Genomic DNA, 144,179 nt, shown 5'->3' with positions numbered 1-144,179 from the left:
GCCAGCTGCCGTGTCCTGCCTGTCCCTTTCTCCTTTCTTTGCTTAATCCTTGGTGGAGACATCCCTTTGTGCTTGTCAAGGGAAGCGCTGACCAGGGCTTCACGTGGACTTGCGTGGTGGGAGAGCCCCTCATCTGCTCCTGAAACATCCTTTTGCTACTTTTACTACTCATATTTCAAGTCCATGTATCTGATCCCAGTGCCTGTCTGAGCATCACCAGGGTCCTTGTTTACCTTGGGTCACCGGTGTGACCATGCCACCGAGGTCTGTCACCCTCAGACATCCTTTCTACTCTTCTTGTGGTACCAAACACGTTTTTCTTTTCTTCCAGACTCTGGCAGAGGGTTTCACCTGCATCCAGCACATCCTGCTAGACCACAGCCTTTGCCCCTGGCTGCATTTACCTTTCACAGCAACAGGTACCTGGAGGGTGACCCTGACAGTCAGCGTGTGCCGTGTCCAGCACAGGTCTGCGTGCTGGACCCACAACCATGTGCGTGCTACCTACCACTGCATCTGCGCTGGTCTAGGACTTTCACTGACTCCGCTGGGAAGTAACATAGAGGTGGTCAGGCCTGGGAGCCTGGGCGCTCACAAATTTGCAAATTCACAAATTTCTATATATTGTACTCAGAGGTCTCCAGTCTACAGCTCATGGCCGTGCTGAGAGCAAGATCACCTACTATTGCTGGTGACCACAGAGACCTAGAGGTGTTCGCAGGAGGCACTTGCCTCGCAGCACTGCCCAGGGCTCGTGAAGGACAGCGGCTGGTACCACCGACCCTCTGAGGCAGAGCCGATACATGCAAAACACCGGAGGTATTATTTCAGATTAAGTCCAGATTAAGCCCATTTAATTTTAACTCAGATTAAGCCCCTGTTTAGAACCTGGCCCCGTTTCCGATGCAGCTGAGCTAAGCCCTCACCGAGGGGCTGTGAATCACTGTGGCTGGGTGTTGGGAGAGCCCCCCCATCCTTTTAACACAGACCAGTTTAAAACATTGAGTTACTAAAATAAGGCTTGGCTTGTGAAAAGCCATTTAAGAGTAGGGTCACCCATGGCTTTTGGGATGAGGTTTGATGCCTCATGGCTTCAGGTGGGACCCCAACGCCTGCTGCAGTCCACAGGGGCTTTGGGCAGACGTGAGCACTAAGGAGCCGCACCAGTTTAATCTCTAAATAACAATGGAAGTGCAAGTGTGTGTATTACTCCAAATAAATGTATCACCCACACATGCTACACTCTCTGCATATTTAATTACACAGCACTTTCTCCTGCCCTGCTTTTTAAGAAATACTCCAGAATCCATCAGTGCCTTTCAAAGAATAACTGATTTCAATGAAATTTAAGAAAAGAACAGTTTTGGACCTGTTCAGACTAGCTGTAAAACAGCAGTGGGGAGAACATAATCAATCTCACTCCTTTTTTATTCCAGTTTGTGTTACCGGGGCATCTGAAAGGTCCAAGTCCAGACCAGACCTGGCTGTACAAGGAGCTACACAACCCTGAGATGAGAAAAAAATCTCCATGTCTGAGATGTTATGGCAAAGTGCAGCACACGAGGGATGCATATGAGTGTGCACAGTGAAAGAACGAGATGCTTTTTCTTTGGCTGAGAGCTACAAGTCTTCAAGGTTTCTTAAAAACTAGACGCCACAGCAAAGGCAGGCTTTGCAGCGCTTGTTTTTTCATTTGATAGTTTTCTGGAGTAGCTCTTATACTAGCGCGCCCAACACAGCTTTCATTCTAACCCTGCGCTGGGCTGTGATATTAGGCGACTGTGCAGCGTGTTTTCACTTCCTATTGACTGGTTGTGTACTTCCCTCCTGCTAATCCCTTGTTAATGGACACTTTCTTTGAGCCAGCTGAGATCTGAGTTATATTGTCTTTGTGCTTCTCACAGATTTTATTACTTGAATATCTTTGTTTTCATTATTTTGAGATCTGGGGATTTTGTCTCTTTCCTTCAGACTGATTCGCGCGGTTAGAGACGGGCTGGCCTCCCACGGCTCTTGTTTGCATTTGATCCGGGAGCGGTGGGAGAGCAGCTTCTCGGCTGCAGATAGCGCAGTCCCGCACTTCAGCTGCCAAAGCCGAGAGGAGACCCGCTTTTGGCTTCGCTGGAAAGCACCTCTCGCTTGCAAAACGAAAAATAAAGCCATTCCGCTGCTCCCCTCCTTGAACTGGGGTGTGCTGTTTTTAACTGGGCTCTGCTTGCAGGTGCACATCCAGCAAGCTAGAAACAACCCGCAGCGGCAGGGAGGCAGCGGCTTGAGCAGGCAGGAGCGGGGAGGCCACCAACTCTGGCCTTGGGATGCCAGGGGACCCTGGGACCTTCTGAAATGTGGAGCCCGAGGCTGACGGAGCGTCTCTGGGTGCAAGACGTCATGATGTGGGGAAGCCAACGGTGACATCCCTGGACATGGTACCCATGATGGTGAGGACACACATTCATGGCACTTTCAAGGACACCACTCTGACCTTCAGAGGAGGGAAAAAGCACAGCCCATGGGGCAGCGAGGAAGGATGGAGAGCCCAGACAGAGTCCCCCGGCATCTGGATGAAGCAGGGTCCCTCCTCTGGGATGGACGTGAGACCTGCTAGACGAATCCAAGGTCGCGGTGGAGGGCAAGAAGAGGCTCCAGTGGGAGAGCAGAGAGGTGGAGATCCAGCAAAGCCAGACACACAGTTAAAGACTCAGTCTTCCCAATCAACTTTCTCCTTCTGGCACAACCCTGGGCAGGGAGCAGAGCTAAATGACCATTTTTTCATGTGTATATAGTTTACCCCATCATCCTTAGGATGGGCACTGAGCTGGTCCAGGGAGGAAAGGCAGAGCAGTCCGTGCTGGCATAACTTGTGCAGTCCCTGGAGACCTGAGGCTGCGCACAGGGACCCACCGAGGGCGGGTGGGAGCCGAAGCAATGATTTTCAAGGATTTTTAAGACAAGGCAGGAAAGTGTTTTCTGGTGCAGAAATCAGAAACTTGTCCACAGTTTCAGGAGCTGAGAGAAAAATAAAAACCCTAAGAGTTCAGCCAAAGGGATGTGGTTTGTGGGTGAGTTTCTTAGCTGGGGCAGCAGAGCCTGGTGCTGGTCACAGTGGAGCCATGGCCATGATGTCCCCGGAGCAGAGGACCTGCCATTTGCAGACTGGGAGCTGCTTCCAGCCAAATACCAGAGCCCAGAAAAGTCCTGGCATGTTCAACAACCCACTTTTTGTCTTCTTAGTGCCCTCTCAAAAAATCAAAAACATAGCTGATATTTTGATGCTTCCTGATAAAAGTTACATCTGTCAAAGTGACCTTTTGGTTAAACAGCAATAGCTGGCATTAATCGTATTATTTCATCATGATTATTATTGTTTTATCAATCCAACGCAGCTGCCATTTCATCTTGCACTAAGTGAATTGAAGTTCTCAGCTGGGGCACGCCACGCTCTCAGATGTGTGAAACGCTGATAGCCACAACATGAATCACCCCTCCTTTTCCCTCCTGCGACCCCACACTTGACTCCAAGTTTACATTGAGATGGTCAGAAAAGTCAGCTCAGCATCAAGAAAAATAATCTCTTTCCAGATCATGGATGCATCAGATGAAATTCATGGTTATCTTTTGTGATGCCCACAGCCCCTCGCAGCTGGGCGGTGCGAGGACGTGCGTTAACTTCTGCAAAAGGAAGAAATGTGATAGAATTGCTGATGCCTTAAAAGAAAAAACAAATGAATAGTCCAAGTCCTATTCCAAGATTGATTTTAAGACAGATAAAGGTGAAGGCTAAAGCATTTCAAATCCAATCCAACAAAGTCCTTAAGCGCATGCTTTAAGGCAAGCAGAAGAATAATGCCATCGACTCAAAGGGGCTGTTTATCTGGTTATATTTATGAGGGCGCTTAAGTGCTTTGCTGGATCACGGTGTCAGGTGTGAGGGGCGAAACACTCTGCTCGCCCGTCTGTAATGACCTCGGCACACACGACCATGCTGCCTTGAGCTGCTCACAAGCTTCATGGGGAGACGCACCCAAAGGAAGGTATGGCTGTGGCAGAGTTAATTATTAAGGACAGCAAAGCCTGACTAGATGGCCGGGGGAGGTGGTGGGGTCTCATAGAAAGTCTTTATGAGACACTTAGACAAACATCTGTTTGGTTTAGAGAACGATGACATCCCTGAGGGCCAGGCATGGATTAGGTGGTCTTCTGAGGTGCCTGCTAACCTTAGTTTTGGTTTCTGTGCAAGGGAAGGATTGGATTCACAGGAGGTGGTCATGCTGAGCTGGTCCTGCTGAGCCCTGCTTCTATGCTGCACTGACCATGGATAGACATGAGAATGGGTACGGATACGAGCATGAGCATGGGCATGGGTGTGGGCATGGGGATGAACATGGGCACAAGCAATGAAGTTAGGTCTGAATCACCATAAGCACCCTCTGGGACCCACCTGATAGTGGGTGTCTGGTGGTGGTGGGAGCCTGTGCTGGGACTGGGAGTGTCACAGCCCATGCAGTGAATGTGGCAGTATTCACCAGAGCAATTCACTTCCTCAGGGCTTCCCAAGGACCTCACCTCCAGAGAGTCCAGCCAACGCAGCAAGTCCTTTCTCTTGCAATCCTGCCCCTGGACTCCAGACGAACTGAGGCTGAAGCCTTCTCCAGGACTTGGGACTCCCAGAAGAGGATGACCCTTAGAGGATCCCTCTGTATTTAGGAGACAGTGTTGGATGGTGCCTACTTCTTCTGCAACTCTTCATTTGTCCTTTACAAGGTTCTGTGATTTAAGAACGTGTGTTAAATCTTCTGCAACAATCAATTCAAATATACAAGTTTGGCTATTCAAATTACTTTTCCAAAAGTACTTTAAAATGCATTAAGTTATTAATTGCCTGCTGGCACTTTAATCAAACGGGAAAATTGACATAGCCAGAGGCATGTATTTTTGTGGAAAGGAAATTTATTTAAGAAGAAACAGCGGCTCTTACTGCTTAATTTAAACTGAGAAAACTGTGGAAAATCAACTGCTATGGAAAATTAATAAAACATTTCCAGCTGCAAACAGTGACTAATTGTACAAGATGAAGACTGCCTGGAATTAATAACTTGCAATCTTCTGTGTGAAGAACCCCCTACCAGTTCAATTTACTGGGAGATTAAATTACTTCTAAGTTTGCCATATTAAAACAGAACATGAATAAAATGTTAGTGAAAGCACATCTATTATTTACTGTCTGTGATATGGATATAATTATTTCCAAACAACCACAATGTGACGTGACTGGCAATATTTAAATTATTTGCTAGCGAATGTAGTTTTACCACCTCAGTTCCTGTAAAAGCAGCCCAAAATGGGTTTCTACAGACGGTGTATTCCTGCCATGGGGAATTAGCTCCAGACCTTCTGCCCTGTGGTGCGCAGCATTCCTGTTTTACTGCTCTTTTAGCACTACCACCACCACTGTGCTTCCCTCACTGTCCCATGTCATATGAACTCCATGCCTCCTTTGCTTAGCTTGATTTTTATATTTTTTCCCCCTTTTTAAAGTTGACTGCACTGAATACCAGGTGCAAACAAGAGCTTCGGCAGGGGTAGGTCATAATCAGGCAAATGTTTTCCCCATGTGCAAGGCCTCCTTGCTGAACCCGGCGCAGAAAGCTCACCCGTGGAGCCGGCGAACTCAGGCTTATCTTTTCCAAAGCATACCACGTTCATGGGGTGCATAAGCCCATTTCAAGGGAGGAGAAAATAGGAAGGCGAAAAAGAAACAGATCAAGGCGAGAGGGGACTTGCTAAAACCCAAACAAAACCTACTGGGATTTCAAAGCGACCCAAGAAGGAGCAGGAGGTGGGAGAGCAATGGAGGATGGAGGAGTTACCAGCCCTCAGGGACATCCGCTGGGATGCCATGCTGTGGCCCTGGTGTGCCAATGGGTGCTGAGATAAAGCAAAGAAAGAGGTCCAGTGTGTGGTTTAGGTGGAGGAGATTTTCGAAGCATCAAGTGAGCTGGGAATGAGGAGACACCACCTGGAACACGTTTGGGACTGATGTGGTTGACCACATGCCCATTGCCATGCCATGAGATGTAAAACACTTCCAGGACCTTAGCATAAAACTAAGACCCCTAAAAAGATCCCAAAATATTAAGTGTTGCAGAAAGAGGGCATGTGAGGATGTTAATGGGCTGTAGGGTGTGAATCCTTGCCCCTCTGCTTAAGGAAGACAAGGAGAAGGACTGTGTGGGAACATCCCTGCTTTAGAGAGTGGAAATTAAGGTATGGGGCAACCTGGGACAGCCCATCTCTGGATGTCAGCCTGGGTCATTATGTTGGCCATCTTGCAGTGAAGGCCTCGGCACAGAGACCCACTCCATGGCCCTCTCTATCCAGCCGGCCACTGGATAGAGCTGACACCCCCGCAAAGCCTCCCAACTGCTCGGGGATGTGAGGGCATGTCAAAGTGCTCTCAGGACACGATAAAAAGGGATGAGAGCGATGGAGATTGACAAATTGCAGAAGGAATCACTCAACAACTCATTCAAATAAAAATAAATTATTTACCATAAAATGGAACTGTCTTTAAAGCTTTGCACAGACATTATTAACTACAAGTGCAATAAGTCAAAGACAGCTGTCCAGGCAGCGGTGTCGGAGGAGGACAGGACCAGCCACACCATGCTGCCCCAAAGCCCACCGCACCCTGTGGCCCCGCTCACGTGCTGCAGTTGCTGCTGCCTGGGTCAGAAGTTAAGCATGCAGTGGTACCTTCACATCTTTTCCTCACCTCCACTGGTCTGCCACACAACTGCTTACAGCCAAGGGTGGTCCTATGGAGCTGCATGGGCTCCTGCAGTGAAGAGGTCCACAGCTTCATCATGTGTCCTGCGAGAAAGGGCTTCCTTTGGCTACTTGTAAATGATGCGCTAGCCTGTCTGAGGACCCTGCTAGTCTTGGCTTTATGCGACAAAATGAAACACTGTACCCTCCTCTGCCGTTCCCACTGCTCAAGGCTCTGCAGACCTCTGCCACCTCCCTCTTCTACTGACAGTTTTCCAGTGGGGCTCTTGCTGGGATGGGATCTCAGCAGGAACTATTTACACTTGTGTTTAAAGGGGTTTGGGCATGGTCTGTGAAAATAACTGTACTGCAAAAAAGGGAAAGATGCTGTGTGGTAATTGTGAGCATCCTTATTTGCCATTTATTAGTCCTAACCAGTCCTCCGATGTCCTTCCCAGCTAGAGGTGAGATGGTCCCTCCTGCTGTATGTCCAGGAAGGTCTCATCAGGAGGACGCTGAGCCCAAGCAGAAGGCCCTGCAGAGACAAGTCAGCTCACTCCCACCTCCTCAGCTTGACCCTTGGTAAAAAGCAGCTCATGTTCAGACAGCCTTTTGCAATGTGCTTCCAAGGCCTGTGTACAATAATGAGCCTAATTATGGGCATCAGGCATTGAAAGATAAGAAGTCCTTCTTCTCTGTCCACAAATAAATGAGTTGTAGCTCGGATCTGTAAGTTAATATAGAGAACGTTCATGGATGGAGATGGAATTTTCCAAAGATGCTTTCACATTTCAATAATTGAGTGTGTCACATTTAATTGCCATAGGCCTGTCACTGTGCAAACCTGGGGACCTCTCCTCTTGATGTCAGCTTAGACCCGATTGCCTAATTGCATTACCTGGGTAATTAGATAGAAATATAGTGGCCCAGTGCTGCACCATAGCGAGGATCTGCTTCCTAACAGAATTAGCCTGGCTTTAATGTGGAAAACTTGTATACATGCACGGGCACCCAGAGACGTACAACTTAACGCAGCTGTAATCACACAGATTAGACCCAGGGACTTGTTCCCTTAAAGAAATAGTTAAAAATGATGGAAGTCAGCAACTAGAGGTATCAGAGACCGTGGGAGCCACCACGCTCCCACCATACAGCACCTTTGCAGGATCGCCCAGGAGCTCAGGCCAGGCCAGCCTGAGATGTTCCAGACCTGGATGCACCAGCCATAAAGGTGCATTTTAGGCTTTGTGGAAGCAGGGTGCTGGGAAAAGTTTGGGGTGTTATGGGCTTCCTTGGCGAGTCACATGGGCGTTTGGTGCCAGAGTCACAGCACATCCTCTGAGGTGGTAGCGGGACCTGGAGAAGATAGAGGGAGCGGTGTTGTTGGCAGCAGGGCTCACTTACATCATGACTTGTTGCCACGATGCCCTGCTGCCACCATGCCTACTGCCACTGTGCCTTTTTCTCAGCCAGGGAGGAGAATTAGCTTTGCTCTGGAGTGGGTTCAAGAACAAGAAGAAACCAATAATCCCTCCGCGGCAGGGTGCAATTCTCATGAAAGCAAGCAGCTGTAATGCTCACCTGGAGACCTGGTGAGATTTGTTTACCTGAAGGTCCCCTTTCCTCCCTGTAGGCGCAGAACTGGGGACATGCTAGCCCACAGCTGCATTTCCACTGACCGGCGATATGCACCGATGTTGGCCATGGTGTGACCAGTGAGGAGCAGGAGGAAAAAAGGACATGTGGCATTTAAGGCAGGATCAGCCCCTTTTTCAGCCCTCACATCACCATTCACCACTGGCTGGGACAATATGGTCTTTCTTTGCTTTGAAGGGCCCATTCCCCATCCCATCTCATCTCTGCCCGCACTTGTCCCACTCATTCCTGCTACCCTCAACCATCACCTTTCCCTCTGATGTGCCACACACCCTCCCTTTTTCCCTGCCTTTTGTTGCTTCACCCCCTTTTTTTTTCTTCTTCTTTTTTTTCCCCTTAAAGAGCGAACAAAACAAAACAAAACAAAACAAGAAAAAGCAGTGCCAAACCGATCCTCTTAACCCAACGTTCTTACCCCGGGGAGGGCTCCGGCAGCGCCGAAGCGCGCGGCGAAAACCCCCACGCATTTTGTCCTGTTTCTTCATAGCAACTCGAGCAAATTGAAAGCCGCAGAGGGGTGTGCCCCCAGGCACTTGGTAAATCCACTTCCTTTGTCATAACAAGAACAAATCCCACCTTTGAAGTTTTTCCTTCTTGTTGCAAGGGGAATGTCTTTTGTTTAATCCATTTTAGCCTTTAATGCCTGACCTGGATCAATCCTGTTGGGTAGATTACACACTACTCACGCCGACTTTAAACTACCCTACAGGGATTTTTATTCCTCCCCCCGCCCCGCCACCTCCCTGACGCATTGGTGTGAGAATCTCAGCAATAATCAGCATTACGACTTTAGACCATCACTCACTTTGAAGGAGGAGACTGTCCTTTAACAAAGGGGAGGGAGGGGGAGGAAACCCTCGAATATCAAACAGATTTAATCAGCTTTGAGGTTTTTCAATCTCATATTCATACCGGATCTTTATTAGTTATGAAAATCAGCTCGGAACTTGGCAGGGCTCTGTGGCTCTGTGTCCTCCTCCTCCGTTTCATGCTCCATTTGGGACTGAACTCACTCGCCCTCGCAGCCTTTCAGGTGCCGACCTGGGGGAAAGCCTGGGAAATATTAGTCCAGGACTGCTGCAAACAAATTGTCAGTGTGTCCAGCACCCACACCGCTGCACTGTCCTCCTCCATCCCATTGCTCATGCAAGTGGAAGGCACTGAAAACCTTCTACCAGGAGGACCCAGGTGCCCTCCTTGATGACCCAAACATGTGTGATGCCACATGGAGGATAAATCTATACATGAACCCATAACATCCATCTCATTAAACCTTACATTAGGACTTGCTGTAAAAAGAGGTGACCTCAGCTCTTTCCAGCCCCTTATTTTGCAAAAGAACCTGTAGCATGGGCTTCCTTTGCTTTCTAGTAAGTGCTTACAGCAGATATGTCCTGTCCTGAAGCCTTCTCCTGCCTGCAGCATCTCTCTTCTTGATACCATTGAAGCATCAGCCGTGCTGTAGGTCTCATTGACAATGGGCTTCCTTGCTTTTTCTTTTGGTTTAAGGCTAATCACTGGCCTTATTCTTGAAGGGATACAAAGAAACAGGGCTCAGGCACATGCAGCACCAGGATGGAGCTAATAACGCTCCTGTCAGCCTTGCTTTGCCCCTGGTGGCCGTGAAGTCGGTGCTGGGGAAGGTCTGAATGACTGTCCCTCCCCAGGAGCTCCCTGTCCTGGAAAGGTCCAAGGTGGAGGTTCCACACCTTCCCTTCATTATGACATTGCTCCTCCAGCTCAAACCAGTTTTGCCTCAAGTGCAGTGGCTACTGCTTTGACCTTTCCCCACGGAACAGGAGGGCCAATTCCTGCTCTGGGAGGCTCATAGCCCATCTTCCCTCACCGGCCATGGCCCAGGATCACTTCTGTTCCTCCCCTCTGGACTCTGTCCAAGTTGCTTACAATGTTTTGAAGCCCCAGTCTGGACATGGTTCTCCCCCTCATGCTTGGTAGGGGCGGCGCATGAGGCAGGACAACTCCCTACCAGAGCTCACATGTGACTCTCTTTATAATAAATCCCCACAGATGGTTGGGGCAGATGGTTGCCACATTGGCAACCACGTTGGCCTTAGGCTGTGATTTGCTCTGCTTTCACAACCCAGCCCACAATGCCACTGCTTCCCCATCTCTTCTCCATTTTACACTTGTGTGTCTAATTTTTCCCTCCTAACTGTACCCAGAAGCCCTGGGCCTTGAGTACTTATATTTGCTCATTTCTGACCCCGGTTCATCAGGGTAATTTTGGATTCCTGTACAGAAGCTCTGATCTATCCCTGTCTCCAAGCTCCACAGCAGGCAGGTAGACCAACTTGCTGTCTCTTCCAACCAAGCACGAGAAGGCAAATGGAACAGATTAAATGACCCAAATACACCATAGATATCTTGTATTGCAGCCCTTAAAAACTCCCAAACCTCTTGAACCTCCCAAACCTTGATCCTGCCCCATGGGTAGATGACCTATTGCCCCAGGGCATCACTGAGACACGGCCAAGACAGAATTTGGGACTTCCCCATGAGTGGGGATAAAAGGGAGACTTGTCTCCTCTTGGGATCCTAGCTAAGTAATGAGTTGTAACCTGACTCTGTCACTAAGCAGATCTTTTTTAGGAGCTGGGAAGACGGGGAACATGAGGACATTGAGGATGTGGGACTCCCATCAGAGACCAATGAATGTCAAGGCTAAATTTCACCAGAATTGGGTGACTCAAGGACAATTTCCATCCTCCATCCTCACTCTTCCAGCAGCTCATGATCAGCAACAGGCCAAGGTCACCTCAAGCACCTATCCCACAAGAGGTGGGAACCATCTGCTCATGCCACCGCCTCATTTGGGGACTTGCCAGCAGGAGCCACAAATGCCCACCAGGACCGTGCTGCATCATCCTAGGAGGGAAAACGCAAAGAGTAGGATGATTTTACAGCAGGTCAGAGGGGCCATGGGTTAGAGCATAAGACTTGCCATCCCCATTCCTGACAGCAGCTGCCTGGGGGATAAAGTGGCTTTTCCTTGGCTTTCATAGGGCCAAGCCCCAGTGATGGAAGTAGCAGAACACTTTGGCACGTGGAGCTAGTGGCCGGCTTGGGAAAGGGCCGGTTAGACCCCAGATATCTCTCAGGACAGTTGAGTAGGGAACCATCTTCTTTCACTTTTTGTGAGATTGATATGCTTTGAAATTAGTAATCCTCCATTAGCTCTCCAAATAGCTCTGAATCATTAGGGTCAGTACGTCTGCACTCCTCAAAATGAGGTTTTACCTGAATTAGCATCTCAAAGAGGCAGGACTCCCTTCCCTGGTTTTAATTCCGGCGTCTCACTGCACATCAGGACGGTTTTGGTGGCCAATCCAAGCCCCACATCCCAAATATATTCAGGGGAACCTGCTGACTTGTTTAAAATGTTCTTTTTCCTTCCCATTCTTTACTAAATGCCTATTATATTAATGTTTAAAATCCATTTAAGTTCATCATGGGTGGCTTTGTGAAAAGACACCGGCTCCATCATTGTAATTAGATGATTTATTGCCCTCTCGTGGTGACACATGCTAACTAGAGACGCTGTGATTTAAATTGGATGATCCTTCCAAGAGTGTTTGAGTGAGAAATAAAGGGAGAATTATTAATACTATTAGAGAGCAGCGGCATATATGTGGGAGGGATATGTTGTGCTAGGAGAGGGATTAGCCAAAACTTGATGTTTTGCAGCTGAGCTCTGCTTTCACGAGTGTCCGGCCCGACGCGGGACCAACATCTCCCGTCAGCTGGAGCTGTGAGCAGGGCAAGGTGCTGGCATAGCAATGGACACGTCATAAGAACCAACATGTTAGCCAAAATCACTGGCTTTGTCCCGCAAATGGGGCCATCTCTGTCCTCCCTCCTTTCAGAGGCTGCTGGCCACAGGGAGAAGTGAAAGGGTTTAATTTTTTTTTTATTGAAATTTTGGTTCCTCTGTTCTCCCTGCTCATTAAAACACATTAAGCATTACCTGGGTTACAAGCCTTCTTCCCTTCAAGCATGCAACCCTCCTCGTCCCCACTTTTGGGAAAGCTAGATGACTCCCAAATTTAACACACTGTAAGATAATTTCCCATCCATGCTAGTGAATCCACATTAGTATTTTTCTCTGATTTAATTAAAAAATCAGGGAGGCCTGAACCACAATAATTTGGTATAAAAACCAAGTATAGACCTAGCCTGGAGCTGTTATTCAAATGCCTGGGTTAATACAGTGTAAAACCATGAGCACATCCTCTTACGATGGGGCTTAAATCTTTTAAGAGTGGCTTATATCAATCTAGTTTAAGTCAATTCCTCACCGAGTTAAGCTAAATTGAAAGAAGCACTCAGACCCCAAACACAGAGCCGGTATTACCTAATCTCTTTGCACATAGCAGTGGCTTCAGTCAGGTATCTGCCGGCATGGTGGGAGAGGACAGGATACCAGGGAGCTGTGTCCAGACCCCATTGAGCACCAGGGAAGAATGTTTCCCAATTTGATCCCTGGCTGCTCTTTGCAAACACAGCTGTCCCCTCTCAAAGGTCTCCTGTGCTGGAGACCACGGTGTGATCATGTCCTTGCAGAGGACAGGGGTCTCCAGCTGACCATGCCTTTGCAATGAGCCTTCATCCCCAGGTCATAAGCATGTGCTCTTCAATCTTTGGAGAAAATCTCTAATGTTGGGCTGATCCAAAGCAGAGGGCAAGGCTAAAAACCAGGAAAAAATGGTTTCCTTCCAGGAGGTAACTGCTACAAAAGAAGTGATAGAGACAGTGGATGGATGCCCTGTGACCACCAAACATGTGCGCATATGGGGATTTTCCAGTGATAAAGGAAAAAAAAAGGAAAAAAGCTTTTCTCCTACCTGACACAAAGCCTGCAGACCACACACCAGTTCCATGCCCAGTTGCATGAGCTTCACCGTCAAACTGGGGTCATAGTGGCTGGCAGGAGGCTGAGGAGCTCCCATCAGGAGCATCATGACCTGCACAGAGGTAAACTTGTGGTAACTAAATAAAATCAAGCCTTGATTTTTGGCATAGTCATTATGAAGTTCCTTGGTTGGGTCCCATGAGCACATGGGCCATCAGCCTTGGATGCACTGCACCCTTCATCTCTGCCCTTCTCACCCTCCAGGATCCCCACCCTGGCACTGAGCAGCACCTTGCCAAAAGACAGAGGCAACCCCAAATGTTGTGACCTCCAAACGCTGCCTTTACTTGTATTCAGCCACGTAGACCTCCTGCCCTCTGCATCCCTTACCAACAACAGGGAGGAAACATGAAGTCACCACTGGTGAAATCATCCAAATCCCTTGGAAGATCCTCAGGAGATCACATAGACACTGCTTTGAGGGTCTTGCATTCCTCCTGTTCCCAGAACTTGAGTTACCAATGCACGCAGCATGGGCACCAAACAGGAGGAGCTGGAAGCCATTGTGCAGCGCGACAGCCATGACGTAGTTGCCATCACAGAAACATGGTGGGATGCTTCTCATGACTGGAGTGCTGCAATGGATGGCTATAAGCTCTTCCGAAGGGATAGAATGGGAAGGAGAGGCGGTGGGGTGGCTCTGTATGTTAGGGAGTGTTTTGATTGCATAGAAATTGAAGGTTGTGAAGACCAAGTAGAGTGCTTGTGGGTAAGGATGAGGGGGAAGGCCAATGAGGCAGACATCCTGCTGGGAGTCTGTTACAGGCCACCCAACCAGGATGAAGAGACAGATGAGACATTCTATAAGCGACTGGCGGAGGTCTCGCATTCGCTGGCCCTTGTTCTTGTGGGGGACTTCAACCTACCGGACATCTGCTGGAAGTATAACACGGCAGAGAGGAAACAGTCTAGGAGGTTCCTGGAGTGTGTGGAGGATAACTTCCTGATGCAGCTGGTGAGTGAGCCCACCAGGGGAGGTGCCTTGCTGGACCTGCTGTTTACAAACAGAGAAGGACTGGTGAGAGATGTGGTGGTCGGAGGCCGTCTTGGGCTTAGCGACCACGACATGATAGAATTCTCGGTTGTGAGTGAAGTAAGGAGAGGACTCAGCAAAACTGCTATCATGGACTTCCGGAGGGCAGACTTTGGCCTGTTCAGGTCACTGGTTGAGAGAGTCCCTTGGGAGACAGTCCTGAAGGACAAAGGGGTCCAGGAAGGCTGGACAGTCTTCAAGAAGGAAATCTTAAAGGCGCAGGAGCAGGCGGTCCCCATGTGCCGTAAGAAGAGCTGGCGGGGAAGGCGACCGGCCTGGCTGAAGAGGGAGATTTTGCTGGGACTCAGGGAAAAGAGGAGAGTTTATCATCTCTGGAAGAAGGGGAAGGCAACTCATGAAGAGTACAAGGATCTCGTTAGGTCAAGCAGGGACAAAATTAGAAAGGCAAAAGCCCAGCTAGAGCTCAGTCTGGCCACAGTCGTAAAGGATAATAAAAAATGTTTTTACAAATATATTAACAACAAAAAGAGAGGCAAGGAGAATCTCCATCCCCTACTGGATATGGCGGGGAACATTGTCTCCAAGGACGAGGACAAGGCTGAGGTACTTAATGCCTTCTTCGCCTCAGTCTTTAATAGCCACTCCAGGTATCCACAGGATATTCAGCCCCCTGAGCTGGAAGACGGGGATGGAGAGCACAATGTACTCCTCATAATCCAGGAGGAAGCAGTCAAGGACATGCTAAGCCACCTGGACACCCACAAGTCTATGGGGCCTGATGGGATCCACCCAAGAGTACTGAGAGAGCTGGCGGAGGAGCTTGCCAAGCCACTCTCCATCGTTTATCAGCAGTCCTGGTTAACAGGGGAGGTCCCAGAAGACTGGAGGCTTGCCAATGTGACGCCCGTCTACAAGAAAGGCCGGAAGGAGGATCCTGGGAACTACAGGCCTGTCAGCCTGACCTCTGTTCCAGGGAAGATTATGGAGCGGTTGGTTTTGAGAGTGCTCACAGGGCATCTGCAGAACAGCCAAAGGATCAGGCCCAGCCAGCATGGGTTCATGAAAGGCAGGTCCTGCTTGACCAACCTGATCTCCTTCTATGACCAGGTGACCCGCCTAGTGGATGAGGGAAAGGCAGTGGACGTTGTCTACCTGGACTTTAGTAAAGCCTTTGACAGCGTCTCCCACAGTATTCTCCTGGAGAAACTGGCGGCTCGTGGCTTAGACGGGTTTACTCTTCGCTGGGTGAGGAACTGGCTGGATGGCCGAGCCCAGAGAGTTGTGGTGAATGGCGTTAAATCCAGCTGGCGGCCGGTCACAAGCGGTGTTCCCCAGGGCTCGGTTCTGGGGCCGGTCTTGTTCAATATCTTTGTAGATGATCTGGATGAGGGAATTGAGTGCTCCCTCAGTAAGTTTGCAGATGACACCAAGTTGGGTGGGAGTGTTGATCTGCTGGAGGGTAGGAGGGCTCTGCAGAGGGATCTGGACAGGCTGGATCGATGGGCAGAGGCCAACTGTATGAGGTTTAATAAGGCCAAGTGCAGGGTCCTGCACTTTGGCCACAACAACCCCATGCAATGCTACAGTCTTGGGGAGGAGTGGCTGGAGAGCAGCCCGGCGGAAAGGGACCTGGGGGTGCTGGTTGACAGCCGGCTGAATATGAGCCGGCAGTGTGCCCAGGTGGCCAAGAAGGCCAACAGCGTCCTGGCCTGTATCAGCACTAGTGTGGCCAGCAGGAGCAGGGAAGTGATTGTGCCCCTGTACTCGGCACTGGTGAGGCCGCACCTTGAATCCTGTGTTCAGTTTTGGGCCCCTCACTACAAGAAGGACATTGAGGTGCTGGAGCGTGTCCAGAGAAGGGCAACGAAGCTGGTGAGGGGTCTGGAGCACAAGTCTTATGAGGAGCGGCTGAGGGAACTGGGGTTGTTTAGTCTGGAGAAGAGGAGGCTGAGGGGAGACCTTATCGCTCTCTACAACTACCTGAAAGGGGGTTGTGGCGATGAGGGTGTTGGTCTCTTCTCCCAAGTAACTAGTGATAGGACAAGAGGAAATGGCCTCAAGTTGCACCAGGGGAGGTTTAGATTGGATATTAGGAAAAATTTCTTCACTGAGAGGGTGGTCAGGCATTGGAACAGGCTGCCCAGGGAGGTGGTGGAGTCGCCATCCCTGGAAGTGTTCAAAAAACGTGTGGATGTGGCGCTTCAGGACATGGTTTAGGGGACATGGTGGTTCTGGATTAATGGTTGGACTTGATGATCTTAAAGGTCCTTTCCAACCTAGTGATTCTGTGATTCTGTGATTGAATTACTCTTTGGGCAAGACAAAAGCCAGTTTTTAATCCATTTCACGTGCGTTCACATGCATTTGGGCGAGCAATAATTGTGACTATAAAGCCATATGAAAAAGATAACCCTCTGCAGGGTGATGCAGAGTAAGAAACCTGATGCTGAGTACTTCAAAGACTACTAAATAAATAAAAAGTCATTACAGACAGCTACACTGCTTAAATACAGGGATTAATGAACCCATAAGATTTGACTTGAAGAAACTCCGCTATCCTTCTGCAGGCCTTCCAGCCAGCCCAAGAAATCAACTTCTCTATCTCCATGCAAGAAAAGGTCCAGCTGAAGGATGGTTTTCCTGCAAGTTTTGGGTGTGCTCAGCCAAAAGGACCGACCTGTAACTGAAAAGCATCCTGGGTTACACAACCCTGCTTGGATGTTCCCACTACTCGCCGTTATCCGTAAGGTTCTTCGGGCTCACGCTTGGGAAAGGAGCATCATTTACCTGCAGAAAGAATACCTGTTGAAGAAAGAGGATGTACTGGGTTTGCGTGGCCAGGTTTTGGTAGCGGGGGCCTACAGGGTTGGCTTCTGTGAGGGGCTGCCAGAAGCTTCCCTGTGTCCGATGGAGCCAACGCCAGCCGGCTCCAAGATGGACCCACCGCTGGCCAAGGCCGAGCCCATCAGTGACGGTGGCAGCACCTCTGGGGAACAGAGTTAAGAAGGGAAAAAAAAAACAACCTGTGGAACTGTAGTGAGGAGAGGAGTGAGAATACGTGAGAGGAGCAGCCCTGCAGCCCCCGGCCCAGAGCAGGAGGGGCAGGAGGGCTCCAGGCACCGGAGCAGAGGTTCCCCGGCAGCCCCCAGGGAAGCCCATGGTGAGGCCGGCTGTGCCCCTGCAGCCATGGAGCTCCACGGGGGAGCAGATCTGCACGTGCACCCGGAGCAGGGGGATGCCCGAAGGAGGCCGTGACCCCGTGGGCAGCCCACGCTGGGGCCGGCTCCTGGCAGGGCCTGTGGCCCCGTGGGGAGAGAGAGGAGCCCTGGCTGGAGCAGGTTTGCTGGCAGGACCTGGGACCCTGCGGGGGCCAGGCTGGAGCAGCCTGTTCCTGAAGGACAGCACCCGTGGGGGGACCCAGGCTGGAGCAGCCTGTTCCTGAAGGACGGCACCCGTGGGGGGACCCAGGCTGGAGCAGCTCGTGAAGAACTGCAGCCCATGGGAAGGACTCACGTTGGAGAAGTCCATGGAGGACTGTCTCCCGTGGGAGGGACCCTAGGCTGGAGCAGGGCAGAGGATGAGGAGTCCTGCCCTGAGGAGGAAGGAGCGGCAGAGACCAGGTGTGATGAACTGACCACAGCCGCCATTCCCCATGAGGAGGCAGATGAGTCTGGGGTGAAGTTGAGCCCAGGAAAAAGGGGAGGGGGGGAGGTGTTTTAAGATTTGTTTTTATTTTCTCATTACCTTACTCTGATTTAATTGGTAATAAATTAAACTAATTTCCCCGAGATGAGTCTGTTTTGCCTGTGATGGTAATTGCTGACTGATCTCTCCCTGTCCTTATCTCAACCCATGAGCTTCTCGTTACACTTTCTCTCCCCTGCCCAGCTGAGGAGGGGAGCGACAGAGCCGCTTTGGTGGGCACTGGGCATCCAGCCAGGGTCAACCCACCAAGAGAGGGTTATTCTTTTTCTCTCTTAGCACCCGAGAGGTGCCTCGCGTGTCTTTTCCCAGGTGACGCCATCTCCTTTGGCGCCGGGTCTGGCCCTCCCTCCTGCCCCAGCCTCCCTGCTCCGGCCGGCCGTGGGCAGGAGAAGGCAGCAGCGCCTAGGGTCGGGGGGGCCGGGCAGCCACAGCGCAGCCCCCGCCACCCCTTCCCTTGCCCCAGCCAAGGACCCAAGTACCAGGTTTGGGGAGTTTCCGCAGACCAGAGGGTTTTGCTCCTATTGTGCCTCACAGGGCGGCAGCGAATGTTGGACATTGGCAGTGAATATGAAGGTATTTTGGAAAGTAGCTTTGGGCTGTCCGCGTTATCCCGGACGCGTTGCTGACCGTGGCCTCCAGAGCATCTTTGGGATTGGTCCCAAAGCAGCTTTCCCCCCGTTGCAGGCTGAGGCTGGAAGAGGAGGAGCTCTCCCAGGAGCGCCGGGGTGGGCGATGGTGCTGAGCACAGGGGTGGTGGGGTCAGAGAGCCGGGGATGGCTCCCGCAGCTTGTGACTCCACTGATCCGTAAAGAGATGCAGGGTCACCTCCTTGGTCTACCCAGAGAGGTCATCTGCTGGGAAACAACACAGGAAAAAGGTCCAGATTAGGGCCAACATTCAGTTTGGGTTGGTGAGGAATGGGGCGGGCATTGGGCTACTCTGCCTGACTTTTGGAAGCAATTTGCAGGAGGAAAAGCAATGTTCCACCTCCAGACATGATTTTGGGCTAACTGGGCTTGATCCCACCACGTTCTGGTGTCACCGGCACCGACAGACCACAAGTACCCTCATCCCCACAGATGCAATCGCAGCAAAACGGGTAATTCCCTGAACCCAAGTGGCCCGAGAGGGTCACGCGGCTCAGCCTCAGGTGTGAGCTAAGAAATCCCCGCAGCTTTTCAGCCTCGTGGATGGTGTTCAGGAGACTCTGGGCGTCCTTTTCCTCGGGGCCAGGTGCGCAACCTGCAGCAGCGGAGATGTGATGTGCAGCCGCTGCTCCATCCAAAGCACGGGAGCGTGGCCCGGCTGCTGGGAGCCGGCTGTGAACGGCAGTGCAGTCCTCTGCCAACCATCACCTTCAGCCCCGGGCCCGGCCCCGCGGGCCAGGAGTCTGAGAGCAGCCATTTAATGGGTATTTTCATAAACGACGATGTTTTTGGCCCCAGCTTTCTGATTTTGTTCCCATCAGGAACAGACCATTACCTTGTAAAAAAATTAGAGAAGGGGAGAAGGCTTCTTTGCTGTTGCTACAGCAAATTCATGGATGCGTGAGGGAACTTGTAAGGCACAGTATTTATTTTTTTACCTATCTATCTGACATACCCACTCACTCAGTCTCAGATTGTCTTATCTACCATCCCGATAAGCGCCCCAGAGAAAAACCCAGCAGAGAAATTAGCAATCAAGAGCTATTTTATCAGGTCTGTGTGACAAACACCGGGCAGAGAGCAGCGTGTCCTTTGGTCCCTCGGAGACAGGGGTGCCTGGAAACCAAAGGGCTATTTTACAAAACAGGTCAGAAAGATGACGTGGCTTTGGGTTTTGGTTTTTTTCCCTGGTACCACTGCTGCAAACGCCCAGCGCACCCATACCCCCACGCTGCGGGGAGCGGCAGGTTCAAGCCCTAGTAACCGAAGCATGCTTGGCTGTGGAGTGAGTCAAGATTGCTTCAGCAAAAAAAGGCTTTTTTTTTGGCTGAACCCTCAGCTGGTTTTGCTCCAGAGCCCAAGGAAAGATCCTGCTTCCCAATTGCCTACCCTATTACCGGCACGGCAGCACATGGAGCGACCCAGACGTCCCCTGCAAGCAGCATCTGCCCCAAATCTCTTCTCTGCAAGCCCTCAGAGCAAAAACGCCACAACAGACTGGAGATACTACAGGGAAAACCACCGACGAGCTGACCCTGGTCTCCAAACCTGGGAAACGGCCCTTTCCTGGGCCAGGTCGGGGTTTAGCATCACGTGCTGCACCTTGCAGAGTGAAAAACCAGCAAGCTACAGATAAGCAAGTTAACCAGATCAATATTATCCAAATTTATGTTTAAAAAAAAAAAAAAGAAGATTGTCTATAACCTTCGGCTGTAACCTTTCTCCGTCTCGCTGATGAGATTCAGCAGCCTGCCTGCCAAGAAGAAGTCGCAGGACTTGCCAAGCGCTATCGAGCAGCGTGCCCTCCTGACTCAGGGGGATTTCGTGCCTTATCACATGTGCACTGCAGTGATTTCCACCGTCACGGGGGGAAGCAGGAGGTCACATTCACAAATGTTGTGAAAAAATCCTTAATTACTCCCCCAAGGGCTGTTTCGGAGCTACTGTAAGGCCAAAAGCGAGATTGAAAAGGTTCATTAGGGAAGCTGGCAGACAGATGTGCCCGAATCACCGAGTCACAATATGGTCCCTGACCTTAAAACAAGGAACCTGACCACCGTGTAAAGAAAGCAGAGGATGAAAGAGCTTTAAAGCAGCCCTTCTCATCAAGCGTTGCGAGGGAGGCAGCCGTGGCAGGGAAGATGCTGTCTTGAAACACGTATTTCTTTCCAGCTGGCGATTTTGCTCTGTGCAACATGCGGGAATACCAAGAGAGGGCAGCCCAAGCCGCCACATCACCGCCTGGCTTTTCCCAAATCTCTACACCAAGCTATTAGGATGCTGTGAGCAAGCAGGGGAAAAAAAAAAAAGGAAAAAAGGGAGGAAAAAAAAAGGCGTTTCCAGTCCAGACGCAAAAATACGGGAAGAGAAAATACAGGGGGAAGCCAGAAGGAGACCCCAACTTTGGAGGGATGGAAAGGTTGAAGCCGTAAGGTTGCAAACTGCCTGTGGGCAAGAAAATTTTAAAAAATGTGAGATTAATCCTTACCCCACTAATAAGGGACCATGAAGGGGGACGCATGCTGAAGCGAGGTGCCCCGACGCAACAGCTGCGTTTCACCCCGTGCGAAGGAAGATGAGCCACGGGCCCAGGGCTTGAGGTGCTCCCAGGGCTTGAGGTGCTCCGATGCTTTGTTTTCAAAATTTTTTAGGAAAAAAAGAAGCTGGGAAAGTTTCCTACCCAGGGCATAAATCAGGTTGATGTGCCCAGGGGAGGAGGTCTCGGCTATCTCGCCCCTTGGAAGGGGCAGTGATTTTTCACGCACGTGGCTGGGGTTTCGGTCTCGCCGAGCCCACAGCGGGGTCCTTCCTTGCAGAAAGAGGCAGCTTTACACATTTCCAGAGTCTTTAATAAATAGTGACAATAAAACCGGTGGAGGTAGGGTAATGGACTGTGTCAATGTGCAAACATGTCTTCGGGGCTTTTCCAAGCAAGCGGCTTTAGCTCCACGGCCCTAATTGTGGGGGAGAAGCAGGTGGGGTACGTCGCACCCCCCAGGCGATTCAAAATGTGTATTATTCACAGCCCCGACTGAAACACTGAGCTCCTGTCTTCCATTTCAGTGCAGATTTGGGCATTCTTAGAAAGCGGGCACGTGTAGCTCAAGGAGAGAGAATAACACCTCCCAAGCGATTGCTCCCAGAGGCTTTGGGGAAGGGTTTTTTTCCCTGTTTGTGGCACTGGATATTTTCCTTTCTGAAAGAGAACAAAACCACAAGACCACTTTCTGCCTCTCACAGGGCCCAGCTGAAGCTGGGCGACATCCAAACCAGCGTTCAGAGATGGTGTTGGTGAAAATCCAGGGCATCAAGATGAGGTTCTGCCCCTGAAGTCTCTAAATTTTACACGGACAAAGTAAATTAATCAGAAGGAAAAAGAATTACCCAGCAAATTCCCTCGACATGTTGTACCAATTTAAAGCAATGTTAATGTTGATTTATTGATTTGGAAAGGTACTTACATTTATAAAAGCAGCAAGGGCATGTCTATAGTGCCAATAATGTAACAACATGGACCTGCTGGCTCTAATCCTGCAAGTTCCTTATCAGCACGTAAAATTCATCATGTAAGAAGGACGCAAAGGGAGAAAAGCCCAGGAAACTTTATTTTTCCTGGAGGAGAAAAAAAAAAAAAGGAGGCTAAGCCACATTTCCAGTAAAGGCCAAGATACTGTATAACGAGCCGGCTATCCTGCAAAGAGCCAAGGAGTTAACTAGGCTGGAAATCAAAGCAGCGATCGGATGGAGCAGCGAGATCACTGGCACATCTGAGGCTCAGGGATCAGTTACTTGAACAACACCGTAAATCCCTCAAATAGCCCCAGAAGCAAAAGACGGTTCCCCCAGGGATTCAGCGGAGCGGCTGGAAGCAGATAATATTTCCTAGGCATTGCCAGCAGGAAAGGTGGGAGCAAGGAGCAATTTATAGGGCAAGGGATGATGCTTTAGGGCTGGCTGAATAAAAGCACAGAGGATCTGTGAATAAACTTGGAACGACCTTCCCCAAATCCAGCAGTTTTACGTGTGTGTTTAAGGGCAGAATTTGGTTTCTGAAAAGTCCCAAAGGCGTTAGGTCAGAATTGCTCAGCAAAAAGACACTTTTTGGTAAGAAGGGCTTTTTTGGGGCACAGATTTACTCTGGGCAGCCTGGCAAAGCATGATGCCAAGAGAAAAAAGATTTCAGGAGGAAAAAGGCCGAGAGATGGTGGATGCCAAGAGCCTGGCAATGGCCATGGTCAGACATCCCTGGGGACATCACGGGACAGGGCTGGCCATAGCTTTTTTTTTCCCAGGTCACTGCAGCTCCCTCTGCTTGGTGGCTTGTCCAGAAAAGATTCATCAGTGGGACAGAGGCAGGAGGAAAAACCCCTTACATGGCAAAGGCAAACCAATAACCTGCTCGCTGTTAGGAGCCATGTGGGAGTAAAAACATTTTTTGGAATAGGATGCAGAAAATAATTTCTCCTGAATCCAGCATGGCCCAGGTCAAATAGGCAGTGTGGAAAGGACTTGCTTGGCCAAGAAAATCCATATAAGCTCCCCACAGTTTGATCAAACTCCTCAGTGTTTCAAAGTAAGGGGGAAATTGAGCTTCTTGCACAAATTCTGCCCCTGGAGTTATTCCAGGCTGGACCAACCCAGAGGTGATAGAAAAGCAAGAAAAACAGTCCATTTTCTCAGCCTGTACATGACCCCTCTGCATCCCGTGGAGCTCCTGGATGGAGCCCCCATGTCCCCCCATGCCCAAGTACCTCCCTGGAGGATGGGGTACCCTATCTGTGGTGGAGAAGAAGGAGGTTGCTCTCTCAGCAGACAAATTATCCACAAATTGTACAAGCAGCAGAGGTTGTTTCAGTTACTAAATGATTAAAGCATGAGAGACTTGGGGTTGTTCAGCCTGGAGAAGAGAAGGCTCCAGGGAGACCTTAGTGCATCCTTCCAGGGCTTAAAGGGGGCCTATAGGAAAAACGGGGACAGACATTTTAGCAGGGCCTGTAGTGATAGGACAAGGGGTGATGGTTTTAAAGTAAAAGAGGGCAGATTCAGACTAGATCTAAGGAAGAAATTTCTCACAAGGAGGGTGGTGAAACCCTGGCCCAGGTTGCCCAGAGAGGTGGTAGATGCTCCATCCCTGGAAACATCCCAGGTCAGGCTGGACGGGGCTCTGAGCCACCTGATCGAGTTGAAGATGTCCCTGCTCATGGCAGGAGGTTGGACTAGATGGCCTTGAAAGGTCCCTTCCAGCCCAAAGATTCTGGGATAATTCTGTGATTCTATGAAAGCATCTAATCTCTCAAGCGATGAGGATGAATATGGTTTGAAAGGATATTTAGGGAGGGGGCTCCTCCAGCATCCCTCTGAGGGCTGGGCCATAGCAGCCCTCCAAAAGAGCCCCAGATAAGTAAGACATCATTAATAAATCAATGACAGGGAAATGAAAATGGAAGTAGATGAATCAGCGAGCTGATCGGGTCACAGATGAAAAATAGCACATCTGCTGCCGCTTTCAGTGCATTAACAAATAAGGCCACTGGCTCAGACACACTAATGCTTGGAATAATGAAGCCTCAAGACCGATTAGAGCATAAATCACTTTTTTAAAACGTAGCCAGTCCCTCCCTGATCATCGGGAGACATATTTGCTGTATCACATGCGCGGCCCGGCAGCTGCTGGCTGGTGCAGCGGACAACGCTGCTGCCCTGTTCTGCTCCCGCTTTCTATAGGGTTGACTCCCACCAGCTGAACCACTGAGCCATGGTAATCCATACGTTCAATCTACGCCAGCGAATGCCTGCGACCTCCACACCGACCCGCTCGCCGGCTGGACAGGACCCAAGCACATCCCCTTCTTCTTTTCCCACTTGCACCAAAATGGGGTTTTATTTGTACTGAAGAGGGCGGCGACCGCAGGCTGCAAAATAATGTGTTCCATGTTACCGGTTTGGATTTTTGGGGAGGGAGATGAAGCAACTTTTCCCCGGCCACATAAAAAAGCAGAGAGCTGGGAGCAGCCCCAGCATTAACCCACAGGCTTTCCCTGGGGACCTTGGGTTTGGGTACAGGGACGCAAGGGTGACCCACGCCGCATATCACATGTCGCAAGCTGACGCCGAACAGGCAGAGCTCATGAACTCCTGCATTCTTCATCCTTCTCCCTATTCATATTTCCCCGTCTCCCCGCTATCGATCGCGGTGACACGGCCCCGCACGGCACCCCAAAGCCTGTCGCTCATCCATCAGCTCCGTGCCAGCCGCCCTGCCAAAAACCAGCCTCCGAGGGCGTTTTGGGGACACAAACCCAGAGACGCCAGCACCATCCGGACACCCACCCCACGACCCACGGATGCAGAGGGGTCTCCCCTCCCGGCTGTTCCCCAATTTCTCCCTGAGCATCCCCCCCTCCTTCATCCCCTTCCCCGGACACTGCGCTCACTCACACGTACAACGAGGAAATCTATAAGCTAATCAAGCTACTTCCCCTACAGGCTTGATAGAGAGACAGATCGTTATTGGTCTTTCTATTTTTAAATAGACGAGAAGTGCCTGGCTATTATAGCAATAGGGTCATCTGTGTTCCCGGCTTCACTGAGTCGTGACCCGTGCTACCACTGATGGGGGTTTGTAAAGAGAGGTGCAGCCTACACCTGGAAATTTAGCACCCAGAATATTGATGGGAAGAGGCAGCTCTTCAGCACCCAAGGACAACTGGCCTGGACAACTACTCAGGCTGTAAAAAAAAAAAACGGGGGGGAAAAGAGGAAAAAACACAGCCCCATGCTCCTGACGCGGGGACTAGAGCACGGGCCGCCGAGCTGCATCACCCTCCATCGCGTCTAGGAACGACGGTTCATCCTCCGCTCGGCCTCGGAGCAACATTCCCCAAAATTATTATTATTCCACAGCGGCAGCTGCAGCACCTGCCTGTAAAAACTAGAGCAATCAGAGCTTGCTCTTCCAGCCTCGTTAAATCACATTTAAATGAGGGCAGTGCTCTGCTCGGGGGCCGGGGGGAGCTGCGCTCCGCAGCCGCGCACGGGATTATCGTACGGCGAGATTACAGAGCCATTACGATTTTATACGCCGCTATCCAATTACTTAAGTACAAATGCCTCTCCGGCCAGCCCGCTCGCTCCCGCGCCCGACTGCTGCTCCGATGCTCCGGGCTGGTTGCTGCGCGGTGAAAGCAAACCGGAATTACCGATCTGCAGGGAAGGCTGGAAGGGCCGATACCGCTGCCGGCCAGGGACGCGAGGATGCTGGGCTGGGGGGATGCGAAGGAGTGGTTTAAGATCAGGCGGCAGCGAAGAGCTGCTGGGGAATATCAGGGAGTTTCTGGTGCCGAACGAAGAGGCCTGCTCTCACTGCAGGATGCTCTATTTATTTCAGCGGCAGCTGCCTCCGTTTGTACTCATATTAAAAGGCAAAGAACCAGCCAGCTACCTTCATTCGTTAGGAAGAGCGTCGCGAAGGAGCCTGCCCAGGCTGCCATTACCTGCTTGCGAGTGATATTAATCACTGAAGCAAAAACTAATTATGTGGTTCACTAGTTTTCCCTTTCCCTTCAACGGCTCTGCTGTGAAACCCCCGGACCTGATGGGCAGGGAATCACAGAATCACAGAGTCATTAAGGTTGGAAAAGACTATTAAGATCATCAAGTCCAACCATCAACCCAACACCACCACACCCACTAAACCATGTCCCCAAGTGCCACATCTACACGTTTTTTGAACACCTCCAGTGATGGTGACTCCACCACCTCCCTGGGCAGCCTGTCCCAATGCTTGACCACTCTCTCAGTGAAGAAATTTTTCCTAATATCCAATCTAAAGCTCCCCTGGCGCAACTTGAGGCCTTTTCCTCTCGTTCTATTGCTGGTTACCTGGGAGAAGAGACCAACACCCACCTCACCACAACTCCCTTTCAGGTAGTTGTAGAGAGCAATAAGGTCTCCCCTCAGCCTCCTCTTCTCCAGACTAAACAACCCCAGTCCCCTCAGCCACTCCTCATCAGACTTGTGCTCCAGACCCCTCACCAGCTTCGTTGCCCTTCTCTGGACACGCTCCAGCACCTCAATGTCCTTCTTGTAGTGAGGGGCCCAAAACTGAACACAGGATTCAAGGTGCAGCCTCACCAGTGCCGAGTACAGGGGCACAATCACTTCCCTACTCCTGCTGGCCACACTATTCCTGATACAGGCCAGGACGCTCTTGGCCTTCTTGGCCACCTGGGCACACTGCTGGCTCATGTTCAGCCAGCTGTCAACCAGCACCCCCAGGTCCCTTTCCGCCGGGCTGCTCTCCAGCCGCTCCTCCCCAAGCCTGTAGCGTTGCGTGGGGTTGTTGTGACCCAAGTGCAGGACCCGGCACTTGGCCTTGTTGAACCTCATACAGTTGACCTCTGCCCATCGATCCAGCCTGTCCAGATCCCTCTGCAGAGCCCTCCTACCCTCCAGCAGATCAACACTCCCACCCAACTTGGTGTCATCTGCAAACTTACTGAGGGAGCACTCGATTCCCTCATCCAGATCATCTATAAAGATATTGAACAAGACCGGCCCCAGAACCGAGCCCTGGGGAACACCGCTTGTGACCGGAGATGCACTCTGCCATCGCGATGCCACAAAATGGCATTTCCTTCCAAAAAGGAAGCCTCGGAGCAATTTAGGATGAGCTTGGAAGAGCTGCGTATGTCAAGCCCAAACCTTGCTTGTGAACGATCGGGAGATTTGCATCCCGAGCCTCCCAGGTGAAGCCCCACGTGAGTGTGAGACATCAGGGCTGTGCAGAGGGGTTTGCTGGGGGGGAGAAAGCCCCAGCTGACCCCTGGGTCCCTTCCCCACCACTGGCTCCCCTTAGGGGGAACCCCTCAAACATCCTCCACGCATCCTCTGCACAAATCCAAGGGGCAGAGCTTACACATACCCCACGGCAACAGCCCTGGCAGCCCCGGGGCAGCCAGGCACTCGCTTACGTTTTGGGAGGAGAAAAAGTAAAATTCATATTTTGTAAAGGTCATTACAGACCCCCACCCCAGGGCCATGTGACCACACTTCTGAATTTTTTAGGGGTGCACTTTCATGTTGGGAAGTGTTTAAAAATGTATATTTTGACCTAAACAGAGCACCTTGGGTGTGCTTTCAAAAAATGTCCGTCCTTTGAGTCCGACAGACCCCTCTGCTTGCCGGGTGTGGCGGGGCAGGGTGCTTACAGCAGAGCTGAGGCCTGCTAAAGTGGACCCCCAGCAAAGGAAAAGGGACAGAAGGGAAAGGGAAAAAGGGGGGAAAAAAGGAAAGGCAAAAAAAAGGAAAAGGCAAAAAAAGGGAAAGGCAAAAAAAGGGAAGGGCAAAAAAAGGGAAAAGAAAAAAAGAAAAGGGAAAAAAGGGAAAGGAAAAAAGGGAAAGGGAAAAAAAGGAAAGAGAAAAAAGGGAAGGGAAAAGAGGAAAAAGAAAAGAGGAAAAGGGAAAGGGAAAAAAGGAGAAAGAAAAGGGAAAGGAGAAAAGGAAGAGGAGAAAAGGAAAAATTCCAAACATTTTGCAATCCTGGAAACAAGGCAAGGATGGGAGCAGCAACAAGGACCGCCGGGGCCAGGCAGGAGCAGCGCACCTCACCTCCGAGCCCTCGCCGAGGAGCAAACCAAGAGCGGCGCTGATTAAGTGGGTTAATTCCCACCCCGAAATGATTATTTTATGACGGCCGCGCTCCTCGGCAAGGCACGGGCCCTGCCTCCGCCGGCGGCCCCCCAGCCCGCCCGCGCCAGCGACAGCCTTCCCCGACGCGCTCCCAATCTAGGTCAGAGCCGCGTTTCGAACCGCTTTCAACATGAAACAAAACCAAGGCGCTGCGAATAACACGTCGGGGTCGGGGGAGTTCTGCTGCCGTCCATCGGCCTTGTGGGAAAGGCAGCCTGGAAAAAACGTGGATAAAAGGCTCTGGTGGTACCGGGGTCTCAAATCCGGCAGAGCCCGAAGCAGTAACGATCTGCCCTGCTAATACCTGGCGGCGTTCGCGGGATGCGTTGCTCAGCCTCGTGCCACGTGATGGGGGTTTTGCGTCAATGCTGGAAAAACCCAAGAGTTGGCTTTCTGCTTGAGCTCCACGCGGGGAACCAGGGGCCCGTGTTTGCCCCGGCGAGGGAGGACGCGGAGCCGTCCCCCCGCGCGAAGCCTGCCGCCGCCGCCGCCGCTTTCCCGTTAGCGCCGGCGCGATGGCTCCAGCGCCGCCAAACCTCCGGGCACCGCGGGCAGGACGAGCCCCCGCCTCTCCAGGGAGCAGGCGGGGTCTGGGGAGCACTGGCCGTGGGGGAAAGCCGCGGTGCCCCGTACCCACGAGCGGTTGCTCTCAGGGTGCCGCTGAGGGGCCGCTGGCGGGCGCGGCCGGGTGCTCCGCCGCTGGGCTTTGTGAAGGAGACGGCGCTCGGTTCGGCTGCCGCCCGGCTTCGCCGCTCCCCGCCCGCTCTCTGCCGTTCCAGCTGCGGAAGCGCCCGTCGAAAGGGGCTTCAGACCCGATAAATCCAACCTCAGTGTAGCGCCTGTTACGCTCCGCAGGGAGAAGGACGCCCCTGTCCAGAAAAATGCACTCGCTGATTTTCATCCTTTTGATTTATAGAGCTTCTAGTTTAAGAGATGTTCCTCTCCTCTCCAAACGAAGCAGATGCTGACAGCTCCATCCATCACCCGGGCTGTCAGAGGCCCAGTGCTTTAAACAAGCTATTAAAGTGAGATCTAGCTGGTTAACAGTCATAACAGACCAGAAATCAGAGAGTTTACTTACTTCACTGCCCGGTGAAATTAATTTCCTTTTAATGACCAGGGACCGGAGGGAGAGATCGCTCTGGTCTGGGAGATGCAAAGGTATCTCTGATCCCGGAGGTGGCCAGAGCATTGGCTATAAGCATCTGCCCATGCTTGCTCTGGAGACGGAATCTGTCTTTGTTACTGATGGCAAAGCCTAATTAATGGTCTCAAACACCCACGGAGCTTGGCCGGGCGAAGGAGGCGGCAGCACCTTCCCTGGCAGCCCCTGGGGACCCCTCCATGACCAGCCGGGGATGCGCTAGGATGAAAAATAGGTTAAAAAAAAGGAAAATAGAAACGAGGCGCGTACAACTTAACAACTTTAAATAACTTCTGCTATGTATTAACCTTACCTACCCTGGGTGTTGTTTCCCCTGAAGTAGATGTTCATTACTTATAAAATGAGTGTTGCAACAGATGTTAAGTTTTCGTGTATAATTAACCCTTGAGCTTGTTTTGGTAAGCCTTGAAACTGCAGCGTTAAAATAATTAGTGCTGTTATCCAAAGTTTATTGCATGTATATGACTGAAGAAAGAAACATGATCTAAGTGTGGTTATCCAAAGAAAAGCCCTACAGAAGACTGAAACTGAACATAGTAACTGTAATTATCTAAAACGAAGTCTATTGCTGTATGATAAACCTGTCAAAATAATGATTGGGGGCTCCTACAAATCATGCAAAAGATCAATAAAGCCAATTCTATGTCATAGCTTAAGAATTGAGAAATTGCATTTTGACCTTAATTCACGATGGAGCCATCCAAAACACATTTAATAAATGGGTTATAGTACTTATTCTTAATTAAAAATTAAAACTATTCCTGCTGGGCTGGGACCATGGTGGGGACAGGTCCCACAGTTCTCTGCCCAGCAAAACCCAGCATCTCCCAAAAGCAACCCAATATCAGCGGCAAAGTAACACGTTCCTCAGCGCTTTGTTTTCCTCCCAGCTCCCCACAGGAAAATCCCAGCACTTTGTCTTTTTTAGTGAGCCCAACATCCTTGTCATCTTTTCCCTTTTGATTTCCAGCAGCCCATTTCATCCCTCCCCACTCCACCATCTGTCTTGTCCACCTTCTCTCCCTAATCCCATCTCCCCGCTCGTATCACCTTGCCTCCGTGCCGCGGCTGATTTATTTTGGAGCAGCCGCCTTCTGCGCCGGGTGGGTTTGGACTACCTGGAAATCGGGTCGGATTTGATTTCCAGACCCGGGAGGGGAGCCAGGGGGGTTTGCTGGAGATGCATGGCTCCACGGGCCCCACCGAGACACGCCACAAGGGGGAAATCTGGACCGTGTCCCCATGCTTTTGCCGCTGGGTAATTAACAGCCCGCCATGCCTTGGGGGAAAACCTGCTCTAAACCCCCCGCTTGGCTTTAAGCCGGCCACCAAAACAAACCGCTTTGCCTTTACAGCTTTTTTTTACCCCAAGCTGGCCAGTAAGCATTAGTTCCCAGCCATTAAAACACTGCTTTGCAGCAGCAGAGACAGCTCGCTCGCTGCTCAGCGAATACGTAATCCCTGCAGAGCAGCAAAGCCCCATCTGAGCTGGTCCTGCTGGCCACAGCTACGCTGCTGTGTTGGGGCAGGGATGCCATCACCCCACAGCTAAATGCACGAGTGGTGCCGAGTCCCCAGCCCAACACCCCCCCAGGTTTGGTTTCATGGGCACAGACCCACAAAAGCTCTTGTCTTTATATCCACAGGCGAATATTCGGCTCCGCAGCCTCGGTTCCCAGCCCGGCAGAAGGTGGAGGGCACGGTGCTGCGGGATGCTGCCTCCTCCTCGGACTACAGGGAGGAGGGGGAGGTCCCCCCCTCCCGGGGAACTGCTGTGCGGCCGTGGGGACGGGGGAGCACGTCGGGCTGCGGAGGCGATGCTAATACAAATTTAATAAGAGGCAGCTATTTCTGGCAACCCGCAAGGGCTGCGTTATCTCCCAGTCGCTCACTTGCGTTGCCATCAGGGCACCGGCACCCTCCTGCCGCTCCCCACGCTGGTGGGGACAAGGCCACGGTGACCACGGGTGGGGCTGGTGGCTGAGCCCCCCTTTGTGGGGGGATTTCTGCCCTCAGAGGGATTTATGAAGCATCACCGCAGCGAGCAGAGACCCTGGAGAAGGACGCGGCCAAGGGACCCCTTCCGTGCACTGACCCCACGGGACAAGGTACGGCCGCGCCGCAGCCGGGACCACCTCTCGCCCTCAGAGCGGTCTCCACCGCCACCGAACCATCAAACCAGCTGCACCGAAAGGCATCCCGGGCTTACGCCGTCCCTTGTGCCAGAAGCAGAGCCTGCCCGGAGCTGCTCAGCTCCAAGAGCCATCCCTCCCCGGAACAGCGGCTGCTTCGTAATCGATTGGTGTTAAATACATACACCGGTCCTTGGGATTTTCCCTCTCCAGCAGGCAGGAGCGGTCCAGGCTCCTGTAGTCCCACCGACCTGGGCAAAGCTAAACACCACGAGCCCTGCGAAAGGGGCCGGCGACACCAAGCGCCGGGAAAAATTTGGGAGGAAGGAAACGGCCGGGTCTGTTAGCGGTAAATTCAGCCTCCCTCTGCCCCGCGTCGGGAAATAGCGTTCGTTGACACGTGAGCCGGCTCCCCCTCGGCGTTACCCACATCGCTGCCTATGGCGGCGGCTGGCTTCGCAGCGAACGGGGGAAGTCGCGTCCTCGCCAGCATTAAACGAGACGCGGGGCCCTCGCCCGCCTCGAAATGAGTTTGTAAACAGGGATTTTGCTGGTGTTTGCTCTCCTCCAGGTGATGCTTCTGGGCGAAGAGTCAAGCCCGGACCTGCTGTCTTGCACCAGCTTCTTAGTCCCTTTAACACCCAAAAAACCAGCTTTCCTCCCTCTGCTCCCACCACCGCTTATTCCCCGCCCGTACACGACCGAGCCATCCTGCAGACGCACGCGGCCAGAGCAGCGAGCTCGCCGGGATTAAAACCAGCCCGCAAAGAGCAGAGAGCGGGGTGGGTTTAGTCCAGACCGGTTCCCGGATCAGGTTTACATGCGGCCCCAGGAAGGTTTGCAGCTGCACGAGGAGGCTGATGCGGGGCCGTGGTGCAGGGCAAGGACAGCTCTGCCAGGCTTAGTTCAAAGCAATTGCAAAAACACGGCTCGATTTACCCCAGCGCTGACGCTCGCCCAAGATCAGGGAAGCAATAAGACTATGTGAGGATAATCCACATCTACCAATATCTCTCGTTATAGCTGTGGAAATCTCATTCCACGCGAGCAGGAGTATCGCGGGTGCCTGGACCGCGTCCTGCCCTTTCACGTCTCCGTGGGACCTTCTGCCAGGGGAGGCACGGAGCGAGCTCTTCTCGGGGGCTCCTTCCTGCTCTGCTGTTTGCTGCATCGAAAAGAAAAAAAGAAGATAATAAAAATGATAATTAAAAAATCAAGGTCACAGCACGAGGGCAAACGACTCCTTTTGGGCAAGGAGACGGGGTGAAGAGAGGGGTCATACGCGGCGACGGGGAGCGTGCCCGGCCCCGAGGGAAGCTCAGCCAGGCAGTGATGAATGGGCAGGACGATGGAAAGGTACAGCTGTATTTATTACCGCTGGTCATTTCTGACAGCGGAATGTTAATAAGAATACTAATAGTCAATATTTCTTTGGGAGAGGCTTCATCCATTTTTAGCAGCTTGCTGGAGCAGAGTTAGATGAGTTTCTTATGGGCTGGTTCTTGCGGCTGCCGACATGATGTGATGAAATCTGAGCTCCTGGAGCTACGGTACAGTGCAGTGGCACAACTTTATTGGGCTTTCAGAAATCCAATTTTACTGTGTCCAATATTGTGAGTTGATTAAACCTGATTTGAATCGACAAACGTCTGGGAGGGTGGGCGGTAGCTTACTGTGAAAGAAGGGAGAGAGTTTAATAAACAGGCTTGGGAGATAAAAATCTACTTTTATTCCAATAAAACTCCCGTGTCAGAAAGCTGATGGTAGCGTGAAGGGTAAGAGAGAGAGAGAGGAAAAAAAAAAAAGATGTCTCCAAGCCAGTGAAGACACAAAGATACTGAGAGTACAAGAGATTAAAATGGGAAAGCGAACACGAAGGCAGTATCTGGGTGCAGGACTCATGGGCAGAGCTTGGGGACGAGGGGCAGAGCCGGGGGTGCTGCAGGAAACCCTCACCAGCACTAACCAAAGCAGCGTGCTGGTATTTCAGGGCGGTCGGGGAAGGGTTGACCCTGGGAAGGAAAAGCCTCTGTTGAGCTCAGGACAAGATGAACCTTTCCTTTCACCTGCAAAAACCCAGCGGGGCTCAGAAACGGGCTGCTTTTGGGGTTTAAGGTGACGGACCCATGGCACCCAGGGCACTGCCGATGCTGCGGAAGAACCTGGGACGGCAAAAGGGAAATGCAGGTGCCCTCCACTCCTGTCCTGCACCTTCATCCGGCCTTGCTCAGGGCTGGGATGCAGCTCTTGGGGTGCTGGGCATCAAATCCCACCCCCAAAACCCAGCTCACCTCTCACCTCCTTCCCAGTGCATCAGTCTGGCATCAGGAAATGGGGCATCCCCCCTGGCCGTGCCCTTCCCGCTCCCCAGGAGGGGACGGGGTGCCCGGCCACCCCTCACAGCGTTCCCCGCACCAGCCCTAAAAGCCGTCGGTCCTGCAGGTTAAACCACCCGAGCTGGGAAGATCACCAGCCGGCTCCCGCTTTACGTTTGTGCTCCGCTCCCGAAAAATCCAGAAATCCTTCACCGCCCGGAGCCGTGCCTGCTTATTAACAGGCAGCGGTCGGCGCGCGATAAATTCCCTGCATCCCTCTCCAGTAGAGCCGTTCAGCGCTGTCAGAGCCGTATATAAAACCTTCCCCCATGATTTAGATAGCGGGGGGAGATGGAACACGAGCTGAGCACTCTGCGGTAGAATCTCTTTCAACAGCTGCCCGAAAACCGCGGGGTCCAGGCGAGCCCCTGCTCCGCATCACTCGCACCTCGAAAACCGCTGCGAGGACGGGACGTGGGGAACGTGCTGCGCCGAGGCACGGCGCGGGGCTGAAACCGTGAAATGCCGTACCTGGAGGCGAGGAAGGAGCCGATCTGAGCCCCGGCTCCTGCCAGAGCCGGGCATCGGGCGGGTTTTACTGCCCTGCAAAAATACATCGTCCTGTCCGCGGCAGCCGCGGGAGTCCTTGTTATTCAGCCCGCATCCGTGCCGCCGGCTCTCTCCCAGGCAGCCACAGATCACCGCCAGCGCTGCTCCAGAGGGTCGCTCTGACTTTTTTTCACAAGGAATATGTTGTCAAAACCTACAGGCTTTCTGCAAAAGTTTTAAAAGAATTTTACAGCCAGGGAGGGAAGATTTAAGCTCTTACTTGCGGTCATCCTAGAGAGACGATGGGCAGAGACTGAGCCGGTGTGCGAGGTGATGCTCACGGCTGTCGGAACAAAAGCAGAGCGCAAACTTCAACCAGCGTCGCCCATCGGGCCAGGAACCCTTTGGCTTCCCCCACGTGAAGAGGAGGCTTTTGGCTGTCCCCCCACCCGATCTCCAGGATTTGGGCGTCCTACACAAGCCCTGCAGTGTCTTTGCTAAAGAAGCGTTTTGGGGGTGCGTGGGGGTCCCGTCCCCCCAGCACCTGGCAGACGGGCTCATCTGCCCCCACCCCCTAAGCCCAGCATATCCCAGCCCAGCTGCTTGCAATCCCGCCTCTGCCCAAATTTTAATGAAATGGGAACGTTAAGTAAGTACCTTGCATCAACCACAAAACCCCCGGTTTTGTTGGATTTCGGTCTCTTCCGAAAAAGAGGGCAGCTTTAGCACAAGCAGATAAGGCAAAGCTCCGTGTGTGCTGTAAAAGCTGCTCTCCGAGCGGCAGCCAGCCCTCGCCGCGCGGCTCCCGCCGTCGCTGCCTCCTCTCCGGCCCGGCAGCTGCATCTGGGCAGCTACCGAGGAACCTGGGGCAGCATCGTGCCGCATCTTCTCGCTCGGTAAATGTCAGGTTATCGCACGTCCTCTGTATAAGACACCCAAACACCCGTCGCCTTTCCTTTACCACCTCCGGCCGACGAACGCGCATGTGGGGCGAGGACGGGGGTGCAGAGGCACAGGGACAGCTTTGCTCAGCATCCCTGGTCCCTCTGTGGGTTGGGTTTGGGTTTTTTTTGCCCTTGACAGTTGAAGCAAAATAACGACGTTATTGTGGGAGCCGGGGGTCGTTTATGCAGCCGTGACTCCGAGTTTGGAGAGACGTGATCAGCACAAGCACTTTTCACTGCCCCCTCCCCACTTTCCCCACCTTGGGGCTGGATGGGAGCCGAGCCACACACCCAAACGGGTGGACCGACCCCTGGGGAAAGAGGTTACGGACACGGGCTCCATCCCAGCCTCACGCTTGTTTTATTGCCCTCATGGTTATCATAACCTAAACACGCGAAAGGATCAGCTTGTCCCTCCTTTTCCGTCCTCCCCCACCCATTTCCCTCAACATCATATTTTCCTTCCATCACTTCCAGCTCTTCCCCCTTCTCCCACAAAACCAGGAGCGTTTCCGAAGCCATCAGCCTGGGAGGTTGTCCCCGACGGGCTTCGATGTGCGTGGCATCGACGTAGATCTCACCGCCACGCGTGCGTCCCCTGCACGCGCCAGTCCACCCGCCTTCGGGGTTCAGGGCGCGCACAGCGACGTGAAACGGGAGCAGGACCTAAAAACCACAGGGTAAACGTACACGTGCCAACCTGCCCTTGTCCTCTCGGCCCCGCGGGTCTCCCAGTTACAGGAATAGGGATAACATGGGCGCAGCGCACAAAAATCCCGCTTGGGCTTATGCTTCGCTAAAGCATCCCTGCATACGCGCAGGCAGCAGCAGGCAGGGCCCACGGGCAGCACCGGGCTGCCCCGAGCCCCCGGCCGGGGGAGTCGCTCCCCAAAAACCAGCAGAGGTGGTTTAACAGCCCCAGGTCTGCGTGCGGTTTTTAAGCGCTTTCAAAATAAACCCGTTTCATGCCAGGATGACTCTGAGCAACAGCCCGTCTCCAGGGCAAACAGTCGGCAAAGGACGTTTTCAACCCAACTTGTCAAAGTAACCGGGCTTCCCGCGGCGGCTCATGGATGGAAATCTCAAAACTGGACCCCCCCATTTTCTATAAGGTGAGGGTTGAGCAAAACCTTTAATTTTTTGGGGATAAAGTTACATGTTGGTATCAAGTTGCTGCTTTAAGTGTTGCATTTTGGGGGGTTCCATACTCAAATGCCCGTCAGGCAAGGGAAGATTAAATGAATTCTCCAAAGTTTTTGACCACAAATGCTCCAGGGCTCGTGTTTTTTTCAGTTCATCTGAGAACCTGCCCCTGTCCAGGGGGGTTTTCCTGGGGTTCCCAGGTTTTCCTGGGAAAGCGGCATCCTTCCGCCAGCCAGCGGCCCCCGGTCCTTCGCAGCGACCCCAAATCAGATTTTGCTCTGCCGGGGAGAATGAAGGGGGAAATGACACAATTAACAACCCTTCTGGTGAGAAGGAGCTATGCTTATTTGAGGAGCCAAAAAGCATCCCATGGGACTGTGCTGTACCAGACCCTGCTCGTCCCCGCCCCGCTAAGCAGCATCCTCCTGCCCCCCAGCATCCCTCTCTTTGCCCAGTCCCACCCGCACAGGAGGTCACTTAGTTTTGGGGGGTTTTTTTGTTCTGTTTTGTTTATTCCCTTATTCCATTTTCCTGTCCCCAAATCCCTCAGCATTTTAAAGCCAAATCAAAGCCCTGCTTTGGAGTTGTTGGTTTGTATTTTTTTTTTTTTAATTACTCATAATTAAGTGATTCTTGGCAGGGAAGACCATGGAAACAGCGTTATCCCACAGACAGGAATTCAGCTAGGAATTTCCTCTTAGCCTCCTAGCCCTAAATACATCTGGAAAAATGTATGATCATTTTATTTATTACAGCAAGTATTTCCTTGCAAATGCAGCCCTCTCGCAGGACCTTTATCACAACAGCCTCCAGCAAGACCTTGGGCTGTGCCTTCGTTTCATTATTTGTTGAGCTCCCCTTTTCCTCCTGCCAAAGTCACTGGGAAAAACCCTCCAGATTTTCTTTTTTTTTTTTTGGGGGGGGGGGGGGGTGTCTGTTTTTCAGGGCAGCGGCTGGTGCTAGACAGCGAGCGCTTTATATCGCAGGAGCTGAACATCTGCTGAAAGCTCGGTGGTTTTGGCCGCCGTCTCCACCGCGCTGATGCTCCGCCGTGCCGCCTGTCCCTGTTGCTCACCGAGCTGCTCCAAGATGCCCCAGTACGAGCTTTGCAAACCAGTACAGCACACCGAGAGAGGAGAAGCACAAAATCACTGAGTATCCCGTGCACAAGCCGGCGAGTCCCCGGGGACTCAAACAGCCACAAGCCCTCCGGCACCTTTACATCCCCCCACGGCCCCAGCGTTTGGCCTCTGCGCGCGCTACGCGTTCCTACACCGACGTTAGAGGTTCGGCCTTAAAAAAAGAATAATTTTTGAAGGTCACTAGTAGTGCCTTTGATTCCTATCAGCAGCTTCGTGCTGGTGGAGTTTACATGACAGACGTGGTACACATGGATGATACCCACAACCGCATCCCACTCCAGCCCCAGAACATGTCGTGGGTTCAAAAACTGCAGATATGGGGGGAAGAAGGGAAATCTGGCCTGTTCATCAGCAATCTCCTCCAGCCCTTCCTTTTTTATTAAGACCTGCCTACAGTCCCGGGTCTCCAAAGCACCAAACCCTTTGAAAGCAGCAGCATCCTTCCCCCATGCTCCAAAGGGGAAACAACCCCCAAGATGGCTCTTTTCTCACATCTCTCAGCATTTTAGGAGACCACATGGGTCTCCTGGGGCAGGTAAGGGTGCAACCGAGGCTAAAACAGCCCCAAAGTCCCCTTTCCAAGCTCAGCACTGTGGCCCAGAGATGCTCAAAGGACCAGTGGAGCAGGTTTAATAGGGTAGGCTTCTTCCCAAAACCCAGCGATTTCAGGGAAACATCACCCTCCTGCTAAACCCCCAAAACTAAAGAGTCCGTGTTCACATAACTCCAACGTGCCCTGCCGGGCTGGGTTGCTTTGAGCTCATCACCCTCTCGGCTTTGCACTTGAGTTTAGTTCCACTTTTCCAAATAAGCTCAAGGAAAAGCCGGTATGCAGGACTGTCAGCTCTAAATATTCATAAGTCATGAGACCGGCTTCAAAGTCAGCAGTTTTTAGAAAATCGCTCAGACGTTGCTATTATTCAAAATTGTCTTAATTTTTTTTTTTTTTTTAATGTTCTATATTTGTCTTTCTTTTGATGTATCTTCTCTTCGGGTTTGTGTTTCTCCCTGCAACCATATGGGCTTTAAAAAAAGAAAAAGGAGAAAAGATAGCTGCAATTCTGATACATTCACACAGGGCCAGATGTTAATCTTCAAAACAAAGCAGCTGGAAATCGGGACAAAGCCGCAGTTGCTGGTGGGAAGCTCCAGGATGCCCAAAAAAACCCTCAAAATCCCATCTGGTACCTGAGGCACCCTGGAGGTCCCCAGCCTGTGCTCAAAAGCGGTGGCAGGGACCAAGCTGGAGTGTGTGTCGGGTACCCTGTTGCTCCACTGGATTTGTGTTCGGATTTGACAGAAAAGCAGGAGATGGCCATGAAGTTGGGGGTAAAATCATAGAAAAAAAGTACTTCTAGGCAACAGGGCTGTCTGTTGAATGAGGCAGTGCTGCTCCCACGAGCTGGGTGGGGAGACAGGGTGACTCCCCATTTCCCACGGCTGCGTCGCATACCCGGGCCCGGGCAGAAGGAAAATAAACTCTCTGGTTCCTGCTCCTGCTGAGGAAATTCGAGGAAAACCCCACGCAGCAACCGGGCGAGCATCCCCTGCCCGCGAGCTTCTCCATCCCCAACCAGCGCTTTGCAGCGCTCCCCAAATCTGAGCGACCACGGAGGTAACCCCAGCCGCCGCGCCGGGCTCTGCCTCACCCGGCCGCCGCACAGCAAAACGCTCCGCATAATCCGATTAAAGAAAATTGATGTCTTGCTCGGCGCGGTGCGGGGCCGCTGGGAGCGCCCGGCTAATCACCGGGGAATAAAAGCTACCTGGACTTTGATCGCTGCTGTAGTATCCTCTGAGGAGCAGCTTTACCTTGTAAATCCTGGAGTACATAGTTTGATGTTATCGCTGAGGGGGAAGGAGAAAAAAAAGAAAAAAAAAAAAGAGAGAAAAATAGGAAAGTAAAAATCAAATGCCTGGGTGCAGAATGCTTGTGCATTAACAGACTGGGTGAAGAAGGGTGTTTCTTACTGGTGCTAGTGGAAGCAGCAGTCAGTCATCCCTGCACATCACGGCTCCGCTCTCGTAAAAACCGGAGGCAAGAAACCTCCTGGAGCCAAGCGGCGGCTGACACGGTGCAGCTAATAATATCTAATTAATTGTGGATAGCAAGCAAATTCTAGAAAAATAGAAAAACGGTTTAGTGTGGAGCCAGGATTAAATACGCAGGGGGAGTAACCACCAGAGGTCTGTCCCAGGTGGAAAACCGCATGCATTTGTGTGGGATTCAACTCAAAAAATAAAGAAATGAAAAAACATAAATAAATAAATGCAAAAACAACTGGTTCCACTGGGCGGTTGCATAGGAAATAAGCACCAAACACACGTGCTCTCACTCTTAATGAGATAATGCTCAGGTTTACTAACAGCCCAGCGTGCTCTGGGGAACGCAGAGAGACTTCCAGGAGGCTTTTGACTTTGAACACCCCGACATTTGAAAGCAGGACCACAAAATATCAATAAACACGGGCTAAGTGGCTTCCGGCGCGGTCGATACCGGACTCTGGCTTGGGGGAGCTCCCCGAGGCGCCGCGGGGGTCGGCGCTGAGCCGGGGACCGTGCTATGAACGAGCTGGAAACCCATCCCAACATCTGTGCCGAGAGCCCGCCGGACGGGCACTGGGGCAGACGGGCTTGTTTGGCTCGTGGAGCGCAGCCCCGGGAATGGGGCCGATGGCAAGGGGGGCTTTGGGGTGAGGGGAGGCTGCCAGCCCCCACGGAGCGGGGGTCTGCAGCCAGGGGAGCCCCAATCCCACCCGGTTCAGCTCAGCAAAACCAGTAACTCCCATTGCGTACCAGCTGCCCGGAGCCTTGCAGGTACGAACGGGGCGGTTGACAAGGAGGGAATATGATTTTACATCTCTCTATCCCGCTGAGGAGCTCAGCGAGAAAGTGCATGCACAGATCCAGTACAGAAACTTGAAAAAGCGCCCCAAAAAAGCATAAAAATGGTTATAAAGCCAGAGAAAAATACCATGTAGAAAGGCTATTATGAGAGATATATATATATATGATATACCTTACAAAAGGATACCGGCCTGCTTAAGCTTAGGGGAAAGAAGATTGACCATGGCTTGACTGTGTCCATATGCCTGAAGAAGAAGAAAAACCTGAGAGCCAAAGGGCTTGTAGCCTGTTTTGAAAGAGGATGGGTAAAAAGTAGGGCCAGACTCGACGAGGTAAGGAGGCACACATCATTCACGAGGAGGGTAACGCCAGGACAGCCTCCAAGGGAAGTTCAGGGATACTCCTCTCCAAATGGCTCAAAAATGAAGATGAGACACGACCTCGGGAGAGGTGCGTTGGTCAGATGTGAGCTCAAACCAGGCTGGCGTCCAGCAGCCTGGGCTGGGTGTTTGATCACTTGTATCTCAGACCTGTGGACCGAAGGTGGCCCCTTGGGGCCGAGCTCCCAAAAGAGGTACCCTGAGGAGGGAGGTTTGGGCAGCACCACCACCACAGGAGTGAGCACTATCAGAGGTGGCACAGGCTCTCAGCAGCCATTCCCTCATCCACCTGCTTTTGGATACACCAGCAAGGCATTGTCTAAATGTACTCTGCCCCCCAAGCCTCCAGAGCCACCAAAACCCCGGCAAAAACCTGATGACTGTGGCTCATCCCACCTGGGTTCCCAGCCACGTGTCCATCTCCTCTCACTCCCTCCACCCGTAGCATCCCACTGTGCCCAGCCACCAGCGCTGGGACAGTTACTGCCCTTTCCTTTCCATACGTCCCTTCAACCCAGCCCACAGATTGGGGTTTTTTGGGAAAACCAGTAGATCACCAGAAGCACACAGAGCAATTGCCTGAGGGTGATGGTGCTTTGGGTTTTGCCCTGCAGGTGCCCAGCACAGCTCACAAGGAAAGCAGGAGGCAACTCAACGTTGGCGCATAATCCTACAGTGATAGTCTCACTGTCAACCGGAATGAAAACACAGCAGAAACTGCTGATTCTAGTAAAAAAAAAAAAACAAACACCAAAAAAACCCACCAAAAAGACACACTTAAACCTCAACCTTTGAGACACAAGCCACCCGTTACACCCCAGTACAGCTTCACCAGCAGGTAAAGACAGGAGAGTCCAGCCCTTGTCACAACCCTCTTGAAAGAAGAGTTTATACAAGCCCCGGCGCTGGAAGCTATTAGTTAGTGCTGCTTGATGCTCTGCAGATCGGGGTCCCGAAGGAAACCTGTGCGTGGGGCAGGGCTGCCGGAGCAACCCCTGGCCTACGACATCCATCAGCTACTCTCGTTTCCCATTGTGAATTTATTCTTTGCTTCAAAACCAAGATCTTAGGTTTTTTTTCCAGAGAAATCCATCAGCCTGAGCACATCTTCAGTTCAGACGGGCAGGACCAGGCTGCTTTTGATCCTTGCTTGTAGAGCACAGGAGATCCAGAGCCACGGACAGGGCTGCCGTACGCGTCGTGACATTAATGGTGCTTTATGCTCCCAGGCTAGAGGCAGCCACGCTCCGGAGAGCTCCTGCCGAACCCCCCAGATCTGATTCCAAAAACTTCCCTTAAAAAAAAAAAAAGCCAGATCCAGAGGAGTGTAGTGCAGTAGCTTCACCAGTCTCTGCAGAAGAGAGACGAGGGGCCAGGGCCCCATTTCCTTGCAGGCCCTGTGTTTATTAATTGCAGATCTTGAATATGAAATACGCCATATCCTTCATATCTGCAAACGTCTGGGTTCTCTTCCCAGCTGGCCTGGCATCGTGAATCACTGGAAAAGACTTTGGGCTTTTGAGGAAATTTCTGGTGTGTTTGCTGGCACACATGGTGTTTCCAGTAACCAGAACCACTGTGGAGTCATTGCCTTGAACCTTTGAATCTTCCTGGAAATGTCATCTTAAAGGTATTTTCAGAATTTTAATTGATTCTGTTATTTGAGACAAAAGTTTAAAATGCTGAGAGTTTCTGCAGAACAAACTGTTCCCAACACTTCTGTTGGGAAACGTGGATGGGGGAGTGATGATGCTCATGTGCAGTGCGCTCAGACCAGACTGGTTGAGGTTTTCTGAGTGGTGAAAACTTAATCCAAATCACACGTTTTTCTATTTAAAGCAATCCATTAAAGCAAAATAGAAGTTTTTCTATTTAATGCAGTGGAGCACAGCATTTATGAGCAAAGACAAATAAAAAATTACCCTCCTTGGAAACTGGATGACAATGCTTAGGATGAAGACAAGCAAGTTGCTCCTTTGCCTTAAGCACAAGACACTTCCACTGAGGCTGTAGATACCACCTCTTGACTGTAGGGTTATGAGTTATTTAAGTCTTTACACAAGTCTTCTGTTCCTCTGTCTGCAAATTCTATCCAAGTGAAGAAAAAAAAAAAAAAAGAGGTTTGGATACTCGTGTGCTCCCATATGCTGGAAGTCTGTGCAGATAGCAGACTGGCGTGCACTTTCTGACCTGATGGCTTGCAGCAAGTCCACCCTATCTGGGACGCACTGGACCTACTGCTGCTGAGTTGAACCCTGCATGGACAGACCAAACCTGAGGTTTCTCAGGTTCTCTGCATGTTCCTTGGCTGTCCTGACACATCCAAGTCCTTTCTGCATTTGCTGCACACGTGCATGTCCCTGCCTGGGGAACCTCACCTTGGGCAGGAGAACGGGAGCCCACCTTCACTGCTTGATGTCCACGCAGCTCAGGAGCCTGAGGATCACCGCAGCGATGGCGACGCAGAACATCTGGCCCACACGCGTGTTGGGGAGGAAAGATTTCTCCTTGTTCATCAGGGATCACCCATAAAACTTGCTGTTCTCTCTGCTGGAGGCTCCTGGCTGTCTAGACATGTTTGGTTACATGCACTCAAATCCCCAGCCACTCCTGATCTGGCTTGCAGTGACCCTCCTGGCTCTCCTCCCAAGGAGGGGCTGACTCTCCCCGCCAGCACGACTCTCCCCAGCCAAGGGAAAGGCAGCAGCATCGTGATATGAAGGGCCTGGCCAGCAGCTGGTTTGTCCTGATGGGAAGGGAGGGAGGGAGGGAGAAAACAAATCTTACTGAAGGGACGGCACTCCTGGGAGCCACGGACAGTGAAGGAAGACAGGAGACACGAAGGACACAGGATTCTGCAGGGATCATTCCCGTTAAACATTTCCTTTTTTTTTTTTATTTTCTGCTTGCAGGGAGGGGGGATAAAACCCATTAGTCAAAAGCCAGATTTTTTTCAGAAAACCCTCAGGTCGTTGTTTCAGCCCTCCAAGCAGGGCTGGGTAGCCCGCCACTTCCTATTCTTTAGATAGAAAAGGGGAAAAATGAACAGCATCCATCCCAAGGGTAGAGCAGGGGAAAGCCAGAGTCAGACCTGCCCTCCCCATTGACTTGCTGCCTTCCCCTGGGCTCCGTTTAGTTTTTTGGCGTTAGGTGCCCGCACAGCCCCCAGGGTGGCCACGGCAGCACTCGCCGTGCCTTTCTGCGCGGACCTGAAGGTCTCAACGGGGTCAAGCTTTCCCAACAGGAAGACAAGGCGTGCGCACGGCGGGGCGGAAAAGCAAAGCAGCTTTCCCAGGAGCGGGGCCGAGGCGAGCCCATGGCTGTTTGTCACAGGAGGCACCGGGGAAGGCGCCGGGCTCCCCCGCACGCACACGGGCAGCATTTGCTGAATCACGTCTGATGCAGGAAGAGACTCCATGTCGTACAGATGCTGCTTGGACGGAGCTGAGCCTGGTCCTGGTCCGGACCCTCTCATCAGGAGAATTACGTTGGCTCCATCCTCCCTTCCTCCACGCCTTCCCGGGCTCCTCACTTCCATTTAACGAGCGGTGAATGAAGAGGGGAGGGGATGCGCCACAGACACAAGATCAGCCAGATGTTACTCGCTGCTCTCAGCAGCCTGCTGAGCTGGATTTGTGGTTTTCGCTTGACAGGCAATTTGGCCCAAATCCCACATCGCCCTTGAGGCTGAGGCCAAGCCGCGGCACCTGGCTGTGCAGCTGCTCTGCAGAGCCACAGCTGGATTTCAGCAGCCTGGGGCACACCTCTCTCGCCTGCACAGGTCGACCACGGAGAAACCATCCGTGATGAAACCCACCAGCACAGGCAGCAGCATCCCTTGCCTGGGCTGTGGGTTCAGCCTGCCCCATGGCCAGCACAGCTCCATCCACCCTCTGCAATTTACAGAGAATCAGAGGTTGGAAAAGACCATTAAGATCAAGTTCAAGTCCAACCATCAAACCCAACACCACCAAGCCCACTAAACCATGTCCCCAGGTGCCAGGTCTACAATTTTTTTTTTTTTTAACACCTCCAGTGATGGTGACTCCACCACCTTCCTGGGCAGCCTGTTCCAATGTTTCACCACTCTCTCAGTAAAGAAATTTTTCCTAATATCTAGTCTAAAATTTAACCCCAGGCTGAGGAGGGGAGCTGGAGTCACTTCTCCAGAAAGGGCAGCAACAGTCCCCAATACCTCACCGTATTTTGAGGGGGTCCTCGTTTAGTTTTAGACTTAAGTACAGCCTTCTTCCCCCTGCTGCTCACGCAGGGGACAATTTCTACCGGCAGTGGCAAATTCCCTGCTCAGTTCAAAGGCCAGGGCCCCTGCCTCCACAGTCTGTGTTAGCTTGAGTTTTAAGATTACACCATTTAAGGCAAAATATATTTCTCTCTCTCTAATTATATACATGCATATATAAGATTTTAAGCACTGATGTAATTGGGGTTCTGCTGAATTCCTCTGTGCTGTTAAGGATTCCCTCATCTTGAGCCTTTCTTCAGACGTGAGTTTTCAGTGAGTTAAAAAGAAAAGAAGTATCAGGCTCAGACAGCTATGTCAAGCTTCTGTCTGCCTTAGTTTTACATGAAAGAGATTTGTTAAGTTCCTCCCAAAAATATGCATCCATACAGCAATACGTTGAAAGGGAAAGAAAAGCAGTAAATCAAAAATGCTCTGGAAACCTCTCACAAAGACCATTTCCCAGCAGCACAAGCTGCAGGAAGAAGTGAAGTTTTACAGCCAGGTAACAGAGGCAGGAATACACGCTCCTCTTCAGCAGGGAATGGAGAAAAAAAAAGAAAAAAAAAAGACCACAGCATCTTTAATCAGGTAGTTGGAAGAATGAGGAGAAAAGCAGCAAGGGAATAGGATCATTAGGATGACATTTGGTCTTTCTGTCTTGCATAAAATGAACTGAGAACAAGCTGAAAGCAGTAGGTTTCAATTAAAAAACAAACTTGCGGTGTTGCCCGATAGAACTGATACAGTATCTGCACAATTTGCACAAAAAGTCCACAAAAGGTTACCGCTGAAGGGTAACCCTCAGGATGCTTTGGGATCTGAGCTGCGACACTTCTCTTCCCAGGCCATCAGGTGCCACCACCAACCACCTCAGCTCTGAACACTCCCCATTCCTCCCTCGCAGGCCTGGCTCCTGCCTCGATGCTCATCTCCTGCAAGCATTAGCAGAAACCTCTCCCCCACCAACATCCCCAGCAGAACTACTTCTCTTAGGTTGCCTCCAACCATTTTAAGCAAAATAGGACCATCCCCATTTTTGGTCAGGTAGGAACGGCTGTTCTTCACCCAGGCACTGCCTTTCTCCAAGCAAGGAATCCCTATTTAGAAACCCGCCGGGCCAGAGCCACGTCCAGCACCATTTTGAGCGTATTTAAGACAACCTAAAAATGAAGCTGGTCCCTATACAGCCAGCCATGGACCCAAAGGAAAGAGGGTTTACTCTTCTGTTGGTAGCTGGACACAGTTACACACAAATAACCCAAAGCTTCCTCCTCTCCCGTGCGCCTGGGAGCATCTTCCCTGGAAAGTATTCAGCACTCCTCAATTACAAGGATACCCGACAGCCAGCTGGCAGACGACCACATCTAGGGAAAGTTGCAGATATCCTTATTTCCCTTTCCTATGCTCACGCCAACATTTGGGGTTTTTTCTACTTACCAAAAAAGGCTGACAATTCAGTTTAGCTCATTTTAAAAAGTGAAGCTTATGTACTCACAGAGACTGCATACAAAAAGGGAGAATACACAAAGCACTGAATTACCATTATGGAAATTAATTTTAAGAGTCACAAAGTGTATTATTCCTGGAAATTGCTTTTATTTAGCAATTATGTTAACACCACAAGAAGGCAGTTGGCATTGAAAACAAACAGTTCAATTTAAAAATCAGGGAAATGAATTAATTGAAATTTCAGGGCACTCACACCTGAATACACTCCACTACCCTGAATACTTAAGAATCCTCAATCAAAGGCTCAGGTTTGTTTTTGTTGAGTAGAAGGGATAAAAGGGTAAGAGAAACAGTTTATTTCTGAAGTTATTTATATGTTTTTGCCAATCAAAGTTAAACCCTGACAACCAACCAGCAGGGAGGAAAAAAACCTGAAGGAGTCAGTGACAATACTGAGATAATGTTTTAATTTTTTTCTTTTTTTTTTTTCTGTAAAATGGCTTGTACTTCCACAGGTACAACAGCAAAGAAATTATTTCAGTCCATTTCACATGGCATATAAAAGACCAGTTTTACAAATATACCCAGAAGTTCAACAGCTGCTAACACTGTTTAAAGGTAAACATCATTTCTCCATCATACAGGGCTCGCTGTGTGAACATGACTTTTCCTACGGTTGTGTCACGAGGGGCCTTCCAGGGGCTCTCCACCATGTATCTAACCCAAGAGGAAGGCGATACCCATCCCTAATCACCATGACACCAACAGAAGGGACTTCCATGTGACTTGAAGACTGGCTTGCCCACCAGGAAAGTATAAATATGCCCCGTTAAAAGGAAATTTTGACAGCTACCAGTTTCGCCTATAGTTTGGTTGTCCAAGCAACTTGTATTTTTGTTCCACTACCAATAAATGAAAACTCTGATCAAGACAGAAAGTAAAGCTTTATCTTTACTACCTGCTGAGGCTCACTCTACTGTTCTTGCAAGACCAAAGTATCTGCTGCAGTCAGTGGCACATGGTTTGCGCAGAACCTGGAGAACTACTGTGACTTTTCATCCTAAAAACTACCCCCTTCTCCACCCCCCACCCCCCAAAAAAATCAGCCTTACCTTCTAAGTTTTTCCTTTTAATCCACAACACCAAGCGTGAAGACTTGCGAAGAGTGCTTATAAAAATCAGAATAATGAGAAAATCTGTAAGAGATTATTTGCAACTCCAATTTATATTTCCTTGAAGAGGTAAGAAAGCCTGAAGGTATCTTTTAAATTCTCGTCCTTGTTTTTCTTCCAAGCTATATTTACTTGTTTACCTGCAACTACGAGGATAAATAGAAAATGAGAGGAGCCAAGAACTCACAAGAGGCTGAAAACCGAGCAAACAAGTGGGAGGAGGAACCATGGGCCAGAGCACTGCAGAATAGCTGGGCTGTCCACACCTATTCTGCTCAAGCGCTTAACAGAATCCTGCTTCCTACCTGTTTTATCAACAGCTCTGCCTGTCGATTCCACTTCACATCCAACATGGCACATTAACAACAGGGAAAACAAGATGTAACCACCCGTGACAGAGCGTTCCTTTACAAAGGACGGACACGCACAGCTCTTTTCAAAAGCATATTTGCAGCTCAACTTTAAGTAAGAGCAGAAGTCAAGCCAGGTCAGTTTTCCTACCATATTAAAAATGCATTTAAGTGCCTCTACCAGTTCTCTTGATGGCCAGATCACTACCAAAAGTCCTCTGACCCCAGAAAAGCATCAAGACCATGAGCTGGATGAACAAAAATATGACTGTCTTGGAGAAGCTTCCAATTCCGGAAGAAAGAAAAACCACCCCACAAAACAGTGAGCAAAGCGATCAGCTACTGCAACAGCACTGAAGGGACAGTCACCACAGCTGAAACCCACAGTTTATTTTGGGTGGTGTGTGGAGTTAAAAAATAAGCAAGTTCTATTCAGAGACTGCTGCAGTTTCTCACTCTGATACACTCAGCAGCTCTGCTCCCCAGTCAGGCTCTGAAGCAGAGCCCTGAATTTCCAGAAACTGCCATTAAAACACCAAAGAGTGTTTTGTAGGGAAGATCACAGCCTTTCCATGTCATCCCAGAGCTTCCTAACAAACTGAGAAGAATCCTTTTTAGAGCATGAACCAGGCCTGAAAACAGGAATAGCTACAATCACATTTTGGATGGGTTCCTGGCATGCCTTTGCTTCAAGGTGGGTCTGTCCCTACTGCAACAAGCCTGACAATGGCTTTCATCTTATCTGAGCCCCATTCCCACCCTCACAAAGAAAAAAACCACCATAATCCTCCTTTAATTACTATGCTAGTACAGTACTATTACTGTACCCCGAGGCACAAAGGGACCACACTTGAAAAAAAAAAATCCATGATTAAAATGCAGTATCATGCTAATGCTTCTGTACAACTTGGACCACAATTCAAAATAAGAACAACGCTTACCACTCAGTCGTCTATTTAGACTTCAGCACTCTATCAAAAAGCTGCCAGGAAAAGGGAAAGTGTTACAGCTCCAGTGTGCATGGATGACAGACTTTTTTTAAAGATCAGACTAGAAAAATACTTTTAACAATAAGTTATGCAGTCAAAGCAGGTTTTGAAGCATTCAAAGAGAATCAGCAGTAACAGGTGAAAAAATCTTTACAGAATGCATTGGCAGCATTTGAAATGGTATGCAAGAACTATCATAACACTGAAATCATGAAATAAACTTTCAAAACAAAGTTTGAGTGTCATTCTCAAGTTTACTCACTCCAAACAGAACCGGTCTTATTTATCCAGAAACAAACATCTCCTATTCAGTTACCAGACCAGCAAAGGTGTGTGTTTACTGGTATGAAGGAGAAAAGGGCTAAGCAGCCACATGGTCCATCAGTTGATCAGAGCAGCATCTGTGGCAGTAGCACTTGAGAAAAATGATGCTACAAACTCTTCTGCCTTCCCAGTAAATCCAGCTCTGTGGGACTCACCCTAGATTTTAATACTTGTTAATGGCAAAGTACCTGGATTCACGCAAAGGAACTGTGCAAGTTTGTATCCCAGATAAGAGGAGAGTTTTCCTTCCTGCAGTATTTCTTGTGTTACACAGACACTGAAACAAACAAAAGTCTCACTCAAAACAAAGTCTTCTCAAACAGACCCTTCCCTCAGATACAAACCATTAGCCAGTCTTCCACTTCATGCAAGCCAAACACACCACATCCAGATGGTGTGCTATTATTTCCAGTGAGGATTCCTCTCATGTCATACGTACATTTTGCACAGGGCATAGCTATATGAAGCCCTGAAGCAGCAATTAAACTGCAACAGCAAAGGAAGAAAGTAAAGAAGCTTGATAATGGACTGGGAACATGCGTGTTTGCAACCCGGTTACACTGAGAGGCAGACTGCGCTCTGGCCCACCAGCATTACCACATGGCTCGTGGCCTTAATTCAACAAGGAACATTTCCTGAAAGTGTGTTTTCATAGCAACTCTTGTGAGAAATAAAGTATTTCACAGAGTCCAGTAAGAACGAGGTGGAGGTGAGACTGCCTCTCACAGATGAGGTATATGCTAAATAGAAATAATGCTGCAGTATGCATATGGGACCTGAGGAACTTGTACTGAATATTAAACAAGGAAGAGGCACCTTCACGATTATGACAGAAACCATGACAAGGAATTGAAGGCCAAAGGCGTTTCTTGCCAATCTGGTTGGGCTGCCATTCTTGATGAAGATTAGCCACAAGGTTGTCTTGTGGGAGCAAGGACTCGGAACATGGAATCACAAGAGGATCTCATTGAAAAGGCACTAGGAAGAAGCATATAGTTTCAGGTTAACGAGATTCATCCTATTTCCAATCACTGAGTGGGACAAAAAATATACAGTTTGGGATTTTTAGAAAAAATGCTGCAGAAAAAACCCCTTTTTTTTAAATAGCAAAAGCATAAAAAGAAAAGTAAAGCTATTTTCAAATTATTAAAATGCTGAACATTTATACAGCAAAATTATGTTAAAAACAGCAGCAGACAAAGTACGTCCCATCACCATTGGCAAGGGACATGTAAAATGTTTATAAGGTTAACTATAAAACAATTTTACAACCAAAATATGAACAGGCCAATTTAAGTATATATATATATACAGAATATATTAAAATCATATAAATTATATATTTATACAGAGGGCACAAATATAGCAAAAAGCTATAGTTGATTAAACAGAACTGAGCTTGAATGATCAATTTCATCTAGAGATGTTACAATTTCCTCCCAAATTATGTCTTTTTTTTTAAACCTGGATAGATTGATATCTCAGATACCAAGAGTACAGAAAGCAAAAGGAAAAAAAACCCCACAAATCAAAGAGTTATCATTCTGTATGAAAAGAAACTAACAGTGGGCAGGGTACATCTCTCATGAAATTCTGATTTAATTATTTCCATAGTAAACATTTATCAGCTCTCTTAAAAAGTCAGGAATTTCAAGTGATCCACTTCAGATGTACCACCCTGTTGCATATATTTGATTACATTTGAATGTTGTTTGATTTGCAAACATTTGAAAAAAAATGGATACAAACACATCTCAATCTGAAAAAAAAAAGTGACAGATGGCAGCAAGTTGAAAACTGAACAAAGACTCAGCTGAGCTAGAAATGATGCTCTCCTTACAGCATTTTGGCTAGTAAGTGAGCTTAAAAAAATAACAACTTTTAATTGCTTTTTTATTTCAAAATGTAACAGCATATAACCACAATCCATTGAAGCACTTGAGAATCTAAACAGTCCCATGCATGGGCTTATATTTAAACACACACTAAGTGCTTTCTTGAATTCAAGTCTATGTAAGTAAGTTCTGTGTAAGTTGTACCTAAACCTTCTGTCTTGCTGCAGCAACTACCCCTTCATTAACGCAGTTTTTAGAGGCTCGCTACGTCTCAATTAACCCAATGGCCCTGGGCATGCAAGGAGCAGTTAGGGCAAGCTGAGTTAAGCAGAAATAAAAAGGCCAGATTACACATATACAGAACATTGACTTAAAAACCAGAACTAAGTATGTAAGAAAGTAAAGCAGTTTCACCAAATGCAGGTTAAAAGGGTGGTGGGGGGAGTGGGTAGGAAAAAAGAAAAGTAAAATCAACCATATACCATAATGAACAGCGGATATCTATTACACTGAAAGGAAATCAATGCAAACAAGATTTCCTCAGTTTCAAGTAATCCTTGATGCCTTTTTGGCCAGCTGTTACATCATAATAGATATTTTAATAGTTTCTATACTCTACAATTTAGGCAGCTAATTTTTCTTACATATCCAATTATCTCTAGTGAACATTCACCTATGGTTGTCCACACATTCTGTATGAGCTCCTTGAGAAACTATTCAAGTTAAATTATATTGCAAATTAGACAGTTACATTCTGTATGTTCCTTCTAGATTTGAAAAAATAGGCTTTAAAGGCTTGTCAAAGTTTAGCGGAAAAAACCTTTCCATTAAAAAAATCTTAGCTTAAAAAAAAAATCATTAAGACATCTTTTTCTGATCCAGGGTACCAAAAAAGATTACAAATATACTACAATTTGACCAAGAAGACTTCATGAATATGCTGCTTTTGAGCATGCAACACCACTGATATCTGTCAAGTTCCAAGTATCGATGTATCCCATTCCACCACAGTCCCTCACAACTTCCTTGTCAGTTCCCCATCCCCACCCTACCACCTATTAATAACATTGTAAAAAAAAAAGTAAAATCTAGAGTTAGTGGCAAAATCTTCACAGTAAATTGTTAAAGAAAATGTTATTGTGGTCATTGCAAAGTGATATCAGTCAATTGGACCCTGAAAAATTAGCTTGATGCAGTTGTGTTCCCCAGACAGTTGTGTTGCACAAAAGGGGCAGGCAGCATGAAATGCATGAGTACCATGAGGCAGTGGGATTTGAGACCAGTATTTTGCAGACTTCTCAGAGCACACATGTCCACAGGGGGTGAAAGCATGAGTTGGAGGACCAGCATCCACATAAAAGCCTGCTTCACAACCAAGCCAGAGAGGCACATAGGGGCCAATGGTTCTGCACATAGGACATTCCCGCTCATTGGCTTCTGTGTCACTGCGATGTCCCCAGTTGTGATAGCCATGCACATGACCACAGCTGAGGTATGCCCAAGGCTGCTTCTCTTCTACCACATCTTTACGGTTGATGCTGGGAAATGCTAAAGTGTTTAACCCAACAGGACACTGTGGTCTGGCAGCATTTATCTCCTGTCGCAGAGCTTCAATGTGTTTCTGAGTTGGAGTGTGAAACAGTCCATCTGCCGTTCTCCACAGAAGCGTGGCTCCACACAGGTCAATGAGAGAGCCATCTTGTAGGACGTTGGTCTCATTTTCTACCTAGTGGTAGAACACAAGGATAAGTAGTTAAGCCTGAGAGCTTTTACAGACAACGGAGTTCTGTAAAAGTATTGTCTTTCTCACCAAATCGTTACCCTCCCTAGCATGCTACCTAATTTTGTCTTATTTCCTTGTAGGCCCCCCACTTGTCTGAACCCATCTCTTGTCTTTTATCCTACATTTAAGATTATAATGAGCATGGGTATCTTACTCTGTGCTTGTACAGGAGGTCCTAAGTTTGCAACTGTTAACATGCTATGGCAATACTAGTTATTAGAGAGTTTTCCTTCCTGTAATTCTTTGGGAAAGGTATTAGTAATCATTAGTAATCAGTAACTTCTTCACAAATACCCCCTATCACTGAGCATGCTACTTTTTCTCTCTAATACTGATTCTCTGTACGCTTTTGTCATGTTTAAGGTAAATCATGATAGACTGAAGAGGAAACTTGCCATTCCCGAAGGGCTGTATTAGCAGATTGCTCCCCTGGAATTCTTTACCCACATAGATTGGCAGGGGCTGCTCACGTAGCAAAAGATTCTATTTGGACTAAAAACTGCTACTCAGGGCAGATCAGCTGTCCTGCTACTCAGATACCAATTTTTTTGGCTTGTGGCAAGCATAAAGCATTTTGCAGAAGCATGAACTCCTGCAGTGTACCTGATCAACAGTGAAACTCCTCCACAGATACATTAGGCATAAATGACAAATGCAATACTTGCTACATGCACAGGTACTTGCAGAGATTTTCACAGCAGAGTGAATTACCAGTTGAATTTCTCAAGTGACAAGTTCTGCAACTGAAGCCAGGCAGGCTCAACTTTTGAACAATTAACCACCTCAACTACTTAGGCTCTTTCATGCAAATACAGCCCCAGCATGCATTGCCTAAAGGCTTCTCTCATCTGACTAAAAGCAGGTACTTAGAACGTTTTCAAGGGATTATGCCAAGCACACGTTGTACTTTACTGAAATATTTTTTTCATGTCACGAACATATAAGCAACTTGTACTATTGCTACCAGTTCAGTATTGATGAATATATATTAAAAAGGATCTTTATGAAATTGAAGAGGAAAACACACTTACTGCCTGGCTTTATACCTGAAAGTGTGTCGAAAATACCACTAAGGCAAAACAAATACCCTGGACATTAAGTAGGTCACATGAAATCATCATGGCTGCCTAAGAATATGATGAATGACAACCAATTTTGCATTTACATTTTAATCCAGTTTCAATTCACAGATGAATGGTGGATCATCCTTGTACAAAACACCTAGATGGTACAATATAGACTACAGATAAAAGGTCACCCGTGTAAAATACTGCCAGCAGAAAAATTCAGCCGCTCAAGTAGAGATGAGAGAAGCCTTGATTTGATGCACTTTTCAGATAATTCCTTCACAAACAGCAAAGCAAGAAGCTTTCTCATATGCAATGTGTTCAATTCATTATACAGTGTGCATTTGGTTTTATGAACCCAATCAACGAATACTGATCACATCAATACCAGTATGCCATATAATTTTATTTAAATGAGAATTCAAGTCATTTTGGATGCAGGGAAGGGAATTTATTTGTTTTAGTATTGCCTTTCTTTAGCAGCACTAAAAAGGTGATTTGCCAACCACGTACAAAGGGCGCAATTGCAACATCATCTGTCCCAGTCCCCGAGGCGATGTTTGCCTGCCACCATTAAAGTGACAAAGCAATTTATGTAGTGCAGGCTGTCTCCTGAAAGCAGAACAGAATACTCGAACTCCATCTTCCTAACTCCTTTAAGCAGTCAGTTTTCTGCAAAGCCAATGGCAAAGCTGGAAAGTCAGTTCAGTGTGAGTGTGTGGGATACCTCTGCAACACCATCAAGCTAAAGGGAACTCAAGGTAGCAGCACAAAAGCAACTTTGGCCTGAAGAGAAGGCTATACCCCCTGCCGCCCATCATCCACTCTTTCTCAGTCTTTAGAAGCTGGGTGAAAGTTGCAAAAGAGAAAGGACATCTTCAGCTCCTTGTGAAGATGCCCCGTGAACATCTTCTCACTTCCTGAAGCCTAACAGTGAGCAGGAGTGAACCATGAAGGCTTTTCCAGGTCTGCAGGCAGGACAATAGACTAACCTATCCAGAGATGAAGAGGACTTCTGGGAAGGCTCATGTGTCTGAGTGGGAACATGGCTGGCTGTACTTTGCTGGGCTACTTCTATGTGGTGTTTGACTTTTTTTTTTTTTAGGGGGGCGGGGCAGGTGGAAGAAGGAAGAGCCATGACAGCATTCTCCTTCCCAGGCCCCACAGATCTTGTGAAGGGAAAAGAATGAGTGCGCTACGGCAATTCCCTTCCATCTTCTATGGAGAAGTGAACACATTCTTTCATGGAGACCTCTCTTCTGGTTATACATGCCACAGGTCTCTGTGGCAGTTGAAACCTTTCATTTTTGGTAAAGGCAAAGCCCGTTCTGTTCCATAGGATAATACGGGAATAATAAGGAACCACTTAGCAGGGTTCCTCTTCTCTTCCTAGTGGCAGGTAAATCAAGCAGAAGCTGCATTATCCAAACTTGTTTTGCATGCAAGTGGACTCTTCTTTTTAAGATAGTACTGCAAAAACCAGCTCCCTATGCAGTAGCTTCCAGATGTCCCCATGTCCCATGTCAGAGATGGAGATTCAAGAGCAAAGTTTATTTAGGTTTTACATTATTTCAGTTGGAAAAGTGACATTAGCAGAAAACTTAAGAGAGTGTTCTGTATAAGCTGAAACAGAATAGCAGTCTAGAATCTACTGTAACACACATCTACCACTACCCAGGGACAACTCTATTACTCTGCAGTCACCCAATGACTGCCTCCATTCAATGACAGGACAACAAATATCCCTTGTTTTAATTTCCAGTTACTTTCAGCTTACCAGTTTCCCCCTTTGTTGAGCAGATCTGGTTTCCCGGAGAGTGTACACATCACCACAGACTGAGATTTCCCGCCAAACTCCAGGTTTAGACTCCTCAGTGAACCCTCCTTTTGGATGCATGACCAACACCCCATTAGTTGTCAATCCATCCATGTGGCCATCAGGATTTTTCCACTTTGCCGCTTTTTCCTGCATGTGACAACCACCCCAGGAAAGAAAGAGTTTGTCTAGACGTTTATGGGCTAAAGTTTTACACACTGAAGTTTTACTAGCACTACCTAAAACACATCTCCTCACTGGCCGGCAGTGCTTAAACATAAATTTGCAAAAAAAAAATTTTTAAGAATACCTCGTGTCAGAATGCTAACATCTTCTGCTTATGCATCTCCAATTATTATTCTATCTTAACTATTATTATTTTTAACTCGGTTGAGTGCCTCTGACTGCACATCAGGTAAGAATTAAGGCCTCAAAGGTCAGTAGCGTAGATATTCCTAACTACTGTAATGGGATACCACTGCAACAGGCACATCATTTTCCATAATGCAGCTGATGTGCTCTTTGGTGTTCAGAACTCAGAACTGCAACAGCTTATTCACAATGAGTATCAAGAATGTATCAAACAAACCTAAAGGAAATCCACTAACGTTAAAGACAATTATGACCACGAGTCCATGCTGGTAATAAATCAGGCACATAAAACTGCAGTTTCTACTTAACACTGCAGCTGGTCCACTGGAGTAATAAAAGTCCAACAACAGTATAAGTTATCAACTAATACAAGGAAATTTTGGGGCTTGAAGATACAGAATAACAAACAGAGTTTGCATGTACCTAACATAATTATTAATAGTACTTACACCAAGAAATATATTTTTAGACGAGTCAAATCCAGCTGCAAAAATCCTTGCTGTATATGGTGGGCTCCTGTCACAAACAATCCTGCATGCAAAACGGGATATGGTGCTTTGCGTAATCTGGGTTTCATCGTTATTTTGACTTCCAGAAATAGTATCTGTTACTACAAAGTCTATAGGGCTTTCTGTTGACCTCCCAACCTGCAAAAAAGATAATGGTATAATTAGAAGGAGACATAGAAATATCAAGCATTAAGGACACAATTTTGCCAAGTTAAAGTTGATGACATCAGTAAAGTACTGTCTACTGGATCTCTGGACAGCAAGATCCAACCAGAGACTAATCTGTATTTTCACATTTGTCCTAGGCAGAAATACATCACTGACACGGCATAACAAATTGTCACTTACAACAACTAGTGTACATGCTTACCCAACACAGATGCAATTAATTGTTTGCTAGAGTACTGTCAACAACATGAGTATTATTACCTTGCTATTTCATAATCAACCACAGCAAATTACTCACCACTATATTCTGTCAATTAAGAAAACACTAGTTCGAAATGACAAGTTTTATTCACATTTCTAGTTCCAAGCTAATTTGCTATAAAAATAAAGGACTTTTTTTTACATCCAGAGCTCGGTTATTTTGATACATCATAACAAAAAGCTACTCACCTTCATGTTTTCAGAATTTGCAGTTCCGGAACAGAAGAGTTTTCAGGTAAAACCCACTAAATGATTAAATTTATTCCTAATCATGCGCATGCATGACTAAAGAAATTTTAAAAATTTCTTCAGCAAAAATAAAACATAGCTGATCAGTAGACAAGAATATTTTTCTATCTTGCCATCTATAAATTTTAATTCTAAAACTGGAAACATCTAGGCATCTGGAACAGAAAACTTCATTACAAAATGGACGGAGGGATCTGACGGCAAATCAAACATACAGTGAGACTTTATCAATACTTCTACAAATTAGTGTTACACCAATTTTGAGCATAGCTGGGAAAGCGGAGCTGAGGAACAAGGAGCAGAATAGAATATTAATTTTATAGACACCTTGTGATCAAACAGAAGAAAGTTAAGAATATTCTTCACATGAAACTGCCTTCAATATCAGGTATCTACATTTGTCTAAAATAACCTCCTCTCTAAACATGATCTCACTGTCCCCCAAGAAGTTACATCCTGCTTAGTTTCTTGCTCATCAAAGCCAGCTATGGGAACGCAGGTATGGTTCCATCGTTAACAAACATCTCTGCAAACTAAATGCGCTGTAAAGAAAGATTATTCAAGACTCAAGGAAAGTGATATTATTAATACTTAACTCTTGTCACAACTGAACTGACAGCAACAGCACAGGGATCTCTCCCATACTTCTCTTCTGCTTTCAGTTCTACTTTGCAGTGTTAAACTTAAGACATGAATTTCAGCTTGTGTTCAAGTGACACATTCAGTTACTTTCTCTGTACCACGGGTCTCAAACCAAGTATAAAATGTGATGAACCTGGTGCAGAAGCAGCACCAAAGAAATAGTAAGAAAGGCCTAATCAAAAGTATACACTCCAATTTTCACAGAAGGTAAGTGACTACTGGAATACCCAAGAGACAGAGTTTAGAAACTGTTTAATACGGGACATTTCTGATTTATGTAACTTGACAAGCTGAAGCTAAAACTTAAAGCTATATTCTTCCTTTTACAGTATTATTTCTAACAGGCTTCTATTTCTCATCCAATGCAATTCCAGCTAAGAGTCAGCACCAACCAGCAGCAGCTTATTCATAACTTTTGACTATTGTCTATCTGTAGGTGAAGTCTCTTAAAGGCTAATCAATAAGGAACGTGAAATAAATTTGTTCATGACAAGTTTCTGCCTGTTACAATCTCTCAAATAGATCACTCTCTCAAAGCTTTTAGATGCAATTACAGAAAAACCTGCCTTATTTTCCCTTAAAGGATGACAAAACACTCAAGTGTTAGCTCTCAGTCTTCCTCACATCATACCAATCAGTCAACATGAAATCTGAATATATTTGGATATAAGCATTAAAATCTATATACAGAGCTTTTATGGGGTTTTTGAAATCTCTGAAGTTACATGTAATATTTTAAGCAACAAAGTAATTATTTTTGTATCTAATTTGTCACAACTATGTCTATACAACATCAAATATTTAAGTATTTGGTGTTTTGTTGGGGTTTTTTTGTTTTGGTTTGGGTTTTCCCCCCCACCTTGAAAAGCCTTCTAGAAGATCAGTCCCATGTATTGTGCTATATTTCAGCACTAGCAATTATTTTAACAAATGGCCTTCAAAACATGGCAATTTCCCCATGCTCCAAATCAATTCATAATTTTGTGTTTGAGATCTCAGAAAAGAAAGCCCCTCAGGAACAAACGAAGAACTTGATGTTACCAACATTTACTCACCAAGAAATTTAACTTATCTGATGTTGCAGTCAGACTATAGTAACCACAGACCTAGTTCCGTTATTCAAAGCTACTCTTTACAGACTTTATTACTAATTTTTCTTCCATTTTCCTCTATATCATAGAGGACTTCATTCCTTTTAGTTATTTTAGGCTATATTTTGGGACTCTTCTTGTTAACTGTGTCATAGTCTCTATTATTTCACTACATTACTTCTAATAACAAACCATAAATCTTCCAACTGATACATAGGACAGCTTCTGTTGTCTACACTACAGGTTATTGTTCAAAGCTGTGTAAAAGCCACGCAGTCAATCAATTTGCTAGTGTCTACCGTCAATCAAAGAAGTGCTATTAAAAATGCTCACTCCTGAGACAAGGCAAAACCAGACAACCTGCCAGCAGGTAATTTAACAGCTGCAGATTCCTGGACTTCACAGAATTTCACTCTGATGATAGGGCGAATTGGACCATGCATCTTCTGAAGGGCTGTTCTTCAGAAAAAAAAAAAATCAATTCTTCATATTGAAAGTACTTGCTTGTTGTATAAACTTGTAATTATTTACAGTACTGGCTATACATTTCAGTTCCTTGTAGTGGTACGAACAGGTATAATCAACCCATTCGCATCCAGTCAAACCACGAAAGAATAGGTTCTACTCTGATGCATCATCAACAGAATGGTTACTAAACTCTGAAGAAAATCTTCATTTTTAGCAGCATATAGATGCTGAAGCATCTAGACTCTGGTAGATGCCAGATGAAACATATTAGTACATTCTTTCAGTTATTACATGAAGAAATCTGATCTGTATTGTCACCAAGACAAAGCTATATAGTAGCATTTGTATACACATCTCACCACAGAATTAAATAAAGGAAAAAAAAAAACCCCAAACACACACACACAGAACAAAACAAGTACAGCGGGGTGGGGGGTGGGGGGGGAAACAAACCACAAACAAAAAACCACCTTTTTTCCCAAAACCAAGTACAGGACATAAGAACAGAATCATATGAGATGTCTAGGAGAACCTTCCAAAGCGGATGAACACCTGCAAGTTTCAAAGCCCTGCAGCAGGGGGTTACGAAGGCATTTTGTCAAAGTGATCCAGCAGATGTATCCTGCTCATCACTTAACAAACAAGTTAGCAGGGAAGACAAAAAGCACCCATTTCTGCATTGTCTCCATCTTTCAAGAAATAAAGCACTAACGAGGAATGTTCTTAAAATAAAATTTTCAAACACTCTGTTAAGAGTATGCTTCTAACTCTTCATGTTATCTTCAGAAAAAAGCTAGTATAAGAACAGGGCGTAGGACTACTCCTCTACGAAACTTCATCATGCATCCATTGAATATGCATATAACCTGCGTGGTTAACAAGTGATGTGTGTCTGCATGGGGGAGCAGGCAGAGTATGTGCACAGTGATGTAAACCACTTAGCTGCCAAGTTATATGCATGAAAATACGGTCATTTTCATTTTATTACGGAAAGTGTCAAGAAAATTGGTATTTAGGCAGCTTGAACACTGCTCTTCAATGCCTTCTGAATTTCCTTACAGCCCCTTGTATCATCTGCCCACATTTTCAATACGTGCTTCACTTCCGATAAGCGTCTACTCATGCTTCTTCTTGGTTATAAGCTTGGAAAGCATAAAACAAGAAGCTATTCTGGGTTTGCAATCTTCAAAATTTTCCGGTTTGTTTCTAGAAAAGCTGCAGAATACAAGTCACCAACATAACACTTCTCATTTTCTCCTTCAAAGAGAAGGACTGACTACAGACTCTCAAAGTGGAAGAAGGAAAACGGTGACAGCTTTTTTGTGAACCGTGAATCTCCCTCATTTTCATGGGAAGTAAGCTCTAACCCAATGGATTCAGTCCTCAAAGTCTACAAATGGTACCCTGACCAAGAAAACAAAGACCTCTGCTGTTCCTTTTCCCTATTTCTAATCTTCTCACATTCCTTATTATGGTAACCTTAGTGAAGTCATCCAGTGTTACTATCCTATTTTACAGAAGGGATGACTGAGATTAAAAAAAAAAAAAAGCTAAGTGATTTGCCCAAGATAATACATGTTATCAGCAGGAAAGGAGGGGACTCAAGCCTCAAGAGATAATCCTGTGGTCCAGGCATTACCCTTCCCTTTTCAGCTTCCACATCCTTGCCAGTGTTCTACAAAAGCCGGGAAGACACATCTGAAAAGAAAATAGCAAACTCTAGGGATTGTCTATCCAAGCGATGCTTGATCAACAGTAAGGCTTTACTCTGTGGATCAACAGACAGCATGTAATTTGCCATCATGTACCACAGGGCTGCACAAAACAGTCCTCAAGTAACATTTCAGATTGCCCGCAATCAGATTACTGAGCATAATTGAAGTCTAATGGCTTATCTAAATAATGGAAACCTCTTTAGCTGCAGTCTGGCATCACTTGAGTGGCAAAATATTGTCTCAGTCTACCAGACTATTCCTTTTCCCATTCTCATGGCTATCAGACCCTCTTGCAGCATGATTCTCAGAAGACAGCTACAGAGAGTGAAAAAATGAACGAGGACACAGTGCTTGAGGTGAAGCTGAGATCAAGTCACAGCATGACAGTCTATACATCTCAAGACAGAAGAAACAGACTGCACTGAAGAGAGGAATTTTACTGAGGGGGCACCAGGAAGACTGAGACACTCTACCAACACAAGCTGCAGCTCAAAAAGTTTTATTGTTATGAAGATAGGATAGTCTGATCTCTTTACAAGCCAAACCAGCCATATAACTACAAACATATGGCAGACAATTGCCTGAACCATAGGTAGCCTCTCGCAGGTGAATTAGTAAATGGGCCAAAATGAGAGCTTTTGAGACATATCACCAGGTACATGAGAGCCGCCGGAAGGAGAAAGCACAATCTGTGCTTGTAAAGTGGCAGTAGGAGATGCACACTCCAGTGCCAGCCGTGGAAGTGCAGTAGGTTTCTAGGTCAGGCAGCGCAGACCAAGGTATCTCAGTGTACTACCCCATGCAAATTCCAACTCTGCTGAGCATCAAAGGATCTTAAAGGGGAGCAGAGGAAGATACGTTGTTAGCTGGGCTATGCTATGCTTAACCAGCCCGTTCCTAGCTGAGCCAAACCCCTGCTTTGGAGCCAAAGCATCCTTAATTAGCTCCCTTAACCTGCTGCCTTAGACAAGGGTGACTTGAACTGCCATCTGTGGAACACTGCTTTGCCTATGCGGTACCTCCTCACCTCAGGCTGCTAGATCAATACACCCCCCCAAATAAAAGCTGCAACCACCACTAGGATATTACACAATCAAGAACAGAGCTGTCTATACAATACAACCAGAGAAGCAGCAGTTCTGCAACTGTTTTTTTTTAAGTGTACACAAGAAAGAGTCCAGCTTTCAAAAACGGCTTCTCAAAATTTACGTACAGGAAAAAGTTTCACTAGAGCTACTCAAGGCACAAAAGCATCTTGCAGAGATAAACAAGTATCATACAGTAACCCAAAAGGGTGAGTTACATTTTTCGTTTACTAGTCAACATGAAAAACTTGTTTCAGTTCACTCCATCTATGCAGTCCTCCATGCAGCAGCAAATGAGCAAGACTGTTTCTTAATCAATCCCTATTTGGGCCTAATTGTTCCAAAGTCACACTGGGAAAATTTTATATAAAGCAAAAAAAAAAAAACAACCACCCAGAAGCTGCATGAAGCAAAGACATCTTGACAGAGCTATTTCCTCTTCTGTCAACAACACTCAACTGCTGACCCTTCTAAATATGAAAGACTGAATGAGGAGGGATAACAATTCATGATAAGATGCTCTAATTACAGAGGTCACTGACAAGACAGACCTGATTAGTCTAGATTGGAAAAGGTTGTGCATGCTTGGTTTTTGCCAAGCTTGAAGTCTTAAGTTAGTACAGAATTTCTGCTCTCTTATTATATATAAAAATAAGCATTGCACAAGACAATAACTTGGGTTACCAGAACATTACATGATGCAGAAAAACACAAACACATACAGGGCAGAGTGAAAACGTCTTGGATAGATGTTAGCTTAGAGAAACTCAGCACAGTCCCCTACACCGTTTGATATATTTGCATACCCTTCAGGAACAGTTCTCTATCATTTTATCACCAGTTTGCCTCCCTTAGTGCACAGCTCCCACATTTCCCTCCCTACCTTTGCTTTTTACCTTCCTTCTTCCCCATCCCATGTCCTACTCCTATCACTTCCTTTTTACTCCAGCTACTTGATTAACCAGAGGGTGGGGGTGTGTATTCTTGTGCTTATTCATGACTCCAGACAGAGCACACACTTCTTTCTGGTATTATTTGTACAGTCGCTACACTGTCCTTGCAGAAAAAGCAGAGTACAGTGAAGGCAGTAAGGATATTAACAGATGCTGGCAGTGGTTTGAGAAGAGCAGACAACGCAAAATTTCAAAGTGCTCTCATATTAATACAACTGGGTTCAACCATGAAAATTTCACAGATCACAGAATACACCTAGAAGAATGTAATGCAGAACTGTGGTTCCATATATTGCTTTTAAAAAACAACGCAAGTATCGCATAGAGCCTTACCTGAAACATGTCTGTGTCTTTATCGTGAGTATACTCCACTACAACAGTCTGGTTTCTGGATAATGTGTAAGAGATACTGTGCTGACCTTTACAGCTGATTGCCTGTTGAATAAAAAAAAATATGTCTATTATACACGGCTTTCACATAAATATTAGAAGTAAATTCATTTCACTATATAAACACCTTTACTACGATCAGAAAAAGCAGTGTATCATAACATTTTATTACACATTTTATTATGTGTACACACATAAACAGCATTTCTTCTTTTGTTTTTCACAGAAGACCCCAAGGTGCGCTTGTTTATTTCTAATTCGAAAGCACCCAGTACCTACCACTTTCATAGTTTAAGACTCCACACACATGGTTTTCTCTCTGAAATTATATTAAGTTCCTAACCCTCATAGGAACTTGTACCCCAGCAAAGACTTGGGGTTTAGGTTCTTTGGTTTGGTTTTGTTTTTTAAAGCAAGTGAGCAATACAAGCGATTTCCAGTTAAAGGTGTCAGGATTTCAGAGGCAGGGATATCATTACAGTCAGGTAGATTTCTAGTTACGTCAGAAAGAGACTAGCAATTTTATATAAATAGTGACCAAGACCAAGCACTTTCAACCAGGTTTTCCTCATTAAAGGGTACTACTTACTACCTGTCAAAAGAAGCTGATCTCTATAGAAATGGATATAGCACCAAAGACTAAATAGTATTTCAGTATTTGAAACAAGACTGGAAGAGAGCAACTCCTGTTACTCTGCTGTACCGACTAGGACTGAATTCTTTACTTGTTAAGACTTTCCACGTCTACATCTCTAAGTTGCCTTTTTACTAATCCAGCAACTACTTCAGAGAACAGAAGACACATCACCCCAATACAGGAGCAGTCCCAACTCAGAAAGAAACAGTGAGAAATGGTTTTCCTTGATGAATAAACACAGAGCATAGTTGCCTCAGCAGGGAGCTATAAGAAGGGATACAGCAATCCCTTCAGAACCTCCAAGACTCAGCATACAAAAATCTTTGTGGCACCAATGATCATTTCTCAAGCTTAAAGACTAACACGCACTTCGAGTGCTTAAGTGGTGTCTAAGTGGAATCGCACTAGCTGTACAATGTAAAAGCACTAGTAAAAGCTTCAGGACAGATGGAAACAAGCTCAGAAACTAAATCGGTTGCCTAAGAGGTAACTATAAGGTCCATATAACTGCACACAATTATGAGAAGTAATGACTGTTACTGCTCAGGAAACACTTTAAAGACACTTATGTGTTGAATTAATGTTAATTAAAGCTTTCACTAGTTTTCTGCTATGGGGGGTTAATTTTCTGTAAGAGGTTGCCTCACTAGCTCCATTCTTTCATGCTGCTCTTCACCTACAAAATTCACAGATAGGAATGATTAGACTACGCAACTAAATATATTCTACTCATCTGTCTGTCATCTCTCACAAAAATCTGAATGATCCCAAAGCTACAGATCAATTATTAAACAAATCATTAAAAGTCTTATTGAATGTTGGAGGTACTAAGAACACCTATGTGCATACTGAAAGCCTACTAAGGGCTAGCAAAAGTATTTGACACAGAATTATTGAAAAAATATAACAGCTTCTTTTTTGTAAGCCTCCTGCATTTACAGCAATAGATAGAGAGTTCTTTTACAACATCCTCTTGCTGAAAGCTCTTAGCAGCTCCAACACCTGCTAAAGATTTAGGCTTAGGCAATAATACCTGGAGGCAAAGGACCAGGCAAGACTACCTTTCCCAGTCCCTTCCAGTACTTTTTTTTCTGCAGTGAAACTTTCAACAAAACTTCAAGCCATAAAGTCTAGTTTCCCCGATTTTGTTCCAACAGCTGCAACAGCTGAGAAGGTAAACATACTTGGTACATCAGCAATACACTGATTCTAAATGTCCCAGGTTAAATTTACAGTGTTTTGTAATAACCATTACACTGGCACACAGTATGTTGCAAGAACAAACAGCATCTCGAGATGCAATTCAGATGAAGTCACTAACAGTTTGTGACCTGCTAGGACACTGAACCGTAGGTCCAAAGCGTCCATCAAGAGCTTTTCCTCTATGCATGTTTGACAGCTAACAAAGGGGATCACAAGCCCTGAGCAAGTCTCAGGTGTTCCTAAAATATAAAGTGATGAACAGAAGACCCTTACTCCTTGCATTTTAAGCATAATATGGCAATAATCAATTTATATTCATGTTATTAGATATCATCATTTCAAACATCAGAAAGTCGTAGCTTTCACACAGAAAATTTTCATTCCTTTCCACAAAACTGTGTTGCAGGTGAGAATACAATGGGGGAAGGCTCATCAGCAGCTGTAACCATGATGGTCCTGACTTCAGCTCCAGCCAGCCTGTGCAGCACTGACCACCGGCGTGTGCCCTAAGCTTATGCTCTTCTCAGGCAAGATACTTGATCAAATGGAAACTTTGTTGAGACTCAAACCTGAAAGCTTTAAGGTTGTATGGAAAAATCAAGAGGGGAAAGGTAAGAACTTCCAGAATTACTTAGTAAGGCAATGTCCTACGCCTATAGAATTAGGGCTTAGATATGTTAATAATTCCCACTAGGTTGACCATGGTCAGCATCTTCACTGAAATATTAGAGTAGGACATAATATTTTTCTTCTCTGTGTGTGTTCCTTTCCCCTCCCAACTTTTCTTCCTCGTGTTATTTCCCCTCCTCTTTGTTTTCCAGTACTTAAAGCCAGTTATTTTCAGTGTGAAATGCCTCATTTCATCCCCTGGAATTGTGTAATCATTTTTCAAAAAGCTAAACACATTAGGAGAAATGTTTCAACTTGTGTGCTTTCACAGTCTGCTCAGCACCAAAAGTTGCTCTAATTCAAAGACATTTTACAGGCATTTTAACTGCTGGTCTCAAAGCAACTGGCCACTTCCAAGTAAAAAAAAAAGTAACTATTTCAGGAGCTACAGGAACAGAAGAACTACGAACCATTCACAATGACTATGACAAGTGAAAGGTAAATATCTTACAATACTTTGTACAATATTGTAATGTTTTGGAAAAAAACTACAATATTTAAGTGGTATGCAGCCACAGGCAAATTCATGAAGGATTCTGACAGCTCAAGGAGCTACAGAACCACACTACTACAAGTTGCAAAAAAGTCTGGAGATTGATTGCCCCAACCCCCTTAAGCCATAGAATCACAGAATCATTAAGGTAGGAAAAGACCTTTAAGATCACCAAGTACAGCCACCAACCCGACATGACCAAAATTGGTTTATAGCAACCAAAATTGTGAGGTTGCCTTTCCACTGCTTTTAGCATTCAAATTTCTAGGCTGTTTTTTCTTCCAGTAGGATTTCCCCCGCCAAAAATACACTCTTGATGCTGTCACGTAATTGTACTGTTGTGGTGACTGGTGGTGTGAGAAAAGCCTTGACTCTCACAAGTTCTAGGAGATGACTTCAGAGTTTCAGGGTGGACATCACCACTTCCACCTAACAGGCAGGAAGCAAAACACAGAACAAAAACCAGGCACTAAACCTTACCTCTATCTCTTCACCTCCATCCCAAGGCTGCCAAGAGCAATAGTGCTTATTTTCAAAGCTTGTGCTCAGAGTCCACCAAACTTCTGAATGCGTGGGCCAACATCAGCTTAATTTGAAAGCAGTTCTCATAGCTTTTAGGTTTTTAAAAGTTTAATGAAAATCAGCAATTGAGCACAGGAAAAAAAAAAACAAGACACCACCACAAATTAGTTCCAAACAGAAACAAACGCTGGAAAAACTTCGCTAGCATATATAGCCTGAGCCTGCCGAACAAATCAGAAACATGTGGCTCCAGAGTGGCCATAGCATATGCCACCTCTTGTCCAGCAGGAATGCTGGTGAGGAGATACAGGCTAGATTAATTCAGCTGCCTACACAACATTTGTTTTACATGTTTAACTGTCTCGAACTGCTGAATTCAAGTAATTCCCTTTGGAGGAAACAGATAGCAAAGTGGAGACTAACTGACAAAAACCCAGTGGAGGAATAGAGGGAACAAAAAACAGCAGCAGGAGATTTTTGCGGAAAAATTCCACTGCTAGTGACTATGTCCACATTGGGGCTGAGGGATTTTTAAAAGTCCAAATGCCAAATGAAAGCAACAAGGGAAACCTGAGATGCCGTATTCCACTTGGCATGAAGGGACAGATCTCCCCAGCATCTTTCCAAGACAGAGCTCGTGTTGGCACAGCAGTCCATCCATCTCCATAGGGCTTTCAAGTTGGAGGACGGCACACAGCAGCTCCAAGCTGCACTACATGTTGAGCCAGTTTACAGGAAGGCTCCTCTCCTCCCCACTGCTCAAAGCAAACGCCACAGCTACCCCCACTGCGAGGCACTCCCATTGCCTCGAGATTTGCATTCCAGTCATTTATGGTGATAAGAACTGCCTTATGTTATCAGAGACCGCAAGAAGCTGCATCTGAGAAGCCCACTATCTCCCCCTCACACTAAATATGGCCTAAGCAAATTTTTTTTTTAAGCTTTGCTAGTAGCTCAAGTTTTCAGTTATATCCTTCTTGCTGGCTGGAATTACACTTGGCCTTGGTTCTTCCCCTGCCTCCTTACACACACTTCTCATTCTTGCTCCTTTCTCCACATTTTGAGAACAAAACGTTGTTCCAGCACTCCACACTTACAATCAAAGCAGCAGCTAAAGGCTACATCTTACAAGTCTGTCAGGTCTCAGAGGAACTAAGATCAAATAGAGACTGCTTTCCCAGCAGCAATGCTGCAGCTCAGCAAGCCTCTGGAACATCCCAGCCCACAGGAGTTCTTTGCTCTCCACTTGTTCCCCTGGAAAGGTAGCTGCTATCAGTTTTACCACCATTTCAAGAAGTGAGAAAGAAGAATTCCCTAATCCCACATATAAAAACACCTTGCAGGTAAGGGGAATAAGAATACACTGAGGTTTCATTTGAAAAATAGTATTTCTTAGTACTCTGCTTTTCCAGTAAAGATACAGAAAAAGGAAGGAATAAAAACTAAAAGAAAAAAAAAATCTCCAGCAGACCGGAGATAGGTCCAACCGACCGGCAGCGATGCGCACCACATTTGCAAACATACAGCGTTAGTCAGGAGCGTGCACTGCACTGATACCACTCCACTGAAAGTGCCACCTCTCTCTGAACCAGAGAGAGCATAAATGGCTACTGTCCTGGAAATGAGCAGAAAGGTCAGTAAATCTGAAAAACTTTAACTGTTTCCCTGTTGCACAATGACAGATTAGTGTCAAACACATCTCCAGAAGTGCCTTTTTTGACTGACAAGCCATAAGGAGGCAAAACAGCAGCAAACGACCCCTTCTGCAAGAGCATACAAAAAGCCTATAAAATAAATCTGACCTAAGATGGAATTCCTTTTCAAGGTTAACTGTACCAGCATTGGATTTATCAAAGCACAAGAAGAAAACCCACATTTTTCTTGCGCTCCTTTTTTACGGGCTATTCTTTGAGAGCTCTGAAAGCTCCTGTTTTGCACATAGTGATGAACTAGTATATTCTTAAAATTTGTCTTCTGTAACAACCATGCTATTGCTTTGACCAACAACAGATATGAGAGTATAGCAAATGTCCTGGCTTAAGGATCAAACCTGAAGAAAGGCTTGCAAAGTACACATGTATTTCCTAACCCCCCAGCCAATCACCCAATCAGACTAATTGTTAGTAAGAGTTCTACACTTATCTACTACACAGACTTTATATCTATCTTCAGACAGATATTCCCTATCTAGAAGCATCTTCTGGTGTGCCGCAGCTCTCCCGCACACTGATAAAGTTGCTCATTTCCCTTAGTCATCTTCAGCCCAAGAGTTCAAGAACAGGTCAGAAGCTCACAGCATGACTACATTAACACTATCGGGTCAAACCTTCTGTGTAAGGCATGTGTCAACGAACTAGAGAAGCAGATCCCAAAACTCTCACAGCCTTTAGGCTGCTGCTTACACGGCTTGCAGGGAGCAGGTCCAATCCTCGTCCAGAAAGAGAGATTTTGCCACTTTCTTCTGGTCTGTAAACAATGTCTCCAAGACAAGAAAGAAGAAAAAAGCTCTGCATTTGGAAATTTAAGCTTCACAGCTCATTGTGCCCAGCTAGCTCCCCAAACATCATGAGAGGGACTTAACATATTATTATGGTTACCAGGTCTTCTGCACTATAGCAGAAGTGAAGGCTTAAAACCATTAAGCAGCAGATGTCTCACAGGAAGGGCTGCTCCATTAGAATAGGAGTTTTAGTTTAGTTAATTAGGTTGGATTAGGACAATAAAATGATTTATAGGAACACTTTATTTTTCTTTGTTGGTAGTCAAGCTGACCGACACCACACTGACGTGTTTAAAATTAATGACAGCACTGCCTGCATGAGTTAAATGCTTTCTTACTTGGCTGCTGGCCTTCAATTTCTTTTACAAAAAGAGAACACAAGCAACACTCCGGGATGTCAGACAAAAGACCTTGCAATTTAGGAGAAAAGGGAAGCTTTAGCTTTTAGGGGTCCTTTCAAAGCAAAGAACACATCAGATTTCCACTGGATTTTTGGACAGGCTGGCTGCCAGAGCCAGCAGACATTAGGTTACTGTAAGAAAACACAACAAAATCTCATGATCATGACACACTGACATTTTGCCTGGCATCAAAAAAGTGAGTCCACTTAGCTTCCCAGCAGATTGTAACAAATGTCAATTCATCTAACATTAACTAAAGACTGTTTGCAATTTTACTGTCTCAACTTAAACCCAACAGTAATTGTCCAGAAGTACTGCTTCTATAACAGTAGATTTCAATAACACTGAATTTACACTGACCTCTGGCTACTGATACAGCTATTACATACAATTTTCCTTTAGCCTTCTGCAAAGAAAATACAGACACATTATCATGGAAACCTTACAGGCTTCCTGTGCCTACAGGAGGGGCTGAAATGACTGTACCAACCAGAATCACAGGCCCAGCTGTTGAACAAGTCTGCATCGGCTTCCTGCACAGCTCCATACAAGCCCATCCTTCAATGTTCTTCCTTCCTTTCCTTATAAAAAAGCGTCTACATTAGAACTGCAACAACACCTATGCATGCATTTTTTGAATACCAGGGCTAAGACCTTGTCTGTCTCTAATATTCAGCTGTCAATATTCTCTTGACAACTAAATGAGTGTTAGGAAATGGTAAAAAAAAAAGACTACAAGCAAATGCAGGTAAAGTAGGAGTATATGCCACCATAAAGAAATTAATTTTGTACACAGCACTTACTGAGCATTTCTGACAAAAAAATTTAATACATATACTGATGTTGCAACTACCTACAGGCAAATGTATGTGGTAAACTGAATAGAGCTATGCTTGCCTTCTGAAAAACACCATTTAACTGTAAAAATGTTACAAATTCCTTATTGGTTTCAGATTGTTTCTTTCATTTGTTAAATGATCCAAGCACTAACAGACTGGGGGAAAGTTAAAAATGCACATGTAACAAGTAATTGGACAACAGATACTCGACACTTAAAGAAGCAGTTTAAAGTATGTGTGGCACTATGTGGCACTGTCTGCAATCCCACTCATCAAAAAATAGTTGATGCACGCAGCTTGCAGGCCACCTCTCTTCAATCTGCTGACACCCTCCGAAACTCCTGGTACATGGGCTTTGTGCCTATGCAGAAACAATTTCAGCAAATAGTCTAGATCCTTTACACTTCAAGATTTTTATGGCTTTCAAAGCATTCACAAGTTTGTTCTTATGTACCCTTTCATGCTCAGCTTGAAGATTTGAGAGGGAGGGGGCACAAGGGACAACACATTTGTCTCTTGCATACATCAAAGCCATCTGCTACAAGTGCACATGTGAGGTTGTGTGCTACTACTCAAGCAATTTATCATTTATCAACTCAACGGGCAGATGTTAAATGATTTTCTCCATTTGCTGAGTTTGTGTTGGTGTGCAATTTTGGACAACCAGTTAATACAGTGCACACTGCCCTTTCTCCAGAAGAGGCATCAAAATATGCCAATCCCGTAACTCTCTATTTTGGGTACTGCAACAAGTAGGGAGGCAAAAATCTAAAAGTATTTCTAGATAAGTTATGTAAAGCTAGGTAGGGGTTGACAGGCTGCATGCTGTTATTCCAGGTAATAACGTAGAGTAAGCTATTCCTCAGGCAAAAGCAAGTATTTAAAACGCATCTTCAAGATGCATAATGGGTGCTGACTAAATTGCACAGATTCAAGTGAGGTGGCCAAGACAATCATTGTTGCAGTCACTTACTAGACCCAAGTCCTACCTCATACCTAGGACTCCTGACCAGCTGTGGTAAAGCAACCCAAGTTGTTCCACTTAATTCAAAGTATGAAAAGCAGCTCAAAATAGATGCCAGTTTATACTAACAGGCACAGCTATATGATACAGTGGCTCAGGAATTGTTTTGTAAGTCACAAACTTCTTGTGGCTGTGAATCAACACTTTACCTAACCAACCTGTGAATCATTTTCCTCCCAATCTCACCTTTTAGTTTTTCTAGCCCTTAAAACCTTTCTTTTCCCCTTCCATTTTCTGCCATCCGTGTTCAGTAACACTGTATTGCAAGTGATCTTTCATCCACCTTTGAAATCTTCCTCCTTTAGTCAGCTTGCTAAATTTCCTCCCCCAAGCAGACTAGAGCTAGGGACAGCTCAGAGGCGTAACACAAAGCTGCGGCAGCATCAGATACATCAACAACCTACAGCATAAATCATTGACCCCAAACTCCAGAATGCTCCTCTGGGCAAATTTCTGCCTGTACATTGCTGCTACACTTCCTATTGCAACTGCTCCGGAGTTGCCTGCTCTAGTCGTGTGATGAGGACACATTTCACCTGCTTTGAAAACTGTCCTGTATTTGATATGTGACCTTAACTGGTTTTTGAACAATTGTTTCAGACTGTGAGTATGTGCATATTCCTCTAAATTTTGTAGTTCACATACTGGTAGGCAACAATGATTTCTTCATACTTAAAAAAAACCCTACAACAACTCATTTACTCCATCAGGTATTCTCTTTTCATTATCTCAGATGATCACTGCAGAGTATACAGAGATCCACCCACTGTATTACAGGTTAGATCTCCATGTACCTGTCGATACAGATTACAACCGAGTGATTAAGATACTTTTTGGAAGACACATCTGTTCCTGTTCCAGCTTCAACCCACCATGCAGTCATATCACTATCGAAAAGAAAAGCGATTATGTGCATGCATTTGCAAAGTGGTTTTACAGAGTATTTTCCTTCCTTTTCACAAATGGCAATAAAACAGCCCAGAAAAATAGGACCAACAAGTTGAACATATTCCTGCCAGGATACTGCTTTGGAACAAGACCTCTTACAATATACTGAGCATTCGAAGGTCCTCTATCTGCAACAAACAGGGAAGAAAGTAAGAGACAAGCAGGTGAGCTCTGCTGAGGGCTACTGTTCCTGGTCATGCTGCTAGGACTTTGGTAGTACTAATGTTTACTACCTTCATATAATGGAGCTAGTTCTCCTCATCTCCACAGGAAAGAAACCTAAGAAACTGTCTTGTTTAAAAGCAAGAGAAGCTGAGGAGACCAGCTGTCTACTAGAAGAGACTCTACACAAGAGACAGTTCAAGTACAGCCACTTCAGGGAGAAAGAGGCTAAATGATTGACTGGAAAAAACCTACTATTCTGAGAGCTGCGTTGAATATGATGTTTACTGTACTAAGATCACATACTGAAGACCAGTAAGGCCTTCCCTGATGTGTAACCTTTTGAAAGGAGAAATTCTGACCCCAAAACTCCTAGTATTAGTTCATTAAGGGTAGGATTTCTTCCAGAAGACTACAAGCCTATAAATTCAAACATGAAGGCATAAACATGATTTTGCCACTGCAGCTGGAGCACATCCCCCAAAACTCTTGATACACCCACAAAAATATCAGTAATTAGAGAAGGATGCAACAGTGTTTGTAGCTGAACATTCTGCTGCCAACAGTCTACAATTCATTTATATACATCAGGAACAAAAGCAGCAGATGCCTGGCTACACTTACGTATTTGGATATGCCAAGCACACAGAATAGCCACAAATTAGAATCCTTAACCAAAAACCAGACAAAAAAAATACAGTGATAAAAGTCCCCTCAAGGGCTTCTATCAATACATAGACTGAAAGATTTGTACACTCAGCGCATCAGCAGTGAATGCTTCTGTGAATCAAAGCACCCATGAGCACCAATCTAAGTCTGCCTGCCAAAGGAGAGCACATAATAACACGATGAGAAGCTGCATATCATTCTGTAGCCTGCAGAAACCATAAATTCAATCTGACACAAATCAATTTTACATTAAGACAGCCAAAGACTCTCCAGACAGTTACCTTAACTGATCTGTTAAGCTGCTGCACAAAAATGATAGAATGGTTTGCATTCGAAGGGACATTGAAGATTATCCAGTTCCACCCCCTATGGACAGGGACACCTTCCACTAGACCAGGTTGCTCAAAGCCCCATCCAACCTGACCTTGAACACTTCCAGGGATGGGGCATCCACAACTTCTCTGGGCAACCTGTTCCAGCACCTCACCACCCTCAAATCTCTCAAAAGAAAAATGAACAAAAAACCCCAAAAAAGATGTGAACTTACTCTTCCCAAAAAGCCATTTAGTGCTTATAGAGTGCAGGTACATTTTATAAAGCCCAGCAAGGCACAGAGGTTGCTTTCTAGACTTCACACTACAGCTACAGTACTGCCTGATAGAAAGCACTCTTCGACAGAAGAAATCCAAAAGCAATCAGATTTTTTTCTGTTGGTCTGAGAATCCAACAGAAATTGCAACAAGTCATTGCCACAAACTGGACTTTGTAGCATTTTCCTTCATGGACACTACCAACAAAAAAATTCCTGCAGAATAGTTCAACTGGTACTTGAAACAAGTTGGGACAAATATTACTGACAGTAGTTCTTGGAGGAAAAGCAAGTTACGCTGCCCTTTCAAACAAAGCATCCTTACTGCAAGGCACTCCTAGCACAGGAAAGACACAGACATGTTGGAGTGGGTCTATGGGAAGCCACAAAAATGATCAGCGGGATGGAACTCCTCTCCTATGAGGACAGGCTGAGAGAGTTACGGTTGTTCAGCCTGGAGAAGAGAAGGCTCCAGGGAGACCTTAGTGCAGCCACCCAGTACTTAAAGAGGCCCTATAGGAAAGATGAGGACAGACTTTTTTAGCAGGGCGTAAAGCAATAGGACAAGGAGTAACGGCTTTAAACTAGCAAAGGGTAGATTTCAACTAGATAGAAGGAAGAAATTTTTGACAACGAGGGTGGTAAAACCCTGGCACAGATTACCCAGAGAGGTGGTAGATGCCCCATCCCTGGAAACATTCCAGGTCAGGTTGTACAGGACTCCGAGCAACCTGCTCTAGTTGAAGATGTCCCTGCTCACTGCAGGGTGGTTGGACAAGATGGCCTTAAAAGGTCCCTTCCAGCCCAAAGATTCTGTGATTTTGGGGATGGAAGGCACAGAATCACAGAATCACTAGGTTGGAAAGGACCTTTAAGATCATCAAGTCCAACCATTAATCCAGAACCACCATGTCCCCTAAACCATGTCCTGAAGCGCCACATCCACACGTTTTTTGAACACTTCCAGGGATGGCGACTCCACCACCTCCCTGGGCAGCCTGTTCCAATGCCTGACCACCCTCTCAGTGAAGAAATTTTTCCTAATATCCAACCTAAACCTCCCCTGGCGCAACTTGAGGCCATTTCCTCTTGTCCTATCACTAGTTACTTGGGAGAAGAGACCAACACCCTCGTCGCCACAACCCCCTTTCAGGTAGTTGTAGAGAGCGATAAGGTCTCCCCTCAGCCTCCTCTTCTCCAGACTAAACAACCCCAGTTCCCTCAGCCGCTCCTCATAAGACATGTGCTCCAGACCCCTCACCAGCTTCGTTGCCCTTCTCTGGACACGCTCCAACACCTCAACATCCTTCTTGTAGTGAGGGGCCCAAAACTGAACACAGTATTCAAGGTGCGGCCTCACCAGTGCCGAGTACAGGGGCACAATCACTTCCCTGCTCCTGCTGGCCACACTATTCCTGATACAGGCCAGGACGCTGTTGGCCTTCTTGGCCACCTGGGCACACTGCCGGCTCATATTCAGCCGGCTGTCAACCAGCACCCCCAGGTCCCTTTCCGCCGGGCTGCTCTCCAGCCACTCCTCCCCAAGCCTGTAGCATTGCATGGGGTTGTTGTGGCCAAAGTGCAGGACCCTGCACTTGGCCTTATTAAACCTCATACAGTTGGCCTCTGCCCATCGATCCAGCCTGTCCAGATCCCTCTGCAGAGCCCTCCTACCCTCCAGCAGATCAACACTCCCACCCAGCTTGGTGTCATCTGCAAACTTACTGAGGGAGCACTCGATCCCCTCATCCAGATCATCTATAAAGATATTGAACAAGACTGGTCCCAGAACTGAGCCCTGGGGAACACCACTCGTGACCGGCCGCCAGCCGGATTTAACGCCATTCACCACAACTCTCTGGGCTCGGCCATCCAGCCAGTTCCTCACCCAGCGAAGAGTAAACCTGTCTAAGCCACGAGCCGCCAGTTTCTCCAGGAGAATGCTGTGGGAGATGCTGTCAAAGGGTACATTTGTAGGATCTGCCTCTGATATGGATGAAGGTGATAGGTCTGACCAGCAGGCTCTCGATATGCTAACACTCAAGTAGAAGATACAGCATGCAAGTTAGTAGTATGCATCTCGCATGTGGGAAATTAACACTTTTGTGGTTTGGGGTTTTTAAGTCCTATGAGTCTACAGTAAACAAAAGTATTTCTAATCTTTCCAGTTATCATTTACACATACCACCAAGCATCTTCCTGTGTAAAGTGCAAAAACTACATTCCTTTTACACAACTTAGTATATTTAAAAATACACACAAACACACTTTGCTTGAACTCTGAGCTACTTAAGTGATTTAAGTCAACAAGATTACACACTAAACAGCAGTCAAAATGCAATCCTGGTTTCTGCTGCTGCACAGGAGTTGAAAAAAATCAACTTGTTAACAAGTGGGAAGTGAGAAGCTTTCTTCAAGTGGGATGCAAGGAGCTTTCTTCACTGTATGTGCAGTTGCCAAGCTCATTTCAAAACATAACTGACTGTAAGCCTCTCCAGTGCTGCCTCTGAATGCGTACTGAAAACAAGTCTGGCTCCGATTCCCAGACTTTTTTTTTTTAATTATCCAGGGAAAAGACAGACCATCTCTTCACACAGGAGATGGCATGGCTCTGGGAGTGTGCAGTAACTAGCACTGCCACTCCATCTTGCAAATTGGGAAAGACAGTGAGAAAGCAACAAACATATATCCCATTCTCATTCACCTACCTGAACTATAACAAAGCATCAACAACCAAATTCAGGATTAATTTATCAGAATGTTTTGTCCCTGGCTGTCACTGCAAAAATTTTACAGTCCAGGCTAAACAACTAGGTTCACAAAATACATTCAGTACTAGTACAGGGAGGTTCAACTGAAAGCCAGGTATTTAACTTCAGCACCTTTTGCCTATTTACTGACTTCAGCATGGAATACCAGATTGTGGAAAATTTTGATACTAACAGTATGCTACAGAGTAAAGCAAATACAAAAGAACCGTCTGAGAGCAGTTAAGCCAAAATATAGGTCATGTCTGCCACTAAACAGATTTGACACCGCAGTGGAGCCAAACAGAACTTCTATAGGTCAGTCCAACACAAGCAGTCACTGCTGCAAATATGCCACATCCTCAGCCACCGCCTCCCAGAGCGGAGTGCTCTACCTACCTCATCATTAGTTAAACTTCAAAACCCAGAGTGTGAAAGGGTGCGCACAGAGCAATTAACACCCAGGTAAATTCAAGCCTGTAGACAGACATTTGACAGAGTAGCCACATCTGTTTTACTTCTATCAGATAAAGACCACCACAGCCCATTAATATCCTGAGTTGGCAGCAAAATCCCTCCCTCTATATAGCTTTGGAATGGAATAAATTTAGCTTACACTAGATCGTACTGAAGGATATTCTGCAGCACAGTTCCCAGTGTTCAGAGAAAGTAATTAGAGGATTAGTTGCCTCTATTGGTCTCAGTTCCTGTTATTTTCATTGTGTTCTCAAATTCAAATCTTCTGTCTTTTTTCAGTAAGATTGATTCAGACAGAGGGGAGGAAGGAAAATTTATGTCCCTAAAATGTAAATCTATCATGCCAGCTTTAAAATTCAAGCCACAAAGATTTGTTTTAAAATTTATAATACTAGAATTCAGTTTTAGCAGGCTGTGCTAGATGCACTCATATCCAGAAGTTTCCACTTATCTCTTCTGCTGTTTATTAAAATTTAAAGCAAGCTTTACAGGCAACTTGCTTTATATTCATCTATAATATTAGGTAAGAGAAGGGCTCATCAAAAGCTATGCACTTCATACAACGTGATTTTACCACTGATATGACTTGCTTCCTCTCCTTCCCCCGAACACACATGCATACTCTCTCAGAAATAAGCAAGGCAGAACTCTGTCCTGTATTAACGCATTTTTTCCATACGTACCTTTAGTAATAAGGCCTGTTAGCTGAACATATGGTCAAAAAGACTTTTAAAAAAGTTACAGCACAAGACTGGAGTTGCAGGAGCAAAATTATGGGATACATCACTATTACTATGAAAAATACAGACTAGTATCCACCGATGTATGGGATTTGGGGTTTTATATTGAATGAAACAAACACTGAGAAACAACATGAAACAATGAAACAACGCACTTAGCAGGCCCACAGTGTAAATATGGCATGGTTTGGGTTAGGGCCATAGAATATCAAGTGCTTCTGAGGATGAAGCAGCCTACATTTATGTAGAGAATATGGAAGGCTTATGAAATTGCATACAGCAAAAAGCACTTCAAGTACCTTTTCTTCCCCTCCCAGCATGCCTGGGTACAAGTTCTTTTCATAAAAACTAATCATATTTCCCAGTATTAACAGGTTTAAATCATGTTTTTAATTTGGTGTCAAACTACTTTATTTCTTAAATCAGTTGTTTAAGTCAGGTTTTAACAAGTTGGAAAAATCTTTGCCAGGTTGAACTCTTCTCCTAGCAGAGCAAATCTCAGTTTTATGACAGTTAAGAGTATTTAGCACTCAGTACTATCAGACTTCCCATAAAGATAAGCAAGTTCAAGATTATTGCTTTCATTTAAGAATTCATACATTTACATCTATGTTCCTGAGAGTTTTAACAGCAATATTTGACATGTTTCAGACTCAAACCATCTCACTATCCACAATTTTACAAATTCACTGAGAAGTAGGTAAAAAAACCCCAAACCACCCCTCCAATATTTAATTTCTTAACCTCTTTTACACTGCAGCACAACACACATGCAGTGTGAGGAGTCTGCGAGACTCCCTTGTATGACACCACACTGCGTTCATGTTACAGCTCTGTGAACATCCAAAGGACTTTGCCCCAAGTTTAACGTTTTTGACTGCTGGCGAGACATTCATTGTTTTCCTTTACAGGCAGCATGCAAGCTGGAGATTGCCAGTTAAAAAGCATTGGTACAAATACCTACGTATTTTTTATATAGCTGAAGAGATTACTGCTTACTCACTCAGTCTTTGCAGCCCATGACCACAGCTCTTGCCAGTGGAACAGCTTGTGCGGAAGTTCCCAAATCTGTTTGGATCCATGAGCTGAGCTAGCCAGCACACACCATTTAATGCATTTTTTGACAAACTAAGCAGTTTGAAGGACAGCCTCTTTCATCCACAAAACTGGGTCTGAAGCTTAGCCTGTTGACTATTCACACTACACAGGTTCTTAAGCTTATTTGGCACATGAAATGAATACATACTAACTGCTACGTATTACAGACCAACGGTCAAAAAAGTTTGAGCTTTGATGAGTCCAGCATAAAAATTATGCTGCAGATATGAACAAGAGATTCCCTTCTGCAAGCCCTCTACCAAAAAGCCCCACTACCACTTTCCAGAGAGATGCCACATAAAAGCATTCCCAGAATTGTCTAAATCATTTGCACTATCCTTTTCTTCTGCACCCACCTTCACCTCCAGACTTATGTGCCCTTTATGTTCTCTTGACCAAATATCTAATGATGGTTGTTGCATGATTTTGAAAATATATGTATCACATTTTTAATACAATAACATAATTAAAAGCAATGAAATCAGATAGCTTTGGATCAAATGTTAATCAAATTCCATTACTCTTTTGGCATATCTGGACAGTATCCAAAGGAATCCTCAGGACATAGAATGCACAAATAGCAAGTGAAGTCAACTGCTTATGAGTGAATTAGGAAGCAGCTATAGTGACTCCTTGGAGCAAATGCTATCTACAAATAAATGATCAGTTTATCTAATGCAGGCAGCAATAGAAAAATCATGAGTAGTTCTTTTTTTTTTTTAAATAAAACAAACAGCAATGACCGTTAAGATTAAACTGCAAAAACTGATCAGTCACCACTCTAAGCTAAAAAAGTAATTTAAGACTAGTTAATGCAGGAATCTGCACTGAAACCAATTGATTCTTTCACAAGGTATGAACTGTAAAGCTACAAAAACCAGCAGGAAGTCTAATTAATGACAACAGATAAAATGGCAATCCAGATGAAATGGCAGATAAGAAAATAGATAACTTACATATTTTTAGAGCAAATATAATAAATGGAAATCCAAAGGAAAATATAATCTCTTCAAAGTCAGTAAAACTGAAGAATATATTCAAATTCACATTTAATATAATTATAACTGAAAAAAGCTTATCTGTTTTCCTAACAACCACCCAACAAGCTAGTACAGATTCACTGATCATTAAAAACAAGAACTAAATAACGTAGTATTGCTGGAGCAACACAGACCACACAGTGTGCAATGCCAACACAAGAATTCTTTTTATGTACAGACTGTACACAAATAGTTAGCTTTACTTAAAGAACTACTTTCAGAAAACCATAGCAGAACTCCTATTCAGTTCTTCTATAAACATGTAAGGAAGGGTTTGAGTGGCTCAGTAACGGAATGCACTCCCCACCTGCAACATGACTTTGAACAACTTACTGTCTCAGCATGTCTTGTCCTATCAAAACACTAATTTTTGCATTGACTCTCCCATGCTTTATTAAATCTCTGGGATAATGGCATTCTTTCAGTAACAGAAAGCCTAGTAAGTGAGGTAATAAGTAGAAAACATTTCACAACTAAAAGGCTTTTTGTCAGCTAATCTATCCTGCTATATCAACTTCTATTATTATAGCTATTGTAGATAAGTAATTTGGAACACCTTTTATCAAAATACCTCATTTTGGCCTTTTAGTTTCTGTACATGGCAACTGATGTAAAGTTATTTTCACTCAAGAGATTTGCCCTCTGACTGTTAAGTTAGGTCAGCAAGTATGGATAACATAGGGATTTAAAGTGATGGCAGAAGCTGTAAACCAAAACTTATGGTTGATTATATTATATATGTCATATTATATATATACACACGACTTCTTTAGACCACATGCAGTATCATCCCAAACTTACAATTCTGCAGATTAAATACAAACTTCAGTTTAAGGATTTTTTGGTATCAGATTTTGTTATTGAGCCTCTATAACAGTAGCAAATAATCTCTCTAATCTCTACTCTGTCAAAGTGAATGGCATCTGCTTTGTCTAATGAAGCACCAGAAACAAAAAGCCGTGACATCTGAGAGGGTTTCTCCACATCCATGAAGGCATGGGCTTTTACCTCCTTCCCTGCAATATGATGCCTCTGCAGACAGAGCTGAAGCCACAAATCACATATGGGCAATAAAGCTGGTACCTTCCTTTAATCTTCCAGGACTAATGCTTCCCAGGTTTTCTATCCACACTGTATACACAGATACTACTCTCTCTCCAAGCACTAACATTTTGGCATTTACTCACAAGCAGCCCTAATTTGTTTTTACAACATCTATTTACCCTCCACAGCCAGTTTCATGTATTGCAAACAGTGGCTACTATAACATACAAGCACATTTTCCATCATTCTCAAAACATCATAGTTAAACTGTGACAGAACTTACCTCACCCCAGTTTAAACAAAACAGCGGACACCTGCTTCAGAGTAAACAAATACCTTTGTGCACTTGATATTAATTTGTCCAGAAGAGCACTTTAAGATTTTTAAACTCTGAGTTACTTAATTATAATTTCTTTATCAGCTCCAATTTTCCCCATACCAGGTATCTTCCAATTTCATCCAGTTGTCCCCATATTGGTTTAAATACACCGTGTTTGGCTAAAATCTTTCAAGTTTGCTCCATGCCCATTTGATTTCATCAAGATATTAAAAATGATCTTTCTTACTAGCTTGCTCCAATAGTTAACTATTCTCCTAAAAAGTTTCCCATTGGTTTGGAGTTGGTTTGGCTTCAGCTTCTAGCTCTCATTATTGATTTTCCTGCTAGAACAGAATGCCTTTTTGTATCCTGTATTTTCATGGCTGCAGGATGCAAACTAACAGAGCTCAGTCGTCTTTGAGAAGCAAACTTGTAGAATAGCTAGTTTAAGCTGCCAGTTTTAATTTGATGCTATACAAGTCAGAGTCTCTCTATTCCCTCCTTCAAACCATTTTTGCAACTCCTGGTTGCACCCTCTCATTTTTCAAAAACCTTCTGAAAACTTGACAGCAGAACTGCACACAGTATTTCATTAAGCAGCCTCATCAACACTGTATGATGCTACCATTCCCTCACTCCTACTACTTGGTTTTCACCCAAGCCAAGAATTCCATTATTCCTTTTGCTGAATGTAGAAGACTCTGGTTTCCAAAATACAGTCCCTGTTGCAATAGCTGTAAGATCCTACTGAAACCCTCCAAATACTTAGCTTTGTTAGTATTTTGGTTATAGTTGGATTACAAATAACATGCCCTTTTTAAAAACCCACATCACCAAGGCACTTAGACAACCCTACGCAGCTACCTTTCTTTTATTTACCCTTCTGACCTACTACAAATTTTGTCAAATAAACTTTGTGGGTTTTGGTTGGGGGGGTCATGTTGTTGTCTTTTTTTTTTTTCTTTCTTATGATACATTTAATGCAGCAAATTGCTTACCTCTATGGAACTGCATTAGTCAGGAGCTCAGGAATTTAAATCCCAAGAAATTATTTGGGATATTTAAATGAATTAATAGCCAGCTGATAACTGTTAAGATAATATCATATAGTGCTCCTTCCCATTCTCTCTTCTTGATTTTTCATACCACATTAACTAAAAAAAAAAAATAATCTTAGAGAATAAGGAAAATACAATGCACGAGTTATCACCACACAACTGTTGCGCCATCCTCGTGCACAATTCTCACTTCACAGCATCACACAATACTGTGGGACACTAGCAGTTATTTTATCCCTCACAGTTAAAAGCGAGTAAGCTTCCTCACATTCACCATAGTAACAGCACAGACTGTTATCACCAGGCAGCTGAACCACAACAATGTGTTGAGGATTATATGCAACAGAGTATCAATACTGTTGATCAGACAAGTTTCCATGCCAGGGTCCTGTAGAAATCAGTAGATTATTGGCAAAAGCACGTTAGCCACATAACTGTGTTCACTAGCACTGTATTCCCATCCTATACATGCAGTTATAAGAAATTCAACTCTGGTCCCTAATCATCCAGTTTACCTTTTCACACTCTTAGCGCACCATTAAAACTCTTCAGGAATTCCCCCACTGCTCTAATACCAGCAATCAGTTACCAAGCCAGTGTGCGCTCTCACTCTCTCTCTCTCTTTGGCCACTTAGGATTCTTGGAAACACACCCATTTAAAAGCGTTTTTTTTCTAGTACTTACTCAATAGCCCAGGACTCAACTTTATAACCCTCCAGTGAATAGACGCACACTGTTCTGCTTTTCTCCCCAAATACAGGCAACAAATGTGTGAACAGCGATGAAAAGGCACCGAAGAGGTGCTGCACAAGTTTTACCATGCCCTTGGGAAGGAAACACTGCCAGGCTCTCTCATGTTCCTAACAAGATTAAAGAACTTAAATCACTACTTTAACAATAGGAAAAGATACTGTAAGGGTCCCAATCTAACTGCAATGGATGAGGAACTAGATCATAGCATTCATGCTATGCTCCTGCCCTGCTCCTCAACGAATAGGAGGGTAAGTAGCTCGGAATACCACATTTCCCCATTGTACTTCTCCACGCACTTTCTGAAAGTGTCCTTATTGTATCAGCATTTCATTTATACAAGTCATCAACAAGTTACAGAAATGCCAAAGAAAGTTCCTTCTCAAGTAAGTGATGACTTCCAGAGATTCCTTGCATTATTATGTAGGCAAGCAAGGAATTTCTTTGTACTTGAACCTGCCGAATGAGTTTCTCACATATGCTGAACACACTTATCACAGACAGTTCTGCTGGGTGCTCTAAATTGTCTTCAACACAGATGATAATCCCACTTGCAAAAAATTAGGGTCATCCTTCATGTAGTCCTCCTGACTTTCATTGAAATGGAACAACGTAATGCTCAACACTGGAACATTTAATTCTCACTGGTCATGGTACATTTCCCCCCGCCCCATCCTTGCTGAGAGAGTCCGAGAAAGCCAGGATTTGCATGGTACCAAGTCTATGTATGGACATATTATCTTTCAAGAAAAGTATTTTGGATAGACCACCCCATATCACCTCTATTTCTAAAAATAAATATTGAACAATAGTTAACTTTCATTTTCCAAGCATAGACCAAGTACTGTGACTTGCAGATAGCAACTTAAGCACATTCTTTTCACAAGATTATAGACATTCCCTTAATAAGGAGCTACAAATGCACATATAAACTATTACTTTTCCCTGATTACACTCAACACTTAAATGCTGGAAAAGATACCACCATGTACACTATGGAAAAAAGAACTATGCCCCACTAAAATACATAAGCAAAAGAGCATTTAATTCTAATATGAATTATATGGTGTTTACTCATTTAAAGGGCTTCAAAATATCAGGTGCTCAACTGACACATTCTTACACAGTGGAAAGAATAAGCATCAGTTACTTTTTGCATCCATAACCCAATGCATCTTTATTACAGTCTTGCGTGGAGGCTCAAACTTTGACTAGATAGCTAAAATTGGCAAATGAAAGAAGGTTTAAGTGTTATGACAAAAAGAGTGCAGGGGACCACAGCAGCCGAGCCACCAGCAGCAGCGATAACAGTGAAACGTTTGTGGTCAACAGTACTAACACTCACAGTGCTTTGCAAAGCCTGGTGTCCAGCTTGAAGCAAGAGATGGCCAAGCAAAAACTAGAGTATAAGACAAGGATAAAAAGCTTGGAGCAGAGAAATTTGACCCTGGAGACAGAAATGATGGCCCTGCATGAAGAACTGGATCAACAGTGGAAGAAGTTCACAATGGTAGAAATCAAAATGCGTAATGCAGAATGGGCCAAGGAAGATGCAGAGAAGAGGAATGATACGTTGCAGAAGCAAACGGAGCAGTTTTTCTCCACTTTTGGAGACCTGACAGTGGAGTCTTGCAGACCAGAAAGAGGCAACACCATCTGGATCCAGTGAGCATTGGAAGCATAGACTGTGGGACTTTAGGGAAGGGCTTGGGGGTATTATACTGTATCAGGTGGCTGGTCACCTGTCTGAGGCTAGTACTCAACATAATGTTATAAACCCTTGAAGGAAGAAATCATACAGACATTAACCACTCATATCTACAGTGTGTACTTATCAAGTTATACTCTTTGAATGCTTCATGAGACTACTGTCAAGTGTTATGACTGGATATGTGTATACAAATTTTAAAAATATTTCCTTAAGAGCAAGAGATGTATCTCAAGAAATATTTTAATGCAAGTCTTGTATTTAAACTGGTAAATTGAAATGTTCTTGCAATCAAGCTTTATATCGAGGCTTTTCTCCCTTGCACTTAACATAATAAGCTATTTTTGGCATTGTGTTACCTATTTGTTTATTTAAAAAAACCACCACACTTCAGGATATGGTTTAGTGGGCATGGTGGTGTTGGGTTGATGGTTGGACTTCATCTTAAAAGTCTTTTCCAACCTTAATGATTCTGTGAAAAGACAAAAGCACTACCTGAAAAGGTCAATGTTACTACAATGCATCATGAACAGCCTGGAAGGTCTGAAGTATTGAATACTTGCCCTCAGGGTTGATTCTCAAATGTAAAACTTGAAGAAAGCCTGCTTAAACACACACTATCCCATCATGAAATTGTTTTTATATGTTATATCTACCTGTTGTAAACAGATATAATGTTATATCCCATCATGAACTATGTTGTTATTAACTCTTAAAACCCATAAGGCTTAAGTATTAAGTGCCCATCAAATTGTATTAAGCAATATTAGAAATACACCCATTTACAGCCATTTCAGAGATGTAATTGCCCCTGTCTTTAGCCGATAGCAGTGAATGAGCTGATGCAGCAAAGCAGTTGATACTCTTGCTATGTTGCTATCAAACAAGCAGGTTTAAATACTAGAAGGACACTCAACTCACACAGATTCTCCTGTTGGTACAAGAACAGGAAAAAGAGTGGTTAAGTGTTCCATCCGCAGCTATGAAATACTACACACACCAAAAAAATATTTGTTGCTAAATCCTGAACCTCACCATGCTGGGAAATAGAAGAAGCTAAAGAGGAGCCACTTTAATGAAGCCCCACGGGAGTACAGAGATAGAGATAATTGCAGCTTTGTATCACTGCACATCAACCTGGCTAACTTCTGTTAGGAAGTTCAAACACAATTTCACAAATTAATGCACGATTTTTGTTGTTGTTGTTCAGAACAAAAAACCCCACATTGCACTTATGGAAAAGGCATTCATAAAAGAACAATGCACTTAAGTTGTAAGAACAAAAGACAGACATTCCTCCTGGAGGAAAAAAGCTGAGTTGTTACTATGAAGCTTCTCCAGTGAAACGCTACAGGAAAAACGAACTGGAATTCTGTCCAGATCTGGAAAGACTCATTTTATTTGTGACACTAGGCAATCACAAATCAGTGTTCTGCCGCTAGGCACGCAGATCAATGACTGACACTTTCTGCTCAGACTAGCTTCCAACCAAAATAACAGTTTTGAGGAATGATAGCTATGAAAGAACAGCATGTATCCTACATTTTTCCCTTAGTAGCAGGGAGGGGCTCGATAGCTCAAAAGGCCTCAATACCAAGGAAAATATAAAAACAGCAGAAGATTTTGAAGTCAGCTGTAACATGTAATTCTTAATGCTTGCCTCTGTGCATCTCACTTAGCAAAGCATATAAAGTATTGATTTTCCGTATGAAGTAGTAAAATGAAGATATAATCTAGTGTAACTAATATTCTAATTATAGAAGCATGTTTATTACTCCAAGATTCCCCTTCACAGAAACATGAACAAACAGCAATGCAATAAAATCCCACAATTTCCTGCTTTACAAAGTTAAGACCTATTTATTAATGAAGATTCAACACTAGGATTCAATGAAGATTTTAGGACTTAAGCCAGAAGGGGCAGTGTTCTGAACTACTTTCATGAACACAGGCATTGAAAACAAATGATTAAGAGAACAATTTGTAGTTCTACATTTTAGATTATTAAAATATCTTTTCCAGATGTAACATCATATGTCAATATTCTGTCAACATATCCCCTGTCTTTCTGTTGCTACATTCCCATAATTTGTGTCCAGAGACAAGGAAAGAATCTTGCTATGGCAAAACCAAGTTTCTCATTTTGCCAGCTTAAGAGGAAAAAAACTAAAAATCAAATGCTACCAAGATGGAGAGATGGATCGACACAGTGCAAGTGTTAGTGGCACAAACGATAACTGGGACTCATCAAGTCTCACAATTCCTGAGCATACCAGACTATTTTTACTTTATGTATTCCAGTAGGAAAGAGGCTCTACAACAGTAGTAATGCTAAGCACAGTGTATATATGGTTTATACATTAAATGCAAAATGAGAAGGAAAATTCTCTTTAAAACACCCATGAGTACACTTAACATTTTTCTTTCCAAAAAGAAAATGTTCATCAGTGTTTTTCTAAAAAGCTCAAAGGCATCTCACTGATACCTATCATAGGCCTAGGATAAAAAAAACACACCCAACCTCATGACTTCTGGTGTCCCTTTACCTCCCAGTGACAAAAGAGCACCGAGTAGAGGAGCAGCACAAGATGTGTAACTGGCAGGGGATGGGAGCAGGGAGGTGTATTGGGAAGGAGAGTAACTGCAGAAGGGCTTTAACCCATCCTTTCAAACCAATTCATTAAATCAAAGGCCCACTTCTTTAGGATATGTATTATATCTATTTTCATAAGATATAAGGAGGATATTATGCAGGAGATTATGCATAAGGGAAAAAAGACAAACTGTAGGCTTCTTTATCAGCTTATTTCCATATTATATGTCATCTTCTCATAAAAAGCTATTAGAATATTCTTCCAAAACTATGTCACAGCCAGATCCTGTATGTCAATTGAGAGTTTAATGCAACACCCCCCTCTCCCCTCCCCCCCGCAATTTTATATGCTTTAAAATCTTGGCAAAGTTGGGAACTAACTCCCAACCCAGCAACTTTGCAGCAAGTCACCTGAAACACCACATCAGAGAGCAAGTCCTCACTCTGTGTACACATACAACCAACCAAACTGCATACTCGATGAGAAGACAACCTGCTCCAGACAGGTATCAGTCTTAGCTCCTACCAAAAGTACTTTAATATAACCACATTCCCTATTTTAAAGGCAAGGGGTTTTCCCCTAGTACAAAGCGGAACATACACCAAGTGTAACAAACTGTTACTAGAATTACTACAGCAAGGCACAAACATTAAGTTACAGTAGTACAGCACTTACAATGCCAAGACATTTAGTACATTCTTGGCCTTTCTGCTTCACATGCAGTTGTTTGCTGTTGACAAAGTTACATCAGCCGATTCCATCAACGATGAATTTTATTCCACCCCAAGTCTTCCACTAGTGTGCGTAAAAGAGCATTTAAACACCACACCGGCTACAATTAGCAGGCACTAAAACAGATTTAAACACATCTGAGATGCTTCGTGAAAAAGGGTTGTAAGCTTCCTTTAACACTAGTTACCTATTTTAGTAAAAAGGAGTGTGGTATCTAGACTAACACATAAACAAAATAATCCCCAAAACAAAGGAAGTGCATAAAAAGCAAAACATTGTGTCAAATTAATGTGAAGACATCGAAACACAACAGGAACAGTTATACAAATGATACAGAAGAGACATTATGTACCTGTAACAAGTGTTTTAAGTGCTCTCTCCTTCCTGTTAATCAAGCCTCAGAAACACGAGGCTGAGACAATCCTGGAACACTAAACAGGCTGATTAGGCAGAATCGAGGTATCTGTGATTTATGAACTTTTACTAGTACTAGCAACTCAATTCACAAGTTGGCAAGTGAAAACCAAGAAAGTACTGCCTTTAAGACAGAGCATTCAGGGCTAGTAAAGCCAGCCCTAAATATGAGCTACGCACAATAAACAAATGATTCAGGGTATGACATTTCCTTGAAAAAGACTTCCTTAACTTCAAAACAAAGAGTACCTGAATATTGGCAGGAGTACAGAAAAAACATGACTCTGCGGACACTCCTTGAGTGTTTGGCAGAAAAATTACTGAAGGACAGCAGATTACATGAGGCTCCCCAAGTGTCAAGCATCAACTGTACCCAAACTTGCTACAGTTCCTTCTGGAGTCATTTTCAGCTGGTGTTAAATCAGCGACTAAGGTACCAAACTTGGTATAATCTACCGTATACATCAGATGTCTAAGCTGCTACCAAGTCAATGGAGCCTTGACCAAATCTATTTGCTCTAAAACAGGCACATGCCGCTCAGCTGAGACACCTTTTTTAGACTCCACCGACATATATAGACTAAACCACACAGACAAAGCTTCAGCATCTTCACGCATACAGCAAGTGTGTCAACACGGGCGTCAGTCTCAGACTCAAGCCCAGCCTTAATGGCCCTGACACTCCTTTCAATGACCTCCACAAGTAAGAGTTGCTGAAACAGCACGGCTGCCAAAGTGACGGGCTACCTCCACTGTATCTACTTTTGAGCACTGTTGTTTTCATCTAGTGCAAAGTGGCTTATTCAGAGCAATTCTAGGCAGGACTGTTACAGCTGGGAACAAGACTGGGTATCAGAGATCATCTAATTCACAATAGTGTTCTGCCATCAACACCGCAGCTAAGGGTTATGTGGCAAACACTAGAACAGAAAGGATTACTGCTTCATGAAAGCTGTTAACATTTGCTTGTTGAGGCAGAACTATCATCTCTCAGCATTTGCATAGCCCAAAATCCTACCTGAGGCAGAGGTAGTGTTCATTACATTCCAAAAAAAACTCCTTTTCAGAGATTTGTTTGAAGCCATCCAACCCTCCAGCCTACAAAGGTGCCTCTGCACTCCCCTGTTTCAAAGTGGTTTAGTGTTTTTAAGGCTAAATGTGGTTACCTTCACTGCCACAAAGTAAAACAAATTACTATTCAGGCTGAAAAAACTCTGTGTGTTCATACTGCCACACTATATGATGGTGTTCCCTTTTGTCATCTATATTTGGTATTCATATATGTATTCTTATTTATCATTATGGCTGAAGTTTAGTCAGACTATTTTCTATTTTCTACACGGAATTCCTGTGCATTTACTCATGCAGTCACAGAGAAGAAATCAGGGCCCTACTTTTTCATCTCAGCAAGTTCTCTCTCCAGGTGAAAATGTAAGAGGTTGCAGGAAGGGAAATCCCTCCCCCCCTAGGGCGATGGAATCAAGTGATGCAATGCCACTGCTTCACCACTGCCATCACACAACTGTCAACTTTCCAAAGCATTAGACAGTGTTCCTCATCAAGAGTTTATAACCAGTGAACAGAGCCACAACATGAGGAAAACTGGAACTAAAGCAACAAGCAAACAGGACAGCTGAAAGTATGCAGCTACTGGTACAGAGGAAGATTAACCCTAGAGCACAAAGGATTAGAAATAAAGCTTGGATGCTAGAGGATTGCAGGGGGAAGTGCAAGCTGATCTGTCAGGATCTGGAGATGTTCCTCACATCCACTCCTCATGCCCAGGAAGAAGCCTTCTGAACTTGAAGGTCTAGAATTAAATCCCACAGCAAACAGGAAGAAAAGCATTCTGCCAAAGGGTTTTAATAATGGATTATAAAGAAGTCATCATTGTCCAACATCCAATATTGGAACAAAGTACAAGGTATAGAACATACACTCCTCTTTAAACTTAATGGACTCTGTACCCAAATTTTACAGTAAAAAAAAAATGTATATCCACTGATCTAAAGCTACAAATCCTTTCTCTCAAAAAAATCCAGTATTCTTTAAAAAACAATTGGAATGCTTTCTTTTTCCCCCCCAACCCCTAAAATATTTCCACAGCAAAAGGCATAAAACCAATTTAGAAAAGTATCTGTAAAACATACATTGCATCATCTAAATACATACATTGCGTAAGTATTTGACAAACACTGCTGGAAGAGTTTTGAATTGGAGTAATGAATGGGGCTACCCTAACTCAATAGCCTCATCTTTTCACAATCTTCTTGAGACCTTGGGTAAATTCACACATCCAAAGGGACTTAACAGATATGAAACTTCTCTCCTGTATGAAATTCTTTCCTATTATTTCCAGGAAAAAAAAAATTTCCCAGGAAGAGTCCTGGTTTTTATACGCATCACATGACAACACAGTAATACTCAACTCCAGTGGTATCTGCTACTAGAGTACAAAGATACAACATGAAATAACCAAGATATTTCTAACCAAGGAAACGAGCATTAGACCTTCCCAGTAACAGTCAAGATCGTAACAGAGCAATACTTTAAGATTTTTAACATGGGCTGCCTCTTACACAAAATTGCAAACATTTTCTTTTGACTTACAGTTTATTTATTACATTCAAGCAGCAGAGTCAATTTTTGTGACAAAACACAAAACAGTAAGATTTGAGAAAGCTTTGAGGGGGAGGGATGAATTAGGAAGAACACTTTATGAGCTGTTACAAGTTTCGCAATCCAGCTTTCCAAGGTCAGCTTTTCATTTGGAACAAAATAAGAGCAGCTGCCCATGCTGAAGCGAGGTCAGCTTTGTTCCTGCCTGCCTCCCACCTGGACCACCAAGGCACTGTCTTATTGCTGACCTTCAGCAGTGGAAGTTTCTTTGGTGGGCTGAAGCAGAGAGAAAACAGTATGGAAAACCAAATGCTAGCATAAGAAAACAGGGAGGAGGAAAAATTTCTGTGTCTTACACAGTAGTCTATTGTCTGAAGTTTCTAATATGATGACATTTACTACAAAGGCTAACAGTCAGAAGTAATCCACAAAGCCCCCCCCGGTCCTTTCATTCCTCCTTCCAGTTTTTGTGGGTTTGCAGTCACTGCTCTAGTCAGTATTTCCTCCAAACCTGCTCTGCAGAAAATTCAAAACTAGTAAGGTTTGGATATATAAAGTACAGTGTCATCAAATGTCCAAACTAGAGAAATCAACCCACTATTGTTGAAGATTTTTTTGATCATTCATGCACTTTTTTTGCATTCATGCAGCAGAGATAATAAGTTTTGCTTTAGTAACACTCACCAAACATGCTAAAACCTCAAGCACAAAACACGCACCTCTCCCTCACTTTCTTTCAACCACAGCATCTCTTTAATTACCTCTTCTGGAAATCTGGACTCAGGAGGAGACTGCATGTTAAACAGATGCATAGTCAAAATACTGCAAAGGAAAGATCTTCAAAGAGAGGCTGGTTATCTGTGTGATCAGCTTACATCCACCCATATAGCGAGGGACTCCAAGCAGAACTACCCAAGACCCAGTTGTGGGAAAAAGCCTCCCAGAGTCCACACTTAAGGACTGAAAGACAGCTTTTTCCAAGTACAGCATCTAGATATTTCAGCAATGGTGTTGGGTGACTAAGGCCAATCTCAGGAGCTGAACCATTCTGCAGGAATGGTTTATAACATCAGGAAAGATCCAGGTTCTTTTCAATTCCCCTGCTTGAGAACAAAATCCCTCACTGAAGCTGAACAGTACTGTTTTAGACACAAGAGTTATTCAAGCTGCCAACAGGGAGTGCTTTGTCATCTAAGCCTCCAATCAGCTGAGAAGTCTGAGAGGACAAATAGAATTGTGCAACTACACAACAGGCCCTGGAACCAAAGTTCCTTTGGTCACCTGGGAGCTATGAAAGAAAACTAATTAAATAAAAATCAAACCTATGGTTGCTTCCCCTTTCCTTAACCTAAGTTAGGGCAAGACAGGAAGAAAAGTATGTCTCAGTATCATAAACCTAGAGAATAGAAATGGTTCCCAAGGAAATCTCTGGAATCACAAAAGTGGTAGTTGTCAACATCGAAGGCTGAGCACACAACACGTCTGGGTAATCTCAGTCCAAGATAGATTGCTATTAAGACACTGGTCCCATTCTCATGAGCAACCAGTCACATGCCAGGCCAGTGGTCACTGGAGTGAGCGTTCCAGGGGGAATATACAAATTTGACTTCAGTGTATCAAACCCACAGTTTTTCGGCTTGACAGGGACTGATAATCCTCCTTGTTTGCCAATACTAAAAAGCAGAGGGAATGATGGATGCTTTCTCTTAACTGTGGTGACTCCAAGTAGGAAAGATCGCTCAGAGCTCAGTGATATGGAGCTGGAAGAAAACTGAATACTGTACAACCAAGCAGGTTGGCAGCGCTGGGCCTTTAATGAGCTTCCTCAAGTCAAAGCGATAGACATCTGCTGTTACTGAAATTAGAAGGCCAAAGTATTACCCCACACATTATCTCACACCAGGCATCTGCAGAGTCCAGAACTTCCTGAAGTACTGGCAGAATCACTACGGACAAGAGACATATGCAGAATTTAAAGACAAGTCTGTACACAACACATGCAGTCTTTGCATGGAGGTCATGTAAGTACAAGCTCTGATGTAGACCCAATGGCTAGACAAGCTTGTTCTCATGGAAGGACAGCTCATGAGATGATCAAAAAAGATAATGATCTTGTAGAAGCAAACACACAGTGCTAAAGAATTCTGAATTGCTCTTATGACCACCAAACACAGATAACAGAATTTGTGCAGGCAGCACTGAAGAGCTTGGAGCATTCAGCAAATGAAGCATCACCATAAGCACTCCACTGGGGATACATCCCTGCAAAAGACACTATACTGACAAAGCACTCCCTGTTTTCTCCTAAAATCTTTGTGAGGTGGTTGGTATTAAGTAGGAGCAGGATCTCAAAACAATGTAGTCCTGCATCTAAAAGAAAGCATAAACAAGTCTTAGACAAGAGACCTACAAACAGTGGAAAGAGGAATCTTGTAGCCTCACAAGTCAGTCACCCCTCTGTTCACTTAGTGAACAGATAAAATGACTCATTTTACAGATGTAGTCATAAGAGATTCCCAAAAAGAGAAATATTTAGATTTTGTTCTTTCCATCAAGAAAATCTCAAAGCACTCTGGAAAATAAGTATTTTCTAATTTGTAAAACAGGAATAGCAGCTGTTTGTTTCTTTGAAAAGTTACTGTTGGCCCATGAAGCTTAAATTGCTTCCTCTGTTTTCAAAAAAATTGCCCCTCTCAACAAAGCCTTAGAGTATAGGAGTCTCATCTACTCTTTGATGCAGTTCCAACTCCTGTGTTCCAGGAGAGCTGTTCCATATTGCTGTGACTGAGTAGATGCTACCTGATTTTTCCAAACCACAACATTCCATCCATTTAAGACAATTTAATTTCGACATCACAGTTTGAGATAACAGGAAATGGACTTACGTCACTAGCTGCATGTTCCTCTTGTCACCACATCTTCTTTTGAGCATGAAACAACCTATATATATATAATATATATACTATAATATATATATATAGTGTGTGTGTATATATACATATATAATATTAGCAAGAAACACTCCAGGAACCTTCAATTTCACTGAAAGAGAGTAATACAACAATAAGGTGCACACTGCCTTATGCCTCTCCACAGTGCCAGAACATCTGTCTTCAGTTCTGTGGTACAAGTCTCAGGCAAGGACAGGCTCTCTGTCATATTTGCTATAAAGCTACATTCTGAACAGCCTAGAATCTAACTGTTTCTCTCTACAAGAGTTTGCAGTTCAAAGCTAATGCGAGAGTCACAATTTAGACTTGTGTTAAGTCCCCCCACAACAGAGGTGATGAAGCATGTTTCCAAACCAGTAGCTAAAGAATTCCTGTATTATAGATGCTAACAGTCCCAGACTCTTCCAACAGTTGTATATGAGCCCCTGTAGTCATCAGGCTGTTCATAATTGTGCTGCAGCACAGCCCACCCCAACACCTGGAACACAATAGCAGATTGTCATCACTTCTTAATACTCTAGGGAGGTTCTCACTTATGCCAGCTTACAATGATGACAGCAAGTTCAAAAGGCAGGAGTACCATGCAGGCAGAAACATCACACTCAGTCCATGCAGCTTCATTTGATCCAAAACCAGTTTGGGGTTTTCTCATAACTTTTAAGAAGCTCAGACCAGCTCTCAGGGGACATGCACTTCTAAGACTAGATCCATTCCAGCCAATTAAGAGTCCAAATACAATAAATGAGCTGCACGACTACAGTAGGTGGTCCAAAATTTCCACTCTAAGTCCTGAAGAATGTGAGGGAAACATGCAGAAACCAGTCAAATTGGAACAAGATAGTTTTAAACAAGTTGTGCTACATGAAGCTATAGTAGTAAAATTGTTATCTTCCAGTGAAACGAGTGGCTCTGCTGCCTGCGGTACAAATCCTACTTGTAGCTTTTCCAGTGGCACGAACAATTGAGGACATTCCCTGATGGGCAGCAAAGGTTTGCAGTGTCTGACCTTACACATCAGCATTTGAAACTCAGCTGAGATATAGTCTCTACTTTACCTACAAGACTAAACTCCCCCAGGTTATTTCTGACAGGGTAAAGAAAGTTACAAACTGATAGATATTGCACAGTGATGGGTTATGTAGCCTGGCTCCCCACGGGAAGTGAAGTGGAAGCGTATGAGGAAATGCAATGCTCCTGAGTTTCTTAACACTGGCCCCGGTGAACACTGCACCTTCCTTTGCTTCAAAGGGCATCCAAATTCAAGTAGAATGTGCTCTAAATATTGATTTATAGCACATGTAGTTTAAACAGAGTTTACAAGGAGAGCATTTTTTGATCTTTTGTCTACCCTCTGAAGACAAAGCATGAAAACAAAAACCGATGTTAAGTCATAAAAAAATAATTGTTGTAGTCCTCAGCAACTTTTAATTCCTCTTCCTTCACTAAACATCTGTTTTTTGTTAGAAAACACTGCAAAGTGATTTTCCAAAACCTTTGACATGCATTCAATAGGTCCCAAAAGCTCAGGAAGGAGAGCTTCAAAGTAACAGTTGTCATTTATTAAACCCCACTAATGAAATTGGTCTAACCATTTTCTTCTGTCTAACCATTCCGTGCTATTTGCAAGGGCAAGGGGATAGGGACTTAGCATGTTAAGATGATGCTCATTTAACAAAAGAAAAGGACACTCTACACCAAGGAAACTATTATTCAAGTAGACTCAGCGTGATGAGCCAAGAAAAGCTGCCTCTGCACAAGTCGGGACTCTCAAGATACCTATGTGATTAAGTTACTTCAGAACAAATTAGTGCTCCATGAACTGATTACACCATAAATAAGCCCAACCGGAACGAGTGAAGCCACTGACAGACACAGTACCCTCCTGACAGCAGCTGAGCTCTACAGCTCTCATCCAGAATGAACGCCAAAAAGCTGTCAGTGCCAAAAGGATTTCTGGTCTTTTTACTCAAAATTCACTAAGTATGTCAAAGCAGATGCAATATCTACAGTAGATAACTAATCACAAGAATCCTACACTTTCATTTTCCCTCATCACTCAAAGCACAAATTGCAGTTCTCTCCCCAACCTAGTAATTATTCATATGGCTGCATTTTGTTCTTCTCCAGTAGCAGCATGAAACTTGATTTGAGCTGCAGGAACCCAGCCAGTGACTATACAAGCTGCTGTTGTGATAGCACAAAGCAGAAGCCAACTCAGCAGGTAACTGGACTTGAAGTCAGAAAGATCTTCCCCAGTTAGCTTGAAATAGTAATTTCATAGGGGAGAAAATTCCATAGGTTATCAAAGGAAAACTTTGATCCCAAGAAATACAGACATAATAAATACCAAGATACACCACCAAAAAAAGGTATTAGAGATGGGGGTTTTTGTACTCTGCAGCAATTCAAAAAGACATTTGCAGTCTTCTATCAAGTCAGTATTAAGAATGCAAGCACTTTGGTATCAAAGCACAACATTCACTTGTTAGAAAGGAACACTTCTAGTGCTTACTATATTCTCTTGCCCACTGACTCAATACCATACACGCTGTTACAATAGAATTCATTGACACTTCCAGAGAAATCCCAGGGAATCTTGGGAGGGCTAATGTCAGCAATTCATGCTTCCTAATGCCATACTTCAAGTAACTCAGATGCACATGAAGCTCCTTCTTCGTTTTTCTAAACTTCGCACCTATGGAAGCAATTCCAAAGCATTAAAAACCAATAAAGAAACCTAAATGCATACAGTCATGGCATGTTCAGTATATCAGCATCCCCCTCATATGGAACAGCCTCCAACAAGGAGTTAGTAATGGCTATGAAGAGGAGGAAACAGGAATGAAGATCCACCTGTGTTTGCACAGGGGGAAAGCATTAACCTAACAGCCCACTGAACCAACAGATTGGATGTGTACAGGAGGATGAACATCTTGTCTTGGCAGAAATTGGGATCATACAGTTTTATTTGGACAGGGCATATTATTCACCTACTTAAGATCTGTAAGAAACATATACTGTCCTCAAATATTATTCTACAGAGATATTAAGCTGGTTTTGTTTTCAGTTACAGACACCTCTTTCCCTGTCAGGCATGTATACCCCAGACGAAATAAAACCAAACCCCACAAATCTCCTAAATACAAAAACCCTTAAAAAACCTCCCATATTCCCCCCACCCCTAAATCTAGTAAACTCCAGTTTAGCATCCCATCATTCCCAGGTGATTAGCCTGAAAACTTTTATCACCCTCTCACTTGAAGTTCAGCAGTCCCTGGAGAATTTCTGCACAAGGAAATGTTGTAATCGCCTCAGACACCAGCAGACCTAGACTTGAGTTCCACAGCATTAACTATTGTGCATGAAAGCAACAATTAAAATCAAAAGTTAGTTGTAATGTTTATTTTGTTTCATTGAGTTGTCTTGTTATACAGCTCTAATAGCTCGAAAACAAGTCAGCAATCCTAGCTACGTCATGATGAGCTAGTAGCAAACTTACACCTAAGATTTTGGTAGTCAGAGGAAGGTTTTCACAGATCATATGATCATGACTGGTAACAGTCTTCCTCTTCACAAGACCCAAGCCAATGCAAGGAATGGCCTCTCAGGTGACTTGATGATTTTGAAACAAACTCTCTAGTCTAGTAAAGGGGATTATTAACCTTGAGTAAGGTTCATACACAGTTAATGAACAGTCTCACACTTCCCTCCCCCGGACATGTACACACAAGAGATAGCATAAGAGTTTTAAGCTTCCCTTCTTACAGTAATACCAATTTCGACAATGCTGGCAAAAGTCTGTCTCAAACAAATGGCTTGTGCTTTGTAAAATAAAGGACACTAGAAAATTCCCTGAATGATGCCTAAGCATAGAGTTAATAAAATAGGTTCTAACGTCGAGTGCATAATGTTGAAGAGATGCATGCATATATTATCAATACTCTGAAAAAAATTGAGACTTATTACCCCATACAGTGCTTTCCCCCCAAATATACCCATATACCCTCAGAAGGCCAAACATTTGTAAATTTTCTTCAGCACCTCCAGAAGGCAGAGTGGCAAAAAAACAAGCCCTCCACTGGAAAAAACAAAAGGCACTGATTCATATGCAATTAGCTCAGCTAAATTTACTACTGAAACCATTGCTACTCCAGCTGTCCTTGACACCTGCATAGCAGGGACAATGGAACATGACAAGCATCCTCTTACGGTCTAATGCAGTTTTCAGGCTGACACACTAACTTAAGACTGGTGACAGTTCTTGAGCTGCTGCATTAATGGAATTAGCACAAAACCAGCTAGGCACCTTATTCAAGCACCCATGCCACAGCAGTGACAAAACAAATGGAGACAGTGCTTTACCAACCTCTGCTAAATCCAATACCCTAAAAGCATCAGTACTCTGAAAATAACATGTTTCTTTCTATTCAAAGATTCAGTTTACACAGTGACAAACAAGAAAAGCAAAACAGAACTGGTATCTGAAAAGTTACAAGGAAGGATGTAAAGGGAGGAAACGTGTCAATATCCTGTGCAGCACAAGTTCCCACTGTTTTATCTTCCTTAAATAAGGGTTAGAGTAAAAGACTGAGAGCAGAACAAAACTTTTGAGGTCAACTTGCACATTATTTTTTAAGAACAAAGCAGCTCACTCTTTTCCCTATTAGTCTATGTTTCTGGAATCATTTACAAAAGTTGTATGCAGAAGCCGTTCCTAGTAAAACACATTTAGGCTCTTGTGTTTAAGATGATAGGAAAGACTATGAAAGCATCTTAAAATATAAATGTCCTTTCTGTGCATCTGAAAGAGCACTGACTGAAATCCACTGCATCACTGTTCTGGCACACATCCACCAGCCTTGCCCCAGACAACAGTATAAATACACAAAAGCTCTTTCATAAGGGTTCAGAGAAAGTGCAAAAGAATACATTCAACCTGACATATCTACCTGAACCCAGATCCTCAAAGGAGGGGCTTTAATGTCTCAGACTCTGTGATATCTTTATAAGGGCACTAATTTGCACAGCACACATATTTTATCTGCACTACAATAACACAGGTGAACATTAACCAGATACCTTGTGGTGTCTGCCAGATATTTAAATATTTGGCATTCAAATGCTGAAATACTACCTGCAGTCCCAATGTTTGAGATTATCCAGTGAGAACATGTGTATATTTCCATTAGCTACTAAAATACATTTTTTAATTTGTTACATTTTAAGCAACCAAATTTACCAACATACAAACATACACTACTGGTATTCTATTTTGAAGGTTGATTTCATCAGGAAGATTTAAAACTCACAAATGCTTTCATTTTGAGAACAGGAACACAGAGTTATTTACAGAAACATTTAATCCAAAAGACTACATATTTATCTGCACTAGACAGGCCCTATACACTCTTAAAAAAAAAAAGCTCTGATATAGTATACACCTAAATTTACCAAAATATACAATGTAAGGTATTATAAAAGAAAACAAGAAAACATAATCCTATACTACGTATTAAACGCTATTCTTCTCTTGGTTTAAGTTACAGAGTCATGGAATGGTTTGGGTTGGAAGGGACCTTTGAACGCCATTAGTCGAACCCCCCTGCCATAAGCAGGGACATAGTCAACTCGATCAGGTTGCTCAGAGCCCCGTCCAACCTGACCTGGAATGGTTCCGGGGATGGGGCATCAACCGCCTCTCTGGGCGGCCTGTGCCACAGTTTTGCTACCCTCCTTGTGAGAAATTTCTTCCTTAGGTCTAGTCTAAATCTGCCCTCTTTTAGTTTAAACCCATTACCCCTTGTCCTATTGCTACAGGCCCTGCTAAAAAGTCCATCCTCATCTTTCTTATAAGCCCCCTTTAAGCCCTGGAAGGATGCACTAAGGTTTCCCCAGAGCCTTCACTTCTCCAGGCCGAACAACCACAACTCTCGGAGGAGAGCTGTTCCATCCCTCTGAGCATTTTTGTGGCTTCCTCTGAACCCTCTCCAACAGGTCCATATCTCTCCTGTGCTGAGGGCTCCAGAGCTAGACACAGGTCTGAGAATGGTGTATGTTCTCTCCCTCCCCCAGTGTATGTTTCGGTAAAAGCGATGTACACCTATTACAAACCATGCACTTTTGTGAGTGTCACCACAGAACTCCCTCTCCAGTTTGGCCAGAACTCTAGTCACTTTTTGCTTCTAGGAAAAAGGGTTTGAGAGAAGAGATAGGATGACTTTTTGCAGCTTGAAATATCTGCCATCACCAGAACTTTAACCCGGGCAGTTCTATACGTTAATACATTATTATGTTAATATATTTACTGCTTTTCCTCCTTCACTTACACTAGACTTCAAGTGAAAACATATACAATACCATTATTAGGAACAAAAATGAAAATCCCAGAGGGATCACTAAGTTTTTTATACCATGTCAGTTATCTTCCTGAAGAGGAAGGAGATATACCAATTTTACATTCCAGTGAGCAAGAAATTTCAAGTACTTCTTGTATTTGCATCACATGATTGCTCTATGGCTCAGGCAAAACCATGAGCACTGACAAAGTCAGCTGAACAGGGGCAGAAAGGTCAGATTATCTCATACCTGAGGTTAAAGACTATTTTAAAACAGGTAAATGGATTAAAGATCTACACCTCTAGAAAGAAAATCCACTGCAGACTTTTTATTAAAACAAATATATCCAAATACCACAGAATGAACTGTCAGCAAGGTAAATCAACAGTAATATGAGAGTTGTTCACCACCCAGGATCATCAGAAAAAACAGCATTTGCCCCACTGTCACATACCTTTGATGCCTGGGGAGTAGAAATCACATGAACAGTGCTGGGCTTAACTCCATTTGCCTTAGGTCGCTTATAAAGGGCAAACCTACTTTTCCTGCGTCCTCTGTCACCATTAGGGAGGCATCCATTATACCTAGAAATAAACAGAAAAGGTTTGGCATAAAAAGACCACCAGTTTGGAATACAGAAAAGGAACCAGCAATTTGGTCACAATATCCTGATGGGTACTGATGCGTGGTCAAAACCAAAAGAAAGTAACACAACCATGGTAAATGCTGTTTCTTGAATTATGAGCATTCAAACATTCTTTCCCTACCAATGGTTGAAGTTTTATTCATCACTAATACAGTCATCAACTACAAAAGAAATACTGAAGTATTTCTGTGGGCTGAACAACTCTTCACCTCTAGAATTAAAGGAATTTGGGAGAACAAATCCTGAGTCTTCTCTGTAATTTCACCACAAGAAGAGTTTTAAAAGTGTCTTTACCCTACCATGCCCTTCCTCACATCTCATGCAGGAATGGAGGAGACAAGAGGAAGAACAGGGATAATTCGGAAAAGTAAAGTAATTTAGGGGCAAGTCAAATTAAGCGAAAGGGAATTTTACTCACATAGAGTGTTTTTTAAAAATTTTTTTCCTTTTTTTTTTTACAACTCTAATCCTAAAGGCTTCATCTATTATTAAGGAAAGAGGATGCAAGTGTTTTTAATTCATGTGAATGTATCTGAAGACTTGCTAATGACTTCCTTTATCAGGTGTAACACAGCAGCTTTCAACAGTTCTTTCATCTCTCTCTGAGGACAGAGACCCAACGGATTAATTATTCAAAGAAGTCTTAAGCCTCCAGGGGACATAGCTCCTTCCCCAGGGAAGGAATCAAGCGTAAATTTCTTTGCAAAGCATAAGAATTGAATTCACCACCATGCCACCCCGAAGATTTAGGACAAGTAGATGCTTCTCATCACAGCACTGTCCCCTATAACATTCTTGATAACACTTAGCTGGTCTGTGAAGATCTCTTGGGGCTTTACTTTACTGCATAGAAGCCTCTTCCATTTCTGATCCTCAGAAATTTCTGACTTTTGCCTGACTACAGATATTATTCCACTAATCAATCTCATTTGTCTTACTGGTGAGGTCTATTCTATACTGATCACATATATCCCTCTCCTACAGTCTTTATGATTAAAAGCTAACATCGAAGTCAGAAAAAGAATCTGAAAGGGAGAAGAAAGAGTAAGATTTAAAAGGTGACTAACTCCCTGCAAAGCAGAAGAAGTTAAAAAAAAAGTTAGAAGTCATTTATCTATTTAGAGATACACATCAAAGTAATTCAGCTCTACATCCACCACACTACCTGCAGATTAAAATAATTTGTTTGTAGGCTTGCAGAAGGCTAATAGTCACCCACTGCTTGGGCTATAAAAGCAGCTCTATGACAATCTAGGAAAAGCAATGCAGTAGCCCAGAATCTTCCCTCCCCCCCCACCCCCCCTTATCATTACATTCTGTAAATGTAACTAAGTGGTTTGTGTAACAAGAGAATGCACTCGGACAGCCTTGTATCCTTTTGCAAATAAGTAAGAAATGGGTAGTGGATAAAAGCAAGCGGTCTCATCGTTAAGGCTCTGGAGTACTGCCCTGCAGCAGGCTTACTGCTTACTTCAGACAAGGATCACCTGGTGTCACACAGGAAAATAGTTTAAAACTTCACATGCACCATGTCTAAATACCAGTGATTTGAATTGCAGGACTGCCAAATGTTCATAAGCACAAACAAGAACATATTTAAGATTATTTTAATCTCAAATTTAAGTACTCTAGAACATGAAAACAGACTTCTTTTAATATACATTTAATATTATACGTCCCCAGCATCATGTAAGTTAAGAGCTTTTCAGCTGAGCTACAATTGAACTTGTTCTCTCACTCCTATTTTCACAGGGAACACTCCTGTATCTTTCTGGAACATTAAAAGAGATTCCCCAACATAGCAGAGAAACAACAGGAATAAGTCACTATTATTTCATGCCAGACCTATTCATAGCTTGGAAACTTGTTACTAACCCTACACAAGAGAAGAGTAGCACTCAGTTAACACAGTGGATCCTCGCCACAAGAGTCCAATTCCTAGAAAGATATGTCAATACAATCCACAGGCAACTTAAATACCAGTCCTTAAAATAGGAATGATTTGATTCTCCAGCTTGAATCTTCCTAGATATGTACACAGGCTTTCTTTCAAAGACACGATATTACCAGGAATATGCCCGCAAGTTTGAACTTGCCTGAAGACAACATTCTTTGTACAAGCATTTTTATCTGAAAACCTGAGAAAGCAGCAACTCCATCAGAAATAATATGTAACTAGTATCATCACTAGCTTTATATTCTGTAATGAATTTTTTTTTTTTTTTGGTATTTGCGTAACTGTTAAGCAGTCCTGAATTTAAGTAGTTCCACTGAAAGTTAACTCTACTAGCCTGGGGGTTTTTTTGGTTTTTTGGGGTGGTGTTTTTTTTTTTCCTCATGTTCACAAAACAATTGTAGCTGGGAAAGGCTACCTGATTTCATCTCGGGTCTCTGTGGGATTTAATTATCTTTTAAAAAAGAGAAAGAAAGAAGCCACTCAAGGTTAAAAGTTTGGAAACTTTAAATAGGAAGGAAATAAAAGCAAAGCGAAAGCTTAATTCATTCATCCTGATTAGCACTGACAAGTTTTCAGGAAGGTTTCTTTTGTGCCAATTTCTAAATTTCATTTGCACAAACAGGCAGAAAGAATTGAGCGGTAGCTTTACTATTTGTTATGATTTAATTATAGACCTGCAAGCTGTATTTTGATCTGACACTGGCAAAAAGAGCTAGGACAATTACAAGGCATACATATGTGTTTTACAGGAGGAAAAAAAAAAAAAAGAGTGTCAGAGTACTTGCCTTCTTCCTCTTCACAGCTGGCAAACACCTTCATTTTTTTCCAGACCAGGACTTTCAACTTGCTCACCACAAACCAGCCCTCCCCATGGCACTTGGGCCACACCTTTCCTTGCCACCACCTAAACAATCTACATACCAAATGAACCAATATTAATGCCATGGGATCTTGTCAGCCACAACAGGACCTGCACCCACCCACTCACCCAGCATCTCTGTCCTGGTAGGTGTTGCAACTCGGATTGCTCGAGGCAGCAGACCCACATTCACTTCTTGGCAAGCCCCTGCCTTTCTAAACTGAGCTGTCCCGCAGGATGCAGTGGGTTTCAGCATTCAGGAGGAGGAATACAGGCACGTCCACCACACCTTGCCGAGCCAGCTTTTCTAAGCACAGGCACAAGGAGCTATAGCACAAGAAGCAGCCCTCTTCTATTCTTCATTTTTCTCAACTGTTCAACTGAGCAGTGCCTGGGTGAGCAACTGCCTCCTCTCAGGCAGCAGCAGGATGGAACTGCAAAGGAAGAGGAGGGACAAGGACTAAGGTCACAAATTCCCCATCACTGACCACTGGGAGACTCTGAGCTTCCACATACCCAACAGGAGCTTCATAAACAGAATCTCCTTGTTGAATCCTCTCACAACCCCTCTCCACAAGCATCAGCCCATTTCCCTTCTCCCTGCACTCTTCCACTGCCTCCAGAAGCAGCTTAGGGACCAGCACATGAGCATGCCAACTTTTTGCTTCGCAAGATGGCCAAGACAACCTGCAGCTGGAACTCTCTTCCATCCCACCAAAAAGCCTAGAACAAACATTGTTGCAAACTAATAAGACAAACTAGGAAAAAAATCAAATTTCACAGAAACGGAACAAATGTTTCTGTGACCATCCTGCTTATATGCAGATCTATGGGGCACTTCTGAAGTTCTCCAGATGATCCAAAACATCAGACCAGCACATGTGGTAAGAGCAGCCCTATACTTTTTCCAAATGCTTCTCAGTGACAGCAATACTGGGACAAGTAGCATTATGAAACTTCATGGGATAATTATCTCTGTTGATAGCACTATTCCTTGCAAATAAGGGAGTGGTGCTGGCATAGGTTATGGGCACCATAATTGCCAAAGCCAGTTTCCTACAGATTTACATCAAACAGTTGAGGACTTCGGTATATAATGAAATGCAAACTCCAATTAAGTTTTTCCCATGGTTGGGATACGTAATGAAAGCCTCTCCTCTGCATGGATCCACGGCTGTCTGGAGAGCAAGACCACACACGCTCTCTCCCACAGTCCAAACACTGTGGCAGGTTCCTATTTTCTACAAGTCTTAAGTAGTCAGGTAGGTTCCTACAAGAGATCATCATCAAGTTTTGAACCATTTGTGGGATGGCTTGTTACACAAGCTTTTCTGTTTTATTTTGGTTTTTTTTAAAAGGAATCAGGCTTAGCCAGTGGCAAAGAGTAAACAAGACCTCTGATATTTAGAACAAGAGCTCTAAAAAATCTTGACCTGCACCTCGAAAAGTTAGACTTCAACTCAGCGATGCCATCCCCAAAATTAAGGGGAGTATCTACTAGCTACCAGACACAGAAGCTGCTGCACGTAGCTTTTTTTTTTCTTTAAACAATGCTACAAAAATACAAATTATCATAAAACTTAAATACTTCTCCATAGTTCGGCAACCTACATCTTAAAAGACTACAGACCGAACAAGTCAAACTTTCAGAGGCAGTATTTCCACCGGACAAAAAGGAATAATGGCACTCCACTTTCCCCATCTACTACTAACAGTTCTACTGCTCAGCTTGTCACTTTTAGATGTAAACCACCCCATTTCGCAGACCCAGCTTTGAACAGATGAGATGCTGCAGTTCAGTTGTCACCATAGCTCTAATGCGTGAGAGAAAGCACACCTTTGCTGTGCTGAACAATAAAGCTGCAGAAGCAACAGCTTTCACCACAATGTCAGACTTGAGTTAATTTTTCCTTTTATATACCTTCTGATTCCATGTTTGGTATCATACAGTAGTATATACTCAACCCATATCAAGAGTTTAGTTTGTGTTTACACCATATATTTACCATCACTGAACTAGTGTGGGCCAACACTGCTGCCAAAAGCGGTCCCACCTTTCATTTGCTAGTTTGTTGCTGCTACATCTCTCCCTGGTTCCCATGAAGGGGAAACAAAACCAGATTTATGCTTTAAATCTAGTTTTAAACCACATTAGTTCCTTGCTCTCCAGTTCACTGCAAAGCCACAGAAGCACTTGTATCAGCAACCAGGGAAAAACAGCACAGAGCGCAGGAGAGATTCCTTTGGAAGTATTGCAAGTCTACAGTCATCGTGACATCTACAATATTAGAAGGCTAAAGATACATTATTCACCTTCACAATATCCAGCCCCAGAGCTTTTCATGATGGTATGCTGAAGTCCTGACTAACTGGAAAGCCCTCTTCTGCTGAAGCAACCAACATTTACTCCTTTGAACACAGATGAAAAAGAAAAAAGCCACATGCTAGTTTATATCAAAACGCAAACAGAAATCTTCAAGGTATGCAACACTGACAACAAAATAAGCAAACTTATGTCTCCTTTTATGTAACATCACTGACAGTATTTCATACTCTTTATACCGCTCCCCCCCCATTGTATCAAACAATTAATTTTGTATCTGGGAGAACTGATGTACTATTTCAGCAAAATAACTTAAAGAAAATCCCAAACCATTCAAGACAATATTTATTCCAGGTATGTTTTTCTGTGTCAGACCTTCATAAAACAAGCAGTAGCTGTCTGCCAATTACCTGAGAATTTCAGTGAAATAGGACAGTGCAGTTATTCTCAAACTTAACGTCATTGGAAAGTGTTGCCAAATAGGAAAAGCAAAGATAAGTAGTACTTCTGTACCAACAGGATAGCACTGGTTTACTTCCTCCTTTGAGCTCTATTCTCTGGTACTGTACATCAGTATTAAAGATATTAACTCAATACTAATTTAGTCTAATCTTGTCTCCAGCCGATGATTACATGCATCAATTTCTGTCTCAGAAGCAGTCTCCACCACCAGAGGTATTGTTCATCATCAGCCTGTTCTGTAGAGAAGTTTTGGCAGTGAACCCAAGATTGCTTCTTGAACACTGTAGCGCTTCACAGATTATTACAACAAAAACCTTTAATGTTGAAGTTTCTTGAAGGTTGGAGGGAGGATACTGTTGTCCTTGTCATCATCACCCAGCACTCAACAAGCAGCTCAACAAGCCTCAACTGACCAGAAGGTTCCCTTCTGTCTTCCAGAGACGCTCTTTCCCCATTGCATCACATGTACCTTTGGCAAAGTGTACAGTGGCTTCCTGATCACAGAATGACAGAAAACAGAGCTAGACAGAACTTCAAGGAGTCACCTAGCCCATTCCTAGCTCAAAGGCTTGATCCATCCGTCCATGACACTTCTGTTTCAGGTAGTCTGGAAAATCTAGGCCTCCCCACCTTTTTTCAACATCTTCAGAGTTAAAACTCTTCCCATGCACACAGCGAGGGAGATTCAGGTCAAAGCAAGTCTCCTGCACTTCCTGCCAAATCCATCAAAGAACTTAAATAACTTGTTCTCAGCAAACTAAAGTAGCCCGAGAGTTTTTGTTACTATAACAGCTATAGCAAAGAATAACTCATAGGTAAGCAAAGGGCTTCCATCCTTTGATTAACAAGACCCACTGACCCAAGACCTTTGGTTTATGCAACCTTGGAAGAAGTCCTGAATGAAAGACACAGTCCCACCTCAGACTCTGCTGGCTAAGACATCTTTATAGGCATAAATGCTTCCTAATCACTACCAGACAGCTTAATAAAGCAGTCTTCCTGCAGAGCAAGAAAATCCAAACCAGCAAGTTCCAAAGTCCCAAATAATCTCATCTCTTTCCCCAATTAAGAGCAATGTTTTTGCATCTGTGAACTTGATTTTTTTTTTTTTTAAGGCAAGTATTTGTTCTTACAACTTGCATCTGAAATCATTTTACTCTCATAAAACACTTTAGGAATTATTCCCTTCTCCAGTACTTCTGGAATACTCATTGGCATAATGATCAATCCTGCGTGTTCACCACAAGCCTTCTCTTCCCCAACACCAAATTTTGGCACTGTCTGCCTAGTTTACTGCTACCTGTACAGCCCTAGAGCCTTCAAAGAGGTTGCAGTGGTTCAGTGAAATGCAGTCTGACCTGATAACCCCTGTAGTTATTAGGCAGATTTTTCAGAGAGAAGGCTGATTTGCATCAGAGGCTAGTGATTAGGGATTATTTTTAATTTTTTTTTTTTAGCTACCCTTCAAGCTGTTCCTAATTGCTCCTGCAGTCAGCTTGACCAAAAGCTATGTGCTACAGTTATGGTGCTTTTATGTTCAAACACAGCCAGCCTCTTTCTGATCAGAATCAGAAATGTGGATTAGCTGAACACATGGTTTAAAGGTTATGTACACCACAGGAAAAAAATTTTTAACAAAATCTTTCAGAAGCATCTACAACATATGAGATAAACTAGAACCTACTTCCCTCCTTCATGAGGCATACAAATTCAAATTCAAAAAGTAGAACTTTATCTACTGAAAACACTACAAGAAATCACATGTGAAGCAGCTGGGGTTCTCCAAGGTGACCTTACTTCTCCCTTGGTGTTCTAGAACAGAACTGGTTGCTTTTCTGCCTGGAGGAAAAAAGGGGGAAAAAGGAAAAAAGCCTATTGCTGGCTACTGTGGCCTCCTCCTGCTCCCAGTTAGGATTAATTCATAGGCTGCTTTTTTTTAACTATTACATTCCACACACATTCCCTCCACTGTCAGCAGGACTACCCTGCTATAACAACAACTGTAACATAATAGTTAAAAAATTAATCAAGTTTGGTTTAGGGAGAATATTTATAGAAAATACAGCTGACTAATCCTCAATGCATGTTTAGCTTATGTAATACAGGCAATTCAAGAAAATATACAACTGATCTATATTAAATTCCTAAACCTCTCTGCTATTTTGATACTCTCCCCGCCCCCACTGATGTGGGAAAATAGAGTAAGAAAATAGAGGTAAAGTAGCAAAAGCAACCAGTCTCAAAGTGAGCAGCAATAGGAGTCAGGGCTTTATTACTCTAACTGCTTGTAACATGAGACAACCGAGATCCAGACACGCGCAGTTTTGACACTCATGTAAACTAGCTGATGTTTCTTCTGGGCTGGGAAGAACTTACTACAGAAAATTCTTACAACTCTCTTTGATCATATTTTTCTTCGGAAGTGGTTTGATACTTGCCCCAGATTATTTTTCTGGAAACTAATTTGTTACTGCTGCTTTTGTGAAATCAAAGACAGCAGACCCTTGCCACCACTTTTTGAAAGATGCACGTTTCTATAGAAGTTTCAATTGGCATTGCAACTTGAGTTTAATTACAAAATTCAGGATCTTCAGTTGCATGTGTTAATGACAAGGTGGAAATAGGTATCTCGACAGGCAGTAATGGAGGGTATTTGCTGCATAGGTTTCTGCAAGACAACTATATAAGCAGCACAAGAGTTTGGTTAAAAGCTAATACTCTAGAAAAGTCTCAAGGAGCATGCTAGTGCAGACTACTAGAGCATCAGGATAAGCTTCAATTAAAGCAGTCAAATAATCTGACAGTTCCAAACAACTCAATAGCTAAAAACCTATACAGGCAGCCCAGTTAAGCACTATGGCCAGAAAAAGGAATGATTATAGTCTTATCTACAACGTACATTTCTTAGAAGCCATCCATGACCATGATATTAGCAGGGAAGAAGAGCAGCTACCTTTAACAGGAAAAAACCCCCCACCAAAACCCCACATTTAAGATACTGTTGTACCAATTCCAATATAAGTAATAAGCCAGAACAGCATTGGAACACAAGGGGTTTTCCTTTCAGAAAGCAAAGTGTAAGGGCATCTGTTCCTGCATATAATGACTTCCTTAGCAATCCTTACTTCCAACGTTTTACTGCTGCCCCCAGCATTCATTTAACAAGGAGGCAAGTTTATTCAGTTCTTTAAGCCCATCTCCAAAGCTGTCAACTAATGCACAGCAAAGTACAGGATATAAACTAATCAAGTTAATTTCAAAGCATGCTTTTTATTCTAGCTAAAAGAGCATAAGAGGTAGTCAAAGCACCATGTTTAGAGAAACCTCTTTCCTATAAAGGAAATACTATTCATCTGAGACCTATAATCTAGCCAAATGCCACTGAAATTGTCTGATATGGCATTTTATTAAAATAAATACGGATAGATACGACAAAGTGAAATCTAGCTTTTACTGCATTCAAAACAAGTCAGGTAAACACAAAATCCCTTTCAAAGGAACATACTATGCATAGCTGGGTTTTGACGCAAGGAGTGAAGGAGGTGACTGTTTATCAAAAACAGCAGAGGCTTAGGATCCACACACTTTTGTATGGAAACAATTTACAATATTCTCTTAAATACCAGATCAAAAAAAGTCTGGAAGTTTAAAAATTAAGACAAATTAAGACTACATATGATGCAATAGGACAAGAGACCTCAAAACACACCTGCCCTAACATACCAAACATGCTCCCAACCTAGCTATTTGTGTTTCACACATGCTTGAAGGTACAAAAGCAAGCTGTTCAAATTTTAGTCTGAGGAATGAGTAGTAATAACACAATGTTACATCTGAAACTTCACTAAACATTATGGAGATACTACACTTGATTCAAAGGACCATTTGCGCCATCAAAAAAAACAACCAAACAACAATTCAGACAATTAATTTCCTAAGCAATCAAATGCTTTCCCTAAAAGTCAAGGACTATCTGACAGTTAACTTTTTCATAAGAAAGAGTGACAGCTTTCTTAGAATGTCAGCTATCCTCCAAATACAAGCAGTCGTAATACCATTTTTGTGATTCCACAGACAAGAAGTTCCAGGATGTCTGTTACTTACAGCTTTTTCAAACACTGAAGCATGACAAGAATCTTCTTAGGTTCATTCCAGTATCATTTAGCACAGAAAAGGGGATAAAATTTGCATCCATTTTGTGAATATAGGTGATCTCACAGGCAGTGTACTGAATAGAAAGTGAAGCACCCAGCTACTGTATCCTGACCTGCAACATCTGTGTCAACCCCTATCAATTTTAACATCGCTTTCAGTTTCCCAGGGATAAGACAGCCTTACAAATGCACAGCTCGCCCTTCAATCTGCTTAACAGAATCCCAAATGTTTTCTGTTTCTGAGGCAAAGAACTTGCATGCATTGCTACCTCTGAACACCACAGCTTCCTTAGTATCACTGGTGCTGCATTATCATTGTCTGCTACAGTGGCACAAACAGTCAAAGGCAAGATAACCTCTCACACAGCCTGCTCCAAGCAGATTTAGAGCAGATAAAAACAAGAGTTACCTTTCCGCCTTCCAGCACTGAGCAAGTTCTAGAGGTTTCCAAATGGAGGTTATTTTAGAGGGCTGCTCCACTACCACCTAGTTGGACCAGATGTACCAACCTAGCTGAGGATCATTACATTTAGCATGCAGTATTCATGTGAGTTACTGTCAGAGTTCCTGCTTTTAATCCTTATTCTCCAAACAATATAAAAAAAGAAAAGAATGGGCATTCTGTGAGGTAGACATAGAAATAAAACCAGTGAGACCTAAAGAACACATAAAAGGCTGGAATAACTGCACAGCACTAGAAGTCTGGAGAGCATCATGAAGCCACGCAGCACTGCATCTAAAACAGCTAGCAAGGAAGATAAGCAGGACCTCTTCTTTGGTACCAAGTGTGTTACGTGCCCTAAAAACCATACAGGATAAATTATTCTCCATACCCAGTTTTAAAGAACTACCTGAAACCTGCCAGATCAGTGTGTGTACCACAAGTACACAAGCATCACAGCACAGCTGAAGCTGTGGGTTGGTTTGGTTTGTTTTTTTAAAGTCTTAATAAACTAGAAATTAACAGTGCAGCAATGCAGAGAACTAGACTTCGATATATCTTCTTCAGACTTAAAACACCCTGACAACTTACTAATTCACAGCAACCTTGGGTGTTTGCTTTTATCATAATCTATAACAAAGCTAATCAGTGACCTCTAGCAAAGAAAAGACTTTGCAAGGCTGTTAAATGTTTACCACTGACCAGCAAAACTAATTTGGATCTACACAGCTTCATGACAGCAAAGTGTTTCAGTTTCATACTTTTACCCACAGAATTTTGAGATTTTTCTTCCCTTAAGAGGACTTCCAAAAAACATTACATCAAATAAATGTTGAACCTTTACAGGTCACAGAACACCATCACAAATATTTAAGAATTATGAGGTATCTGCATGCACTTAGTGAGAACGAATCAAAGTCACAGAAGTGATGTATTGCTAAGTTTTTTTATTTCTAGATGCTCAGAAATTCTGATCTCTAGAAGAATCTCTATACAACTTCTTGCAGTGACTGCTTAAATTAAATATTTCGCACTACTGTTGTCTCCAGATGGGAAAGCAAGACATGTTTTTATGCAAGATAACTATGCAAGACTGTTTATATACAGATGCAACCACTGAAACCCTAAGGCACTGAAGGCTCTACAGAGGTCAAGTTTCTCGGAGGCCCAAAATTTTCATTTCGTTTACTTGCAGCGCTAATCCAGCCTGCCTACTTCTGGTTACATATTCTACAAACTGAAGTTTCATAAAATTTGCATTTATGCATTCCAGCAGATACTAAGTAATGCACACAAGTGGCACAATGGTTTGTAGAACAGAAACAAGTTTAAAACCACATATAGTTCTCCCTCAAATTTTTTTCCTTTGGAAATCAAGCTCTTTTTCTTAGCCAAAATCCACAAAGACAGTCAGCATACTATTACTATTTTTGCTCACCAGCTTTCAAAAAACAAACCATCCCATATGTTTCTCTATATGTAGATTTCTTTGATTTTAAAAGCAAGGATGCCCTATGGGGCAAACCAGACCAAGAAAACAGAGAATCTGTTTAAAGCAATGTTTCCCAAAGCACAGGCTATAATTCCAAACAGTATTACAGGACTCAGAAGTAGCACTTGCAGGCCAAATGGAAATTCAGCTATAGAAATAAAGCTTAGGAGTCCAAGACTGAAATTGGAAGTAGATTCCCCAGCAAAGCATGTCTGAAAAGAGCTATTTCAGAGACACAGAAAAATAAGTAATTGATTACAGCTGGCTGGCTCAAGAGATTCCCTTTTGCCCTTAAGTTTTTAAACCCAGTATCACTCTCCATAAGGGCACCTTGGCCATGCTACACTGTTTTCAACCGAATAGGGGAATAGTACAATGCTAAGAAATTTTGCATCCCACTCCCCTGCCAGCATGCGAGCATGCACAAATACGTACATAACCTATCTCCTTTTTATGTGGGTTTTGCAGACACCCAAATTCTTATCTCTTCTCCCTTGCCCAGCTAAAGATAATGCACACACATTTTAGAAAATAAAGAGCACATTCCCTTGCTACTCTGTCAATACTTTGGCATTATACCCCTAAGAATATCTGTAAGGGTCCCCCACAGCTGTTTTGTTTTACTTTCCTCCTACAGCCCTATCAAAAGCAGAGGAAAGAGCTATAGCATTCATTTCTATTATGTAGAAAACTCTCAGGCAAGAGATGCTATCACTCTACCACCTTGAGGGGTAGCAGAAGAATGACGTACAGAAACACTCATGCCCCATCAGTCTGTTTCAATACCTTTGTCTGTAAAACACTGAAATAAACCTTCTAGAACTGCCCATTATAACTGAACAAGCCTGAAGTCCACCACAGAGACATTCACACCTGGACAAATCCCAAACAAACTTCTCCTTTCAGAGTTTTGGCCAAGGACAAAAAAAAAAATCCTCAACTAGGCTATTTTACAACCACTTGGAAAGTGTGACTTTTCACATCCAGAAAATGTAATGTTTATGTTAAGTAACACAGAATACTAGCCTTAGTTCTGAACTGAGCTCATACATGAGAGGCAAAAGTATGAGGCTGCTAGACTACACGGGAGGTTATTTGCAATTCCCAAAACAGAGTTTCAGGTTGTGTTCAAAATGCCTCCAAAAAGCTGGTTTTCCAAGAAAAGCAGACATGCTTGAATTATTTTTCTGGGACATCTTTTTCCACTGAAAAAAGAGAGATGAACTGATCCAAAGCAAAAGTACCTATCACCACAAGACCTATGTTCTATACCAAGCACTTCATGAAGCACACTTAAGTAAGGCTTTTCTAGTTCCCCAAAAACAACCAGAAAATTCTTCATCCTGAGGCACTGTACTGACTTGTACATACAACACAATCAATGTTTACTATACTGAAGTTTTCTTCACAAACACCTGTGACAGACCTTATGGTGTGGCCCAGGCTGCCACTAGGGTTTATACCACTCTTCTATACCCAAACCTCTTCCCCATATTTACTTGCAGTGCCAGAACATTTGTGTCTGTTCCCATTCACTCAAAGTTGACGTGCCACCATTATTACAGGCAGTAGAGGTGAAGCAATAGTAGTGACAAAGAGAACAATCAAAAAACAAGGAGTTTCATAAGCCAGAGAACCAGAAATCAAGCAAGTATGATTTCCTCTGGGTACATATCTTGCAGTTGGATTCCTTCTTTGTCTACTAAGGTGACAGCTCCAGTTGAAGCTTTTCCTTAGAGGTGAGAATCAGTCACATGGATTCCCTGATGTCTAACAAGGCAGGAGTGGGGGTGCTCATTCATCTTACCGACTCTCCTCAATAGAGCTCAAACAGCATTGGAAGGCTTTGGAGTATAATCAGTTCAGTGACATACTTCATTTCCAGTTACAGACTACAACCTCACCTGTCACTACATCTTTCAGTAAATCACCATGTATTTTTCAGAGGCAGATGGAAAATGACTGGAGTAGGGAGCTAATAGTGCCAGCAGAATTGAGGATGTGGTGTCTTCCAGCAAGACAACTGCCTAGACAGCCAAGAGCAGTAGCTACATAAAATCATAGAGTGGTTTGGGTTGGAACGGGCCTTTAAAGGTCATCTCATCCAACCTCCATACAAATGAGCAGGGACAACTACCTCAGACATCTGACTTCATCTGTTTGGGTCACCACCCCAAAACCAACTGCCTTGTTCTGCCTCTACCCAGTGCCTGTGCTTTACAGTCTCAAAGAGGCATCAGATTCTTAAACAGTTTATCCCACACCACTTAAATACAAGCAGTTCTAGAGGCTACGAGCAGTTACCATTATCAGTTTGGAACAGGCATCTGTTCAGAACTTCTCTAGATTTCAACTAGGCTTAATTTATGCCAAGACAAACTGCACCTCTGAAAGTCATAATCTGGACTTTTGGTCTTCCAAAGCAAAGATAGATAAAATAAACAACAAATAACAGGAAGCTAAAAGGTCCTGTCAAATACTGCTTGCTCTACCACTTATTTTTTTTTATTTTGACAACAGCTGTCACATCCTGCATAGGTCTGTACATTAAATAAAACTCCTTTCTCCAAAAACAGGCAACAGCTTTATGTAAAAGCTAGGAGTGGAAGACAGAAGAAAATTAAAGGTTTAGAATGTCCCTAACCAGAACACTCTTCAGACTTAGTAACAAATATAGATGGGAAGTTACCTTAATTTAAATAAACACAAGACTGCTTACAATCACTTACATAGGCTTCACTTAGTTCATGCACAAGTAAGAACAGTGGCAGGTGGCAGAGATGGTCACTCTGCACATCTGGTTTTAATGAACGAGTTGTTGTTTTTACAAATGAATACACTCATTTTCTGGATGTTAAAGGACATTCTACATGCTTATCTACCAACACTTCTTTTAGTTTAACTCAACTAAATGTTTTGCTCTCTTGACTTATGCATGACAAACTGATCTTTAATGCATTTCTCTAACTCTACATAGCACAAAGCATCACACTTTTACCACCTGACATTCATAACAAATTTCATCAGTTTGCAAAACTGGGACAGCTGTTTTTTCTCAACTGCCATCTCTGCCCAAAACTTACAAGTCAGCCCATAGTCTTTCTGGCTTGCATCTGAATAGACTCTGCATCTGGAATCTAGCCAACCCCAAATCCAGTTCCTTCCTTCCTGCCTGCACTGGCTACGAAATGCCCAGAGGAGAAAGAGTAAATCACTTTTGCCGCAGAAAGATCTGCTTACCCTTTGACAAAGTATTATTTTACAACTGTTTGCTCTATGCTGAGAGATTTTCAGTAGGTAAAGGCTTAATATAAACCAGTGTCCTCCAAGGAGTTTAAGGTGCAAACTAGCAATATATGATCAGAGGCCAATTCATGAATTGAATTTAAAGTCACATTGCACATAATAAACTAGGAGGGCACACTGAGCTTGACTTAGACCCTGTTAATCACTTAAACCCTAGCTCTGCTTACAGAGGGAACTGCACTTTATATTTTGTAGTCTCTTCCTGCATCCTTACATAGAAAGGTATTTGCTATATTACACCAGCCTGTGCATGCTTGCAATAAAACTAGATATATAGCACTCAAGTATTGCAGCTGGACGTGTGATTGTGCAACCAAAGAGATAAGGTAGGGCTGAGCCAGCAATATAACAGCAGTATTTTTTGCTCAAACATTGAAAGCAAGGCACAAAGCAAAAGTCAAAAGTTAAGGCTCTTTTGCTCTGACAACAAGCAGACTGTGAAACTACTGAAAAAAATAGCTTATTTACCTCTCAAAGGCAAAAGGCGGAACATATTTAGAGCTTTTGAGAAAGCTCTGTCAAAGTCTTTAAATATGTGCAGAGGCTCACTACCAAAAAGGGTTAAGAAATGCTTTTAGAATCGTGGAAAAAAACTGCAGTGCACATCCCTAAAAACAAATGAGTAGCCTGCAGTCTCTACCCTGGCACCTTCAGCAAGACAACTTACCTAAGGAAAAAAATCTCACCACAGTCAGTAAGACTAAAGCATTGCAGATTCCACTGACATTGTGCATGGAGGCACGTTCCTGTAACCTCTAGGAACGGCAGTACCATCCCAAGGGCAGCTGGCTTGCCAGTGCTGTTTAAAGGTGTCTCTCGTGTTTCAGACATTTAGACCAGTGAAGACCAGCTAAAAACAAAAAACATGCAAGACTGATGCATTTGGCTATTGCCAAACTGCGTTCTCCAGATTTAGCTCTGATGGAAGAAGTTACTCAGCTGCTCATGCCAACCAAAGCTTGCCTCCTCACAGATCTGTCTCAAGACCCATTTGTTCCATTTCCCTAATCTGCTGGTAGTCTTTTGGCAAAAATCACCACGGTACTGACAGCCCGCTTAATTAAATCTTGTGGCATAATCAGATTAGGGGACACTTTTACGAAGAAATCCCCTGTCTCCACGGCTGTTCTGCCAGAGAGGGTACCTACCTGCAGCAAGGCACTGTAACCTCTCCCATCACACACATGGTTCTGGAAAAGGACTTCTGTTCACAGCCTATGACGAAAGGCCACACACTAAACTCATTAATTCAAAACTCGCTCCTTGATGTACTAGGAGGACGGCACATTGGAAGTACAGCAACATTTTGGTTTATTAGTCAATGTTCCATAAAAAACAGTCATCTCTGAGCTACAGAATCCTGTCACAGGATATGCAGGGAAGCAGGAACTGTACAGCCTTAGTATCTTCCAACAGCTCAGTCTTTCCTGTGAAAGAAGGACATACACACGCTACTCCTGTTTCAAAGGCTACAACTCCACCATTACTAAATCAGACATCAGCAATCAAAATAAAGTCGTGCTGTTGCACATGAAGAAATACAGCTGTGCTTATATCAAAGTTTCAGCCCATTAACTTCTGTGTCTAGACTAAACAGTTCTTTCACTCTTCCTAAAGGCACGTGCTAAAGAGTTTGCACATTTGGTCTCCAGTTTATTTGTAATACACAAGAGGAGATTTCAGCTTTTATATGCTTCAGTTTGTTTAGCTCACTTTCATACAGTGACTAATTATCTTCAGAGTCAGTACCACCTTGTCTTCATCCGTGACACTCACATGCCTGAAGAGGACACACCACATACATTTGAAGCATTTAAAAAGCATTTAAACCCATTTGTTTAGGCATTACTAAAGCCATCCAGTTTGAAGAATAAAATTGTTTCACGACAGTTTATGAACTTACTGGATTCTAAAATAAAGATATCATACATATTTGAAGGTGAAGAGTAATTTGAAAGCCTACTGAACACATCACTACAGTTGAATATGAAGATTGCCTTCCAAAAGTGTTTATCAGTTAGACAGAAAGACTATACCAACACTTCTCCTTTTTCCTCAATTCCTTGAATTTAAAGAAGAAAAAGGAGAATTCTGCAATAATGGGGATCCATTAACAGTAAAATACTCAAGGAAAAGACCATAATGCTTCTTGGCCTTCTCCTTTTTAAACATACTATGTGCCAGCTACCTCTAACTTTTCTTGCCTGTCCCCATTCCTTTGGGGAGGCAGCATAGTAAATTGACATTTTAAGTTAGTATTTGTCTCACTGTGCAACTGTCTGCTTTTGCCTCTGTTTAACATAATTAGTGGCCACACAGTAATGTAGCTATATCATAGTTAATATAAGCAATAAATATGACAGATGAACATTAGGTCTTTATGGCCAAACACTTCATAAGGGCACATGCGGCCTTTGTACCATTCCCTAGCATTGGAAGCAGTGTACCTAAGTCCAATATTAAAAATTATATTGTCAAACGGAGAAAAACAAAACCACCTAAAGTAAACCACTTCCAGCAATACAAAACAGGGCTTGCTTGCTCTCCCTCTCTACAGGAGAAACAAATTACTATTGATAGAAGCATGCCCAACAGGTCCTTCAGCAATCAGCATCTTCATATCATGCCTTATCAAACTGAGCTCATCTCAAAACCACTTTGCTTTTAATACAACAAACTCTTCAGCATTGTAGATGTTGTCTGCATCCATTTTCACAACTGCTGTTTATATCATCTTTCATCTATATGACATTTCTGTTGTGAAACAGAGGAAAGCTTTTAGCTGAATTATTCTTTCTTCACCACGAGCTAACAACTGCTGCTACTATGAAGCTTCATGCATGTTTTTAACTGACTTCGTATTCTAGCTTTAGAAGAACCGAAAACTTCAGTGCAAAACAGCTGATACTTGCTACTCTTAGGAGCAGAAGTCATACTAATGAGAACAAGTAAAAGTTATATCTAGACAATGCAAGTCCAGTGTCAACTTGATCACATATCATTTATAACCCCATTGTATTAAAACATCATGTCCTCCCGCCACACAGCCCCTCAGTAACAAGTTTTCAAACACTGAATGTTTATATTACAACTGTTGAAGCTTCGTTCTGCAAAGATTTCACAGGGACTGTCTTCTTGTTCTTAAGCTCTATTACCTCTAGCCAACAAGTGCTGTTTGTAGGAAGGGCAATAGAAAGACGTTTATTTTATAGAGTCAGTCAAACCCAAAGACAGGTTACTCTTACTGCTGAACTCCCAGCCCCACAACACCTACTCAGACATTAAGAACACCCCACAAACAGCTTACTGCCTGCCACCCTTCCGCGCCTTGTCTTTAGTTTTAAATCACATAGCCAGAAGTGCACCCGTTATATAGTCATTAGCAATACACAGAGACCCAGCCAGGGAGTACTTGCACTGGAGGTCACATTACAAGGTGAAATGTAGGAGTCACCATAGAAGGGGCACATCCGGTCACCCAGAGAGGATGCACAATGGTGTACCACAGCTGAGGAGCTGGGGCAGCACTGCTCCTGCTATTCCCCTGCCCTCAAAGCACACTGATCTGCTGCTTTGGAAGCCCCTAGTGCTCTTGACTGTACTATTTCCTCAATATGAGGACTGAGACCTATTCTAGGCCACCAAGTAGTAGGATTAAAACAGTCTAATCCCCAGATGTTACTTACAGTTTGCCAGAGAAGTTATGAATTGGTCCCCCAACGGATGTGAATGATACTATGATCTCCAGACCCAGTACTAACCTGCATAAAGCTACACCAGTTGACGGCTAAAAAAATGTAAGGCAAAGGTAAGGGAGGCATAAAATTCTGAACTACACCTTGTCAAGAGTGAAACAAGTCACCTAAGAGAAAAGCAGGACCCATTCAACACAATAATAGCATATGCAGGTGATAAAAGTGAAAAATGCAAGGACACCATTTAGTGATGTATTTATAAAACAAACAAAATGAGAAGCTTTGCCTTACAAGTCTCTGGAAGCAGGCATGCTCTCTGTGCCAGCATCCCCATTCCTGTCCCTCAAGGTTTAAGCTTGTGACTAGTCACATGCAAGCTTTTCAGTGGTGACCTTGGGACAGAGTGAGAATAAACATAAGGATATTTGTTGATAAAAGGAAAAGTGTCCTCAACACAGATGAGATTTAGGGTATCAAACAGTACAAGCGGAACAGGATCTGACAGCACAAAGTACACCTGGAAACCAACTAGAGTTTCTGCTTCAAGCTGGGAGCTCAGACTGAATCGTCCTCTACTTCACTCGCCTTGCTGACCACGGGACAAATAAGCCACAAGTATGACAATGCAGAATACCAAAACACAGCCCTAGATAACATGAGAAGCCCTCCTAAACATGAAGTAAGACTGCAACAGTACAACATGCTAGAGGAGCTGTCTTTGGAAGGTTTCATACCCATACTAGTCACAGATACTGAAGACAAATTCAGAACCAAAGCATGTGCAGACAACACCAAGAAAAACAACACAAGACAAGGGCTGGTTCAGCCTACCTAAACAGCTGTTGCCTACAGGCATGTCTATAGTATTTTGCAAACAGTTGTAAAACTTCTCTGCTGGCACTCTAAACTAATAAGCCCTACCTTCAGCAAGGCATGTTGGCTCAGGCTCAGTGCCATACTACACTCACACAGCTTCTCATAAGCTTAGAGTAGAAGAAAAGAAGGTTGCATCTTATTAAAGTATCAAGCTGATATGTGCTATCCCTACTGAGGAACAAGGACTAAGGAAGTTAGAGAGCAGCATTAGCGCCATAACAAATGAGTATAAAACAGCTGTAATTTAGTTTGAACTGGGTAATAAAAAGTTCCTGACTTATCAGGAAAGATCTGTTCTCAAGCAACCTTGTAATCCCAGCTGAAAAACAGCCTGCTGTTAAGACAGAGCATGAAATAGCTTAAGACACTGCTTTCAGCAACAAAAACAAATCTTAATAGCCTAGAAAGTAATTTTTAGGTTTATATCCATATTTTAAAGTAGAACCAAGTAGACTTTCCCGCTATCTACTCATTTATAAATTTCAGATGAAAGTGGAAAATTATGCATCCCTGATTCTGCCAAGATAAGAAAGGAGCAGCTATTTGGTTCTACAAGGCAAGTGCATCAGTCAAAGGCAGTGTCTTACATTTCTCAGACTTGTTTACTCAAACACTCCATTTTCTATATTTTAAGGAAAAAAAAAAAAGTCTTCCACTTCTACATGTGTGACCTACTGCCTGTACATGCCAAGGGGATTACAGTTTAACTTCCAGAATGCAGTCTCCTTTTTATAACAAGCATTAAACATGCAGATGTTTGATGATCTGATTTGCTTCAACAAATATAGATTTTAGCTTCTAGAGTTTGAAGTTTCTGCCCTCTGATCTTACATCAGTATTGAGATGCTGTGAATAAAGCCCACAGTTGGATACAAACCTGCACTCTGAGAAAGTCAAAAGTACTCCAAGGAATAGGATAGTTGCAGAGAACCAACTCGAGTATGTTTTCTTTCTTAGCATAAATGAAGCAAAACCTTTGCTCTATCCAGCCATACACAAGCTTTCACTGAAAAAAATCCACGAATCTTTCCTCAAATATAATTCTTTCTACTATTTTTCTTCTACATTGCAGTTCATGTTCTATTCAGACACAATACTTCTGGTGTTTGATTAATCTACTTGCAAGGTCTGAACTGGCCCTGATCACATATTCTCAGTATGCAGCATATAAGATCCATCATAAACTAAGCACAAGACACAAACATCTCCAAGAAGCCACTGACAACAAAAAAATAAATCAGTTTCTCCAGCACCGCAGCCTTCCAGCTATGACTGTTGAAGCAAATGATTCTCAGCAAGAATCATGACCTTGAACGCATTTAACAGGTGGCTACCATTATTTGCTATAGACACTCCTTTAAATGAAGCCTAAAGTACATTTTTAAATAAGGTTCAAAAGCAGAACCCGAGTCACCTATGCAGTTTCACCAATATACCTACACCATGTAGTGCAGAAAATTACAAAATCATTAAACAAAGCTTCAGCTTGATATCAAATAGCAAATCTGTGTAAGTACAACCTAAGTCCCCAGTTTAATGCCATAGCCAAAATGACTCTCCCTCTGCCTTTGGTCCATAAACAGAAGCAAACAGCTACCAAGGACATGCAGAGATACCATATTGCATCTGTGTTTGTCAACACTACTGGAAAACTGCGTCAGCTTCTTCCTGAACTGCACAGCAGGAGATTAACAGAAGAGTTCTGTGAAAAGCCAAACAGGTAAGTTAAAAACTGGATATGTGTTTAAAAGTAGGAAACACTTCAGGAACTTTATTTAGCTTATCAAGGAGGTCGTGGTTAAGGAGCAACTTTGATCCATCAGAGAAAGCCTGTTTGAGACACAGGAGTCTAAAAGTGGCAGGTCCCTTCAGGTTAACACAAAAAGACATGTTTCAAATCTAAATTTGCTCAAAGTATGCAGCATCAAGTTGGTCCATCAATCAGAACAACTTCCCAAAAGTTACCATAGAACTTATCACTGCAAACATAGATGAGAATTGTATTCTGTTTTTTCAAAAGGTTAAATTTAAGCAGAACTACAGGCTGTTATTCAAGGATGTCAAACAGTCCATATTAAGCAAAGCTCACATAACAGTTTATAGCAGCTCCTTTGAGCACTGTTAACCTGTTAACCCTAAGTTAACCAGTCAATTTGTTTTAATGGTTGACTCTGGAAAATTTATACATAAAATGCTGACAGTGATTTCAAAGTGACCACCATAACAACACTGAGCCCTTAGAGTTTTGTCTAGTTAGATAAAAAAAATGATTAGATATTGCAAAACCCATTAAGTATATAAGACAAAGCCTCCCTCAGGTGAGGATGCAGCAGGCTGTACCTCCTTGCTAATGAGTAGCTAACAGAAGTCTTTGGTTAGTGAGAAATATTACATTCACATGCACACACCTATTAGAAACCCCATCCAAAACTCCTCAGAACTTGTTGCAATAGATCACATTGAAAGTATCTATTGTCAGGTACAAAATCCTTGCACTGCTAGAGAACTCAGCCATTGACTAAAACTTAGGCTTCTTTGGTATTCCTCCTTCAACTTACATCATTTTAATCAAGTGACTTTTCAGAGATGTTAAAGCCACCCATCGACATCATTAAATATTGGAAAAATCTACAAAGACACATTCATGCAGTCTCAAAGGAAGAGAGATTTAACAGCACCAGGCCATTGACACCTGCCTTCATTAAAGCTACCCCACACAGCCAGGGACCAGCACCCAGGACAAAGCCATGCTGCCCTGACTGCCATTATGCCAGAATAAATTCTTCACAGTGCAATTCAAACTTGGGGGGGGGGGGGGGAGGAGGAAGAAGTACTGGAAAGAGGAGGAGAGGACATACACCTCAAGAGGTTAATTTTGCTTTTCCTAGCACAGTTTTTCACTGCAAGTTGCTCTGTATCACTAACCAGATACCAGACAAGTCAAAGGAAGGCGACTGACAAACAGTGTACTAATACCCTGGCACTCTACTTGGGTACTTGTTACTGTATTTGGGATCTCCTTCAAAACTCCCTCCAGCTCCATGCTCCAAGAAATATATAACAGGCCATTACTTTGACAGGATTTCAAGAAAAGTTGTTGGTTTGTTGGGTTTTTTTTTTTAATTAGAATATGAATGTTTCTGCTTCACCAAGAAATCCATAGCCTTTTGTGAACAGATGATGCTACGAACAGATGTACACAATCAGATTCCACAAGCAGATTCACAATCAGCAGATGATCTCCTCCTTACCAGCCATCTTGACCTGTCTGGCTTGATTTACATAAACCGTTTTTATTCTCTACAATATTGACTACGTAAACTTTGACAATCTTAACCAAACATGCACTGCCACATCGCTGACAGAAAATACCTAAGGGACTACTGGGAGAAGGTTATTAGAAATGTATTTGCTGCAATGACTGACTCAAATGCCTTAGGCTTTACCCTCCGATCACACTAATGTGCAGCCAAGCAATCACAACTATTGCAAGACAATATAGGAACATGTTCTGGTCGGAGAACAAACACTGCCAGAAAAATGCCTTCCCCTTAACTTAAAGGTCAAGTATACAACAACCCTACTGTAATACTGCTAAGACAGAGTAAGAGCAAAAGATAAAGGGAAAGTTTTGTCATCTTAAAAACAGGAGACTCAGCAGTTTGCCAGGTATGCCAATTCCTTTGTTCATCATCCTTTTCACCACCTAATTTAAGTCTCACAGCTCAAGACAGAAGTTATTCACCAACAACACAATCAATGTTGGTTTGTGGTTTGTTTTTCGTTTTTTTTTTTTAAACCACATGGTGTCTCAAAACAACTTCCCACCCCCCCCACCTAGCTGTGAGGTCACCCTATCAATTTTAATCAGGCAGTTGTAACGAGAGGTGGGATGCTACGCTTCTGCCGGTACGCAGGTCTCAGCTTCACTATGGGGAGGACAGCAAATTCACATTGTCTTATTTACATGGAATGCCAGATCATGAGACTTTAATACAAAAGAGGTATTAAGATTTATTTTTTTTTTAGAATACTGAACAGATGCTTAAGCTGTTCCCAGAGTTCCTAGTCCCAAATGTTGAGTCACCAAAGCGAGATACGTTTGCATTATTTATGGCACCACATACAACATTTAAGATATCGCTGATAGGATTTGCGGCAATCAACTCCTAAAGTGCCAAATGGATCTTAAAACCCCAATCTTCAGTCTGAAAATGGAAAACATAGTTACTGAAGTCATGGCATTTCCTGGACTGCTTCCATCACATCTACCTATTTCTACATCACATCCACCAAGCACGTTATGTCAGCAAGCCGTGAGACCCAATGCCCTATTGTTTCAGCATAGCCTACAGAAACACCCTGCCCAGAGATTCAGCTGCCAGTCTACAGACTTCTTGTTCATAACTGTACTACAAGGACAAGATTTGTTTGCTTTTTTAACACACGTAACACCCAGAAGATATAACCTCAGTAGTATTAGAGAACAGCTGAAACTCAAATAAAAACTAAACTTGGCCATATGAAGTTTATTTAAATTTTATTGGCATGTTTCAACACACAGCAGTGAAGATCAAGGCCTCTGGCAGAACCGATAAGCTGAGATCAATGCATTTCCATATTAAAGGAAAAGCACACCAAACTTTGCTAGGTTAAGATCAGAGCCAAAACATTTCATACTTCTGTACTTTCAACTGCTGCTAAAAATAGTAAAGCAATAGCAAGGAAAATGCTTCCAGCTGTGCACAAAAAGCCTCTGCAGCACAACATCAATTTATGCACTCTAATTTAATTAAAGATTCAACATTATACTATGACTTTATTGTCAGAGGCAGTGTTGCACAGCTGAGGTTACCCTCCATTTCCACAACTGAAACAGTAAGAACATTTCTTTATTCAATTTAGTTTGATATGGATATTTCTCCCAAATAAAGTTACTTAAATTCAAGTCCTTCAAGTGCCAGCTATGCCACGTTCATGGTAATAGCTATATTTTATTCCATGGTAACTATATCTTGACCTAATCTCATAAGAAACATTTAGCATCCCTTAAGGAAAAAAAGTACACCATCGGACACACAAGTACCCAGTCTTGACTGCTCTTTTTATTTGCTCCCAGCGATTCAAACTGTTATTCTGCAGAGGTGAATGCAGAATATTGAAATTACTTGACCAAAACAAACAAAAAAAAAATTAAAAAAAAAAAATCCCCTAACAAAGCAGAATAAGGTTTTCTGCGACCTTGCAGCGAATATGTAACAGATTCTGGGGGCGGCTGAATAACACAGCGAGGCTATAACTGTTCTGCTCCACGGCTGGCTTGAAACCTTTCTACTGTATTTATTACTAAGAATCATTCCATTAACCATATGTGTCTACATATTAAACTATCAAAATTAAGCATCTCTTATAAGGCTCACAAGGGCTCTCAGCAAGCACGGCTTAGACGCTTCTCTCTCATCTGCTTCTACAGCGTTCAGCAGAACGGCTGGAAGCTTTAACAGCAGGGCAAGAACATAATACCAAGCGGATTACTTTAAGATCCGTATCAAGCCGAGAAAATAAACATTTCCACTACGAATCTGAATATATAAGCCCTTCGCCGCCCTCCTCCTCCTCCTCCCCCCTCCGCCGCCTCTCCTCCTAATTCCAAAGTCATCTCCCCTGCAATCTGCAAGGAGAACGCCGTCCCTCGGAGCGAGGGGAGAAACCGGCAGGGAGGGCTCCGCGAGTGGCCACGGCGGAAGAACGGGGCAGGGGTGTCCCCACCGCCTCGCCCCCAGCCCCCGCACTCCACACCCCCCGAAAGTTTCCCTCCAGCCCGCCGCGCAGGCCCCGCGGTGGCGGTGCCGGGAAAGTTGCTTGCTGGCGGCGGGGGACAGGCGGCCGCCCCCACGCAGCGGAGCGGAGCGAAGCGCGAGCGGGACCCCAACGGCCGCCCCGCGCGCTCGGGGGAGGGAAAAGGCGGGAAGCGGCACGCGCCCCCGCCGGGGGTCTCGCGCCTCTCCGAGCGTTACCTCAGCGGGGAGACGCGGCCGGCGCTGAGGGGACGGGGCGCCCCCGCCGCTCCCCCCGCCCCACCACGGGCCCCCCCTCCGCCGCCGCGCTTCCCTCTACACAGCGCTCACCCCAGCACCACCAGCTCCCCGTACTTGACGGGGTCCTTGTTCGGCGCGCAGTGCTCCTCCTGGCTGGGGGAAAACATGGGGCCGCCGCGAAGTCACCCGCCACTACAGTCCCACCCGCCGCTGGGGCGAGTCCCGAGCGGGCTCCGCGCTGCGCCCCGCACTGAGCCGCCGGCCGCCCGACAACGGCCACTACACCCAGGGAGGGGGGGGCGAGGGGAGGAGCGCCGAGGGGGACGTACCAACTGGCCGCAGCAGGGGGCGGCAGGAGCAAAGCGGCGGCCCCCCCACCCCTTGCCCGGCCACGCGTGGCCCCGCCCCCCCGCTCCCATTTACCGCCTGCGGAGGGGGCGTGTCCGTGGGAGGTTGCGCTCCGCCCCCTTCTACGCACCTTCCCCCCCCTCCACCGGAGCAAGTGGTACGGCCTCTCTGTGTTATGTAAACATAGAGTAAAGGGGACCGGGCCGCTCTTAAAGGGGCCGCGCTCCGGCGGGCGGAGCGGGGAGGGGCAGGGGACGGGGCCGGGCGGCACGCGCCCCGGGAGGGCGTCTCTGGATCACTGGGTGGTCCCAAACGCGGAGGCCCGGGGGGAGGGGAAGGGATGTTCTAGGTCACTTACCTGGGGGGGGAGGGGGGCGCTGTCCTGGGTTCCAGATCACCTGGGGGACTGGATCACTCTGTGGGGTTCTAGACAACCTCCTGCCCCCCTGGGGGTGTCTAGATCCCGGGAGGTGTCTTTAGACCCACATCTGCCTGGAGGCCTGAGGTTCTAGATCACTTGGGCGTCTGGGCCAGAGGTTCTAGATCACCTCCGGGTTCTGGATCATCTCCAGGTGCTTCAGGTCACCTCCTGCCAGGGAGGGTGCTTCTGGGCTGCCTGCAGCTTCGGCTGGGGGAGTGGCCCGCTAGATCACCTCCCTGTGCTTCTAGATCGCTGTGGTGCCCTGGAGTCCCTCCAGGGAGCTCCTAGGTCACCTCCTGCCCCGGAGGAAGGGGACTCCAGACCACCGCCCACCTCCCACGCCTTCCCCGCGGTCTCCAGCACGGCAGTCTCCCCGCGCCTGTGGCCGAGGAACGGCTGGTCTCCCGTCTCTTGTCCCTGGATGAGGAGGGAGCTGTAGAGCCCACCCCGCAGCCCCTTCTTGTCTGGCCTCCTCTTCTGGGGCTGCAGAAACGCGCCCCCCCCATGTTCTTCAGGAGAAGCTTTACAAAGTCGGCGCTTTTCAACACTCCGACTTACCTCTCCAGGCGCGGCCGCCATCTTGAGCGTCGCAGGTCGGCTCCAAAGCTGCTTTATTCCTTCAAAAAACTGACTTTTAAAAAAAACTAAAAAAGGAAAACAGGAAAAGCCTGGAGAAAGCAGGTGTCGGCTATTCCCGAGGCCACGGTCCCTCCCTGAAAGCCCACCCCCCGCCACGCTGAAGTGCAAACACATTTTCACTCCATTTCTGACACATTTGGGTGAGGTAGGTCATTACGTCAAAAAAACGGTGGGGAGACAGGTGTCCGGGGGCACAAGCCCAGGCACCAAGGCCTCGTACAATGCAAAACCAGGCTAAAAAGGCATCGGGGTGCAAAAAACCCCCAAACCCGAAACTTTTTACAGCAATTTCCGAGGCCTTTCCCCCCGCCTGCTGCTGCCTCGGTGTCTCCTCCACAGCCCACTTCGCTCAGAGCTTGATTTCCTTTCTCCTCCGTACCCAACACAAGCACAAAACCAACAAAGATTAGCTCGACATTGATCCGCGTCGAGGATGGAAATTCTCATTAGCCGCTATTTGAGGTCTCCAACCCGGGAGCCCGTTAACGAAGACAAAAGTAATTGCAGCGGCCACCACGCTGCTCCTGGCCTCCGTTGAAAGCATCCCCCGGGCTGGCAATGCCAGACTCGGGATCGAGTCCTGCTCCGCCTGCCGAAAGCTTTCCCTCTGCCTGAAATTGTATTTAGCTATTAATTTTCCCAGCAATGTTATTTTTCTGTCGTTTCTGGTGAAGAGGTGAAATGGAAAAAGCCAGCCAATCTCGCAGGGCTGCAGAATGGAGATCTTCCCAGGGGCTGTGTGAAGAAGACAAGATTTTATTAAAGACAGAGAGGTGAATTATTACAGATTTATCTTCTTTATTGCCCTAACAAAATAGAAAAGAAAGCCGGGCTGTAAGTCACTGTCAAAGAAAACAAATACGGCCCCGAAAACAGTGTGAAAAACAAACCTCTGCTGCATCCTCTTCAACTTCTCCCATTTCTCCCCCTGAAAGCAAGACCTTCGCGGCAACTTGGCTTTTGCACGGCATAAAAAAACTTCAATATTCTTCCAAAAAACTCTCCCAAGCAGCTCGGCTCAGCTGGGCTTCCCGTCAGTCAAACCTCCCGTCAACGTGGCTGGATTCACAGCATCTTCTGCGGCTCCCCCAGCCCCACGTGGGGATGAAGGGACGAGAAAGGACCTTGAAGATCAGGTTTTGCCCCTTTTTCCCACTTTCTCAAGGAAAAGTAGTGCAGAGCCTTGCCCACGAGGCTCCTAACTGCAAGGTTCTGCACCCTTTTGCCACCTGCACATTTTTTTCAGGATGCAAACCAGCGCGTTCGCAGTATTTAAATACAGAAATGCAGAAATTATCAACTACAGAAAATGTGCTGGCTTGTGTTACTGAAAAAAATACTCAATACAGAAAATGCACTGGTTTGCTTTGCTAAAAAAATAGCTAAATACAGAAAACGCACTGGTTTGCTTGGCTGAAAAAAATATTAAATATAAAAAATGCACTGGTTTGCTTGGCTGAAAAATAAATACGCAGGCCTGGGAAAAAAGAGCCCGGCGGGATTGATGGGGGGATATTTGTACCTGATGCATTCGCAGGAGGCGGATGAGCTGCACCGGGTTGAGGAGGCACCTCCAACCGTGTTCCCGTGGTGGGGGACGGTGAGATAACCCCTGCCACTGGGGTTCATGTGTGATTTTTTTTTCCTTGCGAGACGTGCTTCATCTGTACATGTGCGGTCGCTTCATTCTGCCTCTCCCCACGGGGTATTTTAGGCTGGCAAGTGAGGGGAGGGAGGCTAAGCCCCAACCCCACGAGGTGTTTTAAAGGCTGCTGGGACTTTCTTCCCAAATTGTAGGTTTTCTCATTACGGTTTCCAAGGACCTATTGCTCCAGCACTGGAAACCTGCTTTTAATTTTTTCATTTTTGACTAATGAAGCAGAGCCAGGAGCCAAGAGCAGCTTTGCTGTACGTCGCGCAGCCCCCCGTCCTGCACACATCGCAGCCCCGAATCCCAGCACCATTATTTCCTCCAGTTCCAAAAATTCCTTTTGCAAGTGGTGCAAGCAACGCTTGTCTGGCATTTTCCCCCAAATCCATTGAAATAATTGAGAAATGTACCCACAGCTGCATTCTGTTATTTTTCAACTCAAAATGCCTTGCGGTCTCGGATTCGGGGTGGCTCGGTGTGGCTTTTCAGGGCGGTGAAGGGAGGTTTGGTTGTTTTCCTCCTGGAAGTGGGAATCGCAGATGGCTTGGAGCTCCTTCCCGGCGGCTTCGGTGCAGCCAGAGGGACTTTGCTCCCAGGTTTAGCATGAGCAGCTGCTCGGCTGGAAGGAGGGATATCCAGCCAAGCCAGAAGAGCCTTAAAATCAGTGTTTGAAAAAATCCCAAACATGAAGAAATAGTACATGCTCATTTATTTTTAAAATGTAATAAAAAGTTATTTTAAATGCAGGAAGATTAATAGGGCTCTAATTCAGCAAAGTACTTACAGATGTGCTGGACTCTGAATAAGTACTTCAGCACTTTTAGGAATCAGGGCTTAGGGACCGAGCTTGAACCATAGAGAAAGTATTGAAAGATGTAAATAGCTCTCACATCGTACTTGCGGCTTACAATGCACGTGAAGCTCACGGTACACGGGATAAATAGGGACAAAGGTTTCCATTCCCAGCCCTGTCTTACTGCCATTAACAGAAAGGTTTCCAGGAGCGGGATGAGGTCTGTGTTCAACCATCGGTGCGGATGGTTGGGGCTGGGAAAGTTGACCTCTGGGGTTGCAGCAGCCTGGCTTTGGTGCTCCAGGGTGGGGAATAAGCTCTCACAAAAGGAGAAAAATTGTCTCAGCTCCAAGGTTAGAATCAACCAGGCATCGCCTGGGTGGGTGCAGACCTCTCAGGCTGGAAAGTCGCAGGTGACCAAGGCTCTCGAGCAGCCACCAGGCGGAAGCAGCAGAAGAAAGAGCTGTAGATGTTTTAAAATTAGGTTTGATAAATACACCACAGGAAAAATGTGATTGCTCATAATGATGCAGTACTGCATTTATCATGTTTTGGGAACACTTTCAGTCCTGTGTTTCAGGGGTTCAGTGCCTTACATTTGGCTAAAATAGATTTGCTTTTTTGTTTTTTTACAACATTTGGGAAGCTGTCTATGTGCTTTGGACCTGCTATCGCCTTAATTTTCCACCATGCCATGTAATGGTCTTGATAACACCTTTTTCTGTGATCAACATACACCTTTAGGTAACACCTAAAATTTAGAAAGGGGAATTACATTAAAGAAATAAATGGAAGGGCTAAAAGGATATAATATTTTCAAGCATCGTGGCAGTAGCTTAAAGATACAGAATCACAGAATCACTAGGTTGGAAAGGACCTTCAATACGTTACAGGATCCAGCTTAACATGTAACACTCCTTAATAAAGACCCTAAAAGATTTTTTTAGAAGTAGCAGAATGAAGAAGGCTACTAGGAACAAAATAGATAGCCATCAAAAAGCTACGTCTAAATGAGGAAATAGCATAAACACTGGCAAATATAAAACCACAATAAGGCAAGTGAAAAAGATACTGCAGAACAGTTTGCCAGAGGCATAAAAATGCATGTGAAAACATAGCAGAGACAGAAAGTCTACCAGGGACTCACTGGGGCGAGCAGGCAGCGGAAGTGTGAGAAAAGTTTTGGGTGAAATAAAACCCTTAATGGGTCGGGTAAATGAGCCCCCCACGTGTCTGCAGTGGGACCGTGGGCTGGAGACTCCCACAGCAAAACCCTCTTTATCTGGAACGGATCTGATGACCTTCTTACATACAAGTGTCACCAACAGAGATTTTGGAATAAAAAGGTACATTGAGAGAGGAGCAAATTGCCAGGGTGAGATGTCACTGGCCCAAGACCTGTAAAGAGATTCAAATATAACTATATGAATAATTAACAGGATTTCCCACCCAGTGGATGGGAAATAGCAAACTTGACGCCAGTTTCTGAAGAGGCAAGCTTAAGAGCTGTGAACCCAATCGGTCTGACTTGCAAATTAGCAGAAAATACAATAAAGTGTAGATAAATATGGATACACAGGGATGCATTTGGCAGATCTGATACACTGGGGAAAGGGCAACAGGGGGCTTTTGCAGAAAGAAGTCAAAAGTTTATAACACATTCACATCCTTTGAAGCAGTCAATTAATATGATGGAGCAGTGATTGAGTGTGTATCACACGTCTGGGGTTCATGAAAGCTGCGCCACCATAACAGCTGTCAACGCAATAAAAGTAGCTTGAGATAAAGAAAGGGCTTCATGGATTAGCAGCTGACTACAAGAGAAACCAAAGGCTAGCAGTAGGTTCTCGTTTTCACAGTGGGGAGAGGCTATTGCCGGGATTTTGCGGTATTGTGGGGCCCTGGCCAGGCAGCTGACTTCTATTGGGAAAGTTTGCTGAGAAGCCAGAATTTTAAGCTGACTGCAAAGACTTATAGAAGGACCCAGCAAGAAAATGTCCAAGTAAAGTATATAAAAGAAGATGACCTTAGCCATATCTGTCTAATGACTGGCTCTAATTGAGCTATTATCATTCAAGAAAGACATCCCGAGGTTTTACAGTCACTATAGGTCCTTGTCTTGAAAGATCAACTCAGAGATCAACCTAATTCTAAAAGATAAATAAAATATGCCAAGAAGCTCCTGTACATCTTTTCCAGCAACATGAGTTATTCTGGATGGATTGACCGGATCTCTTTTCCTATGGGGCAGAGCCAGCTCTCTGTCCAGTGCCCCATAGCTCACCCATCTTCCCTGGAGCACCGGCGCTGTGCACTCTCTTCGCAGCTTCTTTGCTGAAGCAGGAAGAAGGACTTGTAACAGCTAAGGGGGAATAAACACATTTGTACACATCTGCCAAAATCAGAAGCGCTGGCAACCCAAACCTCAGGATCGCCTTTCTTGCCCTCTCCCTCGGAGGATCCAGGTCCATCTGCAGCTCTAACCCCTGCCGAGGACCTGCAGCCCAGAGCCGAGTCCCCTCGGAAATCACTGCGTCCCTCTTTGCAGGATGCTCTCCCCCGCCCCAGTTGCTCACCTGGGAATGGACTTTCTTTCTCCAAGATGTTGCCCCTTTTTGCTTGTAAATTTTGTCTCCATTTGAAAGTTAATGCTAACATAGTGGTGGGAGGTAGAGGATGGGGACAGTTTCCTTATAATTTACTTATACCTAATTTAGGGGAAATTCTGCTACTCTGACCTTTAACCCAGCAGACAGAGCTGGTGAGAATGGTTCCCCGGCCTTGGACCACATTATCCTACGATGGGAACCATCCCTGGAAATGGTGCTTCCCACACCCCAGGAGGGCAGCTTCGAGAGCAGATGCCTGGGTCCCCATCCACAAAGAGACATTCAGCCATCCCATAAACCAACCAGGCTTCCATCGAACATAGTGAGAACACCCGAGTCACTGCAGGGTATAAGGTAGGAGAGGAGCTCTGCTTTTCAAGTGCTGAAGCCCTGGCAGAGCTCGGCCGCGCGATCTCAGCCCGGCTCTGGTTTACGCTGCACCAGCCCACGCACAAAAGGCTCCTGTTGCGAGGGCTTGTCAGCTAATTGCGCAGATCCCTGCGTGTGCTGAAAGCCTCATCTAGCTGCTGGTATCACACAACCATTTTTTATTAGCCAAGGAATCTGCTTTTCGAGGGATGCTTGAGGAGCGCTGGGATGATGTGAGCTCCGCTATGTCAGCACCGTGATCCTCAGACCCAAAACTTTCCCAATTTGCAGGCGCCGAAGTATTTCACCCACCAGCAAAGCGTGAACACCCACAAAGCCGCTTAAAATTAAACACCATTTTCACATCTTTCCGCTACAGAGAATGAAATGCATTTTAGAGATTATTGCATATTAGAAATGAGAGACAATCCCCCGGCTCCCATTCGGCCAGCAGATATCAGTGGGTTACAGAAGCATCCTCCGCATCTCCAACGCGATCCAGCCCGTGCTGTTCCCAAGCAGCTCCACAGCCAAAGGCACTGAGCCGGCGGGGGCCCGTCGCCTCGTCTCCCCAGACGCCTCAGCACTGCCTTTTGCAAGCTTTGCAGCACTGATACGTGCATATGATTTCAGAAGAGAAGAAAAACACTGTTTTGCTAAGGACGACAGGATCCGCGGTTCATACTGCTCGGGAGTTTAGGCTTCGCTAATAAGTCCTAGCAATTAATCAGTTTGCTCCTCTGCATCTTGTTAGGGTAAAGAGGTGCCAGGTCATATCTGAATACCTTAAAAGCAGTATTTGGCCATCAAAGTATATACATCAGTAAAGCCTTATAACTACCTCCTAGCATTTGACATTCTTTTCATTACTATAATTTACTGAGTGCATTGCCAGGTGCTCCTGGCAGGCTTCCAGGCTGCCTTCATCCAGGCGATGGATAAACTCAGAAAAAAGGCGGTCACTGCCCCCGAAACCTTGAAATTTGAGCATCAGGGGGGAAAAAAAAAACCAAAAAACCAACCAAACAAAAAAACCCCAACAAACACCCCACCAAAAACAACCACCACCAGTTGGGCGCAGATGTCAGGAGGATGTAGCAAGAGGAACAACATCCTGTGACATCCTATTAAGTCAACACGCAACTGCAGCTCCCGAAATGCCGGGCACTGCCTTCCTCCCGGTTGTGGGAGCTTTCGCTGTATAGGGGGTCAGAGATGGTCGCTTCTCCTACGCCTGCTCGGTAATGGTAATTAGTAAGTCGTTAGCTTTGTCAGCTGAAAGGCTTGCTATTGTCAGGATGGGCTGAGGTGTTGGTTGAGTTGTCTTTATTAAGGACTCTTTTAAGCTGAAACTGTATTTCACAGCAATAAGGTAATGGCTGAGAAATGCAATTCTAGTAGCCCCCTGATTGCTACTGGCTTTCACTGGAATTGTTAGGGGATGAAGATGCCTAATACTTCATCAGATAATGTCTTTCCTTAACAAAGGAGCCAAGTTATCTTGGAAGAGGTCGAGAGCTCCTCGCCTTTTGGACAGGGAAAAGACACTGTTATGTATTGCTGAGATTTACTAGTTATGTTAAATTAGGGAAGATTTTGTATGGAAACACTAGTAGAAGCTATGAGAATATTGTGAGACTTCTTTTTTTGTACAAAAATAGCACACACATACCTGCTGTTGCCATTAAGAGACAGAAGATGAATGAAAAAAGCTTTTGAGCTGAAAGAAAATCAACATGAATTCACTGCTAAGTGTTAGCGATCATATATATAGCATACATCCAGCTACAGCAACAGCAAATACGTTATTGAAGGAATAGAAAGAACAGGAAACCACTTGCTAATAAAAATCACCATCTGCCTTCTGGAATGAAGGACTACTCGCTTCAGATGTTTTGGTCAAATCAAAGCACCCAGGAAAGCAAAAGCAACCTTATAAATCCACATCTGGATAGTAAGGAACCGTAGAGCTGGCAGCAAAATCTCATTGACTGAATAGGTGAAGGATAGGATCTTATGACTCCGGTTCTCCAAAGGGTGAAAGCAACGCAGGGCGGCCCTGTGGCCGGATTTACAGCTCCTTGCCAAGCTGGTTATATGACCAACATCCCCGACCTGCTCTGAGAGAAAGACACATACCATTTTCTTCTCCGCAGGCTGCTAAGCCCACTGATTTCTAGGCATGTGATGAAGCCAAGGGTAGGAACACGCTGACATCTTCACCAGGCAGAACAGGCTGTGACAGCCCTGTTTGAGAGCCAGGAGTTATTTTGTGTTTTGTTAGCCTGATTTTTGGGAACAGATGGGAACAGAGCCATAGGAAGCCTCCTCATTCAAGAACTGGCCCAACTTGCAACTCATTAGCGAGGCCCTACACAGCTAAACCCTCTGCTTGTCCCATCTGCAGCAGTCAAAACCTCAGTGACCTGCAAACCCACCACCTGGGGCCCCCAACCCTGCCATTGCTGCTTATAAATCTTTACATTTGAAACATGCAGCCGATCGATAATTTCAAGATGCAAATGGAGCATATGGAGACTATAGCAAGCGAAACAAAGGCAGAAACCACGGGCCATTTCCATGATCAGAAAGAGAAAGGGTTTCTAATTATGCAAAGGTCATTGACTGAGCATGGCACTACATTTAAATATTTTAGCATGTCTTTGCCTGGATCTTCTCAGAAATGTTTGTGTGCGTGTGGGTAAATGTTCCTCTGTGGTTTTGGTAAGATAAGGGAACACAGAAAAAGTGCAGATGTCTCTGTTTCATGCCACGTGAGAACCTTAAAGCAGACTCGAGCATCTCGGGGGCTTTGGGGTTCTCTTTGTTCCTCTGTAGTTATTTATTCATGCTTTGACTCCTGGTTACTCCCTGCAGTTTCCAGCGTGAAGTCGAGATAAAAATTTCTACCTCCCAAAACTCGCATCGGCTCTGTGCGGCACTGATGGATGCTGTGACGACGGGAGCTCGGTGCTGCGGGGTGTCACCTCCACCCCGGCCACTCCATCACCTCCTCTGTGCCCACAGGGCACGGCTAGTGCAGTCAGGGTGAAGGAGACAAAGTTTGACCTTTTTTTTCCCCTCCTCCTCTCTGCAAATCTGTAACAGTGAGAAGGGACATTGTCCACAGGTCCGTGGGAAGCACAAAGCGATGGCTGTGCTGTCCTCCTTATAAAAATTCAAGGCCATTCTCATTTTTCCTGAAGGTTTTGGTGGTTTGCACACATGTATCTTTGTTGTTCCCCCCTCAAACCCAGTCCAAAACTGTCCAGTCCCAGCCCAGCACTGCTGCCCACACAGAAACCAGCAAATTCTGACGTACCCAGTCAAAACTTCAACAACTTCAACAAATTTTGAAAATTCCTTCTTGGAGAAAAACCCTGCTCTTATTTCCAGTGATGCTGCCAGTTCAATTCAGTGAAGCTCAGTTGCTAGAGCTGACAATTCGGCTTTTCCCCAGATCAAGCCCTTGAAGCCTGTCTGGCCGATTCCTCATCAGTGCAAGCACGGGGAAGGGTGGGATGCTGGATTTCCCAGGAAATGTGTCATTTGGAGATTTCCATTTAAATATATTCGCCATGACTACTGAGGTCCCTGGCTGGAGTCTGTGATTTTTAAAAGGGATTAATATTGTGCGACCTTTCATCCTGATGCCCCCCAAAGAGGTTTTGAGCTGGTTGTGTGTTGAGTACTTTGCCCTCTTAAACCTACCGCTTCAAATCCCTTTTCCTTTTCTATTTCCAGCCCTATTCTTTTTTTTTTTTTTTTTTTTTTTTTGCCTTTCATGCATTTAAATGCTGAGCTTGTTACAGGTATAAACAAATTTTTAGAGAGCCCTCGATTTAACAACCAGACAGTTTATATTATATTTTTTGAGGAGGATGGTGCCCACAGTCATGCACGGGAATCCATGTTCATGGGGAAGCCTGAGCTCGGTGCCTGGGACATGTATGAAGGGTCCTCGCCTCTCCCTATCACCGGGCCACATTTTAGCATTGATGAAGGGTCGTTCTATTCTGCTCATCTCTGAAAATTTGGGACTTAAGAGATATTTGGGAGTGAAGAGTTACACCATTGGTAAATATGGAGGATGTGCTGGGTTTCTTCCCTTAGCCACATGCAGGATTAAGGCCAAACAGCTCCTTCCTGCCAAAAACAGGGAGAATAATCCTGTCATAAGCTATTAATACGGAGCTGTATTGGCACTTGGCAGCAAACCACCAAACCCACAAAGTTGTGTTTAATTTGCTGTTAGAGGACAGACTGAGTCTTCTTCACTCAATTATACTGAGACAATATTTCAGCACTGAGCCCTGGAAAAATGCCACGCTCAGCTCTCGATGTCCCCACATCTCCAGCCCGGGGTTGCCAGCGTTGCCTGTCCACTGCTACTCCAAAGAAAATTTCAAGAGCTCTTGTTTGCCGAGGTGGCCCATGTGCAATAAATCAAGGGGTTTGCCATTCACGCCGCCGCTGCCGTGGGAAGCAGAAGGTGCTTTGCCCCCTCACCTCCACTCCACCAGCCCCAAGAGCCAGCCCGAGCCCTGGCACCCATCTCTTTTTGGTCCCATGTGCATGCCAGAGTAGCAAGAACAAGCAGAAACAACCCAGTGTTTCCCCCAGAAAAAGGGGTAGGTTGGATTTTTGGCTTTCCATAGGGTTGCTTCACCCTCCTCCCATCCCAGCCTGCAGGTCCCCATGCAAGTTGGGCTCCCCACTGGTGCTGGGCTTTGCCTGGTGCCTTCCTGCCTTCCCTGGCTCCCCTCGGGATGCAAAGCCTTCCCTTCATCATCCAGGATGTCGTTTTCTATTTTTACTGAAATCCCTTTAACTTCTTGACATTTTTAAGGCAGCAGCCTGGAGGAAATAGATTATCCAGCCGCCGGTACTGCGCAGCTCCAGTCCTTGGTTAAGAAGATAAAACGTCTTCTTTTCAGGGTTCATCACATTCCTGAACTGGCTGCAACTCCTAACTCACAAGATAGAGAATACAATGCCCATAAACTTTTGTTCCATAGAATTTTATGATTAGTCATCATATCCTTCATGGAGATGGGGAACAACGAGAAAGAAACATCTCTCATTTTAATATATATAGCCTGGGAGACAGCAACAGCCTTTTATCCCAGCTCATTGAATATCTCTTGGCTTGCTCAAGTCCCGTTAGAGTTAGGAAGCTGGTTAGCTGCCCCAATAGACAGTCCCATTGTGTGATGACATGAAAAACAAGACGCAAAGATGCACTGACGTCTTTTACAAACTGCAGTGACCGAAGCAGGGACTGCTGCTGGTATTAATTTTGTCCTACACTCACTGTGTAGAATATGAGCTTGATATTTCCTTCTTTTTGTTTTGCAACTGCAGGGCCTAGTTCTGCTTTTTGGGTTTTTTGCTTATTTTGAACAAAATTGCTGTTAGGTCCCACTTTTCCTTTGTTTTCAGCACACGGAGATGTGCAGAACAAGCGCCACTTTAGGCGCATTTCAAGGCAGCAAGAGGAGAAACTCCAGAGTGGCTTCAGGAGAACGCTCCCACGTTCCTGAGATTCCTCTTCCAGTGCTCCACAGACAGACTCACAGTTTTATTTGCAAAAACTGGGAAAGCTTCCAAATCCCAGCCTGTAAAGCCTTCCACTAAAAAAAAATGCACAGGAAAAACATGTTTTCCCCTGCCATGGAGCAAGGGACCCTTGCAAGCAGCAAAGCCCCTGCAGACATGCCCCCGTGAAGCACAGCACGCTGCGAGCGTTCACCGCCGCTATGCCGCTTCCCGTCAAGCGCGCAAGGCCCAAGATTTCAATTTGCAAGTACAGCTCTGGGTTGTTTCGTGGTTACGTGGTTTTCATCCACAGGAAAAATCAAGATGGGATTAAACAGCGCTTCCTGGGAGCCCTGATGGAGCACGCTCCCTCGGATGAGCTCTTGCACCGATTTTTCCTGTGTTGATGCCTCCAGTGCGGAGCAGCAGCTGAATCCCATGCACCTGGATGACAGACTCTCGGATTTGCCCCCATTTTCCCAGCAAGTGGGAAAAAAAGGGGTGTTTCTGCTTGGCGAGAGTAGGACACACATAACCCCTCACATCTGCAGCCAAGTCAGTGTGGGCAAGCACGTCCCCGCAAGATTTGACGCCACGATGCGAATACTTGGACTGATGTGAGCAGCAGTGGAGGATCCCCTGCTAGTGGCACGATTTTGTGACGTGGGCTCAGGGCTTTGTAGCAGAGATTTGACTTTTGCTCCTTCATGTTTCATTATCCCCCTGGAGCTCAGAAAACACATTGACCCTGAAAGCGCAGTTCCCCTTCTTTCCACTTTGTCTTGGTCAGTTACTGATAGTGCCACCAACAGAAGAGAGATAAAAAGCTGAACCAGTGGATAGTACCTTGTTTTAACCTAATTTCATACATCCTGAGCATACATTCTGCTGGCCAGAGAGGAGGGTGAACTCCAGCTTTCCAGATCTGACCTGCTCCAACTTGCTGTGGCCTTTCCTGGAGCCACACACTCTCAGACCCGGGGGTAACAGCTCTCCGACCAAAGTAAGGCAGATGGGTGGCACCGATGGACAACCTCTTTCAAAGACAGGACCGTCGCAGAGGAGCTGTGCCAGGGCCAGAACTGTCTGTTGGGCTGCACAACCTCACCACGTACAAGCAATTAGTGTTCGTGCAGAGAGGTCTGACAGACGCTGTTTTGCAAATGCTGAAGTGTTGACACTTCACACCAAGGTGCATCTTGTGTTACTGGCAAAGAAGAAAATACTCTGTTAAATCCGCAGGGTTTCCCCGTCAGATCTGCCCGTTGCTCTAATTCAGAAGCAGCCCAGCGCTGATGTCAGTGCTCGTATCTGCAATGGAGCACGTTCATTTAATTGTCAATAAGGCTACAGTCTGCTTGCTGGTAATCAGCAATGGAGAGGGTGAGGCTGGACGTGGTGGGTGATGGGAAAGGCCACCCGGCTCTGGCAGCACCAACACCCGACACACCTCAGGTCCAAATGCTGGGGGTGTTAGAGGACCCTATGAGCAGCCCAGATCCACAGCCCAGCCAGGAAGCAAGATGAAAAAAAAAAATTCGTGCCCTGCACCTCTTCTCCAGCCCTCTTGGCTCCAACACCCAAACCTTTGCTGTGTCTGGAGCTGGTACCCAGGCACCACCCTGCTCCCATCACCTCTTGGTTATCATCTTCGCTGTTTGAATGCAGACTACGTAGAAAGGGTGAAGGCAGCTGCTTAAAGGTCCCCCAGCCACCGTTGTGCCCGTCTCCCACGGGAAAACCGTGGTGCCTTTGAAAGCCTCCCCTCCTGGCTGCATATATTGCTTTTGCTTTGAATTTGAGCTGCCTGACAAATAGCACCCTGGGTTCCCCCCCACCTTCAGAGCAAAATCTTTGCCATTGTGCTTGCACGTTGCAGCCAAGCCCCGCTGAAGATGTTATCAGGAAAGGGAATTAGTTGCTACTGGAGAATGTACTTGTGCCTCGCAGCTATTCGGCTGCACAAATATGTGGATTGTTGCCGATAACTCACCAAGGGAAGTCTGGAAAACGGATTCTGCAACGAGATAATTCTGCTTGTAGACTCTTATTTTATGTGTTTCTGTTTCCTTCCTCCTTCTCCACCCTCCCACCTTTTCCATTTACATCTAAATGGGAGCGTTGTTTTCTCTGAGTCAATATTTAGTCACTTGTTCCTCATCCAAGCCCAGTTGCTCAGAGCAGAGGCATTCCCAAGGGAGAGCCAGGCCTGAGCGAGATCCCGGACCCGGTGCCATGCAGCTCCTCCAGGTATTCACGGTCCGCACTTGTAATTACGTTTACATATGGATTTGGAATCAAGCGAGCCAAACCTTCTTATAACAAGCATCCAGAAATAAAATCCACATCCTAAATACTAATATCCATGATATTTGATATAACAAAAATCCAGGGCTGAGTCCACCTTTAGTGGTGATTTGCATCGATGTCACCGGCAGACTGGAAGTTCACATAACTTTAGATAAAGAGATACTTCCCAAAGACCCTTCCCAAACAAGGATGTATTTCTAGCTAATCGTTTTAGATCCTCTCTCTTGCAGAGACTTGCATTAAATCTAGGAACAGACAAGGAAACCTGTCCATTAACGGATTGATTTCCACTGAGATATCAGCCGCTCTTTGTCCAGCTGTTGTCAGACCAGCCGATGGTGCTCGGTTGATTTACAAGGCTCCAGCACTCATGGTCATTGCTTTTTCTTGTTTTTTGCACTGAAACTACAAGTATATATGTGTTTGCTTCGGAGCTTGTCTATATGTGAAAGTATTGTGGTCTTATCTGCAAACTGAGCTACACCAGCTGGAACACAAAGCTTGCCATTATTTTAATAAAAGATCCTGTTACATTACATGCTCTAAACTAGATTTAATGTGTGTACATAAATAAGCAGATACATTAATCAGGAAAAAAAAAAAAAAGTAATTTTAGGCTTACACAAAGCATCTGCACAGACCTGCACTGAAATAAATACAGGTTGGGTTACAACTTAAAAACACTGTAGTTTTTCTAAGCAGAGACCCAATCATAGTTTCTCAGTTCCACCACGTGGAGAAGCCTGTAAGGTGAGACATGAGGCTGATTTCACCAGACCTAATGCACACAGCTGCATCGACTTTGCGCGTTTGTTTTGTTTGCTCCAAGGCTGTTCTGCCTTTGCTCAAGTCAGCTGGGAATGGGACATTGCTGTACGGCCCCGAACCGACTCCCCGGGGAGCAGCAACGGCTGAAAACCCAGGCATGAAGAGTTGGGTGTAGCTACCGTCTCAGTGCCCTGCCGGCAATACTCAGCAGAAGTGTCCTCACCTTATGGATTGTTACTAAAATAGAAATACTGGAGAGGTTATGCAGAAGAATGGATTCATCTTTGGTGTGAGAACACTAAGAGTTGTGCAGGCCACAGCGCCTTACCCTGCTTCCCTGTGTGGGTTCGTCTCCGATGGCCATCACCAGCAGAGCAATGGCTTCTTCTCCTTCTTCTCAGCATGGCCACCTTTCTTTGTGACATCAGCATTTTTCAAAGTGAAAAACAAGGAAAAAACCCATCCCTATACCCTCTTCCCATGGGGAGATTTGTAGCAGACCAAAGTGAAATGCACCCATTGCCTTCAGTTGAGCTCTCCCAAGCATACACACACAGCTTTATAGACACACATATTTAATTCTAAACAAAAGTAACTTGAATCCAAGTGACGTGATTTAAAAATATTAGGTTGGCACTTGGCTCCAAGCCCCTTCTGCCTCCTCAGCCATTGACCGCAGCAGGATGATTTTGCAGCCAGGCTCAGTGTAATTCTTTTGCCTGCTGCCTTGAAGTCATGCAGAGATTGAATTATATAACAATACTGTTTAAGCACTACCAAAATGCACAATTTGATTAATCTCAGCAATGCACTGACTCCAAGATCTAAAAAAGACAGCCATGTGCATTTTAACAAAGTTAAAGCCGAAAGCTTTTCATTTCATCCTAGTGGATAGCAAAGGTCATTCATTCTCCATCTGATAAATGACAACAGCACTGCTACATTTGTCTTCTGGCTGGCAGCGCTGGATTCCTCTGAAGTTCATGTTAATGAGATTCCTCCCACTACGGAAACGAGATCCTCCAGTGAGGTGCTGGCACTGGATTTATCGTGAAAGATACCTGTTCTGCATGCACACAACAGGATAGATGCAACTTCCTACCTCGCTGGCGAGGTGCCCACAGCAGCTACGTACTGATGGAATGACGTTATCCGTGACATAAATCCCAAGCGGTAGGAGTTAACTCTGCAACTGGATGTATTTCTTCTCCCCGTGACTCGGATGAGCACCGTTTTTCAGAAGTAACACCTATCAGCAAAGAATT

At 44.8% G+C, this 144,179-nt stretch overlaps 1 protein-coding gene across 1 annotated transcript; it reads right to left on the bottom strand.

Annotated features, from left to right (window-relative positions):
* Positions 1-50,867: 50,867 nt before the first annotated feature.
* Positions 50,868-127,635, bottom strand: PELI2 (pellino E3 ubiquitin protein ligase family member 2; the record flags this gene model as incomplete). The annotated part of the gene is made up of 6 exons (XM_082000520.1): positions 50,868-53,092; positions 55,994-56,182; positions 56,854-57,051; positions 63,879-63,980; positions 101,673-101,802; positions 127,559-127,635. 6 exons carry the CDS (start codon positions 127,633-127,635, stop codon positions 52,526-52,528), a joined length of 1,263 nt encoding a protein of 420 aa, XP_081856646.1. The 3' UTR covers positions 50,868-52,525.
* Positions 127,636-144,179: the final 16,544 nt, after the last annotated feature.

Source organism: Phaethon aethereus (genome assembly GCF_964289735.1).
Source record: "Phaethon aethereus genome assembly, chromosome: 5".
Classification (NCBI taxonomy): domain Eukaryota; kingdom Metazoa; phylum Chordata; class Aves; order Phaethontiformes; family Phaethontidae; genus Phaethon; species Phaethon aethereus.
The sequence above is the reverse complement of the archived record's forward strand: the minus strand, read 5'-3'. Positions and strand labels throughout refer to the sequence as shown.